The 129327-nt window shown below is 44.1% G+C and overlaps 4 protein-coding genes and 2 long non-coding RNA genes across 10 annotated transcripts; 2 read left to right on the top strand and 4 right to left on the bottom strand.

Moving 5' to 3' along the window:
• Window positions 1-6372: 6372 nt before the first annotated feature.
• FGFBP1 (fibroblast growth factor binding protein 1) lies at window positions 6373-9570 on the bottom strand. The gene is made up of 2 exons (XM_008510048.2): window positions 9428-9570; window positions 6373-7511 (listed from the first exon to the last, which is right to left on the bottom strand). Exon 2 carries the CDS (start codon window positions 7490-7492, stop codon window positions 6713-6715), a length of 780 nt encoding a protein of 259 aa, XP_008508270.1. The 5' UTR covers window positions 7493-7511; window positions 9428-9570; the 3' UTR covers window positions 6373-6712.
• Window positions 7550-10701, top strand: LOC139082367 (uncharacterized). 4 transcript variants are annotated; one of them, XR_011538286.1, is made up of 4 exons: window positions 7550-7918; window positions 8018-8138; window positions 9680-9851; window positions 10443-10701. It is a non-coding gene; the product is annotated as an uncharacterized lncRNA (long non-coding RNA). The 4 variants fall into 4 exon arrangements; XR_011538289.1 differs by having other exon boundaries at window positions 9596-9851; XR_011538288.1 differs by having other exon boundaries at window positions 9576-9851.
• Window positions 10702-40314: 29613 nt separating this feature from the next.
• LOC103544489 (chondroitin proteoglycan 1-like) lies at window positions 40315-43948 on the top strand. Its single transcript, XM_008511327.2, has 2 exons — window positions 40315-40474; window positions 41831-43948. The coding sequence occupies exon 2, from the start codon at window positions 41850-41852 to the stop codon at window positions 43551-43553; it is 1704 nt and encodes a 567-aa protein (XP_008509549.2). The 5' UTR covers window positions 40315-40474; window positions 41831-41849; the 3' UTR covers window positions 43554-43948.
• An 11844-nt stretch (window positions 43949-55792) lies between these two features.
• On the bottom strand, window positions 55793-60404 carry LOC139082366 (uncharacterized). Its single transcript, XR_011538285.1, has 2 exons — window positions 60271-60404; window positions 55793-58602 (listed from the first exon to the last, which is right to left on the bottom strand). It is a non-coding gene; the product is annotated as an uncharacterized lncRNA (long non-coding RNA).
• A 14677-nt stretch (window positions 60405-75081) lies between these two features.
• Window positions 75082-119796, bottom strand: LOC103548353 (chondroitin proteoglycan 1-like). Of its 2 annotated transcripts, none has more exons than XM_070613178.1 (2): window positions 119704-119796; window positions 75082-77089 (listed from the first exon to the last, which is right to left on the bottom strand). In XM_070613178.1, the coding sequence occupies exon 2, from the start codon at window positions 77068-77070 to the stop codon at window positions 75463-75465; it is 1608 nt and encodes a 535-aa protein (XP_070469279.1). In that variant the 5' UTR covers window positions 77071-77089; window positions 119704-119796; the 3' UTR covers window positions 75082-75462. The 2 variants fall into 2 exon arrangements, with proteins under 2 accessions (XP_070469279.1, XP_008514330.2); XM_008516108.2 differs by lacking the exon at window positions 119704-119796 and adding an exon at window positions 79061-79229.
• Window positions 116320-118260, bottom strand: LOC103548351 (fibroblast growth factor-binding protein 1-like). Its single transcript, XM_070613179.1, has 2 exons — window positions 118079-118260; window positions 116320-117994 (listed from the first exon to the last, which is right to left on the bottom strand). Exon 2 carries the CDS (start codon window positions 117973-117975, stop codon window positions 116791-116793), a length of 1185 nt encoding a protein of 394 aa, XP_070469280.1. The 5' UTR covers window positions 117976-117994; window positions 118079-118260; the 3' UTR covers window positions 116320-116790.
• Window positions 119797-129327: the final 9531 nt, after the last annotated feature.

Here is a 129327-nt window from a genome sequence, read left to right as displayed (position 1 = left end):
CTCTGAAACGTTAAGGAACATGCCCAGGTCTGTGTAGCTAGTAAGCAGCAGAGCCAGGATCGAAATCCACATCTCTGTCTCTGGAGCCTATGCTCTTACCTCCATGCACTGTGCCTGCAACTACACGGCCACTCTGCACCCTCTACCCCACCTCCCTCAACTTACGTGGAGAAGGTGCTAAGTTTGGCAGGATTTCTGAGCCTTCCAGGCGGAACTGGCACACCTCCTAGAAAAGAGGCCCTTTGCCTCCTGCCTCCTAGAGAAGCAGCCCCTTCAACCCTGGGCCTTTCTGATTCAAGGCCAGTGTCTCTTTACCCAGTTTCTTGTAGCCCCTAGCTCTCTCCTGGCTCCCTTTTTCTGGCTTGGCCTCTTTGGTGTTTTTGGCAATGAGATTATCTGAGGCTTCATGGTGCCACCCACGTTCTCCTTCAATTCTTATCTTTTCAAAACATCTTTGTAAAATCAAAACCCTCTCTCTAATACGGTTAGTGGAATGGAAATCACAAAGAGAGGGTCTTTAAAATTAAATGCACATAAGCTGAGAGAGATGCAGAGCTTGCTGTCTTTGTCACAGACCTGGAGAACAGGAAGCCTCATGCCCTTTGGAAAGCACAACGTTCGATAATAATAATTATAGCAAAGCACAAACAACTAACATTTTTGATTAATGACTATGTTCTAAGCAGAGAGCTCAGGGCTTATATTCCTTGACTCACCTAATGTATAAGGAAGAGTTTTTTGAGAGCTATTTTTCAGACAAGGAAATTGAGACTTATTAAGGGTAAGCAACTTAACCTCAATCACATTTCTGGAACAGTAATTGGGGCTGAGGGTTGTCTGACACTAAAATGATTCACTTGTGTTGTCTATTTTAAAAATAGAATAAATATGTATTGAGATCCAGGCTTTGTACAAAAGGCTAGAGAAACAGGGACCAAAACAAAGTCTGCTCTCAGGGAGCTTATATTCTCAGGGGAGACAGACAATAACCCAGTAAGCAAGTGAAACAGGTAAATATAGTGTGTGTCAGGTGATGACAGGTGGTATGGGGAAAATAAAGCACGGTTGGGGACTAGGGTGACATTTGAATAGGGGTGTGAAAGAAATAAGAGAGTGTTTCAGGTAGAGGGAGGAGCAAGTGCAAAGGGCCTGAGGTAGGAGGCTGCAGAGTGAGCTCCAAGAACAGCATGGCAGGAGGAGCTTAACCTTGGGGTTACGTCACAGGAGGTCAGGTCAGAAAGTAGTAAGGGGATCTTGGTCACAAGGAATTGCAAGAATTTTCGGCATTTACTCTCAGTGAGATGGTGAGCCATGGAAGTTTTTATCACAGAAGTGAGACGGTCCTATTTGTACTTTGGAAGGGATTTTTCTGGTTGCTGTGCTAGAATAGACTGCAGGAGGCAAGGCCAGCATCAGAGAGACAGGTGAGGACACCACTGCAATGATCCAGGTAGGAGAAGCGGGGGGGATGGACAAAGCTGGAGGTGATCACGTGGCAAAAAGCAATGTTTCAGAACATGTGCTGAAGGTGGAGATGGCAGGACTTGTAGATGAATGGGATGTACAGGGTGAGAAGAGTCAAATATGACTTCTCAAGGATTCTGACCTGAGCAGCTAGAAGGATGGCATTATCATGAACTGAGTTGGGAAAGAATGTGGGAGGAGTGAGGATTTGAGAGGAAGATTAATGGTGTGTTTTGGACACGTGATATTTAAGATACCTTTTGGATATCCAAGTAGCAGTACTGAGTGAGCAGCTGGAGGTCAAGAGAGAGATCTGGCTTGAGATATAAATGTGAGAGTGGTTGGTGTGCAGATGGCATATAAAACAGTGACACCCAAGGAGATGACTCAAGGAGAAGAGTAAGCCCTGGGATTCTCAAGCTGTAGACATAGGGGAGATGAGGAGGAGGAGCTGTGGAAAATGAACTGGAAGGCATGTTAAAGCCTCAAAGTTTGCCCTAAACAACCAGCTTTGTCTTCCTCTTCCTCCTACTTCATAGAAAGTGCTTTTGTGCAGGCGGTGAGTATGGGATGCCTTAAAGGCCATTAGGTAGAACGTGGTCTTTTTTTTTTTTTTTTGGAAGATTAGTCGTGAGTTAACTGCTGCCAATTCTCCTCTTTTTGCTGAGGAAGACTAGCCCTGAGCTAACATCTGTGCCCATCTTCCTCTACTTTATATGTGGGATGTCTGCCACAGCATGGCTTGCGAAACGGTGCCGTGTCTGCACCTGGGATCCGAACCGGCGAACCCCGGGCCGCCAAAGCAGAATGTACGCAAACTGCTGCGCCACTGGGCCAGCCCCGAAGAGTGGTCTTTGAGAGGCGATTAGGAATAGCCAGGCTCCAGGCTCTTGGCGTGGTGTGTCTTGAGTCTCATGCTGCCCTTCTAGAACATTACCTTCTTGTCTCCTCTCTCAGCTAATTAGCTCATTCATTCATTTACTTATAACAAAATCTTAATGAGAATCCATTTGTGTTAAAGATCATGCTTTTGACTTTAACTAAATCATATCTAATTCTGTCTGGTGAATACTCTTAGATTCATGGTATAGATGAGAATCCTCAGTCTAAGACAGAAAAAAATAACTTGTCTCAAACTAGAAACTCAAACTCAGTTTCTTTGACTCTGAAGCCCATAATCTTTGCCTTTGCCACATTTCTCTCCTTCTCTTCATTCAACCAATATTTACTGAGGATCTGTGATGTGCTGGGCTGTGCCCTAAGTGTTGGGGCTATAGTGATAGACAAGATGGAGGCCATCTTTGCTGTGTTATTACCCACATTTCCAACCACCTGATGTGAACTCTCCCTGGATAACCCACCTCAACTCACCAGGTTCCCAAACAGCCTGTCTCTAGAATCTTCTCTCCTGTCCTCCAGCCTTATCCCTCCCTTAGCAGGGTTCCTAATAAATGTTTTCTTGTATATTGTTCATGAAATGTTTTTGAGTGAGAGATTTCAAGATGACCGTTGTACATGGGGTGTTATGAAAACCAATACCACAGATGATGGCTGGCCTTGTATTCGCATGGTAGCTGTCAGCCTCAAACACTTTTACTTTCTTTGCTTGTTCTGCCAAAAACAATTTAGGCGGCAGGCTGGGGAAAGAGTGCGTGGGTGAGAGGCCAGATGAGATGTGGCTGCATTCCACAGATTCGACTGGATTGGCGCTGGTGTGGTTGAGTGACCACACAAAGCCAGGCTGCTGCAGGGAAGAGGCCCTCTTTCTGTTCAGATGTAGTTTTATAAGAAACAAGATTTTTTATTTTAAAATTTAAAATTTAAATTTTTAAATTCAAATTTAAAATTTGTTTTAAAAACAAGATTTTGTTTCGCATAAAACAAGTTTTATAAGAACCACTGCAAGGCAGCTTGGAGAATGCAGACACGCCATCCTGGAGCACCTCTTACCTGTCTGAGAGCTTCCTGTCTCTTGCTATCAAAGGGAATCATATCTTAAGAACATACACACACACACATGCATACAAACTCACACTCACACACAAGCTGGCTCCCAGACTTCGTATCCAGATGGCGTCAGAGAGAAAATACGGAGTGCAAAGTTGAACAGAGACTAGTGTAACATCTGCTGTCTTTTTCAATGTCTTTATTACTGCATTTTTAAAGCGTTCCCTCGGAATGTGACTACGATGAAAAGCTGAGCAGGAACAGAAGCTTCAGCTTCTCAAACTTTGTCTTTGCGAGAATGTAGAAGGGGATGTGCGCACAAAAGAGACTAACGCATCCAGTCCACTTTACATTTGGCCCAGGTCTGAAGACCACAAATGTCACTCTTCTTTCACCAAATGAAGGAAATCGTGAGCCTCGGAGGCAGAAAGTTCTTGGGGACCTCCCAACCTGGGTCTCACTTACAGGCTCTGTTATGTCAGGCCTCCTGAGCCTGGTAAGTTGCTCAGCTTCTCTGAGCCTCAGTTTCCTCATCTAGAAAATGAGGGGGATAACACCTACAGACGGGGGTTTTGGGGCATTGAATGAGAGAATGGGGCAGAGTCACTGGCACATACCAGGTGGTCAATATGGTGGTTTCCATTGCCTTTTTGTACCAGGAAAAGAATCTCACATGTAAAGAGTTTACAAAAGGAATTTTTGACCTCCCTCCACAACCAGTCTGTCTCGAACACCTACTATGGAAGTCGTGGGGCAGCAGGTGCTTTAGATTTCTCAGCCAATGTCAGTCTAACAACAACCTTTAAAGACGGTGTCATTATTCCCACTGTCGAGATGAGTCCCTGAGCTCAGACGGGTTACATAACTGAGCCAGAGGCCTTGGGTGGGAAGCAGGAGAGGCAAATCTCTAGCCCAGGTCCAGCCGACTCTGTCACGCTGGAGTAAACCTCCTCACGGCTCTGCCGGTGGCTGAAGGTCATGAGTGAGCAGAAGATCCATCAGCTTCCTGGGCTGGAGGGGATCTTAAGAGGGCTGTGGGTCTGGTCTGGAGTGTTCTCCAATGTCTACGTCAACCAGACCAGACCAGGGTTATTACACAATGATCCCTGGAAGCGTTTAACAGTCTTTTCCTGTCTCAGGACTGCATCGAATTGAGATGTCTCACTGGGGGAGGGGAGTCAGAGGGCTGACAATCTGTGTGGACCTTAAGGGAAAATGACCTTCCTGAGGTGTGGCTAGGAGGAGGTTGGGGAGGGTCCAGGATGTTGGTTCAGTTCTCTTGGGAATGGGGGTAAGGTGCACAGGTGGGTCCTAGGCCCTGTCCTACAAGAACACTGCAGTCTTTGATGTTTCTGAACACACAAAGCAGGATCCAGTCATTGGAATAGAAGCACCACACAGAGTGGGATTTATTTTCTCCTTTCTTTGCTGTTATTTTCTACTCCCAAAGCATTGTCTGGCACATAGTAGGAGCTTATAGTAGGTGATAAATTAATGAGTTAATTAATTTCAGATGATTTGCACTGACTGTTCACACTGTTTGGAACATGCCTACCTGAGAGAGTCACCTGGATTAATTCCTCACTTCCTTAGGTCTAGGCTCAGAAGTCACCTCCACAGCGGCCTCCCCTGACCATCTCATCTATGACTGGTTACCCTCCATCACTGCTACCCGCTTCTCCTCCTTTACTCTTCCTCTCTATCCCTTGTATACTTCTGGGTTTATTGTCACTTTGCTTACTGGTATTTCCACGCGACAAAGCACCTATCCTCTGTGCACTGCCGTATCTCCAGCCCCTAGAACAGAGTCTGGCAGAGTCAGTGCCCAATATTACGTGTTGAATGAAGGAGTGAATGAATGGATGCATGCATACTCCGTGGGAAGAGCTTAGCACAGTGCCTGGTGCATAACAAGTCGGAGACAAATGTTAGTGTTGATGCTGTTGGTGATGACATCCAAATGTCACTCTGAGCCTGTCACACTCAGTATTAGCCATTGACAACCCTCTGTGTTGGTTCTGGTAGGTTGGTGAGTGTAAAAGGCCACACTTCCACCCAACCTGCCATTCCTCCCTGCCATCGACAGAGACTCTAAATGACAGTGCTTTTACCAACTCCCACTCCTCACTTTGTGCTCCTTGTGGAATTGTGACAAGGCACTGGGGGCACATAATCCTCTCTCCCTAACTTTTGAATTAAAACACTTCCAGATCCTTCATACTAACAAGGAAATGACTAAGAGCTCCGTCATCCTCTCATCCCACCACTTTCCAGCCATGTGGCTTCTCCAATCTTCTGGGATTTCCTCAACTTTTTGCCTTTCTCCATGTTGTCATCTGCCTGAAGCACCCAATTCTGGCCCGTTTTCTACCTACAGAGGCTCTTTCCAAAATCCAGCTCAAGCAGCCTTCCTCCAGGAAGCTCAACCCGAGATCTTCTAGCAGTTTCTACCTCTTGTGTCTGTTTTTCCATGCTGCCTTTTCCCCTCTTCCATTGGAATCTTCATCACAGGGCACTGTACTTACCCAGGCCCCTCTCCCACAGGCCAGAAATGAGCTCCTCAAGGTCAGGACTCCTGCATAGGGGGCATGGTAAAGAGTATTGACTTAAGTCAGTGGAAGGCATTCCTCCAGTCTTAGGGCTTGGCTTGCAGACCTTTTGGGTTCAAACTTGCCTCCCTTCTTATCATCTGTGAGACCCTGACAAGTGTCTTAATCACACCACGCCCCAGGTGTCCCACTTGAAATCAGGGATCCTAGTCATTACAGTTCAGTAAGTATCAAACACCACAGAACATTGGATGAAAGTAGAAAGATGCCAGAATGGGCCACTTTTGGAGATAATGTGGGAAGGGTGGGGAAGAGGAAGTTGTTCCTTAGGTATTTTTTCCACTGTTGTACTGGGGCTTCTTTATGAGATCATTGGAACCAGACATAGAGAAACCAAAGAATGGTTGGACCATTTTCTGAAAAACACCCAGAGCTTTATTATCTTTGTTAATTCAGCAGAAAGTGTATCACACTGAATTCACTTTGGCTCATTCAGCTCTAATACTTGTCATCATTGCTCATATACACATAGCTCTGTGGGGCATGGAAACATATACTCAGGTGAACAACCTCTGAAAATCACATGACTATAAAGTAAGTTCCAAAACACAACTACAAAAATTACAAAACCTGTTTAAATATTCCAATGTGCTCCTGTAGCACAAATGTTCATTTTGCTTGGAGAGCTTTACAGTATATTGACGAGATTTGACATAACAACTCCTAATGGATTCTGTTCTGTTTAGACCTGTTTAGCATGTATTGCTCTGAAACATGGTGAGGAAGAACAGGCAGAAGGAGCTCCAAGACTCTCCACAGTAGTCCAGAGCTGTCTTCCTCTGGTTTACCATGTCTGGGTCATCCACACACTCGGGATTGTTGATGGCCATAGTTTGGGTCTCCATTGGGCTGGTGGGGGTGTTCTCTTTGACCTTGATCTGCTCCCTGGAAGAAAACTGTTTGACCTTGTTAGGCTCCATGAAGGATGCCTCAGTGACCTTGCTCTGCTTGCTAGGTGAGGGCTCCATATACTCCTGGCTGGGTTTCTTGCTGTCAATCAGAGTGGAGTTCACTAGCTTGAGATTGGATTCTGGAAACTTCTTTCTACACACCCTGGTCTTCAGGACGCTCTTGGAGTCTCCACAGATGGCCTTCTGAGAGCGCAGACTCCGGCCAATTTGTTTCCAATACATATTCTTTTTGTTCAACTCTAGGCATGAGGTTGGATTGCCAGTAAAGACACAGGAAAACTTCTTTTCCTGTTGGGTGCACTCAATCTTCAGGGAGATGCCCTTCCCCAACTCAGTCACCACCCACCTGCAGTCGGCATGGTCTTGGGTGACAAACTTGCCTTTCTTCAGGTGTTTGGCTGGCTGGCTTCTCTGCTCAATCTGGGGGTTTCCCAGAGTGTGCAGTTTATCCGTCGTGGCTTTGCTGACATGTTGGTTCTGTATTTCCTTTTGGCCCTCCACCAAGAATACCTGAGCGGCCAGAAGGAGGAAGGGCAGCAGGGTGAGGCTGTGGATTCTCATGGCTTCAGCTTGGAGGAACCTGTTTGACAAAAGGTGGGTGAGTCAGTGCTGGGCAGCAGTTCAGCAGTACAGGGCTGCAGGCTGACCCTCCCTCCCCGTGCACACAGGACTGCCTGCCGGCAGTGAGACTAAACATCCTTCTGGCTCCTGGATACTAGACAAGCAGCCCAGCCATTTACATTTCTGTTTGACTTGAGTCTTGAATGTCCAGAACCTCCTGCTCTTCATTCATTCCTTTGTCACTCTCTGAGCCTCCTTAACTCTCACTGCCTCATTCACTCCCTCATTTACTCCTGCGTTTGCTTACTCACTCCTTCAGTCACTCTTCAACAAGCATTTATGGAGCAGCTACTATATACTTTCAGTAGACTAGATGTGGAATCTATCAAGGAGAATAACAAAGTTGCAGGTCTTAAAAACTTACAGGTAACTCTTTGTGGAATTTAAGCAGCAGTAGCAGGAGTCTCTCCCAACTGTGTCTCCGGCTAGATCTTAGGCAAGTCACTCTCTCCCTCTGCATCTCAGTTCTTTTAGTGGACACTGAAGTGTTGGAAATGACAGCTGCAAACTCTCCTTACCTCCAGAGTGCTGGACTTCTAACTCATGGTTCCACAGGGACAGACCACCCACGAGGAGAAAGGATGTGGTAAGTGACATGAAAGGTGATGTCTGATCCCAGGCTAAACCTGCATGGGGTGGGACTCTCTGAGATGCGTGGGTTTGTGAGGGGGCATTTGGGATGCAGTAAGAGTCTAAGGAAAAGCACAAGGGAGGGGAGCTCATTCAGGTTGACTGGGCAAACGGAACCAGGGGGATGGGGTGCACTTCCAGCAGTCATTTACACAGCAGCGTTGAAGAGGGGGGATCGTGTGTAATTGATTTCTGGAGCTCTGCTGTGACACAGTGCTGGGCACATAAACCCTCAGTCAGTGCTTTTAAAAATATATCATTGAATAAATAGGCTGACCTAAAATGCTACACTAAACTGCATGGATTTCATCACGTGGGCAATAAAAAGAAACACGCTTAAAAGGAGAAGAGAAATAGGATTTCTATTTGACCCCTACTATGTGCTGTGTCCTCAATCAGCATTCAGAGTCTCACCTCGTTTAATCCACTCAAGAGCCTACCTGATAGGTGATGATAAACCACCCCTAGGTAACAGATGTGACAGCTAAGGCTCAGACCAGTAAGTAAACGGCTCAAGGTCCCATAGTGGGCAAGTGATCAAGATGGAACAGGCACTCAGAACTTATCCTGTAGACCAACTCTTATTGATGGATTTTTGCCTTTATCTTTACTTTTCAGAAAATATTGGCAAGAAATAAAAAAGCAATTATGAACAACTCATAATTTGGTTTCTTAGTTCATGGTGATAAAACAATTATATTGTCAGGGCTCCATTTTCATTTTCCTGCTTTTTCTCCCCAAATCCCCCAAGTGCATAGTTGTATATTTCAGTTGTGGATCCTTCTAGTTGTGGCATGTGGGACACCCCCTCAATGTGGCCTGATGAGCGGTGCCATGTCTGCGTCCAGGATCCGAACTGGCGAAACCTTGGGCAGCTGAAGTCCAGCAGGTGAACTTAACTACTCAGACATAGGGCCGGCCCCAGGGCTCCATTTAAAAAAAAAATATATAGAATTTTTTTTAAAAAGAGGCAGGCCCAGAACAATGGCCCACATCTCATTTCCACCCTGGGCATATGGCCTCCCCTTATGATAGAGAAAGGGAAGACAGCCACAGGCAGGTGGGCTCCTGAAATGAAGAGTGGGACAAAGGTTGGGTATACCACACAGAGGCCCACTCATTCCTCAGGACATTAAGACTCAGCCCCCACATGTCCCTGGTGGGCTCCCGACCCCGGGAACCTGAGGTCCTTGGGGGAGCTGTAAGGGGGATGGAATGAAGGTCTTAGGAGAGCCAGGCTCTTACCTTGCTCAGAGTGTGCAGATCCAGTGCAATCCCAGATGCCAGAGGGAGCCTGCAGGCTGGCAGCTGTCTCGTCTGCAGTGAGAGGCAGGGGAGGCCCTTTTTATAGGAGCCAGGCAAACAGCATTTTACAACGCACGTACCTGTGCAGTTTTATCACATTCCTCCCAGCCACACCCCTTTGGGAGGAACAGTTCGTGCAGGAAAATGGGGGACTATTTGGACGTTGACAAGATAAAGCTGCATGATCCTCAGGGAGATGGAGATGAAGGTGGACTCTGAAAACAGGAGAAGTTCATCTTGATCCTCAGGAGGCAGCCAGATTCTTTCCAGAGGAAGGACTACATCCTCCAGAACACAAAGAAACTTTAGAAGGAAACAGGTGGACTCCAGGATCTTTTCTGAGAAGTGTCTCTAAGCTTTGCAGGTAACGTGGAACTGCCCCCACTGGCTTCCCCGGACCTTCCGCCTTCCTGTGCGCCCGTCCCCACTTCTCCCTTGATCTTTCTATTCCAAAACAGGGGGCACACTATTAGACAAGGCTGTGTAGCCCTTTCTCTGTTGGCTCAGCCTGTCATTCCAAACTCATTTCCAGACACACACACACTCCAATCTGGCCACAGTAAACCACTCGCCCAATATGTTGGTGCACTCGCTTCTTTCCTGCCTTTATTCCTGCTGTTCCCCTTACCTGGAATGCTCCTCCAGTCCCACTTTCCCAGGCACACATCGGCTCATCCTTCAGGATCCAGCTCAAATGTCATCTCTTCTCTGTTGGTGTCATTGGTCTCATGATCCTGCCTGTACCCTCCCCAGCCCACCACCCCCCGTTTCATGAATGTTCGTGGAGAGAAATAGAGCCCCACCCCCAGTGAGTGTTTACAATGTGCCAGCATTGTGTTAAGGCTGTGTCCCCACATTGACTCACATCTTGATATACTGAGAAAATGATGCATGTCTACAGTGCACAGAGGAAACTGGAGAGAGCTTAGACCTCCAGCAAGACTTTTCTCAACAGGTTCCCACCAGCACCCCGCACTCCCAGGACCCCGGGCATCCCTGACTGCCGGAGAACTGACCGCATAAAGGCTCATCACTTTTTTTTCACAAGAACCCCAGGAAGCAAGTCCGTCCTGGATCCTCGTGGTACACGTGTGGAGCTGAGGCTTACAAGGCCCAAGCACATGCTGAGATACAATTTGAGAAGAATTAAATGGAGGCCATTTCTTATATTTTTATTAAAAACAAAGTAAACCTACTCATACTTTGATAAATTTTGAACTCTCTCTCTCTTTTCCTTCTTACTCCCTCATGCTTTAATATATATATTTTAAATATTCGAATAGCATTAGCTTACAAAATATTTGGTAAAGATAGTTCCCCTGACCCACGCATCTCACTCCGTTTCCCCATGGTTAACCTTTTACATAATAATGCTGCCTTTACAGACTATTGCGCCAATACCGTAATAGTGTGACAAGGTGCAGTTCATACTTTGTTCAGCCCTGCAGACTTTTTACCTATTGTTCTTTTCTTAATTATTACTAGACTTTATTTATTTATTTATTTATTTTTTAAAAGACTTTACTTTATTTTTAAGAGTAGCGTTTGGTGTCCAGCAAAATTGAGCAGAAAGTGCAGAGCCCTCCCATATATGCCCTGTCTCCCCCTGACAAAGCTGCCCGCAGTGTCAGTATCCTCCACCCGAGGGGAAGATACAGTCGATGAACCTTCCTTGACACATCACGATTACTCAAAGTCCACAGTTTCTGGAATAGTTCACTGTTGATATTGTACAATCATGGGTTTTGACATATGTATAAGGACATGTTTCCACCATTGTAGTATTCTACAGAGTAGTTTCACTGCCTCAAAAAGCCTCTGAGCCGCACCTTTTCACCCCTCCCTCCCCCCGATACTGGATGTCTCCAATCTTTTTACTGTTTCCATAGTTTTGTCTTCCCTATATCATATTGTTGGAATCAGGATTTATTCTTTTCAGATTGGCTTCTTTCAGTCAATAATACAATTTTAAAGTTCCTCCATGTCTTTTTACGTCCCTTTAGTTGAATAGTACTCCACTGTCTGGATGTACAGAGTATTTATCCATTCACCTCCTGAAGGACATCTCATTTGCTCCAATGTTTTGTCAATTATCAGTAAAGCTGCTATAAACATCCATGTGCAAGTTTTGATATGAACATAAGCTTTCACTCCCCAGTGGTCTTTTCTGTCCAGCATCCGATTCAGATTCCACATGACATGTAGGAGTCCTGACGCCTTAGGCTCCTCTTGGCTGGGACAGTTTCTCAGACATTCCTTGTTTTTGATGACCTTGAGAGTGTTCATGAGTGCTGGTCAGAGGTTTTGAGGATGTGTCTCTTTTGCTGGTCATTTTCCTGTGAGTAGATTGGGGTTGTGCCATTCTTCTCTTCATCCAAGATTTACATGATGGAGAGCAGCTTTCCTTCTGGGGCTTCCATAGGAAGTCTGAACACAGTGGGAAACTAGCCGCAGGTTAAGGCTGGTAGCTGAACGCATGTCTCATGCAGTCTGGTCGCAGGCAGGCAACTTCAAGTTCGAAAGCTGATTTCCCTGTCATGTGTGTCACTGTCACAGGGTTCCTTGACATAGAGGATTCGTGCCCGTGGGTGCAGTCACCAGAGGTTATATCAGTGGGTGCGACTTTGCTCTGAGCTGAGTCTTAACGGTGCCTTTTACCAGGCCAAATTTTGTCAAAAATCTGTCCCTCCTTCAAAAGTAACCTCATGTGTAGACAAAATCCTGAGTTGTTGGATCAGAGTGAGATTAGTTTGTTGGGACAAAGGATATGCATTAACAACTTATTCATTGTGAGAAAATGAGGAAATCCACTAAACAAATACCACATAAAATCCAATGAGGTGGCAGAAAGCATTCATCTTAGACCCCACGGACATTGTTGACATTCCAAATTCAAAACGCTCCTTAGTCCTGGGATTTCAGAATTCCTGTACAACACATCAAACAGTGCATAGTGCTAAAGTTTTACTTTAGAAAAATAGAGACAGAGAGGAGTTGATTGTGGGGTATTTGGTACGAATGCAAACTGAAAATCTATTAAAGTTTATTTATCTTAAAGGAATGCCCTGTGTTACACCCCGTAATATTGAACCCACTCGGTTCTGTTTCTGAATCCATCTAAAAAGTAACTCGCAGAGTTTATTTAAATTAAACTAAATGAAATTACTGTTTGTTGTAGGATAAATGATAGAATATCGGCATTTTTGAATATATCAACCTATAATAAAAGTTAGGTTTTTTTTCTCAAGTAATAGAGTTGTGTCAAAGCCTTATATGTTCTTTTAAAAAATTGTTTTTGGTTTATTTTGTAACAAACTCTCCACACAAGGTAAGTTCATTGATCATCTCTGGATTACCCACATCTGTTCTTTTGAATAAATCACTCTAAAACGTCTTAGACATCCTTTAGAGAAGTCTGCTTCTTTTGCATAAAACGTCACATATGGGTATGCACATGTAGGCACACTTGCCACCTTTGCATCGTGGGGGAGAATGAAGTCCTAGAGAGGCCGCCTTTGGGATTTTCAGTGTCTGTTTGTCACAAAGAGAGCCAGTTGCCACCCTGGGAAGCTGGAAAAGGGAGAAGACCATGCCTTTCTCTGTGTTAGTGCTGCGAGTGACGACGCACGTGTGAACTGCAGCTGCTGTCACACGAAGAAGTGAAGGTGTTTAGATGAAAGGCATCAGAAAACAGCTCTGAACAGGCCTGTGAGGGCACCCGGGAAGATGGCTCCCCCACTCAGAGAGCAAAGCGCTTTCAGCTGCTGTGGGCTGTTTCAGGGAGGACAGGGACGGCAGAGGAAGAAGACACTGGGTGGCTCTAGGAGACCAGGGCTGATCTCCAAACAGACCTCATTCATTCTGCCACTCATTCATTCATTCTGTCATTCACTCATTCTTCCATTCATCCAAAGAGCACTCATGAAGCACCTAATGTCCCAGGCTGTCTGTCATTGACTAGAATGCAGCCAAGGTGACATGGTCCTCGTTCTCAAAGAGATGGCAGATAGTAGGGAGAAAGACAAGGATACCTATCATAACAATATACAGGTAATTGCTATGTTGGAGGGAAGCCTGGGTGCTCAGGGTGGGGACATCTAACCTAGCCAGTGGCAGAGAGAATTTCTCAGGAGTCTGCAACTGGATAACAGACAACTCAACCGCTGGAGGAAAAAGGACTATATTTATTCAATCATCCTTCAGTAACCACTCTCTGCAAAGTGGAGTATTAGTCACTGTAGGGATGCAAAGGTGAGTATGATTTGCCTTCCGCCCTCAAGACTGGTCTGCACAGTTCACAGCTCACTGTCTGATCATTGCTGTAGGTGACGTCCTCACTTTCCAGCCCCAAGCCTCTAATCGTTTTTCATCTGCTTACAGAATGAGATCCAAATTTCTCAGTCTGACGTATGAGGACTTTCCCTTCGTGATCCCAGCCATTTCAAGGTCAGTACCCAGCACACCCTACATACATATCCTTGGGCCCCAGCTACCTCTGCCTGTCTACTCTGCCCCACCCCCTGACATATCCAGCTGTTTCAGGTGACATTGCCTCTGCCGAACAGTTATCTTAGCCTAAAATTCCATTCCACCCCTATCTACCTGGCAAATTCTCTCTCTACCTTGACTCCCTGTGTTAACAGTGGAATTCCTTATTCTTCATCTGTGTCCTTATAAGTTTTTATAGACTTCACCATCATTGCAGTAGACTTGTCACCTTGCTGTGGTCCATTTGTGTGCTTCCAACCATCATCATTATGGGGAGTGACATCTCTAGCCTAGATCTGAAGCATGAAGCTTAGAAAGTATTTAGCAAAAATGTATTGAATTGAATTGAATTTTCTTTCATCAGTATGATTCTGATTGTAATAACAAAAAGAAAAGTGAAATCAACAGAAACAAAATTTGGAATTTATTATAAGTTTCTTATAACTCACAGAAAACAAGAGTTGTGTAGGACCACTGTTTCAAGATATATCTTTGGGATTTTAGTTTATTGAGGTGATTGAGAGACTAATGCACTGAAAGAAATCTATAACTTACGTTTCCCAAGGGAAGGGAGCATACCACACCATGTGGGTCACGGGGGAATCACTGGGTTTGGGTCAGGAGGCAAAAACAGGAGGGAGGGGAAAGCCTAGGCCGGAGCCCTCAGTGTCGTTATTTGAGAGAAAGGCCCTTCCCTTTGAATATTTCAATATGACACAAAGGCAGGGCAGAGCAAACAGGTTAGGATGGGCCATGGTGAATAATCCTGGTGGGCTTGGAACATATTAGCTAGCCATCTAATATCTGGCCATAAGTTGACTTAAGGCAGGAAAAAATATTGGCTTGGTGTCTAGAGTTCATAAAGGGGAAGATTGGCTGCATATGGGAGGTGAGCCCCCAAGTAAGCTATTATCTTTAGGAATCAGCTGGCCCTGGGAGAGGCAGTCTCTCCCTGGGTCTGTAGGTCTTCCAAGATGTCAAACATCATAAGAAACAGATCATAAAATACATGATGAATACAACCACCTAGACACATGGAGAGTTGGAGACTTGAATATCACCAACACACTCGTTCTCATATCGCATCTCAGTATTCTCCACCTATGTGCTCTGTTTGCTCAGTCAGCTTTTCCCACATGGTTGGAAACATGGGTGTTAGCAGCTCTGAGCTGAGCTGCACTGTGGAAAATCTACAGGAGAGACTGTGGTAGGTTGGGATGGAGTCACGTTCCCGCCATTGGACTCAAGACCCTGGTGAAGCGCAGGATTCTGGGGTGAATAGCCCAGTCCCCTGGAATACATAGCTGGATTTTGGGGAGACTCGACTGTTGTCAAAGATGTGGAGAGTTGTCCCCAGCAGGGGGAGACTCTGTAGGTTTCATGCCTGCACTGGAAGAAAGTCATGGATAAGGTAGATGAAGAGATGCGCAGGAGGGCATTCTAGAATTCACCTGAGGCTGCCCCCAGACCTATGGCTCCCTATCTCTAGAAGATGAGGACCCTTTACTGACACCCACACCCGGGGCAGACCTCCACATCACAGCACTCACACATTTAATAAAAGTGATTGAGCAATGACATGGTGGTGAGAGTGACAGAAGCTCTCCCTTGAGCTGTTACTCTGAGCAGTTTGCACGCTGGATCTCACTTAATCCTTGCCCCGTGCTTAGGAGATCGGTGCTACGATTATCCACATTGTAGAGAGGAGGGAATTAAAAATCACTCAAGGCCAGACAGCTAGTGACTGGTGAAGCCAGGGCTCTAAAAAAGGACACTGAGACTCTAAAAACTCCGTGCACTTCACCTAGACTGCTGTCAAAGGTGCCACAGAGCCAAGGGGAGCTTGGTAACGCAGTTGGATGTGCAGGTGATTTACCACGATACTGGCCAGTGGCCTTTGAACGTGGGTTGTTTATCTATTTAAAGATCTATCACTAATTTAAGGGCCTCACGTGTGCCTGTAGCATCTGCCCTTCAAGCTTTACACTCTCTCTATCCTACCCCATGACTGGCCCTGTTGTGGGGCCCTTTGGAACCAGCAGTTAGAGAGCTCTGAGACCACACAGCCTGTCACATCCAAATGAGAGATAGAAAGTCTGCTCTGGGACTGGGAGAGGGGATAGGCACAAGGAACACTGTCACCAGCCCATCCAGGTCACGATCTCACAACTTACAGAGCTTTTCAACTATGGGAGAGTCAAGCTCTAAGAGTGACAGTGTCATCTGAGTGTGACAGTGGGGGAGGGAAGAATTCGACTTCAGCCAACATTGGGCCATGTTGGGTTTAGTAACGTGCTCCTTTCTTCTCTCAACTTCAAATGATCTAGAGGCAGAAAAGGGATCAGTCACCTTTTCTCAGTTTCTCTTTATAACTATCACCTGAATTAATTTAATGAATGAGTTTGCCTTAGACTTAAACTTGTTCTAATCAACTTTTACCACAAATTTTCATGCTTGAGGGTTATGTTCAGGCTGGTCGAGGCTAATGACCTTCGCAGTGTGATTGGGAGACTCGTGTTCCCAGTTTTCAGGAGCACTGTTGACTTCAAGTTGTCACCAGGTGGTGACACTATCCTGGAAGACCTGGTTGGGATGCGAAGAGCTTTTTCTTCCCCTTTGAGTATTTCAGTCTCTTTTCTGCCTGGGTGATCATCACACTGCACATCCACGTGGCACAGTCATTGTTAAAGCCTTCACTGTATAGTGTTACATTAGACCCTTATAACAACTCTATAAGGAGTGGCCATTATTTAGGCCCGAAATCAAGAGGAGAAAACTGACTTCAGTGACCTCCGTAAGGTCACAGAGCTCATTCCTTTCAGTTGCACCCAGATCGCCTGCTCCAGGGGCCGTCTTCTTTCTGCTATGACAGAAAAGAATGAAAAGTGACCCTGGAATCCAATACTAAGCCTGACAGTGACTGAGTGCAGGATTCTGGGAAACTCCAGGACAGAAATCCTGGTAAGACTTCAGCTCTCAGCCTGGCCTGGCTTGGCTTCTAGAAGCAGAGGGGACATGAGAAAGGAAGGAGAGGCAGAAAGGGAACAGACGCTCCATGGGAGGTGTGGGGTGTAGGGTGAGGAATTCAAAGGCTGGAGAGGGATGGAGAATATATCTTTGCATAAAACTGGTCATTGTCTTTAATAGGTCTGAAGTCTTTTCCAACTCTAATTTCTAAAGCATTGATAGATGTATGACTTCAGGGGAACATAAAAAATATGTATTATTAAAGGAACAGCCATAGACCTCCCAGCTGCCTCTAGGATGGCATCAGACAAGTTCTACAGGCAGAAAAATATCCTTTAAAGGGTTCCTTTATGCTGATGATAAAGTGCGATCATGATCATGCTGGCGCTCAGAGGCCTGGATAAATTTGCAACTAGACAGACAGCAAGGAATTTTTCATGCTCACATTTTTCTTAGCCATTTTATTCAGAGAAGTTTGACCCCAAGCACAATTTATGCATCTCTCAGGCATTTCTCAAATCCTCCCTGCAGACGGTGGGCTGGTTGTCAAAAGGTCAATAATTGGCCCAGAGTCACATTGGCCCCACATTCAAATAATCTTTGGGTCATTGAATATGAGAAGAGGAACAGGCACGAGAGATGATATGGATCAATTCCATGAGTTTAAATTCATTAATAAAATTAATTGGATGAACACTTACTGATTGCTTAAATGGAACTCCTACAGGGTATGTGTCACTGACAAGGTTCTAGAGCCAATGGAGTAGCAGAGTGTATTAGCTGAGTAAAGCCAGATGCTAAAAAAATAAAGCCACAACCCTGTGGGCTTAACACACTGGAAACTCATCTCTTCCTAACCTCAAGTCCAAAATGGATGTTTTCACAAAGGATAATGATGAACAAAATTCAGTTATTGCCTCTGTAGTCCCAGTCTTGTCAGACTTTGGGACTGTAGCTAAACTGACCATCCGTTTTGGACGTATTCTGACTGGACATGGCTGATGCCTTTTCTCAGTCTCTTTGGCACAAAGTGTCAAAGACCAGTGTGCCTGGAAGATCCCCTGGACCTACAGAAGATGTTTACTGTCCTGCCACAGGGGCACCTGAATTCTCCTATTTGCCACCAAGGATGGGCCAAGTAATGGGACAAGCCTTCTCCCCGCAGGGGGTGACTACACTGATGACGTCTTGCTGGTAGGCTCCAATGCAGAGCAGGTGGCAGCCCCTTAGGAGTCGACTCTGACTCATTAGTCCTGAGGATCAGGGACCAGCCATCTGTGTCAATTCTTGGAAGTACTGTGGGATGAGGCTCAAAGGCTGATTCCTGAGATGATCATAGAAAAGTTACTCACCCTACAGACTCCATGACCAAAGCAGGAAGCCCAGACGTGGACTGTTTGGGGACAGGAGGCAATATGTGCCTCATCCAGGTATTTTGTTGAGCCGGGGGAACAAGTTGACCTGAAAATCTGCCAAGTTTACCTGGGGGCTGGGTAGCAGCTGTGGGAGAGGGAGTCCCCAGGCTACCTACCCTGGAGTCCTGTTAATCCCAAGGATCTTGGTGAAATCCAGTCTCTGATACTGAGAACTACTCTGAGTGCAGCCTCTGGCAAAGGGAGGCAGCCTCTGCCCAGCCACCCCTTAGGGTACCGACTTCTTGACAACATGGCTCCCAGCTCTACTCCACTTGAGAAAGAGCTCCTGGCCTGCTCTTGGCCCTTGTGGAGACCAAGTGCCTTAGAGAGGACTGCCAGGTATTGTTGTGTCCAGGTATCCCCATCCTGTAATGATCCCCTCAGATGCTAAAGACAGAGGTAGAAAGGCAAACAGATTTCTCATAAAAAATGGAAATGGCACATTCCAGAACAGCAAGTCTGGTCCCACAAATAAGTGCCCTTTACAAATAAGGTTAAGGCCACATCCTCCGGGACCCATTGTATCTTCCTTGATGACTCACAGGGACAGCCTTTGGCTACCTAGAGATGGCTCCCAGGAAGCCCTGAAGATGCTTAGGCCTGGTTACTGAAGGCTCATGCCAACTAAAAGCTGATGGAGTCCACTGTGTGGCATCAGCCATCAGCCCCAGTTACAGCCCTGAAAGACGTACGGGGGTAGAACCCATCAGCAAACTGTCTAAATTGAAAGCATCGCCCTTGCCTTAGACAATATATTTAAGGACCAGGTAAGCCCTTTTTCTCCTCTTTTTGTGTTCTGCATAGCAAACTAGTTAGTGGTTGACAATGAGAAGTATATTAAAGACACCCTTCTATGGAGCTGTGTGCTCTGGAAAACCGCTGATGCAGCCTGGCATGACGTGTTTTTTTTTCCCCCATATGGATGCCCATGTGAAGGTGCGTACCCAAATGAGACTGAATGGAACAATGCGGCTGATTGGGCCTGCATAGCCAGGGTGACCAGCATCAGTACCTCCACCCATTATTCCACTAGATATAATAGCCTTTCCACTAACTCAATGGATTCTAAAGATGGGCCTCCATATATATGCTAAGGAGGCTGGAATGGTCTATCACGGCTGTGGTACCCATCAGCAGTTGATCTGTCTGTCTGAAGATGACCAAAGACTCACAGGTCTAGGGTTGGCCCCTGTCCATTTTTGGCATATAGAGCACGCTTGTCCTCTACTGCCATCATGTGGCTACCACTGGCATCTCTTGGTTTGGACAGTAACACCATAGCTGGAGTTGGCAATCTGTGTCAGTGGCAGATTTGGGCCACGCCATAGTAGCACTAGAGACCAAGCTCTGCCATATTTGTGGATATCTGGATCACCTGTAGTCGCTGCCACACTCTTGACAGCAAAGGGCCCTTGACAGTGGGCGGCTGATGAACATGACATTCAACAGACATTTTACCCCCTTCTCATTCTCACGCTGGGGGCATCAACTCTAGATGGAATAAACTTTAAAAGACTGGACAGGAAAAGATTGTGGGACAGACCAGCATCATGGACTACCCATATAGCCAGACAGTGTGAGCCTTAATACAGCTGTTCCTCAGAGTGAGCATTCCTTTTGAAGCCACTGCTGGAGAGTCTTAGAACAAAGGAGGTAGGGGTATAAGGAGATGGGCTCTTCACAGCCATGATTCTACCCTAAAAACTCCAGCCAATGCTCTTTCTTCTTTTTTTCAAGCAACCCTACAGTGTGGAACTTCTGATGAGTTTCATCGTCAGGTGGCATCCTCGGTGACAACGTGAGGAAGATATTGCTTGCACCACTAGCTGCTTTTCATTGTTCGATATGGAATCACACACCACGGGAATTATGGTCAGTAGATAGAATTTGTAAAACCTAGGGTATTCTCACTCTGGCTCACTTGGTATGCAATAGGCAATATCAATAGGCAACACAGTAAGTTCTCCTATCGTGCCCTAGCCCCATGGTTCCAACCCATCTGGATGAAAAATCTGGGTGGGGGTGGGTAATTTGTTGGCTAAGGGAGACGTAGTGATTGCTAGATTAGGATACACAGATCATGTCGTCATGAAGGGAAAGTAGCACACCCAGCACCTGGGGAGAAAACACCTTTTACATTTAGGTCTGTAATTCATTTCAGTTAATGTTTGTCTGTGAAGTGAGGTCATGGTCGATTTGCATTTATTTCTCATGGATTTGCAGTTGTTCCAGGGTCATTTGGTGAAAAGCCTTTCTTTTCCTTTACATTAAAATTTTTTCTACTTGTAGTAAAATACACACCACATAAACTTTACCATCTTCACCATTTTGAAGTGTCCGGTTCATTAGTACTGAGTACATTCATATCGTTGTGCAACTGTCACCACCATCCATCTCCAGGCCTCTTTTCTTCTTGCAGACCTGAAACTTAATACCCATTAAACAATAATTTCCCATTCCCACCTCCTTCCAGCCCCTGAAAACCACCCTTTTACTTTCTGTCTCTATGATTTTGACCACTCTAGGTACCTCATATAAGTGAAATCATATAGTCTTTATATTTTTGTCACTGGCTTATTTTTCTTAGTATAATGTCCTCATGGTTCATTCATGTTGTAGCATATGTTAGAATTTCCTCTCTTTTTAAGGCTGAATAATATTATTGTATGTAAATACCACATTTTTCTTATCCACTCATCTGTTGATGAACATTTAGGTTACTCCCACATTTTAGCTATTGTGAATGATGCTGTTATGAACAATGGTGTACAAATATCTCTTAGAGATCTTACTTTCAATTCTTTTGAGTATATATCTAGAAAAGGAATTGCTGGATCATATGGTAATTCTAATTTTAGTTTTTTTTTTTTTTTTAAAGATTTTATTTTTTCCTTTTTCTCCCCAAAGCCCCCCGGTACATAGTTGTATATTCTTTGTTGTGGGTCCTTCTAGTTGTGGCATGTGGGACGCTGCCTCAGCGTGGTTTGATGAGCAGTGTCATGTCCGCGCCCAGGATTCGAACCAACGAAACACTGGGCCGCCTGCAGCGGAGCACACGAACTTAACCGCTCGGCCATGGGGCCAGCCCCTCTAATTTTAGTTTTTAGAGGAAATGCCATACTGTTTTCTAGAGGGTCTGTACCATTCAGTTTCCTGCCAAGAGGGCACAGGGTTCCGATTTCACCACGCCTTCACCAAAACCTGTCATTTTCTGTTTTTTTTGATAGTAGTCATCCTAATGGCTGTGAAGTCCTAAATCATTGTGGTTTTGATTTGCATTTCCCTAATCATTAGTGATATTGAACACTTTTCACACACTTATTGGCCATTTGTACATCTCCTTTTAAGAAACGTCTATTCAAGATTTTTGCCTATTTTCACATTTTGTTGGGGTTTTTTTGGTTGTGAGTTTTAGACGTTCTCTAAATATTCTGGATATTACTTCCTTATCAGATATAGGACTTGCAAATATTTTCGCCCATTCTGTGGGTTGCCTTTTTACTCTGTTGATAGTGTCTTTTGATATACAAAAGTTTTTAGATTTCATGAAGTCCAGTTTGTCAAATGTTTCCCTTTGGTGTCATACCCAAGAAATTGTTGTCAAATCCAACATAGTGCAGGTTTTTCTCTACTTTTCTTCTAAGTGTTTATAGTTTTAGCTCACACGTTTGGGTCTTTGATCCCTTTTGATTTGATTTTTGTCGATGGTGCTAGGGAAGAGTCCAACTTCATTCTTTTGCATGGCTATATCTGGTTTTCCCAGCAGCATTTGTTAAAGTGTGGCCCTTTCCCATCGAATCGTCTTGGCGTCCTTGTTGAAAATCATTTGAAGGGGTTTATATCTGTGATCTGTATTTTAATCCACTGGCCTTATGTCTGTTTTTTCTTCCAGCATCACACATTTTTGATTACTACAGGTTTGTAGCAAGTTTTGAAATTAGGAAGTTTGAGTTCTCCAGCCTAATTCTTTTTTAAGATTGTTTAAGCTATTCAGGGTCCCTTGAGATTCCAAATGAATTTTGGGATGAGTTTTTGTATTGCTGCAAAAAACACCATTGATATTATGATAAGGATTACACTGAATCTGTAGATCACTTTGGATAGTATTGACATCTTAAAAATATTGTCATTCAATCCGTGAACATGGGATTTTTTTCCATTTATTTAGGTCATCTTTAATTTCTTTCAACAAAGTTTTGTAGTTTTTATTCTAGAAGTTTTTCACCTCCTTGAGTAAATTACTTCATAAGTATTTTATTCTTATTGATGCTATTGTGAATGGAATTGTTTTCTTAATTTTCTTTTCAGATTGTTCATAGTTAGTATGTAGATAAGCAACTGATATTTGAGTTTTGACTTTGTAACCTGCTACTTTGCTGAATTTATTTAACTCCAACAGCTTGCGTGTGTGTGTGGATGTGTGTGTAATCTTTAGTTTTCTGCATGTAAGATATCAATAACATATAGAGAAAATTCTACTTCTTCCTTTCTAGCTTGGGTGCCTTTTGTTTCTTTTCCCTGCCTAAGGGCATGCCATAGAACCTCCAGTACAATGTTGAATAGAGTGGTGAACCTGGGCATCTTTGCCTTGTTCCTGATCTTAGAGGAAAAATTTTTGATCTTTCACCATTAAGTATGATGGTTGCTGTGAGATTTTCATATATGGTGTTTGTTACGGTGAGATAGTTTCCTTATCTTCCTGAGCTTGTTGAGTGTTTTTTATTATCAAAGTATATTGAGTTTGGTCAAATACTTTTCTATCATCAATTCAGATGATTGTGTGGTGTTCTTTTCCTTTTATTCGGTTAATGTGGTGTATTACATTGACCAATTTTCATATGTTGAACCACAGGGTCATGGCATAGAATTCTTTTACTATGCACTGAATTTGGTCTGCTAATATTTGGTTGAAGATTTTTGTATCAATGTTTATAAGAAATATTGCTCTATAGTTTTCTTTTCTCATAGTGTCTTTGTCTGACTTTGGTATCAGGGCATTGTAGACCTCACAGAATGAGTTTGGAAGTATTCTCTCCTTTTCAACTTTTTAGAAAGGTTTGAAAGGAATGATTTTAGTTCCTCTTTAAGTGTTGGTAGAATTCATCAGTGAAGGCATCAGATCCTGTGTGGTGTTTTTGGTCAAGATAGTTTTGATTACTAATTTAACCTCCTCACTAGTTAGAGGTCTATTCAGAATTTCTGTTTCTTTATGATTCAGTCTCGGTAGGTTTTGTGTTTCTGAAAGTGTTTGTCCATTTCATCTAGGTTATACAGTTGGTACAGTTGTTCACAGTGCTCTCTATAGCCCTTTTTCTTTCTGCAGAATTGGTAGTAATATCCCACTGAAGTTTCTGATTTGTAGTACTTAGAGTTTTCTTTCTTTTGTTTTTAGTCCGTCTAGCTAAAATTTGGTCAATTTTGTTGATCTTTTCAAAGAATCAACTTTTGGGTTCATTGGTCTTTTTGTTTGTTTGTTTTCCTATTCTCTATTTCATTTCTCTCTACTGTGGTGCTTATTATTTCCTTCCTTTTGCTAGTTTTGGGTTTATTTTGTTCTTCTTTTTCTGCTTTGTGAAGTTGTTAGGTTAGATTGTTCATTTGAGATCTTTCTTCTTCTTTAACATAAGTATTTATACCTATAAATTTTCCTCTCAGCACTGCTTTCACTATGTCCCGTAGGTTTTAGTGTGTTGTGCTTTCATTTCATTCATCTGTAAGTATTTTCTAACTTCCTCTATGATTTCTTCTTTAACCCATTGGTTATTTAAGAATGTGTTGCATGGGGCCGGCCGCATTAAGTTCACGTGCTCTGCTTTGGCGGCCCAGGATTTCGCTGGTTCAGATCCTGGATGTGGACATGGCACCACTCGTCAGGCCACGCTGAGGCGGCACCCCACATGCCACAACTAGAAGGACCCACCACTAAAATATACAACTATGTACTGGGGGGATTTGGAGAGAAAATGCAGAAGAAAAAGAAAAGAAGATTGGCAACAGTTATTAGCTCAGGTGTTAATCTTTAAAAAAAAAAAGAATGTATTGCTTAAGTTCCATAAATTTGTGATTTTTCCAATTTTTGTTGTGTTTTTTATTTGTAAGTTAATTCTGTTGTGGTCAAAGAGAATATACTGTTTGGTATCTGTCTTTTAAAATCTATTCAGACTTAATTTGTGGCCTAACATATGGCCTATACTGGAGAATGTCCCGTGTTCACTAGAGAAGAATTTTGTTGGGTAGAGTGTTCTGTATATGTCTGTCATGTTTAGTTGGTTTATCTTGTTGTTCAAGTCCTCTATTTCCTTACTTATCTTCTCTCTAGTTTTTCTACCCATTATTGAGGGTGGAGTATTGAAATCTACAACTATTATTGCAGAACTGTTTATTTCTCCTCTCAACTACGTCAGTTTTTTCTTCATAGGATTTGATGGTCTGACGTTAGGTGCATAAATGTTTATAATTCTTACAACTTCTTGCCGTGCTCCTGTGCTGTGGTGCTACACAAGCGCTCTTACTCCAGTGTGGCCAGAATCTGTCACTCACACAGAATGTCAACTCCAGTTATAGGGTGAAGTGGCAAAAGCTAAGAGATGACAGAAGTAGCCACGTAATGGCAGTAGAGGACAAGCATGCTCTATACGCCAAAAATACACAGGGCCCAACCGTAGACCTATGGGTCCTTATTCACCTTCAGACAGAGAGACCAACTGCTGACTGTACCACAGTCCTGATAGGCCATTTCAGTCTCCTTGGCATATAGATGGAGGACCATCTTTAGACTCCCTTGGGTTAGTGGGAGGATTAGTGTACCCAGTCCAATAATGGATGGAGGTAGTGATGCTGGCCACTTGGGCTATGCAAACCGGATCAGCCACATTGGATCATTCAGTCTCATCTGGGCATGTACTTTCCCATGGGCATTCACAATGGGTACAAAAAATGTCATGCAAGGCTAAATCAGAGACTTTCCAGAGCACACAGCTCTGGAGAGGGGTGTCTTTAACATACTTGTCACTGTCAATCACTAGCTAGGTTGCTAGGCAGAACCCCAAAACAAGTGAAGCTTGGCATGCTTGGTCATTAAATATATTGCCTAAGGCAAGGGCAATGCTTTCAATTTGGACAGTTTGCTGATGGGTTCTACCCCTGTACGTCTTTCAGGGCTGTAACTGGGGCTGATGGCTGATGCCACACAGTGGACTCCATCAGCTTTTAGTTGGCATGAGCCTTCAGTAACCAGGCCCAAGCATCCTCAGGGCTTCCTGGGAGGCATCTCCAGGTAGCCAAAGGCTGTCCCTGTGAGTCATCAAGGAAGATACAATGGGTCCCGGAGGATGTGGCCTCAACCTTATTGTGTAAAGAGCACTCATCTGAGTGACCAGACTTGTTGCTCTGGAATGTTCCATTTGCATTTTTTATGAGAAATCTGTTTGCCTTTCCACCTCTGTCTTTAGCATCTGAGGGGATCAATGCAGCATGGGGATACCTGGACACAACCTGGCAGTCCTCTCTAAAGCACTTCGTCTCCACAAGGGCCCAAGAGCAGGCCAGGAGCTCTTTCTTAAGTGGAGTAGAGCTGGAAGCCATGTTGTCAAGAAGTCGGTACCCTAAGGGGTGGCTGGGCAGAGGCTGCCTCCCTTTGCCAGAGGCTGCACTCAGAGTAGTTCTCAGTATCAGACACCAGATTTTCACCAAGATCCTTGGGATTAACAGGGCTCCGGGGTAGGTAGCCTGGGGACTCCCTCTCCCGTAGCTGCTACCCAGCCCCCAGGTACGTTTGGCAGATTTTCTGGGCAATTAGACACCGGGCTCAACAAAATACCTGGGTGAGGTACTTGTTGCCTCCTGTCCCCAAACAGTCCAACCAAGCCTGGGCTTCCTATTTTTGTCGTGGGGTCTGTAGGGTGAGTAACTTTTCCTTTACTGTCTCAGGAATCAGCCTCTGAGCCTCAGCCCACAGTACTCCCAAGGACTGACTTGGATGGCGCCCTGATCTCCTCAGGACTAACAAGTCGGGGTCTACTCCTAAGCTGCTGCCACCCGCTCTTCACTGGAGCCTCCTCTGGTAACTAAATTGAAAACTCAGGATGCTGCCACCATTGCTGTCACCAGTGTAGACTCCAGCCCCTCTGAGGGATTGGAACACCCTAGAAAGGGTGGCTGCCACTCACTGCAGAGAACTTTTGGGCCCAGAAGGAGTTTATTGGATAAATATCCAAAGGAAAATAAAATGGTCAGTTGCAGACAAAAGACAAAAGAAGGAAAAAAGAAAAAAAAGGGAAAATTTTAGCTTCCTGGAGATGTGCCATTCTAAAAGGTTTTGTTTAAGAGAAAATAAAAGAAGGGAGGGGCCAGGTACTCATTATGCTGCAGACAGGGGCTCCACAGGGAGGGGCTGCTGCAGGAGGGTCCCTTTCCCTCTCGTCTTTTCCTCTTATCAGCCAGACTCAGAACCAAAAATTCGGGCCTAAAGTCTACAGCAGAAAAATATCCCAGAATACAGAGGGAGAAAATAAAAGAGAATTTAATAAGTTATATATATATGTATATATACATATGTATGTGCGTACATAACTAAATTAAAACAAAAATCTATAATTTAATTTAATGAGAAAACCATGATTTTTATAGCAAAATTTTATATAAAAATTATATATAGAATTACATAAAAAACAAAAAGTACTTCCAAAAAGAATTTCTAGAACTGTGGTATAATACAAAATAAATAGTTGATGTTTGTCCCTGGTTCCTGGCACACGGCTCCTATAAACCTTGGACCCTCTGGGGTGATGAGAGTGTCTTTTGTGTACTGAGGCTATGACTCTTGGCTGAGGGCCCCTGGATAGCTTCAGGATGGGAGATGGTGTCCGGAAAGACCAAACCACACGATTACAGGGTTGGAGAACTCCACCTCACTCCCTCACCTCCTGGGATGGGAGAGAGGCTGGAGATTTTGAGCTCATCCCCAAAGACAAATGATTTAATCAATCATGCCCACGGCCATGATACTTCCATAAAAATCTCTAAATGACGGAGTTTGGAGGGCTTCCTGGCTGAACACATGGAGGTGCTGGGAGGGTAGTGCACCTCAGAGGGCATGGAAGCTCCATGCCACCACCCCACCACCCCCACCCCCTGCCCTATGCATCTCCTCCATTTGGCTGTCTCTTTACAACAAACTGGTAACAGTAATTAAACAATTTCTTGAGTTCTGTGACTCTTCACAGCAAGTTATTGAACCTGACGGGGGTTGTGGAAACCCCGGAATTTGTAGTCAGGCCAACAGACACGTAGGCAGCCTGGGCACCCCCTTTGTAGCTGCCATCTGAATTGGAGCCAGTCTTAGGGGACTGAGCCCTTAACCTGTGGGGTCTGCACGAACTCCAGGTCATATCAGGATTGAATGGAATTGTAGGACACCTAGTTGATGACAGAGAGTCAGAGAAATGTGTTAGGAAAGAGACCATGTACTTGGTGTGTGTGGTGGGGGGACCACTCAATGACAAAAAAGATTAAAAAAGGAGTGGATTGGCTTTTGTGCCTCTACAACACAGGTTCTAAATCAACTTTTGCATTGAGTAAAATGCACCAACTGACAGAAGTCCGTGGACTCAATCACTACTGGGCTCAAATTATAGTTATATCTGGGGGTCCCAATAAATTTAAACATTTCATCCCCTGTAACCTTAAGAAGCAACTAAACACAAAATAGAAGAAAACAGGTAGGCCTCCCTTAACTGCAGCCTTGCCTAAATTTGCTGTGGTCACAGCACTCATTGCCCTAGAAAGGCCGCACTGGCTGCAGATGCTCTAACATAATGAATAATCAATGAAAACTAAAATAAGCCTTTGACGTTCATAAATTGGCTTCACAGAATGAGATTCAATGAGTCTCTGTTAAAACAGTTAATATGGGCCAGTACCAGTTAAAACAGAGCCTCCAAGTATTAAACCTGATTATATAAAAACTCATTAATGAAGGGGTGATTACCCCACCTCTCTATTGACAGCCCAATGTGGCCTGCTTTAAATCTGGAAAAAATTAAGGGCACCACGTGGTGGATTACTGCAGCTTTAATGCTGTGTTCCCATCCACGAGGGCCCTCAGAGCCAATATCCAATATTATTCAATTACTCACCCTACCCAGTCAACAACCGATAAACGTGTTGCTCTTACAGGTTCGGCTGACATGCTCTGCTCAGCGCCTCTTGCAACAGCCTCTCAGCTGCACTTTGCCTTTACCTCCAAAGGGACACCATGTACCTTTTCCACCACCCTTGGAGCACTTCAGCGGCTTTGTCATCACACACAATCTTTGCAGACAAGATCCTAACAGCATCTATCATTCTCCAGGAGCACAGGGATGACATTACATTGATGACATTCTCCTCCAAGGAAATTCATTTGACACGCTCGTTATGGACATACAAGTTCAACATCTTTTATCCCTTTGGGATTCAGGTGACCACACTCGTTTACAAATTTTCTTCCAAATTAAAATCAACAGGCACTTCGCTTAGTCTCTCACAGACTCCTTCATGTAGAGGACCTCTTCTCATCCCTGTGGATTCTCTGGACCATTTATGAAGGCCATAGGCTGGCCAAGGGCTCTGATGCAAGACACTGCCCCACTCAGCCTCATGCTATAGACTATTAAAACCACAAATGAGGGCTGGCCCAGTGGCCGAGTGGTTAAGTTCGTTTGCTCTGCTTAGGCAGGCCCAGGTTTTCGCTAGTTTGGATCCTGGGCGCGGACATGGCACCACTTATCAGGCCAGGCTGAGGTGGTGTCCCACATACCACAACTAGAGGGACCCATAACAATATGTGCAACTATGTACTGGTGGGATTTGGGGAGAAAACAGAAAAAAAAAAAAAAGATTGGCAACAGTTGTTAGTTCAGGTGCCAATCTTTAGAAAAAAAGAAGCAACAACGAATGACTGGCTACCTGCTGGCCTCTTCAAAGAGCAGAGGCTTTCACAGACCCTGGGCCTGTGACCCTCCACATCCAGCTGTCCCTTATATTTTGAGTCATGGAACCCAGCACCCTACAAGCTTGGCAGAGCTTCTAAAGCCTCCCTAAGACAGGAGGGAACCAAAGCAGTGTCCCCTGGTTTATTCCACCAGCAGGACGAGTGGCTTCCCCTGTCCCCAGTGCCTGGCCAGAGGCCTTGCTGCTGGAGGAGTTCACCCCTCCCAAGACCCCTTGGCTACCTGAGAAGTCCCTTGAGATTGACTGAGTGAACAGGCAATGGATATTCGTAGACTAGGCACATGGTATACATGATGGGGCTCAGTGGACTGTTGCTTTCCATCCCCAGCCAGGATGTCCCTGAGAAAGTCTGAACCAAAGAAACAACACACCTGGCCAGACTTCAGGCCGTCGTTTTAGTCCTGGATGCCTTGGCTAGTAAGTGGCTCCATCTTCACATTTATAATGAGCTGTTGGTCCATTGTCTAAAAATTTCCCCATGTGGAATGAACAACTCTGGGAATCTCTTGCCTCACAGATACCCAAAATGTCAATCCAAATCACCCATATCTCTACATATACTAAGGCCACAACATAAGGCCATGCCAGGACACTGTGTATGCCCTTCGGAGTTACAGACATTACTCATAGTGAGCGAGACACACGTTTCACCTGTCAAAATGCACAAAGCTGGGCGCTTGGAAGAGGCTTCAATAGAACCGTCAAGTCCCTGATAGTTCCCAGACTGCCCGCGTCATTGAGACACACTGGTCTCCTCATACAACTTGTTAGAATGTTCCAGCCCAGCAAATAAGCCTCTAAATGAGTTTCTATTTAGCCTCAGGACTTATCTGTTTTCATAAATTTTCTATCTTGCCTCATCCCACAGGGTTTGGAGGACAGATCGAGGGCACATATTCTTCTGAAATCCACACATTGTCCCAGAGCCAGGTAGCTGCTCATGTGACATGGGACTGATTTGAAACTACAGTTCCACCAAAAACAAAAACAGGTTAAGTCCGGCTGCACATCGTTCTGTTGACCGTTGGTCTGTTACCCCCAGTCTAGGGACCTTCATTGGTTTGCAATCCAGAGGCCCAAACTCTCCAAATAAGCCATTGTTTCTGCCTAACATGGCAAATGTTTAGAGCCACATCAATTTGAGTGGGTACCCACTTGGAAAGGATACCCCAGTTCCACATCCCAGATGACGTCATCCGGCCCAGGAGGTCACTGCTGAAGATGACATAGCCCCTACCCAAGACCTCACCTTGCCCCCACCCCCTGTGATAGAGACAACTTCATCCTGATCTAAAATCTCTGCCCCAGTGTTGCCCAAGGACTGCATCTCCTAAGGCACAAATTGGGCACAGGACATTTTTTGATTTTCTTCCTTTGATATTAGGAGTTCTATTGTGCTCTGAGCTCACTGTCTGCTTAGCTCATGATTCTGGTGTACTCCTTGCTCTCTGCCAAAACGTACACGCCTACACTGCCGTGCCTAAAGGGGAATCTGGTAGAGGTCACTGCTATCTGTGTCACTGTAGAAATTAATGGAGATTATTACTCTCCCCAGGAGACACCAGCCTCATATCAGTCAAACCCCTCAACTCCCTGGGGAGAGGACCACTCACTCCTCTGTGCCTTCCCCTACTCCTCTTCCAGCTTATCACCACAGCCTCGGGGCTTGTGTCTTCAACTGTAAACACCATCACCATTCCTTCTTCTTAGTTACACACAATACCACTAATCATGACATATACTTTATTATCAGTTCATACCCTACAACAACATACCTGCTGGAGCTGCCACCTTCACCCAAGAAATACACCAAGTCATTATTGTCAAACTCATGCTTTCAGTAGTTTCCAATTCCACCAAGGTATTATTAGAGAGCACCCCCCCCCCCCCCGCAAATTCCAGATCTATTTTCTTGGATTATGCCATATAAATAGAAACCCTATTTGTGGGCTTCCCTACAAGGACCCCATATACCACTACTTGTGTTCCTCCATGCAAATATCATAACAAAACATTTTATTTCCAGTTTGGGGCAACTTATGCCAAACTCCCTAAAAATCTCCATGATCATCACACCAAGCATCCTTAGCATGATATCGAACAACAGAAGGCAAATTGAATTAATCATATCTTTTTATTCTGTATCTTACAATGTTTTGATTTCGTGGAAGGCTTTACAAATCTGAGGAGAGCCTCTCCTCCCAGGGTCAGTTAATTCCTAATGAGAGTAAACAACTTTACTTAGTTATAATAAACTTCCAATACATTCCTGATGTGGTTTCTGTTGATTTCAGCTTTCTCTCTGTTATTAGGATCAGAATAATCCTGACAAACCAAAATCCAATTTCATCCAATAAATATTTACTAAGTGCTTTCTGAGCTTCATGCTTGAGCTCTGAGTGAGAGATGTCACTCCCCACAATGACGATGGTGGCAAGCACATGAATGAACCACAAGAAAACAATAAATTAACTATAGTAATGGTGAAATCTGTAAAAATCAGAGAACCCAGATGAGGAATAACGAATTCTGTTGTGGACACAATGAGTCAGTAGAGAGAGAAATTACCAGGTAGATAAGGGCAGAATGGAATTTTAGGCTAAGATAACAGTTTGGCAGAGGCAATGTCACCTGAAACAGCTGGATATGTGAGGGCAGGGGTCGGGGAAGATTAGACAGGCAGACATAGCTGGAGCCCAAGGATATGTGTGTAGGGTGTGCTGGGTACTGACCTTGAAATGGCTGGGATCACGAAGGGAAAGTCCTCATACGTCAGACTGAGAAATTTGGATCTCATTCTGTAAGCAGATAGCAGATGAAAAACAATTAGAGGCTTGAGGCTGGAAAGTGAGGACATGTCACCAACAGCAATGATCAGATAGTGAGCTGTGGACTGTGCAGACCAGTCTTGAGGGCGGAAGGCAAATCATATTCACCTTTGCATCCCTACAGTGACTCATACTGCACTTTGCATAGATCACTTACTGAATGATGATCCAATAAACATAGCCCTTTTCCTCAAGCTGTTCAGTTGTCTCTTATCCAGTTGCAGACTCCTGAGAAATTCTCTCTGCCACTGGCTAGGTTAGATGTCCTCCCCCCCCCCCCCGCCCCCCAGCACCCCAGGCTTCCCTCCAACACAGCAATTACTCATGATTGAGATCCTTGTCTTTCTCCCTGTTGTCCGCCATCTCCCTGAGGGCAAAGACGATGTCACCTTGACTGCATTCTAGTCAATGACAGAGAGAGCCTGGGACATTAGGTGCTTCATGAGTGCTCTTTGGATGAATGGAAGAATGAGTGAATGACAGAATGAATGAATGAGTGGCAGAATGAATGAGGTCTGTTTGGAGGCCAGCCCTGGTCTCCTAGAGCCACCCAGTGTCTTCTTCCTCTGCCGTCCCTGTCCTCCCTGAAACAGCCCACAGCAGCTGAAAGTGCTTTGCTCTCTGAGTGGGGGAGCCATCTTCCCGGGTGCCCTCACAGGCCTGTTCAGAGCTGTTTTCTGATGCCTTTCATCTAAACACCTTCACCTCTTCATGTGACAGCAACTGCAGTTCACACGTGCGTGGTGACTCGCAACATTACTGCAGGGAAAGACCAGTTTGTCTTCTCTCTTTTTCCAGCTTCCCAGGGTGGCAGCTGTCTCTCTTTGCGACAAACAGGTTAGAGACTGAAAATCCCAAAGGCGGCCTCTCTAGGCTTCCTTCCGCCCCACGATGTGGAGATGACAGGTGTGCATACGTGTTCATAACCATATGAGATGGACCTGAATGAGAGTGTGTGTATGTATGTGTATGTGTGTGTGTGCAAATGTGTGTAGAGGTACATAGCCATCCATGCACTTCAGAAATTTTATCCAAAAGGAGCAGACTTCTTTAAAAGATGTATAAGATGTTTTAGAGTGATTTCTTTTTAAAAGAATTGTAGAAAACTAGAGATGATCAATGAATTTTCCATTTGGAGAGTTTGTTATAAAACATTAAGAAAAAATATTTTTAAAATAATGCACAAAGCTTTGAAACAACTCTATTACTTGAGAAAAAAAACCTAACTATTATTATAAGGTCGATCTTTTCAAAATTGCTGCTATGCTCTCATTTTTACCAATCACAAACAGTAATTTAATTTAACTTAGTTTAGTTTCTTTTGGTTTAATTTAATACAAAAGCATGAGTTACTTTTTAGGTGGATTCAGAAACAGAATCAAGCGGTGCATGTGGCTTTGAACAAAATGGGTCCAATATTACGGGCTGTGACCCAGGACATTCCATTAAGATAAATAAACTTTAATAGATTTTCAGTTTGCATTCACACCAAATGCTGTGCCATCAACTCCTCTCTGTCTCTATTGTTCTAAAGTCAACTTTAGCGCTATGTATCTTTGATTTGTTGTACAGGAATTCTGAAATCCCAGGACTACGGAGCATTTTGAGTTTAGAATGTCAACACTTTTCAGTAGGTCTGAGAGGAACGCTTTCTGCCACCTCCTTAGATTTTAGCTGATGTTTATTTAGCGGATGTCCTCATTTTCTGACAATCAATAAGTAGTTATTGCATATGACTTGACCCAACAAATCAATACCACTTTGATACAGCAACTCAGCATTTTGTCTGTGCAAGAGGTCGCTTTGAAGGAGGGACTGATTTTTGATCCCTTTTGGCCTGTTAAAATGCACGCTTATGACTCATCTCAGAACAAAATCGCACCCACTGGCATAATCTCTGGTTACGGGACCCACGGGCATGAACCTTTTAGGTCAAGCAACCACATGGCAGCAACACACATGAGAGTGAAATCAGCTTTTGAACTTGAAATTGCCTGTCAGTGACCAGACTGCATGAGACATGCGTTCAGCTACCAGCCTTAACCTGTGGGTGGTTTCCAATTGTGTTCAGACTTCCTATGGAACCCCAAGAAGGAAAGCTGCTCTCCATCATGTAAATTTTGGATGAAAAGAAGAATGGCATAACCCCAATGTAATTATGAGAAAATGACTAGACAAATCCCAAAGGGAAACTTTCTCAACACACCTGACCAGAACTCCTGAAAACTCTCAAGTTCATCAAAAACAAGGAACTCTGAGAAACTGCCCCAGCCAAGAGCAGCCTAAGGAGCCACTCCTCCTACATGTCATATGGAATCCGCATAGCAGGCTGGACAGAAAAGACCCTTAGGGCTTGAAAATGTATGTCTACACCAAAACCTGCACATGAATGTTCACAGCAGCTTTACTGATAATTGCAAAACAATGGAGCAAATGAGGTGTCCTACAGGAGGTGAATGGATAAATACTCTGTACATCCAGACAAGGGGATACTATTCAGTGCTAAAAGAAAATGAACCATCAAGCCATAAAAAGACATGGAGGAACATTAAAATTATATTATTGAGTGAAAGAAGCCAATGAGAAAAGAATAAATTCTGTATGATTCCAACTATATGACATTGGGAAGGTAAAACCAGGGAGAAAGTAAAAAAGATTGGAGACATCCAGGGATTCAGGGGAGGGAGGGATGAACGGTGAGTGCAGGGGATTTGTAGGGTGGTGAAGCTACTCCGTATGACCCTATAAGGGTGCATTTGTGTCATTAGATAGTTGTCAACCCCGTGATTGTACAACAACAAGAATGAACTACAATGGAAACTATGGCCTTTGGAGGATAACGATGTGTCTATGAGGTTCATCAAGTATAAGAAACGTACCGCTTTGGTAGGAGGTGTGGACAATGTGGGTGGAGCACTTGTGTGGGGCCAGGGGGATATGGAAACTCTGTACTTCCTGCTCAGTTTCAATGTGAACCTAACATGCTCTAAAAAATAGTGTCTACTAATAAAAAACAAAGAAATTATGTGAAATCTAAGGAAGTCTGCATAAGGTATGGACTTTAGCAAAAATATAGCAATATGGGCTCAATAGCTTTTATAAATATGCCAGTTAATGCAAGAGGTAAGTGGTAGGGGAACCTGAGTGAGATGATGGGCAAGGAGCTGTATTTACCATTTGTCTGTCAATCTAAAACTATTCTAAGATCTTTTAAAGTTTTTAATAGAATGAGAGGAATAGGCTGAGAAAAATAGAGAAAGAAGAGCAGGGAGTTTTCCAATGTATGGGTACATTACATCATTTCTAATAAAAATGCTAGAAGGGGCCCTCACTGAATTCTTCTCTAATTGTGTAAGGCACTATGATAAGCACTTTTCTCATATCTCATTTAAAAGTAGTACAACCCGGGCCGGCCCCGTGGCCGAGTGGTTTAATTCAGATGCTCTGCTTCAGCGACCCAGGGTTTTGCTGGTTCGAATCCTGGGCGCGGACATGACACCGCTCATCAAGCCATGCTGAGGTGGCATCCTACACGCCACAACTAGAAGAACCCACAACTAAAAATACACAACTCTGTACCGGGGGGCTTTGGGAGAAAAAGGAAAAAATTAAATCTTAAAAAAATAAAAGAAGAATAACACAACCCTATGAGGGAAGAACAATTCTCACTCGTTTACAGAGGAGGTGATGACATTACAGGTTTACGGAACCTACCTACAAAGTTTCTTACCTCCACAGTGCTTTGGTTTCTGTATCTGCAGAAATGAAGTCATAACAGGGTTCCCGTGAAATGGCAGTGAGGGAAGTTTGAGAATGAGGCCTGGGATGCAGAAGCCCTGTGACACTGACACTTACCGTCAATGTCCTCCTCCTCCCCATCATCACCATCTAGTTATCTTGGGGTAAAGTCAATATCTTTAGTCTCACTTTCCTCAATTGTCAAATGGGAGTAAGGTCCCACTGGTTTGATGGAAGGATACAATTAATTTTTCTAGGTGAATACTTCTCAACTTCAAATCCCCAACAAAGAGAAGTCTTGATGACAATAAAGCAGTAATAGGGTCTCAGGTTCCTTGCCCTCCTCTTGCCTACTTTCCTCTCTACAACATTGCTTCTCTTTCCCATATCCCCTGTGGGGTTGGTTGGCCAAAGACAATACCGTCTCAGACCAACGGAAGACACAAAACCCTGGGCTACAGATCTGCTCGCTTTGCTCTTCCTCTGGGGTCATTGATGCTCAACCAGGACGTGAAGGACAGGTACGTCTGCAGTGTCAGTCCCCTCCCAATACATGTGCAATTTCTTGTGTAAAGCTTGTGGCCACTCTAAGGTGTGAGTTTGCTCACTCTTCTGTGTAAAAGAATCCAACAGATTCCAAAGCCCCTTCTATGGCAGGAATGGCAACGGGGGTTCGGTCCTCATGCCAACACTGATGGATGGCTAGTGGCTTTCCCAGGGGAGGACTGGGGTGAAATGACTTCTGAGGCTGAGTCCAGGCTCAGCAGGAGTGCCCTGCACAATCCCTTGGCAGTGTCTGGAGGTCACGGCTCCTGGGTTGCAGATTTGTCATCTTCAACCTCAGGAATGAAGCCTTTGGCTTTGCATTCAAGATCTCCCTTTGACTTTGGGATCTTATCTTTCATCTTCTCCTGTCACAAACATTCTCCTTCAGGCAGCTAGTTCACTCACTGATCCTCAAACAGATTAGGAATAGTTCTTTCCCGTGGGATGGAAATGGCTTCCCTAATTAGCTAGATTGTACCCAGCCTCACGGATGCCTGTCTCAATAAGCTAGCCAACTAGTCAAAGGCTGTGAACTTCCACTGTGACTTATTATTAGGATTTGTTCCCATTTAGTGAGTGCCTATCACACTGTAGATCTGTTGTTTTTGTCTAGCTTTGCTCCTCCTGTGGATGACAGAAAGCTCGTTTCCTCTGGAGAAGTGCCCATCTTCTACTCCCTGTGCTTCTGGTGGGCTTCCACCACGTGTCTCTGCTCCAAGCAACAGACTCAGCGAATGTACCAGGGAGGGGCTGTCAGAGTTCTCTGCAGTGTTCCTACCGGTGCTGGGGAAAAGAAAGGGCATGTTCTGTTCTGTGACAAATGGAGGGAATTTCCCTAAGTAGATAACTAGACAGGGGAAAATGCACAGTCAGAGACAGGGAGAGGCAGAGTAAGAGAGACAGAGAGAGAGACAGACGGACAGACAGAGACTGCTTCAACCAATGGATCCATGTGTATCTGAACCAACCTCACTCCTTATACAGGGGAATGAGCCAATAAGTGTCTTGGTTTTCTTTTTCTATTCTTTGCAATCGATGAAATTGAGTTTCTCAACTCCTTATTCAAACAATTCTGAGGAAACACCCACTATAAGCCACGAACTGCTGTGGATGCTGAGAACACGGAGGGACATAGGAGAGCAGGACTGCGTCTTCTCCTCACAATTTAGAATTGAGACAGATTCAGGTCTCAGAACCATTAGACAAGGTCCAAAATACTCTCCTGGGAGGCTAATCACCAATAGACCCAGGCCCAAGTCCAGGCTGTGCCATTCAGAGCTCTGGGGCATTTGCAGGCAACTTGGGCCACATAAGCCTCAGCCCCACACAGGCACCATGAGGATCCAGAGCGGACTTTCCTCCTGGGGTTCTTGTGCAGAACAGTGATGAGCCTTTGCAAAGTCAGTTGTCCAGGAGTCAGGGATCCCCTCCATCCTGGGAGTGTGGGCCGTGGTGGGAACCCGCTGACAACAGCCTCACTGGGGCTCCAAACTCTCTCCGGTCTCCCCCGCACACTGTAGAAGGGCGTGTTTTCTCAGTGTATCGGGATGTGAATTAATTTGGGGCACGCAGCCTTAGCACAATGCTGGCACATTGTAAACACGCACTGGGGGTGGTGGTCTCTTTCTCTGCTGAACATCCATGGAATAGTGGAGGGAGTGGGGAAGGAGCAGGGGACCAATGACAACAGAGAGGAGATGACATCTGAACTGGATCTTGAAGGATGACCCTGTGTGCACCTGGCAAAGTAGGACTGGAAGAGCATTCCAAGTAAGGGGAACAGCAGGAGTAAGGGCAGGATGGGGATGAGTGCACTGAGCATGCAGGAAATGTTTGGTGAGTGACTTAGTGTGGCCAGATTAGAGTGCATGCATGACTGAGTACATGTGTGCCTGATGTGGGCCTGTCTGGAAATGAGTTTGGAATGACAGGCTGAGCCAACAAGGAAAGCTCTGCACAGCCTGGTCTAATAGTGTGCCCCCTGTTTGGAATAGAAAGATCGAGGTAGAAGTGGGGATGGGAGCAGAGGAAGGCTGAAGGGCCAGGGGAAGCCAGTGGGGGCAGTTCCACGTTACCTGCAAAGCTTAGGGACACTTCTCAGAAAAGATCCTGGAATCCACCTGTATCCTTCTAAATTTGCTTTGTGTTCTGGATGATGTAATCCTTCTCCAGAAAGAATCTGGCTGCCTCCTGAGGATCAAGATGAACTTCTCTTGTTTTCAGAGTCCACCTTCATCTCCATCTCCCTGAGGATCATGCAGCTTTATCTTGTTTACATCCAAACATCCCCTAAATACCTCACTGTGAGCACCTGTGAGTGGAGGTCACGGCTTCTCTGGGCTGGAGGTCAGGACAATCAGGCTGGTCCTTAACTGGGAAGTTTTAAAGAGGCTTGGAGTTTAGAGAAATGGCCTCCTCCAGTGCAATTCATGCAAAGACCTTTGAAACCAGCCAAGATCCACAGCTCTGGGACCTCAGAATTCTCAAAGAGGTGAATCGTGATTAGAATAAAACCACAGTTATGACCTTTGGTCTGTGTATTCTTGGGCAAGGCGGTGTTTTTGAACATTTAAATTAGATGCCCATCCAGTTTCACATACACACAGCTGCATTTTGGGACATTCCTTAAAAGTTCAGAAAGTGTGACAATACTGTGACCCATGCTCACAGGTCGTCAGTCTTAGAGCAGTCTTTGGAGAGGCAGGAATTCTTTAGTTTGCCACAGCCCCATGGCTCCCTGTTTTTCCTATCCTGCCGCTGAGAGTCACCTGCCATCTCATCACACTTGTTTTATTGTTTTCCTATAGCCCACTTAAAAAGAAAGTGAACAATTTTTATTCCCCAATATTCATGAATAGCACAGTGACAAAATACAGTGAGGTCCACGTGTTCTTTGTGCGAGGGAGTCTCCTTCTACATGCACAACAAGAAAACAAAGTGTAACCATTTGTAAAGAATACAACTTGAGACCCCATTAGCAACCAAATCAGTTCCGCTTAACTTCAGGTTAATAGCTCAGCCCCATCAATAGTTTATTATGAAACTCAGAGAGTACTGGTATTGTCCCCAATCTGTAGATGAACAAGTGCAGGTTCAGAGAGGTTAAGGTCACACAGCTAAACCAATGGTGTGTCCAGCCTTCCACCAGCTCTTTCTGGTCCAAGACTCTGCCTAGAGATAGTTGACCAGAGGGAGGTCTCTGCTCGTGACCTGAAGGCGAGCATCGTCATCGGAAATCCCCAGATGAGAAATCCCTCCTCATCAGCCTCTCAGGGCCTCAGGATGCCTCTGCCCACACAGGAACTTCAGGGGCCTCAGTGACTACAGGGACACGGACACTGAGGTGGCTGGCCTGGCGTCAGTTGCTCATTCACCCCCCATGTCTTGAGAGTGGCAGGTAGGAGGAGGGCAGAAGATGGATGCAGGGAGGCCCAGGTTGAAACCCGGGGCTCTTCCTCTTGCCAGCCCCGTGCCTTGGACAAGCCCTGAGCATCTCCCAGCTCCCATTTTCCATCTGTGAAAAGGATGAATCAGAGCTCCCCATATGATGGAGTGGATGTGAGGAGAATGCAGGGAGAGCTTCAGGAGACAGGGGCCGAGTACAGCGCACAGCAGCTATGATTGATTTTTATGTTCCCTATTATTACTCCCCACAGATATTGCTGCTGGAGTCCTAATCCCACCAGGGAGGGTCTTGGCAACGCTGAGTGGTCCTCCTAAGCAGGTCACTGGGGGAAAGGGAAGGCCTTGGAGGAAGCAAGTCTAGTACCATCCATGTAACCCCCTCCCCCAGGATTGAATCAACCATTTTCCTGCAAGAACTGCTCCTCCAAAAGGGGTGTGTCTGGGAGGAATGTGACAAAGCTGCACAGGCACGTGTGTTGTAAAACCCTGTCTGCCTGGGCTCCTATAAAAAGGGCCTCCCCTGCCTCTCACTGCAGACGAGACAGCTACCAGCCCTCAGGCTCCCTCTGGCATCTGGGATTGCACTGGATCTGCACACTCTGAGCAAGGTAAGAGCCTGGCTCTCCTGAGACCTTCATTCCACCCTTCCTCTAGCTCCCCCACGGACCTCAGGTTCTGGGGTCTGGAACCCACCAAGGACATGCGGGGCTGAAGGGCAACTCCCTGAGGAATGAGTGGGTCTCTGTCTGGTATTACCTAATCTTTGTCCCATCCTGCATTTCGGGAGCCCACCTGCCTGTGACTGTCTTCCCTTTCTCTATCCTTAGGGGAGGCCATATGCCCAGGATGGAAATGACATCCAGACCATTTTCTGGGTCTGCTGCCTTGCAGACAAGATTCTATATTTTCTTTTAATGTGGAGCTTTATAATATGAATCACTTTATCATGAACTGCACCAAACCAAACCCTGAATACTCCATAGGTTTCTTATTTGTTATCAAGATTTCTCAAGAGTAAAGATAAAGGCACAAATCCCTCAATAAGGGTTGGTGTACAGGACCAGAGAGAGAAGTTCTGTTCTACCTGTCTCATCTTGATCACTTGCCCACTATGGGACCTCGAGCTGGTTTTTTACTGGTCTGAGCCTTAGCTGTCACATCTGTTATCTGAGGGTGGTTTATTATCACCTGCCAGGAAGGCTCTTGAGTGGATTAAACAAGGTGAGACTCTGAATGCTAGTAGCACATAGTAGGGCTCAAATAGAAAGCCTATTTCTCTTCTCCTTTTAAGCGTGTTTCTTTTTATTGCCCATGGATGAAATCCATGCAGTTTAGTGTAGCATTTTAGGTCAGCCTATTTATTCAATGATATATTTTTTTAAAGCACTGACTGAGGGTTTATGTGCCCAGCACTGTGGCACAGCAGGGCTCCAGAAATCAATTACACACGATCCCCCCCTTCAACCCTGCGGTGTAAATGACTGCTGGAAGTGCACCCCATCCCCTGGTTCCGTTTGCCCAGTCAACCTGAATGAGATCCCCTCCCTTGTGCTTTTCCTTAGACTCTTACTGCATCCCAAATGCCCCCTCACAAACCCACACATCTCAGAGAGTCCCACCCCATACAGGTTTAAACTGGGGTCAGACATCACCTTTCATGTCACTTACTACATCCTTTCTCCTCGTGGGTGGTCTGTCCCTGCGGAACCATGAGTTAGAAGTCCGGCTCTCTGGAGCTAAGGAGAGTTTGCACTTATCGTTTCCAACACCACTAAAAGAACTGAGATGCAGAGGGGCAGAGCTGGGCTGGGATGGGCTGCTTGTCTAGTGATCCAGGAGCCAGAAGGATGCTTAGTCTCACAGCCAGCAGGCAGGCCTGTGTCCATGGGGATGGAGAGTCAGCGTGTAGCCCTGTACTGCTGAACTGCTGCTCTGCACTGACTCATTCACCTTTTGTCAAACAGGTTCCTCCAAGCTGAAGCCATGAGGATCTGCAGCCTCACCCTGCTGCCCTTCCTCCTTCTGGCCGCTCAGGTACTCTCGGTGTTAGGTGCACTGAAATCATTGGAGGGGCAAGGCAGTACAGAAACCAAAGATCATTGGATCCCTCTGGGTAAGCCCCAGATTGTGCAGAGGCCCAGGCAACACAGGCACTTGGTCAACGGCGTGATTATCACCCCGGATCTGGCCTCATGTACTGTGACTGTGATGGAGCACGAGGAAGGCACCGCCATGAAGGCCGTGTGCTCCCGAATGGACCATCACTTTTCCTGTGTCTTTACCGGCAACCCAACTTCCTGCATAGAGGGCTGTAAAAGCGATATTATTTATTGGAGACAAATTGCTTATCACTTGAGCTTCCAGAGGAACCTCTGTGAGGACGCCAATGTGGTCCTGAGGAGCAGGGTCTGCAGTAGGAGGTTTCCAGAATCAAATTTCAAGCTGGTGTTCTCCACTCTGATCGTTGATCTCAACCAGTGTGATAAGGACATCACCCCCTGGTGGCATATCATAATCCATGAGGCCCCCACAACAGGTACGACAGAAATCATACCGTTCTTTCCAGGGCCAGGGATCCAGACCATTGCACCCGTCCCTACAGAGGTGGTTGAAGTCACAGAGACCACCCCAACAGTGCCCATCGTGATTCAACAGACCACTCCCAAGGAGCAGATAAAAGGGAAAAAGACAACCACTACCCAGCAGCCCAAGACTGAACAGACCACCACCACAGTGCCCACCGTGACTGAAGAGACCACCCCCACTGAGGAAGTAAAAGTGGAAGACACCACCACTACACAGCAGCCCAAGACTGAGCAGACCACCACCACAGTGCCCATAGTGCCGGAAGAGACCACCCCCACTGAGCAGGTAACCGTGGAGGAGACCACCACTACACAGCAGCCCAAGACTGAGCAGACCACCACCACAGTGCCCACCGTGACTGAAGAGACCACCCCCACTGAGGAGGTAACCATGGAGGAGACCACCACTACACAGCAGCCCAAGACTGAGCAGACCACCACCACAGTGCCCATCGTGCCGGAAGAGACCACCCCCACTGAGCAGGTAACAGTGGAAGAGACCACCACTCCACAGCAGCCCCAGATCCAACAGACCGCAGCTGCAGTGCCCATCGTGCCGGAAGAGACCACTCCCACTGAGCAGGTAACCGTGGAAGAGACCACCACTACACAGCAGCCCAAGACTGAGCAGACCACCACCACAGTGCCCATCGTGACTGAAGAGACCACCCCCACTGAGGAGGTCAAAGTGGAAGACACCACCACTACACAGCAGGCAAAGACTGAGCAGACCACCACAGTGCCCATCGTAATGGAAGAGACCACGCCCACTGAGCAGGTCAAAGTGGAAGAGATCACCACTACACTGCAGCCCACGTTGGAACAGACCACCACCACAGTACCCATCGTGATGGGAGAGACCACGCCCACTGAACAGGTCAAAGTGGAAGAGATCACCACTACACAGCAGCCCCAGATCGAAGAGACCACCCCCACGGAGTCATTCTACAATGAGGTTACCACCCCCAAACCCAACTGTAATGATGACTCAGGCGTCAAAATCAAGCAGACGATAATCTACCAGTCGCCTCACGATGTGGGCCAGAAGACAGTCCAGCAGAGTACCCTCAACGACTATGACGACTCAGGGAGCGCCTTCTGAGAAATCTTTGGCACCGTGATACAGGACCAACAATTGTAATGAGGCAAGGGCCATTGGAGCCAGTTAGGAGATGCCATGGCATTGGTCCTTCTGCACGCTTTGAAGCTCTCCAGGCTCTCCATGAGATAGGTAGGAACATTTGTGCTGTGGGAGTGCAGCTGATTTTTAAACAAGGTTTGTAATTCTGTGTTTGTGTTTGGAAATTGCTATGTATTCCCTCCCTTGAATGTGATCTTCAGAGGCTGTTTACCTCAGTGTATGTTTTCACGGCCCACAATGCTGTGTGTATATGAGCATTGAGGACCAGTCTTTGGGCTGAACAAGCCAGAGTGATAATTTCAGTGCGATGCACTTTTTCCCGAATTAATAGACATTAAAGCTTTTCTTCAAAAATATGTTCAGCATTATTTGGTTTCTCTGGATATGGTTCCAAAAGAATTCATAAGCAGGTACCATATTTTGGTGGAAAACATTCCTTAGGAATGACTTCCTATTCCCCACCCATCTTAAATCATCCCCAAAGGGGACCCGTTCCAGCATCCCTTTCTTTCAGTTTTTGTCCACTGGACTGTGGTGTTTGATGCTTACTGAACTCTAATAATTAGGACCCCTGATTTCAAGTGGGACACCTGGGGTATGGGGTGATAAAGACACTTGTCAGGGTCTCACAGATGGTAAGAGGGGAGCCAGGAATTGAAGCCAGGTGTTCTATAAGCCAAGTCCTAAGGCAGGAGGAATGCCCTCCACTCACTCAAGTCAGAGCCCATTACCACTCACCATAAGCCGGACTCCTGACCTTGAGGAGCTCATGTCTGGCCTGTGGGGGAGGAGCTGGGGTAAGTAGAGTGCCTGTGATGAAGACTCTAATGGAAGGGGAAAAAGGCAGCATGGAAAAGCAGAGAGAGGAGGCAGAATCTGCTGAAAGATCTCATGTTGAGGTTCCTGGAGGAGGTGATAGCAGAGCTGGATTTTGGAGAGAGCCTCTTTGGGTAGGAAATGGGGCAGAATGGAGGTACTTTTGACAAATGACAACATGTCTTACAGCAAAGAGAGGAGAAAATCCTAGAAAATGGCAAAATTCCTAGAAAATCCAAGAGATGTGGCTGGAATGTGGAGGGATGCAAGGATGACACTGCTACTAGCCAGTCCGACATTAGCATAAGAAGGATTTGGATGTGTTTTATTTGAAAAGTTAGAGAGAGAGGATGATGTGTCCCTAGTGCCTTGTCACAATTCCACTAAGAGCACAAAGTGAGGGGCGCGAGTTGGTAAAAGCACTGTTTTTTAGAGTCTCTGTCAATGGCAGAGAGGAATGGCAGGTCGGGTGGTAGAGTGGCTTGATACACTCACCAACCTACCAGGACCTACACTGAGGGTTGTCAGTAGCCAATCCAGAGTGTGACAGGCTCAGAGTGACATTTGGATATCATCACCAACATCATCAACACTAACATTTGTCTCCGACTTGTTATGCGCCAGGCACTGTGTAAGCTCTTCCCACGGAGTATGCACGCATTCATTCACCCCTTCATTCAACACATAATATTGGGCACTGACTCTGCCAGACTCTGTTCTAGGGGCTGGAGATACAGCGGTGCACAGAGGACAGGTGCTCTGCCCCATGGAAATACCAGTGAGCAAAGTGATGATAAACCCACAAGTATACAAGTGATAGAGAGGAAGAGTAAAGGAGGGGAAGGGGGTAGAAGTGATGAAGGGTAACCAGTCTTAGATGAGATGGTCAGGGGAGCCCTCTCTATGGAGGTGGCTTTTGAGGCTAGACCTAAATGAAGTGAGGAGTCAAGCCAGGTGACTCTCTCAGGTAGGCATGTTCCAAATGGTGTGAACAGTCAGTGCAAATCATCTGAAATTTAATTAACTTGTTTATTTATTACCTACTATGAGCTCCTACTATGTGCCAGACAATGCTTTGGGAGTAGAAAATAACAGCAAAGAAAATAGAAAAAAAATCCCACTCTGTGTGGTGCTTCTATTCCAACGACTGGATCCTGCTTGGTGTGTTCAGAAACATCAAAGACTGCAGTGTCCTTGTAGGACAGGGCCTAGGACCCACCTGTGCACCTTACCCCCATTCCCAAGAGAACTGAACCAACATCCCGGACCCTCCCCAATCTCCTCCTAGCCACACCTCAGGAAGGTCATTTTCCCTTAAGGTCCACACAGATTGTCAGCCCTCTGACTCCCCTCCCCCAGTGAGACATCTCAATTCGATGCAATCCTGAGACAGGAAAAGACTGTTAAACGCTTCCAGGGGTCATTGCACAATAACCCTGGTCTGGTCTGGGTGATGTTGACATTGGAGAACCGACCAGACCCGCAGCCCTTTTAAGATCCCCTCCAGCCCAGGAAGCTGATGGATCTTCTGCTCACTCATGACCTTCAGCCACCGGCAGAGCCGTGAGGAGGTTTACTCCAGCGTGACAGAGTCGGCTGGACCTGGGCTAGAGATTTGCCTCTCCTGCTTCCCACCCAAGGCCTCTGGCTCAGTTATGTAACCCGTCTGAGCTCAGGGACTCATCTCGACAGTGGGGATAGTGAAACCCTCTTTAAAGGTGGTCATAAGACTGACATTGGCTGAGAAATCTAAAGCACCTGCTGCCCCACGACTTCCATAGTAGGTGTTCGAGACAGACTGGTTGTGGAGGGAGGTCAAAAATTCCTTTTGCAAACTCTTTAAATGTGACATTTTTTTTCCTAGTACAAAAAAGCAATGGAAACCACCATATTGACCACCTGGTATGTGCCAGTGACTCTGCCCCATTCTCTCATTCAATCACCCGATACCCCCATCTGTAGCTGTTATCACCCTCTTTTTCTAGATGAGGAAACTGAGACTCAGAGAAGCTGAGCAACTTGCCAGGCTCAGGAGGCCTAAACAGGCAGACCCTGTGAGAGACCCAGGTCGGGAGGTCCCCAAGCCCTTTCTGCCTCTCAAGCTCACGATTTTCTACTGTTAATGAGAGATGAGTGACATTTGTGGTCTTTAGATGCAAGCCAATCAATAAAGTGAACTGGTTGCCCCAGTCCTTCCACATATACATCCCCTGCGATGCCCTTATAAAGAGAAAGTTCCAGAAGCTAAAGCTTCCATTTCTGCTCAGCCTCCCATCACAGTCACATCCCAAGCGAATGTTTTAAAAATGTATCAGAAAAAATTTTAAAGTGAGATCATAACCTTTACATTAGCTTCTATCCAAGTTTGCACTCTATATTTTCTCTCCGAGGACTTTCTGGATATGAAGAGAGGAGCCAGCTTGTGTGTGTGTGCATATGTGTGTGTGTGTCCCTTAAGGAATGATTCCCCTTGATAGCAAGAGACGGGTAGCACTGGCTCTGTGCGGTAACTCACAGCTACAACAGCGCCAGCTTGAATCACCGGAATCTGGCACATCTCACTGGCCCTCCACCTATCCACCTCCTTCCCCATTCCACCTCCCAAATTGCTTTTGGCCAAACAAACAATGGAGGCCTGTCAGCTAGCTCTGGTGGCTGCCGGCAATCCTCGACACACCTTGGCTTGTACAGCATCTCTCCAATCCCGGCTTCTGTCATCAAGTGGAGCCACACCTCTTTTGGAGGAGCAGTTCCTGCAAGAAAATGGTTGATGTAATCCTGGGGGAGGGGGTTACTTGTGTGGCATTAGATTTCTTCCTCCAAGCCTTCCCATTCCCCCATGGGTCTGCTTAGGAGGACCGCTCAGCCTTGCAAAGACCCTCCCTGGTGGGATTAGGACTCCAGCAGCAATATCTGTGGGGAGTAATAATAACAAGCATAAAAAATAATCATAGCTGCTGTGCGCTGTGCTCGGCCCCTGTCTCCTGAAGCTCTCCCTGCATTCTCCTCACAACCACTCCGTGATATGGGGAGCTGATTCACCCTTTTCACAGATGGAAAATGGGAGCTGGGAGATGCTCAGGGCTTGTCCAAGGCACAGGGCTGGCAAGGGGAGGAGCCCCGGGTTTCAACCTGGGCCTCCCTACATCCATCCTCTGCCCTCCTCCTACCTGCCACTCTCAAGACATGTGGGATGAATGAGGGACTGACGCCAGGCCGGCCATCTCAGTGTCCACGTCCCTGTAGTCACTGAGGCCCCTGAAGTTCCTGTGTGGGCAGAGGCATCCTGAGGCCCTGAGAGGCTGATGAGGAGGGATTCCTGATCTGGGGATTTGTGATGACAATGCTCGCCTTCAGGTCACGAGCAGAGACCTCCCTCTGGTCAACCATCTCTAGGCAGAGTCTGGTACCGAAAGAGCTGGTGGAAGGCTGGACGCACCATTGGTTTAGCTGTGTGAACTTAAACTCTCTGAACCTCCGCTTGTTCACCTACAGATTGCAGAAAATAACAATACTCTCTGGGTTTCATACTAAATTATTGATGGGATTGGGCTAGTAACCTGAAGTTAAGCGGAACTGATTTGGTTGCTAATGGGGTCTCAAGTTGTATTCTTTACAAATGGTTACACTTTGTTTTCTTGTTGTGCATGTAGAAGGAGACTCCCTTGCACAAAGAACACGTGGACCTCACTGTATTTTGTCACTGTGCTATTCATGAATATTGGGGAATAAAAATTGTTCACTTTCTTTTTAAGTGGGCTATAGGAAAACAATAAAACAAGTGTGATGAGATGGCAGGTGACTCTCAGCGGCAGGATAGGAAAAACAGGGAGCCATGGGGCTGTGGCAAACTAAAGAATTCCTGCCTCTCCAAAGACTGCTCTAAGACTGACGACCTGTGAGCATGGGTCACAGTATTGTCACACTTTCTGAACTTTTAAGGAATGTCCCAAAATGCAGCTGTGTGTATGTGAAACTGGATGGGCATCTAATTTAAATGTTCAAAAACACCGCCTTGCCCAAGAATACACAGACCAAAGGTCATAACTGTGGTTTTATTCTAATCACGATTCACCTCTTTGAGAATTCTGAGGTCCCAGAGCTGTGGATCTTGGCTGGTTTCAAAGGTCTTTGCATGAACTGCACTGGAGGAGGCCATTTCTCTAAACTCCAAGCCTCTTTAAAACTTCCCAGTTAAGGACCAGCCTGATTGTCCTGACCTCCAGCCCAGAGAAGCCGTGACCTCCACTCACAGGTGCTCACATTGTGGTATGTGGGGGAGTATTTGGACACAGGCAAGATAAAGCAGTGTGTTCCACAGGGAGATGGAGATGAAAGTGGACTCTGAACAGAAGTTTATTTATTTATTTATTTTTTAATAGATTGGCACCTGAGCTAACAACTGTTGCTAATCTTCCTCTTTTTTTTTTTTTCTGCTTTTTCTCCCTAAATCCCCCCAGTACATACTTGTATATTTAAGTTGTGGGTCCTTCTAAGTGTGGCATGTGGGGCGCTGCCTCAACTTGGCCTAATGAGCAGTGCCATGTCCACGTCCAGGATCCGAAACGGAGAAACCCCGCACCGCCAAATGGAGCGAGCGAACTTAACCACGAGGCCATGGGCCAGCCTCGTGAAGTTCATCTTGATCCTCGGGAGGCAGTCAGATTCTTTCTAGAGGAAGGATTACATCCTCCAGAACACAAAGCAAATATAGAAGGAAACAGGTGGACTCCAGGATCTTTTCTGAGAAGTGTCCCTAAGCTTTGCAGGTGACATGGAACTGCCCCCACTGGCTTCCCCTGGCCCTTCAGCCTTCCTCTGCTCCCATCCCCACTTCTGCCTCGATCTTTCTATTCCAAACAGGGGGCACACTATTAGACCAGGCTGTGCAGAGCTTTCCTTGTTGGCTCAGCCTGTCATTCCAAACTCATTTCCAGACAGGCCCACATCAGGCACACATGTACTCAGTCATGCATGCACTCTAATCTGGCCACACTAAGTCACTCACCAAACATTTCCTGCATGCTCAGTGCACTCATCCCCTTCCTACCCTTACTCCTGCTGTTCCCCTTACTTGGAATGCTCTTCCAGTCCTACTTTGCCAGGTGCACACAGGGTCATCCTTCAAGATCCAGTTCAGATGTCATTTCCTCTCTGTTGTCATTGGTCCCCTGCTCCTTCCCCACTCCCTCCACTATTCCATGGATGTTCAGCAGAGAAAGAGACCACCACCCCCAGTGCGTGTTTACAATGTGCCAGCATTGTGCTAAGGCTGCGTGCCCCAAATTAATTCACATCCCGATACACTGAGAAAACACGCCCTTCTACAGTGTGCGGGGGAGACCGGAGAGAGTTTGGAGCCCCAGTGAGGCTGTTGTCAGCGGGTTCCCACCACGGCCCACACTCCCAGGATGGAGGGGATCCCTGACTCCTGGACAACTGACTTTGCAAAGGCTCATCACTGTTCTGCACAAGAACCCCAGGAGGAAAGTCCGCTCTGGATCCTCATGGTGCCTGTGTGGGGCTGAGGCTTATGTGGCCCAAGTTGCCTGCAAATGCCCCAGAGCTCTGAATGGCACAGCCTGGACTTGGGCCTGGGTCTATTGGTGATTAGCCTCCCAGGAGAGTATTTTGGACCTTGTCTAATGGTTCTGAGACCTGAATCTGTCTCAATTCTAAATTGTGAGGAGAAGACGCAGTCCTGCTCTCCTATGTCCCTCCGTGTTCTCAGCATCCACAGCAGTTCGTGGCTTATAGTGGGTGTTTCCTCAGAATTGTTTGAATAAGGAGTTGAGAAACTCAATTTCATCGATTGCAAAGAATAGAAAAAGAAAACCAAGACACTTATTGGCTCATTCCCCTGTATAAGGAGTGAGGTTGGTTCAGATACACATGGATCCATTGGTTGAAGCAGTCTCTGTCTGTCCGTCTGTCTCTCTCTCTGTCTCTCTTACTCTGCCTCTCCCTGTCTCTGACTGTGCATTTTCCCCTGTCTAGTTATCTACTTAGGGAAATTCCCTCCATTTGTCACAGAACAGAACATGCCCTTTCTTTTCCCCAGCACCGGTAGGAACACTGCAGAGAACTCTGACAGCCCCTCCCTGGTACATTCGCTGAGTCTGTTGCTTGGAGCAGAGACACGTGGTGGAAGCCCACCAGAAGCACAGGGAGTAGAAGATGGGCACTTCTCCAGAGGAAACGAGCTTTCTGTCATCCACAGGAGGAGCAAAGCTAGACAAAAACAACAGATCTACAGTGTGATAGGCACTCACTAAATGGGAACAAATCCTAATAATAAGTCACAGTGGAAGTTCACAGCCTTTGACTAGTTGGCTAGCTTATTGAGACAGGCATCCGTGAGGCTGGGTACAATCTAGCTAATTAGGGAAGCCATTTCCATCCCACGGGAAAGAACTATTCCTAATCTGTTTGAGGATCAGTGAGTGAACTAGCTGCCTGAAGGAGAATGTTTGTGACAGGAGAAGATGAAAGATAAGATCCCAAAGTCAAAGGGAGATCTTGAATGCAAAGCCAAAGGCTTCATTCCTGAGGTTGAAGATGACAAATCTGCAACCCAGGAGCCGTGACCTCCAGACACTGCCAAGGGATTGTGCAGGGCACTCCTGCTGAGCCTGGACTCAGCCTCAGAAGTCATTTCACCCCAGTCCTCCCCTGAGAAAGCCACTAGCCATCCATCAGTGTTGGCATAAGGACCGAACCCCCGTTGCCATTCCTGCCATAGAAGGGGCTTTGGAATCTGTTGGATTCTTTTACACAGAAGAGTGAGCAAACTCACACCTTAGAGTGGCCACAAGCTTTACACAAGAAATTGCACATGTATTGGGAGGGGACTGACACTGCAGACGTACCTGTCCTTCACGTCCTGGTTGAGCATCAATGACCCCAGAGGAAGAGCAAAGCGAGCAGATCTGTAGCCCAGGGTTTTGTGTCTTCCGTTGGTCTGAGAAGGGATTTGTCTTTGGCCAACCAACCCCGCAGGGGAGATAGGAAAGAGAAGCAATGTTGTGGAGAGGAAAGTAGGCAGGAGGAGGGCAAGGAACCAGAGACCCTATTACTGCCTTGTTGTCCTCGAGACTGTCTCTTTACTGAGGCTTTGAAGTTGAGAAATATTCACCTAGAAAAATTAATTGTATCCTTCCGTCAAACCAGTGGGACATTACTCCCGTTTGACAATTGAGCAAAGTGAGACTAAAGATACTGACTTTACTCCCATGATATCTAGATGGTGATGATGGGGAGGGGGAGGAGGAGGACACTGATGATGAGTGTCAGTGTCACAAGGCTTCTGCATCCCAGGCCTCATTCTCAAACTTCCCTCACTGCCATTTCACAGGAACACTGTTATGACTTCATTTCTACAGATACAGCAACCAAAGCACTGTGAAGGTAAGAAACTTTGTAGGTAGGTTCCTAAAACCTGTAATGTCATCACCTCATCTGTAAACAAGGGAGAATTGTACTTCCCTCATAGGGTTATGTTATTCTTAAATGAGGGGTGAGAAAAGTGCTTATCACAGTGCCTTACACAATTAGAGAAGAATTCAGTGAGGGCCCCTTCTAGAATTTTTATTAGAAATGATTTATGTACCCATACATTGGAAAACTCCCTGCTCTTCTTTCTCTATTTTTCTCAGCCTATTCCTCTCATTCTATTAAAAACTTTAAAAGATCTTAGAATAGTTTTAGATTGACAGACAAATGGTAAATACAGCTCCTTGCCCATCATCTCACTCAGGTTCCCCTACCGCTAACCTCTTGCATTAATTGGTATATTTATAAAAGCTATTGAGCCCATATTGCTATATTTTTGCTAAAGTCCATATCTTATGCAGACTTCCTTAGGTTTCACACATAATTTCTTTGTTTACTTATTAGTAGACACTATTTTTTAGAGCATGTTAGGTTCACATTGAAACTGAGCAGGAAGTACAGAGTTTCCATATCCCCCTGGCCCCACACAAGTGCTCCACCCACATTGTCCACACCTCCTACCAAAGCGGTACGTTTCTTATACTTGATGAACCTCATAGACACATCGTTATCCTCCAAAGGCCATAGTTTCCATTGTAGTTCATTCTTGCTGTTGTACAATCATGGGTCTGACAACTATCTAATGACACAAATGCACCCTTATAGGGTCATACGGAGTAGCTTCACCACCCTACAAATCCCCTGCACTGCACCGTTCATCCCTCCCTCCCCTGAATCCCTGGATGTTTCCAATCTTTTTTGTATTTTCTCCCTAGCTTTACCTTCCCAATGTCATATAGTTGGAATCATGCAGAATTTATTCTTTTCTCATTGGCTTCTTTCACTCAATAATACAATTTTAAAGTTCCTCCATGTCTTTTTATGGCTTGATAGTTCATTTTCTTTTAGCACTGAATATTATCTCCTTGTCTGGATGTACAGGGTAGTTATCCATTCACCTCCTGTAGGACATCTCATTTGCTCCGTTGTTTTGCAATTATCAGTAAAGCTGCTGTGAACATTCACGTGCAGGTTTTGGTGTGGACATACATTTTCAAGCCCTAATAGTTTTTTCTGTCCAGTATCCCATCCGGATTCCACTTGACAGGTGGGAGTCACGGCTCCTTATCCCCTTCTTGGCTGGGACGTTTTCTCAGATGTTCCTTGTTTTTGATGAACTTGCGAGTTGTCAGGAGTTCTGGTCAAATGTCTTGAGAATGTTTCCCTTTGGGATTTGTCTCATCATTTTCTCATGATTAGGTTGAGGCTGTACCATTCTTCTCTTCATCCAAGATTTGCATGATGGAGAGCAGCTTTCCTTCTGGGGCTTCTATAGGAAGTTGGTCACAATTGGAAACCAGCCATGGGTTAAGGCTGGTAGCTGAATGCATGTTTCATGCAGTCTGGTCACTGGCAGGTGACTTCAAGTTCAGAAGCTGATTTCACTTTAGTGTGTGACTACCATATGGTTGCTTGACTTAGAGGGTTCATGCCCCTGGGTTCCGTCACTGCGAGATTATGCCAGTGGCTGCGATTTTGTTCTGAGATGAGTCATAAGTGTGCATTTTAACAGGCCAAAAGGGGTCAAAAATCAGTCCCTCCTTCAAAGTGACCTCTTGTACAGACAAAATGCTGAGCTGAGATATCAAAGTGGTATTTATTTGTTGGGTCAAGTCAAATGCAATAACAACTTATTGATTGTCGGAAAATGAGGAAATCCACTAAACAAACATCAGCTAAAATCTAAGGAGGTGGCAGAAAGCATTCCTCTTAGACCTACTGAAAAGTGTTGACATTCCAAATTCAAAATGCTCCGTAGTCCTGGGATTTCAGAATTCCTGTACAACAAATCAAAGATACATAGCGCTAAAGTTGACTTTAGAACAATAGAGACAGAGAGGAGTTGATGGCACAGCATTTGGTGTGAATGCAAACTGAAAATTTATTAAAGTTTATTTATCTTAACTGAATGTCCTGGGTCACACCCCGTAATATTGAACCCATTTTGTTCAAAGCCGTGTGCACCACTTGGTTCTGTTTCTGAATGCATCTAAAAAGTAACTCATGTTTTTGCATTAAATTAAACAAAAGGAAATTACTGTTTGTGATTGGTAAAAATGGTAGAATATCAGAATTTTGAATAGATTGAACTTATGATAATATTTAGGGTTTTTTCCCCAAGTAATAGAGTTGTTTCAAAGCCTTGTGCATTAATTTAAAAATAATTTTTCTAGGTGTATTATAACAAACTCTCCACATGGAGAATTCATTGATCATCTCTAGTTTTCCACAATTCTTTTTAAAGGAAATCACTCTAAAACATCTTATACATCTTTTAAAGAAGTCTGCTCCTTTTGGATAAAGTTTCCGAAGCACATGGATGGCTGTGTCCCTCTACACACATTTGCACACACACACATACGCACACTTCATGCAGGTCCATCTCACATGGATACGCACATGTATGCACACCTGTCATCTCCACATCGTGGGGCAGAAAGAAGTCCTAGGGAGGCTTCCTTTGGGATTTTCAGTGTCTAATCTGTTTGTCAAAGAGGGCCAGCTGCCACCCTGGGAAGCTGGAAAATGGAGAAGACCATGCATTTCTCTGAGTTAGTGTTGCGAGTCACCACGTACGTGTGAACTGCAGCTGCTGTCGGATGAAGAGGTGAAGGTGTTAGATGAAAGGCATCAGGAAACAGCTCTGAACAGGCCTGTGAGGGCACCCGGGAAGACGGCTCAGAGAGCAAAACGCTCTCAGCTGCTGTGGGCTGTTTCGGGGAGGACAGGGACGGCAGAGGAAGAGGACACTGGGTGGCTCTAGGAGAACAAGGCCAGTCTCTGAACAGATGTCATTCATTCTGCCACTCATTCATTCATTCTGTCATTCACTCATTCTTCCATTCGTCCAAACAGCACTCATGAAGCACCTAATGTCCCAGGCTCTCTCTGTCATTGACTAGAATGCAGTCAAGGTGACAAGGTCCTTGCCCTCAGGGAGATGGCAGACAGCAGGGAGAAAGACAAGGATCTCAATCATGAGTAATTGCTGTGTTGGAGGGAAGCCTGGGGTGCTCAGGGTGGGGACATCTAATCTTGCCAGTGGCAGAGAGAATTTCTTAGGAGTCTGCAACTGGATAAGAGACAACTGAACAGCTTGAGGAAAAGGGCTATGTTTATTGAATCATCATTCAGTAAGCGATCTATGCAAAGTGCAGTATGAGTCACTGTAGGGATGCAAAGGTGAGTATGATTTGCCTTCCGCCCTCAAGACTGGTCTGCACAGTCCACAGCTCACTATCTGATCATTGCTGTTGGTGACATGTCCTCACTTTCCAGCCTCAAGCCTCTAATTGTTTTTCATCTGCTATCTGCTTACAGAATGAGATCCAAATTTCTCAGTCTGACGTATGAGGACTTTCCCTTCGTGATCCCAGCCATTTCAAGGTCAGTACCCAGCACACCCTACACACATATCCTTGGGCTCCAGCTATCTCTGCCTGTCTAATCTGCCCGCTCCCCCCCACCCCCCATCCAGTAGTTTCAGGTGACATTGCCTTGGCCAAACTGTTATCTTAGCCTAAAATTCCATTCTGCCCTTATCTACCTGGTAATTTCTCTCTCTACTTACTCATTGTGTCCACGACAGAATTCATAATTCGTCATCTGGGTTCTCAAAAATTTTTACAGACTTCACCATTATTATAGTTAATTTGTCCTTTTTCTGTGGTTCATTCTGGTGCTTGCCACCATCATCATTATGGGGAGTGACATCTCTCACCCAGAGCTCAAGCATGAAGCTCAGAAAGCACTTAGTAAATATTTATTGGATGGAATTGGATTTTGGTTTGTCAGGATTATTCTGATCCTAATAACAGAGAGAAACTGAAATCAACAGAAACCAAATCAGGAATTTATTGGAAGTTTAATATAACTAAGTAAAGTTGTTTATTCTCATTAGGAATTAACTGACCCTGGGAGGAGAGGCTCTCCTCAGATTTGTAAAGCCTCCCACGAAATCAAAACGTTGTAAGATACAGAATACAAAGACATGATTAATTCCATTTGTCTTCTGTTGTTTGATATTATACTAAGGATGCTAGGTGTGATGATCATGGAGATTTTTAGGGAGTTTGGCATAAGTTGCCCCAAACTGGAAATAAAATGTTTTGTTATGATATTTGCATGGAGGAACACAAGTAGTGGTATATGGGGTCCTTGTAGAGAAGCCCACAAATAGGGTTTCTATTTATATGACATAATCCAAGAAAATAGATCTGGAATTTGGGGGGGTCTCTAATAATACCTTGGTGGAACTGGAAACTATCGAAAGTATGAGTTTGACAATAATGTCTTGGTGTATTTCTTGGGTGAAGGTGGCAGCTCCAGCAGGTATGTTATTGTAGGGTATGAACTGATAATAAAGTATATGTCATGATTAGTGGTATTGTGTGTAACTAAGAAGAAGGAATGGTGATGGTGTTTACAATTGAAGACACAAGCCCTGAGGTTGTGTTGGTAAGCTGGAAGAGGGTAGTAGGGGAAGGCGCAGAGGAGTGAGTGGTCCTCTCCCCAGGGAGTTGAGGGGTTTGACTGATATGAGGCTGGTGTCTCCTGGGGAAAGTAATAATCTCCATTAATTTCTACAGTGACACAGATAGCAGTGACCTCTACCAGATTCCCCTTTAGGCACGGCAGTGTAGGCGAGTATGTTTTGGCAGAGAACAAGGAGTACACCAGAATCATGAGCTAAGCAGACAGTGAGCTCAGAGCACAATAGAACTCCTAATATCAAAGGAAGAAAATCAAAAAATGTCCTGTGCCCAATTTGTGCCTTAGGAGATGCAGTCCTTGGGCAACACTGGGGCAGAGATTTTAGATCAGGATGAAGTTGTCTCTGTCACAGGGGGTGGGGGCAAGGTGAGGTCTTGGGTAGGGGCTATGTCATCTTCAGCAGTGACCTCCTGGGCCAGATGACGTCATCTGGGATGTGGAACTGGGGTATCCTTTCCAAGTGGGTACCCACTCGAATTGATGTGGCTCTAAGCATTTGCCATGTTAGGCAGAAACAATGGCTTATTTGGAGGGTTTGGGCCTCTGGATTGCAAACCGATGAAAGTCCCTAGACTGGGGTAACAGACCAACGGTCGACAGAACGATGTGCAGCCGGACTTAACCTGTTTTTGTTTTTGGTGGAACTGTAGTTTCAAATCAGTCCCATGTCACATGAGCAGCTACCTGGCTCTGGGACAATGTGTGGATTTCAGAAGAATATGTGCCCTCGATCTGTCCTCCAAACCCTGTGGGATGAGGCAAGATAGAAAATTTATAAAAACAGATAAGTCCTGAGGCTAAATAGAAACTCATTTAGAGGCTTATTTGCTGGGCTGGAACATTCTAACAAGTTGTATGAGGAGACCAGTGTGTCTCAATGACGCGGGCGGTCTGGGAACTATCAGGGACTTGACAGTTCTATTGAAGCCTCTTCCAAGCGCCCAGCTTTGTGCATTTTGACAGGTGAAACGTGTGTCTCGCTCACTATGAGTAATGTCTGTAACTCCGAAGGGCATACACAGTGTCCTGGCATGGCCTTGTGTTGTGGCCTTAGTATATGTAGAGATATGGGTGATTTGGATTGACATTTTGGGTATCTGTGAGGCAAGAGATTCCCAGAGTTGTTCATTCCACATGGGGAAATTTTTAGACAATGGACCAACAGCTCATTATAAATGTGAAGATGGAGCCACTTACTGGCCAAGGCATCCAGGACTAAAACGACGGCCTGAAGTCTGGCCAGGTGTGTTGTTTCTTTGGTTCAGACTTTCTCAGGGACATCCTGGCTGGGGATGGAAAGCAACAGTCCACTGAGCTCCATCATGTATACCATGTGCCTAGTCTACGAATATCCATTGCTGTTCACTCAGTCAATCTCAAGGGACTTCTCAGGTAGCCAAGGGGTCTTGGGAGGGGTGAACTCCTCCAGCAGCAAGGCCTCTGGCCAGGCACTGGGGACAGGGGAAGCCTCTCATCCTGCTGGTGGAATAAACCAGAGGGCACTGCTTTGGTTCCCTCCTGTCTTAGGGAGGCTTTAGAAGCTGTGCCAAGATTGTGGGGTGCTGGGTTCCATGACTCAAAATATAAGGGACAGCTGGATGTGGAGGGTCACAGGCCCAAGGTCTGTGAAAGGCTCTACTTTTTGAAGAGGCCAGTAGGTAGCCAGTCATTTGTTGTCTTAATGGTGTGTAGCGTGTGTCTTGGTGTGGGGCAGTGTCTTGCATCAGAGCGCTTGGCCAGCCTGTGGCCTTCATAAATGGTCCAGAGAATCCACAGGGATGAGAAGAGGTCCTCTACATGAAGGAGTCTGTGAGAGACTAAGGGAAGTGCCTGTTGATTTTAACTTGGAAGAAAATTTGTAAACGAATGTTGCTGCCTGAATCCCAAAGGGATAAAAGATGTTGAACTTGTGTGTCCATAATGAGTGTATCAAATGAATTTCCTTGGAGGAGAATGTCATCAATGTAATGTCATCCCTGTGCTCCTGGAGGGTGATAGATGCTGTTAGGATCTTGTTGTGTGTGATGACAAAGCCGCTGAAGTGCTCCAAGGGTGGTGGAAAAGGTACATGGTGTCCCTTTGGAGGCAAAGGCAAAGTGCAGCTGAGAGGCTGTTGCAAGAGGCGCTGAGCAGAGCATGTCAGCCGAACCTGTAAGAGCAACACGTTTATCGGTTGTTGACTGGGTAGGGTGAGTAATTGAATAATATTGGATATTGGCTCTGAGGGCCCTCATGGATGGGAACACAGCATTAAAGCTGTAGTAATCCACCACGTGGTGCCCTTAATTTTTTCCAGATTTAAAGCAGGCCACATTGGGCTGTCAATAGAGAGGTGGGGGTAATCACCCCTTCATTAATGAGTTTTTATATAATCAGGTTTAATCCTTGGAGGCTCTGTTTTAACTGGTACTGGGCCATATTAACTGTTTTAACAGAGACTCATTGAATCTCATTCTGTGAAGCCAATTTATGAACGTCAAAGGCTTATTTTAGTTTTAATTGATTATTCATTATGTTAGAGCATCTGCAGCCAGTGTGGCCTTTCTAGGGCAATGAGTGCTGTGACCACAGCAAATTTAGGCAAGGCTGCAGTTAAGGGAGGCCTACCTGTTTTCTTCTATTTTGTGTTTAGCTGCTTCTTAAGGTTACAGGGGATGCAATGTTTAAATTTATTGGGACCCCCAGATATAACTATAATTTGAGCCCAGTAGTGATTGAGTCCATGGACTTGTGTCAGTTGGTGCATTTTAGTCAATGTGAAAGTTAATTTAGAACCTGTGTTGTAGAGGCACAAAAGCCAATCCACCCCTTTTTTAATCTTTATTGTTATTGAGAGGTCCCCCCACCACACACACCAAGTACATGGTCTCTTTCCTAACACATTTCTCTGACTCTCTGTCATCAACTAGGTGTCCTACAGTTCCATTCAATCCTGACACGACCTGGAGTTCGTGCAGACCCCACAGGTTAAGGGCTCAGTCCCCTAAGACTGGCTGCAATTCAGATGGCAGCTGCAAAGGGGGTGCCCAGGCTGCCTACGTATCTCTTGGCCTGACTACAAATTCCGGGGTTTCTATGAGCCTCCTGAGGTTAGATAATTTGCTGGAAAGAGTCACAGAACTGAGGAAATTGTTTAATTACTGTTATCATTTTGTTGTCAAGAGACAGCCAAATGGAAGAGATGCACAGAGCAAGGTGGGCGGAGGGGCAGCATGGAGCTTCCATGCCCTCCGAGGTGCACCACCCTCCCATCACCTCCATGTGTTCGGTTGGGAAGCCTTCCATTCTAAATTGTTTGAATTTAGTTATGTACACACATACATATGTATATATCCATATAGGTATAATTTATTTAGTTCTGTTTTGTTTTTTCCCTCTGTATATTGTGATATTTTTGTTTTAGACTTTCAGCCACCTAAAACCCCACATTTTCGTTCTGTCTCTGGCTGATAAGAGGAAAAGAAGAGAGGGAAAGGGATCCTCCAGGCAGCAGCCCCTCCCTGTGGAGCCCCTGTCTGCAGCATAATAGTCCTTTTCTCCCTCACTCCTTTTTTTTCTCTTAAACGCAAGTTTTTAGAATGATTTATCTCCAGTAAGCTAAAATTTCTCTTTTTTTTCTCCTTTTTTTTTTCTTCAGTCTGCACCCAACTGTTTTATTTTCCTTTGGGTATTTACCCAATAAACTCCTGGTGGGCCCAAAAGTTCTCTGCAGTGAGTGGCAGCCACCCTTTCTAGGGTGTTCCAATCCCTCAGAGGGGCTGGAGTCTACACTGGTGACAGCAATGGTGGCAGCATCCTGAGTTTTCAATTTAGTTACCAGAGGAGGCTCCAGTGAAGAGCGGGTGGCAGCAGCTTAGGAGTAGACCCCGACTCGTTAGTCCTGAGGAGATCAGGGCGCCATCCAAGTCAGTCCTTGGGAGTACTGTGGGCTGAGGCTCAGAGGCTGATTCCTGAGACAGTAAAGGAAAAGTTACTCACCCTACAGACCCCACGACAAAAATAGGAAGCCCAGGCTTGGTTGGACTGTTTGGGGACAGGAGGCAACATGTGCCTCATCCAGGTAATTTGTTGAGCCCGGTGTCTAATTGTCCAGAAAACCTGCCAAATTTACCTGGGGATTAGGTAGAAGGCGTGCTAAGGGGGAGTCTCCCGGCTACCTGCCCCGGGGCCCTGGTAATCCCAAGGATCTTTGTGAAATCCGGTCTCTGATACTCTGAACTCTGCTGAGTGGAGCCTCTGGCAAAGGGAGACAGCCCCTGCCCAGCCACCCCTTAGGGTACCGACTTCTTGACAACATGGCTCCCAGCTCTACCCGACTTGAGAAAGAGCTGCTGGCCTGCTCTTGGGCCCTTGTGGAGACCGAGTGCCTTAGAGGGGACTGCCAAGTTTTCATTGTTGCCAGGTATCCTCAACCTGCATTGATCCTCTCAGATGCTAAAGACAGAGGTGGAAAGGCAAACTGATTTCTTGTAAAAAATGGAAATGGAACATTCCAGAGCAACAAGTCTGGTCCCTCAGATCAGTGCTCTTTATACAATAAGGTTGAGACCACATCCTTAGGGGCCCCTTGTGTCTTGCTTGGTGGCTCACAGGGACAGCATTTGGCTACCTTGAGTTGGCTGCTATCAGCCCCAGTTACAGCCCTGAAAGACGTACAAGGGTAGAAGCCCATCAGCAGACTGGCTAAATTGAAAGCATTGCCCTTGCCCTACACAATACTTTTGAGAACAGGCATGCCCTTTTTTACCTGCTTTGGGGTTCTGTCTAGTAACCTAACTAGTGATTGACAGTGACGAGTATATTAACGACACTGCTCTCTGGAGCTGTGTGCTCTGGAAAGCCTCTGCTGCAGCCTGGCATATTTTTCGTACCCGATGTGGATGCCCATGGGACGATGCATACCCAGAAGAGACTGAATGATCCAATGTGGCTGATCCGGTTTGCATAGCCCAAGTGGACAGCATCACTACCTCCATCCATTATTGGACTGGGTACACTAGTCCTCCCACTAACCCAAGGGAGTCTAAAGATGGTCCTCCATCTATATGCCAAGGAGGCTGAAATGGCCTATCAGGACTGTGGTACAGTTAGCAGTTGATCTCTCTGTCTGAAGGTGAATAAGGACCCATAGGTCTACAGTTGGGCCCTGAGCATTTTTGGCGTATGGAGCACGCTTGTCCTCTACTGCCATCATGTGGCTACTCCTGTCATCTCTCAGCTTTTGCCACTTCGCCCTATGACTGGCACTGACATTCTGTGTGAGTGGTAGATTCTGGCCACACTATAGTAAGAGCACTTGTGTAGCACTAGAGCACAGGAACACTAGCGTAGCACTAAGGACCAAGGTCTGTCACATTTGTGGATATCTGGATCACTTATGGTCACATCCTGCCAGACTATTCACAGCAAAGGAGCCTTGACAGTAGACTAATGAACATGACATTCAAAAGACATTTTGGGGGTTGGCCCTGTGGCCAAGTGGTTAAGTTCGCGCGCTCCGCTGCAGGCAGCCCAGTGTTTCGTTGGTTCGAATCCTGGGCGCGGACATGGTACTGCTTATCAAACCACGCTGAGGCAGCGTCCCATATGCCACAACTAGAAGGACCCCAAACTAAGAATATACAACTATGTACGGGGGGGCGGGGGCTTTGGGGAGAAAAAGGAAAAAATAAAATCTTTGGGGAAAAAAAGGTATTTTGTCCCATTCTTATTCTCACACTGGTGGCATCAAGACATGGAATAAACTTTGAAAGACTTGTAAGGAAAAGATTGCTGGATAGACCATGTTGTCAGCATCCCAGACTACCCGCACAGCCAGGCAGTGTGAGCTGTTCCTCAGAGTGAACATTCTCTTTGAAGTGACCACTTGGAGAGGATTAAGGCAGAAGAGGTAGGGGTTTGAGGAAATGGGCTCTTCATATCCATGATTCCACCCTAAAAACCCGAACCACTGCTCTTTCTCTTTTTTTCCCACAAATGCTACAGTGTGGAAACCTCACTAGTTGCATCATCAGGTGGCATCCTAGGTGACAATGTGAGGAAGATATTGCTTCCACCGCTACCTGGTTTTGGTTGTTGGATATGGAACATCGCACACCATAAAAATTATGGTCCGAAGACGGAATTTGTAAAGCCTGGAGTATTCTTACCCTGGCTCACTTGGGATGAAATAGGCAACATCCTTGAACACGGTAAGTTCTCCTATCATGCCCTAGCCCCATGGTTCCGACCCATCTGGGTGAAAAATCTGGGTGGGGGTGGGTAATTTGTTGGCTAAGGGAGACGTAGCGGTTGGCAGATTAGGACACACAGATCATGTCGTCACGAAGGGAAAGTAGCACACCCAGCACCTGGGGAGAAAACACCTTTTACATTTGGGTCTGTAATTCATTTTCAGTTAATGTTTGTCTGTGAAGCGAGGTCATGGTCGATTTGCATTTATTTCTCATGGATTTCTAGTTGTTCCAGTGTCATTCGATGAAAAGGCTTTCTTTGCATTGAAATTTTTTTCTATTTACAGTAAAATACACACCACATAAACTTTACCATCTGAACCATTTTGAAGTGTCCGGTTCATTAGTACTGAGCACATTCATATCGTTGTGCAACCGTTACCACCATCCATCTCCAGAACTCTTTTCATCTTGCAGACCTGAAACTTAATACCCACTAAATAATAATCTCCCATTCGCACCTCCTTCCAACCCCTGAAAATCACCATTTTACTTTGTGTCTCCATGATTTTTACCACTCTGCATACCTCATATAAGTGGAATCATACAGTCTTTCTCTTTTTGTCACTGGCTTATTTTTCTTAGTATACCGTCCTCGCAGTTCATTCATGTTGTAGCATACGTCAGAATTTTCTTTCTTTTAAAGACTGAAGAATGTTCCGTTGTATGCATGTATCACATTTTGCTTATCCATTCATCTGTCGATGAACATTTAGGTTCGTTCCAAATTTTAGCTATCATGAATAATACTTCTATGAACAATGGTGTACAAACATCTCTTAGAGATCTTACTTTCAATTCTTTTGAGTGTATACCTAGAGGAGGAATTGCTGGATCACATGGTCCTTCCAGCTTTGATTTTTGGAGGAAACGCCATACTGTTTTCTAGTGGGGCTGTACCATTCAGTTTCCTGCCAAGAATGTATAGGGTTCTGATTTTTCCACACCCTCACCAACACTTGTCATTTTCTGTTTTTTTTTTTTTTTGTGCAGTAGTCATCCTAATGGTTGTGAAGTCCTAAATCATTGTGTTTTTTTTTAAAGATTTTATTTTTTCCTTTTTCTCCTCAAAGCTCCCCCCCCCGTACATAGTTGTATATTCTTCGTTGTGGGTCCTTCTAGTTGTGGCATGTGGGACGCTGCCTCAGCGTGGTTTGATGAGCAGTGCCATGTCTGCGCCCAGGATTCGAACCAACGAAACACTGGGCCGCCTGCAGCGAAGTGTGCGAACTTAACCACTCGGCCACGGGGCCAGCCCCTAAATCATTGTGGTTTTGATTTGCATTTCCCTAACAAATAGTGACACCAAATATTTTTTGTGTGCTTATTGGCCATTTGTATATTTTCTCTGGAGAAATGTCTAATCAAGTCTTTGCCTATTTTCATACTGTGGTGTTCTTTTTTTGTTATGAGTTTTAGGTGTTCTCTAAATATTCTGGGTATTACTTCCTTATCAGATACACGATTTGTAAACATTTTCTTCCTATTCTGTGGGTTGCCTTTTTCCTTATCGATAGTGTCTTTTTTTTGGGGGGGGGGGGAAGATCAGCCCTGAGCTAACTGCTGCCAATCCTCCTCTTTTTGGTGAGGAAGACTGGTCCTGAGCTAACATCCGTGCCCATCTTCCTCTGCTTTATATGTGGGATGCCTACCACAGCATGGTGTGCCAAGCAGTGCCATGTCCACACCCTGATCCGAACCGGCGAACCCCAGGCCTCCAAGAAGTGGAACATGCAAACTTAATCACTGTGCCACAGGGCCGGCCCCAGATAGTGTCTTTTGATATACAAAAGTTTTTAGATTTCATGAAGTCCAGTTTGCCAAATTTTTTCTTTTGTTGTCTGTTCCTTTGGTGTCATATCCAAGAAATTACTGTCAAATCCAACATCGTGCAGTTTTTTCTCTATTTTTTCTTCTAAGTGTTTATAGTTTTAGCTCACACGTTTGGGTCTTTGATCCCTTTTGATTTGATTTTTGTCGATGGTGCTAGGGAAGAGTCCAACTTCATTTTTTTGCATGGCTATATCTGGTTTTCCCAGCAGCATTTGCTAAAGTATGGCTCTTTCCCAGTGAATTGTCTTGGCATCCCTGTCAAAAATCATTTGACCATATATAAGAAGGTTTATTTCTGGGCTCTACACTCTAATCCATTGGTCTCGTGTCTGTTTTTCTTCCAGCATCACACACTTTTGATTACTGCAGCTTTGCAGTAAGTTTTGAAATCAGGAAGTGTGAGTCCTCCAGCTTTGCTCTTCTTTTGTTTAAGCTATTCAGGGTCCCCTGAGATTCCAAATGAAGTTTGGGATGAGCTTTTGTATTGCTGCAAAAAACGCCATTGATATTATGATAAGGATTGCGCTGAATCTGTAGATCACTTTGGATAGTATCAACATCTTAAAAATATTAAGTGCTTCCATCCATGAACGTGGAACGCTTTTGCATTTATTTAGACTTTCTTTAATTTCTTTCAACAATGTTTTGTAGTTTTCATTCTATAAGTTTTTCATCTCAGGTACGTTAATTCCTATGTGTTTTATTCTTTTGCAAGCAATTGTGGATGGAATTTTTTCCTTAATTTTCTCAAATTGATCATCGTTGACAGAAAAGCAACTGATTTTTGAGTTTTGACTTTGTAATCTGCTACCTTACTGAATTTGTTAACTAGCTCCAACAGTTTGAGTGTAGATGTGTGTGGCTGTGTGTATAATCTTTAGGGTTTTCTATATATAAGATCATATCAGCATATAGAGAAAATTTTACTTCTTCTTTTCCAATTTGGTGCCTTTTATTTTTTTTCCTTCCTAATTGCTCTCAATAGAACCTCCAGTACAATGTTGAATAGAGTGGTGAAACTGGGCGTCTTTGCCTTCTTCCCGATCTTAGGGGAAAATTATTGATCTTTCACCATTAGGTTTGATGTTCACTGTGAGATTTTCATAGATGGTGTTTATCATGTTGAGATAGTTTCCTTATCTTCCTAAGTTGGTTGAGTGTTTTTTATCATCAAAGTGTATTGACTTTGGTCAAATACTTTTTTTATCATCAATTCAGATGACCCTGTGGTTTTCTTTTCCTTCAATTCTGTTAAGGTGGTGTATTATATTGATAAATTTTCATTTGCTGAACCACAGGATCCTAGCATAGAATCCCTTTACTATGCACTGAATTTGGTCTACTAATATTTGGTTGAGGATTTTTGTATCAATGTTTATAAGGAATGTTGCTTTATAATTTTCTTTTCTCATAGTGTCTTTGGCTTTGGTGTCAGGGCATCGTAGACCTCACAGAATGAGCTGGGAAGTATTCTCTGATTTTCAGTACTCTTGGAAAAGTTTGAAAGGATTGGTGTTAATCTCTCTTTAAATGTTTGGTAGAATTCACCAGCGAAGACATCAGATCCTGGGCGTTTTCTTTGTCAAGATAGTTTTGATTACTAATTTAACCTCCTTACTGGTTAGAGGTCTAGTCGGAATTTCTGTTTCTTTATGATTCAGTCTCGGTAGGTTTTGTGTTTCTGAAAGCGTTTGTCCATTTCATCTAGGTTATACAGTTGGTACAGTTGTTCACAGTGCTCTCTATAGTCCTTTTTCTTTCTGCAGAATTGGTAGTAATATCCCACTGAAGTTTCTGATTTGTAGTACTTAGAGTTTTCTGTCTTTTGTTTTTAGCCCTTCTAGCTAAAATTTGGTCAATTTTGTTGATCTTTTCAAAGAACCAACTTTTGAGTTCATTGTTTTATGTATTTTCCTATCCTCTGTTTCATTTCTCTCTACTGTAGTGTTTATTATTTCCTTCCTTTTGCTAGCTTTGGGTTTATTTTGTTCTTCTTTTTCTGCTTCGTGAAGTTGTTAGGCTAGATTCTTCATTCGAGATCTTTCTTCTTCTTTAATGTAAGTATTTATAGCTATAAATTTTCCTCTTAGCACTGCTTTCACAATGTCCCATAAGTTTTGGTGTGTTGTGTTTTCATTTCATTCATCTGTAAGTATTTTCTAACTTCCCTTACAATTTCTTTAATCCATTGGTATTTTAAGAATGTGTTGCTTAAGTTCCACAAATTTGTGATTTTTCCAGTTTTTATTTTGTTTTTGATTTCTAAGTTCATTCTATTGTGGTCAAAGAGAACATACTGTTTAATATCATCTTTTAAAATCTATTGAGACCTAATCTGTGGCCTAACATATGATCTATCCTGGAGAATGTCCCGTGTTTACCAGAGAAGAATGTTGTCGGGTAGAGTGTTCTGTATATGTCTACTATATTTAGTTGGTTTATCTTGTTGTTCGAGTCCTCTGTTGCCTTACTTATCTTCTTTCTGGTTTTTCTATCCACTATTGAGGGTGGAGCATTGAAATCTCCAACTATTATTGTAGAACTATTTATTTCTCCCTTCAGTTATGTCAATTTTTTCTTCGTAGGTTTTGATGGTCTGGACTTAGGTGCATAAATGTTTATAATTTTTACAACTTGCTGTATTGCAGCTTGTTTTAATAAATATTGTTGTTCATAATAAATAATGTCTAGTAACCTTTTTTGATTTAAAGTTTACTTTGTCTATTTGCATGGAGTATCTTTTCCATCTTTTCACTTTTTGACCTTTTTGTGTCTTTAGATATGAAGTGAGTATCTGTAGACAGCATAGAGTTGGGTCTTATTTGTTTATCCATTCTCCCAATCTCTGTCTTTCCAATGGAGACTTTAATCCTTACATTGAAAGTAATTACTCTTGTCATTTTGCTATTTGTTTTCTATATGCCTTATAGCTTTCTTATCCCTCCTTTCCCGCATTACTCTCTTCTTTTGTGTTTAGTTAATTTTTGTAAGTGAAATATACTGATTCTCTTCTCATTTCCTTTTGTGAATATCCTATAGCAATTTTCTTCGTGGTTACCATGGGGATTACATTAAACATCCTAAAGTTATAACAATCTAGTTGGAATTTACACTACCGTAACTTCAATAACATGAGAGTATTCTAATCCTACAATTCACTTTTGAACGCTTTCACATGTTGATATTGTAAAATTATGTTTTTATACATTATGTATCCAGAAACATAAACTAATCATTAGGTTTTTTTTAATGCATTAGTCTCTTAAATGATGTTGAAAACAAAATGTGGTTACAAATCAAAGTGAAAATAATACTATCTTTTAGATTAATAATTGTTTTTGTTTGAATTTGTGAGTCTCTTAAATCATGAAGAAAAACAGAAGTGGGTTTATAAACTTATTACAATCTTGCTGGCTTTTATAATTGTTCATGTATCTACCTTAACAGATCTTTATTTCTTCACATAGCTTGAAGTCTGTCTAGTGTCCTTCATTTCTACTTGCAGATTTCCTTTTACATTTCTTTCATGGCTAATCTGGGGGTAATGAAATCTCTCAGGTTTTGTTTGCCTAAGTAAGTCTTAATTTCTCTCTCACGTTTGAAAGACAGTTTTGCTGAATATAGGATTCTGAGATGACAGTTTTTTAAAATCTTTTACCACTTTGAGTATATCAACTTACTGCCTCTGGCTCCCAACATTTCTGATGAGAAATCTGTTGATAATCTTATTGAGGACCCCTTGCATGTGACAAATTGCTTCTCTTACTGCTTTCAAGATTCCTTTTCTTTGACTCTCAACAATTTGATTATAATGTGTCTAAGTGTAGGTCTATGAATTCATTCTACTTGGCCTTAGTTGAGCTTATTGGATGTTTGTATGCACGTCATTCTTCAAATCTGGGAACTTTTCAACCACTATTTCTTTAAATAATCTCTCTTTCTCCTTCTCTCTCTTCTTCTTCTGGGACTTCACAATGCATATATTGGTCCACTTGTTGGTCCCACAGGACACTTAGGCTATGTTCACTTTTCTCCAATCATTTTTCTTTCTCTTCCTCAGATTTGATAATTTTAATTGTCCTGTCTTCAAGTTTGCTGATTCTGTCTTCCAGATACTCAAATCTGCCTTGATTTCTTCTAGCGAATTTTTCATTTCAGTTATATTTTTAAGCTCTAGAATTGTTTCTGTTTCTTTTTAGGTTTTCTACTGATATTTTGACGTTGCCATTTTATTCATATATTGTTTTCTTGACTTTCTCAACTACTTCCTTTACTTCTTTAAGCATCTTTAAGACAGTTGTTTTAAAGTCTTTGTCTAGTATGTCTGCCATCTCATCTTTCTAAGGCACAGTTTTTGTTGCCTAATTTTTTTTCCTTTGAATGGGAGACAATTCCTGTTTCTTCATATATTTTCTTGTTGTTGTTATTCTTGATAAAAGTTGGACATTTTAATCAAAGAATGTGGTAATTCTGGAATTTAGATTCTCCTCATTCCTCAAGGTTTGCTGTTTTTTATTCTTCTTCCCTTTTTTGAATATTGTAGACTGTCTTCATGCCATGCATTAAACTGAGGTGTAAATCTAGGGCCTTCTTAGTGTTTTCTGAGCCTACATCCTTACCTGGGTATACCAATGACTTTGCAATTTCCCCTCACATGTGCTGTTGCTCTTGAATGTCCTAGTCTTTAATATCTGGCACCTCTGTGATTAGAAGCAGCATTTTGTCTTCAAAACATACATCCCTGATATTTGGGGGACAGAATCCATATTTCCCACTCTGGCTCCCACACACTGCCTATGAACTGGTCCATGAACATGTGCAGAGCTATGTGCCATAGGACTTGGGTATGGGATCAGTAGCCATTGTCAAGAGCTGAAATTGACTGCAATTAATCATAATTTACTGTCCAACTCATCCACAAGAATTTGCTAGACTTCCATAGACTCTAGAGTTTCAAAATAGTTATATCAGACAGATTCTGCCATTGCAATTGTTGTCTAGGTGGAAAGCTAGATCTTGGTGCTTCCTAATCTGCCATCTTCCATTTCTTTCCATTTTGAATTGAGTGGAGATATTCCTTGAAAATATCTCATGGCTAAGTTAGCCAACGTACATTTGAATCCTCCAGTGACAAGGAGTTCACATGTCACAGAGAAACTTGACCTTTTATTTATTGAAAGCCTACTGTAGGCAAGTGATATTGGCTTCTGTTTATTGAGACTTACTCTATGCCTGACATCATGCTGACCATCACATCCACCCAATGAGGCAGATGCAATCCCTTCTCGATTTTTCAGAGAAGGAAACAAGACTTAGGGACTTTGTGTTGCTTGCTTAAGGTAGAATCACATTTAAAATGAGCTTCTGAATCCAGCATCAGCCCTTATTGCCTCTAAAGCATGGTAAAGAATCAAAGGAACCTAAGACATGGGTCTTATGCACAAAGGTTAGAGATCTTGTTAGGGGACAGAACTATGAAATAAATGCTTGTTTAGGGAGGAAAGAGAAGTGGTGGAACATCTGTTATGACCTAGGGGAATGTGGCAGCTGTTCAGGAAAGGGACAAGAAGGTAGAGGAGCCCCTGCACAAGAAGAAAGATGGGAATGGAGACAGACATTTTGAACTCATGGAAAGTTTTGAGTTTGGTGGTAAACCCTGTAAATTTGGTGATTAGCTCTGTAAAACACTCCCATGACAATGCTTTCAGGACAGCTTCCACCTCATTCTTCTGGGACAGTAGTTACACAGGCGCAGATGGCTTTGCCAACAATCTGTAATTTGCGATGAAGCTTAGTCACATCTCCTGGATAAATCCTATTTTCTACATGGATCAAGACCTTTCCCTTTAGAGTGATTTGAAATACTACTTGATGGTACATCGTGCTCATCTGGAAGGCTTGTTAAATATACATTTGTGTGCCTCACTTTCAGAGACTCTGATTCAGTACGTCTAGGTTGGGACTTGGTAATTAGCATTTCTAAAGCTGCCCAAGTCATGCAGGTGCTTCTGGTCCTCAGGGAACACTTTAAGTAGCACTGATTTAAGTTGCATTTTATCATGTAAGAAATACCAGGCAGTTATATGGTAGTTTTCCTTAGTGCTTTCTCTTGAGTATTGCTCTAGTGAATTTGAAGTTGGGTAGAGATCAGTCTGTGCCCAAACCCATGCAAGCCCATGATGTTTATGTATTAAAAGCCACAAGCTGTAGAATTGGGCTGACCTGATTCCTCTTCTGGCCTGAACTCTCCCAAGCTGTTGGATATAGCACAACTCACCCCTCTTAGCGAGAAGACCTTAGTCCATAACTGAGAGTAAAACTACTTACCTCATAGGGATGTGATGAGAATTATATGAGGGGACAAGTGAAAGGTGCAGAGCCTTCATAAGAAACAGATTTGATAAGTTTGTCATAGTAGATGTTGATGTATATATATTTTTTAGAAACTCAACTCTGGCAAAACTCCCCTGTTCCCACCTCCCTACAGTCTTCTGTGTTGTCTCACAACCTCGTCAAAGGTGTCATCTTGGTTCCCATTATTCCCTGAGCTCTTAGGAGGTCAGATATAGTCTGATAGATCATGGTAGATCATAGATAAAGATGTGTTAAGAGAATGAAATACATATACAGTCTGTATTAGTTGTTCTTAACATAGATTACAGGTGAAAATTACCTGGGAATTAAATGAAAATACTACTACCTGGGATACAGGCCAGTGGTTCTGATTTGATTAATCTAGGGCAGTGTTTCTTGACCTTGGTGTACACTAGAATACCTACAGAAATTTAAGAATCCACGTACACAAGTCACATCTTTACCAATTACATCAGAATCTCTGGGGAATCTTGTAATAATCTCTGGGGATAGGATCCAAGTATCAGTATTTTTAAAAAGTTCTTGGTGAGTTGATTGTGGAGTAGGAGCTGGGCATCTCTTGAAAATAGAGAGACAATTTATGTACACAGCAGAGGAGTGCTGACATGTTCTTCAAGACAAATACTGAATTAGGAGGGGAGCAAGTCACTATTTTGCATGTGCTTAATAAAACCGTGTTTTCTGTCCTTTCTTTGTTGATTTAATTTACTTCCCATGTTTAGCATTACTCTTTCAAGTTCACTTCTCCATCTTTTTGGCTACTGTATTGCTATTGGGTGATTGGAGTGGATTGAATACTGGCCCCAAAACTTCATGTACACCTGGAACTTGTGAATGTGACCTTATTTGGAAATCAAGACTTTGCAAATATAATCAAGCTAAGAAGAGGTCCTAGTGGATGAGGATGGAAAATTGTTCAGTATTGGTGACACCCTAAGAAGAGGGAAATTTGGACACAGACACACAGGGGATGACTCCGTGGGATGACGGAAGCCGGGATTGGAGAGATGCTCTCCAAGCTAAGGAGTGCCAAGGATTGCCAGCAGCCACCAGAGCTAGCTGACAGGCCTCCATTGTTTGTTTGGCCAAAAACAATTTGGGAGGTGGATTGGGGAAGGAGGTGGATAGATGGACGGCCAGTGAGATGTGCTGGACTCTAGTTATTTCAGCTGACACTGCTGTGATTGTGAGTTACCCCAAAAGCCAGTGCTTCCCTTCTCATGCTATCAAGGAGAATCAATTATTAAGTGACACACAGACACACACACACACACACACACACACACACACACACACGCTGGCTCCTCCACTTCACATCAAGAAAGTCCTCAGAAAACATGGAGTTCCAACTTGGATAGAAGCTAATGTAAACTTTGTGTTGTCTTTTAAAAAAAATTTAATGGTGTTTTTAAAACATTCCCTAGGGATATGACTGCCATGGGAAGCTGAGGTGGAATATAAGTTTTAGCTTCTGAAATTTCTCTTTGTAAGAATATACAAAGGGATATATACGTGGAAGTACTTATATGTTCTGTTCGCATTATGCCATGACCCAAAGCCAAAGATCTCAAATGTCTCTCTTCTCTCATCAAGTGAAAAAAATCATGAGCTTCAAAAGCAGAAAGGACTTGGGGACCTCCTGACCTCGGTTTCTCACTTACAGGCTCTGTCACTTCAGACTTCCTAACCATGACAAGTTGCTCAGCTTCTCTGAGTCTCAGTTTCCTTATCTAGAAAATGAGGGTTTTAACACCTATCAGACGAGGGTGTTGGGGGATTGAATTAGAGAATGGGGCAGAGTAACTAGCACATCCCAGGTGGTCAATATGTTGGTTTCCATTGCCTTCTTGTACTAAGAAAAAAACCTATCACATTTAAAGAGTTCACAAAAGGAATTTTTGACTCCCCCTTGACAACCAGTCTTGTGCTGTGGACTTTAGACGGTCACTAGTGTCGAACATCTACTATGGAAAGCGTGGGGCACCAGGTACTTTATATTTCTCAGCCAATGTCAGTCTAACAACCTTTAAAGATGGTGTCATTATCCCCATTGTCAAGATGAGTCCCTGAACTCAGATGGGTTACAGAATTGAGCCAGAGGCCTTGGTTGGAAAGCAGAAGAGGCCAACATCTGGCCCAGGTCCAGTGGACTCTGTCATGTTGGAATAAACCTCCTCCCAGCTCTGCCTGTGGCCAAAGGCCATGAGTGAGCAGAAGATCCATCAGCTTCCTGGGCTGGAGGGGATCTTAAGAGGGTCATGCGTCTGGTATAGTCGGTTCTCCAGTGTTTGCATCATCCAGACCAGACCAGAGTTATTAGGCAATGACTCCTGGAAGTGTTTACCAGTCTTTTCCTATCTCAGCACTACGTGAATTGAGATGTCTGATTGGGAGAGGGGAGTCACAGGGCTGACAATCCGTGTGGACCTTAAGGGAAAATGACCTTCCTGAGGTGTGTAGGAGGAAGTTGGGGAGGGTCCGGGATGTTGGTTCAGTTTCCTTGGGAATGGGGGTAAGGTGCACAGGTGTGGCCCTGGGCCCTGTCCTACAAGGACACTGCAGTCTTTGATGTTTCTCAACACACCAAGCAGGATCCAGTCATTGGAATAGAAGCACCACACAGAGTGGGATTTTTTTTTCTTTTTTGTTTGCTGTTATTTCCTGACTCCAGAACATTGTCTGGCACATAGTAGGAGCTTATAGTAGGTAAGAAATAAACAAGTTAATTAACTTCAGACGATTTGCACTGACTGTTCACTCTATTTGGAACATCCTTACCCGAGACAGTCACCTGGCTTAATTCCTCACTTCGTTTAGGTTTAGGCTCAAAAGTCACCTCCACAGAGAGGCCTCCCCTGACCATCTCATCTAAGACTGGTTACCCTCCATCACTTCTACCCCCTTCCCCTCCTTTACTCTTCCTCTCTATCCCTTGTTTACTTGTGGGTTTATCGTCACCTTGCTCACTGGTATTTCCATGGGGCAGAGCACCCGTCCTCTGTGTACCGCTGTATTTCCAGCCCCTAGAACAGAGTCTGGCAGAGTCAGTGCCCAATATTATGTGTTGAATGAAGGGGTGAATGAATGCGTGCATACTCCGTGGGAAGAGCTTAGCACAGTGCCTGAAGCATAACAAGTCAGAGACAAATGTCAGTGTTGATGATGTTGGTGATGACATCCGAATGTCACTCTGAGCTTCTCACCCTCTGGATTGGCCACTGGCGACTCTCCATGTAGGTCCTGGCAGGTTGATGAGTGTAAGATGCCACTCTACCACCCCATCTGCCATTCCTCCCTGCCATCGACAGAGACTCTAAATGACAGTGCTTTTACCAACTCCCGATCCTCACTTTGTGCTCCTTATGGAATTGTGACAAGGCTTTGGGGGCACATCATCCTCTCCCTAACTCTTGACTTAAATCATTTTCAGATCCTTTGTATACTAGTGTGGAAATGACTAATAGAGGTGTCATCTTGGATTCCCACCCTTGCCAGCCGTATGTCAGCTCCCATTTTCTAGGATTTTCTCATCTCTTTGCTTCCGTGCATGATATCACCTGCCTAAAGTGCCCCAATTCTGCCCCATTTCCTACCTAGAGATGTTCTCTCCAAAGTCCATCTCCAGATCCACCTCCTTGAAGAAGTTCAACAGGAGATCTTCCAGCGGTTTCTGCCTCCTCTCTCTGCTTTTCCATGCTGCCTTTTTCCCCTTCCATTAGAGTCTTCATCACAGGCACTCTACTTACCCCAGCTCCTCCCCCACAGGCCAGACATGAGCTCCTCAAGGTCAGGAGTCCCGCTTATGGTGAGTGGTAATGGGCTCTGACTTGAGTGAGTGGAGGGCATTCCTCCTGCCTTAGGACTTGGCTTACAGAACACCTGGCTTCAATTCCTGGCTCCCCTCTTATCATCTGTGAGACCCTGACAAGTGTCTTTATCACCCCATGCCCCAGGGGTCCCACTTGAAATCAGGGGTCCTAATTATTACAGTTCAGTAAGCATCAAACACCACAGTCCAGTGGACAAAAACTGAAAGAAAGGGATGCTGGAACGGGTCCCCTTTGGGGATGATTTAAGATGGGTGGGGAATAGGAAGTCATTCCTAAGGAATGTTTTCCACCAAAATATGGTACCTGCTTATGAATTCTTTTGGAACCATATCCAGAGAAACCAAATAATGCTGAACATATTTTTGAAGAAAAGCTTTAATATCTATTAATTCGGGAAAAAGTGCGTCGCACTGAAATTATCACTCTGGCTTGTTCAGCCCAAAGACTGGTCCTCAATGCTCATATACACACAGCATTGTGGGCCGTGAAAACATACACTGAGGTAAACAGCCTCTGAAGATCACATTCAAGGGAGGGAATACATAGCAATTTCCAAACACAAACACAGAATTACAAACCTTGTTTAAAAATCAGCTGCACTCCCACAGCACAAATGTTCCTACCTATCTCATGCTTCACAGCATGCAGAAGGACCAATGGCATGGCATCTCCTAACTGGCTCCAATGGCCTTTGCCTCATTACAATTGTTGGTCCTGTATCACGGTGCCAAAGATTTCTCAGAAGGCGCTCCCTGAGTCGTCATAGTCATTGAGGGTACTCTGCTGCACTATCTTCTGGCCCATATCGTGAGGTGACTGGTAGATTATCGTCTGCTTGATTTTGACGCCTGAGTCATCATTATAGTTGGGTTTGGGGGTGGTAACCTCATTGTAGAATGACTCCGTGGGGGTGGTCTCTTCGATCTGGGGCTGCTGTGTAGTGGTGGTCTCTTCCACTTTGACCTGTTCAGTGGGCGTGGTCTCTTCCATCACGATGGGCACTGTGGTGGTGGTCTGTTCCAACTTGGGTTGCACTGTAGTGGTGATCTCTTCCACTTTGACCTGCTCAGTGGGGGTGGTCTCTTCCGGCACGATGGGCACTGCGGCTGCAGTCTGTTGGATCTGGGGCTGCTGTGGAGTGGTGGTCTCTTCCACGGTTACCTGCTCAGTGGGGGTGGTCTCTTCCGGCACGATGGGCACTGTGGTGGTGGTCTGCTCAGTCTTGGGCTGCTGTGTAGTGGTGGTGTCTTCCACTTTTACTTCCTCAGTGGGGGTGGTCTCTTCAGTCACGGTAGGCACTGTGGTGGTGGTCTGCTCAGTCTTGGGCTGCTGTGTAGTGGTGGTCTCTTCCACGGTTACCTGCTCAGTGGGAGTGGTCTCTTCCGGCACGATGGGCACTGCGGCTGCGGTCTGTTGGATCTGGGGCTGCTGTGGAGTGGTGGTCTCTTCCACGGTTACCTGCTCAGTGGGGGTGGTCTCTTCCGGCACGATGGGCACTGTGGTGGTGGTCTGCTCAGTCTTGGGCTGCTGTGTAGTGGTGGTGTCTTCCACTTTTACTTCCTCAGTGGGGGTGGTCTCTTCAGTCACGGTGGGCACTGTGGTGGTGGTCTGTTCAGTCTTGGGCTGCTGGGTAGTGGTTGTCTTTTTCCCTTTTATCTGCTCCTTGGGAGTGGTCTGTTGAATCACGATGGGCACTGTTGGGGTGGTCTCTGTGACTTCAACCGCCTCTGTAGGGACGGGTGCAATGGTCTGGATCCCTGGCCCTGGATAGAACGGTATGACTTCTGTCGTACCTGTTGTGGGGGCCTCATGGATTATGATATGCCACCAGGGGGTGATGTCCTTATCACACTGGCTGAGATCATCGATCAGAGTGGAGTACACCAGCTTGAAATTTGATTCTGGAAACCTCCTACTGCAGACCCTGCTTCTCAGGACCACATTGGCGTCCTCACAGAGGTTCCTCTGGCAACTTAAATGATAAGCAATTTGTTTCCAGTAGATAATATCACTTTTACAACCCTCTATGCAGGAAGTTGGGTTGCCGGTAAAGACACAGGAAAAGTCGTGGTCCATTCGGGAGCACATGGCCTTAATGGCGGTGCCCTCTGCGTGCTCTATCATAGTCACAGTACATGAAGCTTGGTCTGGAGTGACAATCTCACCATTGACCATGGGCTTTTGTTGACTGGGTCTCTGCACAATTTGGGGCTTACCCAGAGGGATCCAATGATTTTTGGTTGCTCTACTGCCTTGCCCCTTCCATGACGTCGGTGCGCCCACCGCCAAGAGCACCTGAGCGGCCAGAAGGAGGAAGGGCAGCAGGGTGAGGCTGTGGATTCTCATGGCTTCAGCTTGGAGGAACCTGTTTGACAAAAGGTGAATGAGTCAGTGCAGAGCTGCAGTTCAGCAGTACAGGGCTGCAGACTGACCCTCCCTCCCCGAGCACACAGGACTGCATGCCAGCAGTGAGACTAAGCATCCTTCTGGCTCCTGGATCACTAGACAAGCAGCCCAGCCATTCATGTTTCTGCTTGACTTGAGTCTTGAATGTGCAGAACCTCCTGTTCTTCATTCATTCCTTTGTCACTCTCTGAGCCTCCTTAACTCTCACTCCCTCATTCACTCTCTCATTTAAAGTTGCATTTGCTCACTTACTCCTTCAGTCACTCTTCAACAAGCATTTAGGGGACACCTACTATATACCTTGCACTAGAGTAGGTGTGGAATTTATCAAGGTGAATAAGAAAGTTAAGCATCTTAAAAACTTAGAGACAACTCTTTGAGGAATTTAAACAGCATTAACCAGGAGTCAGTCCCAACTGTGTCTCCAATGAGACCTTGGGCAAGTCACTCTCCCCCTCTATGTCTTAGTGCCTTTACTGGACACTGAGGTGTGGGAAACAATTACTGCAAACTCTCCTCCAGCTGTAATGTGCTAGATTCCTAACTCACGATTATGCATGAATTCAGAGCAGTCCACAAGGAGAAAGGACGTGGTAAGTGACATGAAAGGTGATGTCTAACCCCAGGTTAAACCTGCATGGGGTGGGACTCTCTGAGATGCGTGGGTTTGTGAGGGGGCATTTGGGATGCAGTAAGAATCTAAGGAAAAGCACGAGGGAGGGGAGGTCATTCAGGTTGACTGGGCAAACAGAACCAGGGGGATGGGGTGCATTTCCACCAGTCATTTTGACCGCAGGGTTGAAGGGGAGGATCGTGTGTAATTGATTTCTGAAGCCCTGCTGTGGCACTGTGCTGGGCATATGGAAACCCTCAAGCAGTGCTTTTAAAAATATATCATCGAATAAATAGGGGCCGGCCCAGTGGTGCAGTGGTTAAGTTCGCACGTTCCACTTTGGCTGCCTGGGGTTCACTGGTTCGGATCCTGGGTGGGGACATGGCACCACTTGGCAGCCATGCTGTGGCAGGCGTCCCACATAAAAAGTAGAGGAAGATGGACACTGATGTTAGTTCAGGGCCAGTCTTCTTCAGCAAAAAGAGGAGGATTAGCAGCAGATGTTAGCTCAGGGCTAATCTCCCCACTCCCCCCCCAAAAATCATCAAATACGTAAGCTGACCTCAAATGCTACACTAAACTGCATGGATTTCATCACATGTGTGATAAAAAGAAACATGCTTGAAAGGAGAAGAGAAATAGGATTTCCATTCGACCCCTACTATGTGCCGTGTCCTCTACCAGCATTTGAGTCTCACCTTGTTTAATCCAGTCAAGAGCCTGCCTGGTAGATGATAATAAACCACCCCCAGGTAACGGATGTGACAGCTAAGGCTCAGACCAGTGAATAAATGGCTCGAAGTCCCATAGTGGGCAAGTGATCAAGATGAGACAGGTAGACAAAACTTATTTCTCTGTCCCTCTAGACCAACCCTTATTGACAGATTTGTGTCTTTATCTTTACTCTACTTTTCAGAAAATATTGGCAACAAATGAGCAAACTATGAACTACTTAGGGTTTAGTCTGATGTAGTTCATGATAAGATGATTCCTATTATAAGGCTCCATATTAAAAGAAAATACAGAATTTTGTCTGCAGACCACACGGCTCAGAAAATGGTCTGGATGTCATTTCCACCCTGGGAATATGGGCTCCCATTAGGATGGAGAAAAGGAAGACAGTCACAGGCGGGTGGGCTCCTTAAGTGAAGGGTGGGACAAAGGTTGGGTATACAAGACAGAGACCCACTCATTCCTCAGGGCATTAAGACTCAGCTTCCACATGTCGCTGGTGGGATCCAGACCCCAGGAGCCTGAGGTCCCTGGGGGAGCTAGAGGAAGGGTGGAATGAAGGTCTCAGGAGAGCCAGGCTCTTACCTTGTTCAGAGTGTGCAGATCCAGTGCAATCCCAGATGCCAGAGGAAGCCTGCAGGCTGGCAGCTGTCTCGTCTGCAGTGAGAGGCAGGGGAGGCCCTTTTTATAGGAGCCCAGGCAGACAGGGTTTTACAACACACATGCCTGCGCAGCTTTGTCGCATTCCTCTCAGCCTCACCCCTTTTGGAGGGAGCCAGTTCCTGCAGGAAAATGGTTGATGTAATCCTGGGGGGAGGGGGTTACATGTGGGACATTAGACTTGCTTCTCCAAGGCCTTCCTTTTCCCCCAGTGGCCTTGTTAGGAGGACCACTGAGCCTTGCCAAGACCCTCCCTGGTGGGATGAGGACCCCAGCCGCAATATCTGTGGGGAGTAACAATAACTAACATAAAAAGCAATCATATCTGCCAAACAGTGTGCTCAGGCCCTGTTTCCTGAAGCTCTCCCTAATTCTCCTCACATCCACTCCGTGATATGGGGAGCTCTGATTCACCCTTTTCACAGATGGAAAATGGGAACTGGGAGATGCTCAGGGCTTGTCCAAGGCACGGGGCTGGCAAGACGAGGAGCCCCGGGTTTCAACCTGGGCCTCCCTGCATCCACCTTCTGCCCTCCTCCTACCTGCCACTCTCAAGACACGTGGGGTAAATGAGTGACTGACTCTGGGCAGGCCATCTCTGTGTCCGTGTCCCTGTTGTCACTGAGGCCCTGAAGTTCCTGTATGGGCAGAGGCATCCTGGGGCCCTGAGAGGCTGGTGAGTAGGGATTCCTGATCTGGGGATTTCTGATGATGATGCTCGCCTTCAGATCACAAGCGGAGACCTCACTCTGGTCAACCATCTCTAGGCAGAGTCTGGTACCAGAATGAGCTTGTGGAAGGCTGGACACACCATTGGTTTAGCTGTGTGACCTTAACCTCTCTGAACCTCCACTTGTTCATCTACAGATTGCTGACAATAACAGAACACCCTTAGGGTTTCATACTAAATTATTGATGAGGCTGAGCTATTAACCTGAAGTTAAACAGCACAGATTTGGTTGCTAATGGGGTCTCAAGTTGTATTCTTTACAACGGTTACATTTTGTTTTCTTGTTATGCATGTAGAAGGAGACTCCTTTGCACAAAGAACACGTGGACCTCACTACATATTGTCACTTCGCTATTCGTGAATATCGGGGCATAAGAAATTGTTCGCTTTCTTTTTAAGTGGGCTATAGGAAAACAGTGACATAGGGCTGAAGAGAAATGGCACGTGACCATTGCTATTAGGACAGAGCAGCAGAGAGCGATGGAGACTCTGGCAAAACAAGGAATCCTGCCTTTCTATAGTCGACAACTGCACTAACTTACTGACAACATGTGAGCATGGTTCTCAGGTTTGTCAGGTTTTCTGAACTTTAAGAAATGCCCCATATTGCAGATGCATGTTTATGAAATTGCTTTGGCATCTAATTCAAATTTTTAAAAACATCAACCATATGCAGACCAAAGGTCATAACTGTGGTTTTATTCTAATCACGATTCACCTCTTTGAGAATTCCAAGGTCCCAGAGCTGTGGATGTTGACCGGTTCACTTGGTGTTTTAAAGGGTCTTTGCATGAATTCCACTGGAGGAGGCCATTTCCTTAAACTCCAAGCCTCTTTAAACCTGCCCAGTTAAAGACCAGCCCGATTGTCCTGACCTCCAGCCCACAGAAGCTGTGACCTCCACTCACAGGTGCTCACAGTGAGGTATTTGGGGGACTATTTGGACACTGGCAAGATAAAGCTGCATGATCCTCAGGGAGATGGAGATGAAGGTGGACTCTGAAAACAGGAGAAGCTCATCTTGATCCTCAGGAGGCAGCCAGATTCTTTCTGGAGGAAGGACGACATCCTCCAGAACACAAAGCAAATTTAGAAGGAAACAGGTGGACTCCAGGATCTTTTCTGAGAAGTGTCTCTAAGCTTTGCAGGTAACGTGGAACTGCCCCCACTGGCTTCCCCTGGCCCTTCAGCCTTCCTGTGCTCCCATCCCCACTTCTGCCTCGATCTTTCTATTCCAAACAGGGGGCACACTATTAGACCAGGCTGTGTAGCCCTTTCTCTGTTGGCTCAGCCTGTCGTTCCAAACTCATTTCCAGACACACACACATCGGGTGCACGTGTACACACTCAAGCACGCACTCTAATCTGGCCACACTAAATCACTCACCCAACATTTCCTGCACGCTCAGTGCACTCATCCCCTTCCTGCCCTTACTCCTGCTGTTCTCCTTACCTGGAATGCCCTGCCAGTCCTACTTTGCCAGGCACACATAGGCTCATCCTCCAAGATCCAGTTCAAATGTCATCTGTTCTCTGTTGTCGTTGGTCCCCTGCTCCTTCCCCTCTCCCTCCGCTATTCCGTGGATGTTCATCAGAGAAAGAGACCACCGCCCCCAGTGCGTGTTTACAATGTGCCAGCATTGTGCTAAGGCTGCGTGCCCACAGGAATTCATATCTCAATGTATTGTGAAAATGATACACTTCTACAGTTTGCGGAGAGACTGGAGAGGATTTGGAGCCCCAGTGAGGCTGCTCACTGCAGGTTGCCACCACTGCCCCACACTCCCAGGACGGAGGGCATCCCTGACTCCTGGACAACTGACTGTGTGAACCCTCATCACTTTTTTTCACAGGGACCCCAGGAGGAAATTCCGCCCTGGATCCTCGTGGTACATGTGTGGAGCTGAGGCTTAGGTTGCCCAAGTTCCTTGTCAAGCGGCCCAGGACCTCAGAATGGCAGAGCCAGCCTTTGGGCCTGGGGCTATTGGCGATTAACCTTTCAACAGAGTATTTTGGATGCTGTCTGATGGTTCTGAGACCTGAATCTTTATCAATTCAAAACTATGAAGAGAAACCCAGTCCTGCTGTCCTGTTTACCTCCATGTTCTCAGCATCTACAGTAGTCCTGGCATATAGTGGGAGTTTTCATTAGAATTGTTTTAATAATGAGTTGAAAAACCCAACTTCCTCCACTGCGAAGAAGAGAAAAAAACCCACTTATTTTCTCATTGAATGCTGCTGTTAAGGAATGATGTTAGTTCAGATACACATGGATCCATTGGTTTAAACAGTCTCTGTTTGTCAGTCTCTTTCTGTCTGTCTGTCTCTCTTACTCCGCCTCTCCCTGTCTCTGTTCTGTACACTTTTCCCCTGTCTAGTTTTATACTTATGTAAATTCTCTCCATTTGTCATAGAACACAACATGCCCTTTCGTCTCCCCAGCACCCATATGAACACTCAAGAGAACTCTGACAGCCCTCCCTGGTACATTCACTGAGTCTATTGCAAGGAGCAGAGACACGTGGTGGACAGCCCACCAGAAGCACAGCTGGAGTGGCGGATTGGCACTTCTCAAGAAGAAAAGGGGTTTCTGTTACCCACAGAAAGAGAAAAGGCTGACAAAAGTAACAGATCTGATCTACACTGCAATACGCGCTCACTAAATGAGAACAAATCCCAATAATAAGTTACAATGGAATTTCACAGCCTTTGACTAGCTGGCTAGCTTATTGAGACAGGCATCCGTGAGGCTGGGTACAATTTAGCTAATTAGGGAAGCCGTTTCCATCTCTTGGGACAGAACTATTCCTAATCTGTTTGAGGATCAATGAGTGAACTAGCTGCCTGAAGGAGAATGTTTGTGACAGGAGAAGATGAAAGGTAAGATCCCAAAGTCAAAGGGAGATCTTGAATGCAAAGCCGAAGGCTTCATTCCTGAGGTTGAAGATGACAAATCTGCAACCCAGGAGCTGTGACCTCCAGACACTGCCAAGGGATTGTGCAGGGTACTCCTGCTGAGCCTGGACTCAGCCTCAGAAGTCATTTCACCCCAGTCCTCCCCTGGGAAAGCCACTAGCATCCATCAGTGTTGGCATGAGGACAAAACCCCTTTGCCCTTCCTGCCTTAGATGGGACTTTGGAATCTGTTGGATACTTTTACACAGAAGAGTGAGCAAACTCACACCTTAGAGTGGCCACAAGCTTTACACAAGAAATTGCACATGTATTGGGAGGGGACTGACACTGCAGAAAAACCTACCCTTCACATTCTAGTTGAGTGTGAATAACCCCAGACGAAAAGCAAAGCAAGCAGATTTGTAGCCCAGGGTTGTGTGTCTTCCTTTGGTCTAAGAAGGAATTTGTCTTTGGCCTACCAACTCCGCAGGGGAGATGGGAAAGAGAAGCAATGTTGTGTAGAGGAAAGTAGGCAGGAGGGCAAGGAAGCTTAGAGCTGAATGCTGCCTTGATGTCATTAAGACTGTCTCTTTGCTGGGGATTTGAAGTTGAGAAATATTCACCTAGAAAAATTAATTGTATCCTTCCATCAAACCAATGGGACATTACTCCCGTTTGACAATTGAGGAAAGTGAGACTAAAGATACTGACTTTACTCCCATGATATCTAGATGGTGATGATGGGGAGCGGGAGGAGGAGGACACTGACGATGAGTGTCAGTGTCACAGGGCTTCTGCATCCCAGGCCTCATTCTCAAACTTCCCTCACTGCCATTTCACAGGAACCCTGTTATGACTTCATTTCTACAGATACAGAAACCAAAGCACTGTGAAGGTAAGAAACTTTGTAGGTAGGTTCCTAAAACCTGGAATGTCATCACCTCATCTGTAAATGAGGGAGAATTGTTCTTCCCTCATAGGGTTATGTTATTCTCAAATGAGATATGTCAAAAGTGCTTAGCATTTTTGTGCTTTACACAATTAGAGAAGAATTCAGTGGGGGCCCTCCTAGTATTTTTATTAGAAATGAAGTAATGTATCCACCAATTGAAAAACTCCCTGTCCTTCTTTCTCTCCTTTTCTCTGTCTATTCCTCTCACTCTATTAATGTTTTTAAAAAATCTTAGAATAGTTTTAGATTTACAGACAAACTGCAAAGATAGCTCCCTTGCCCCACGTCTCACTCAGGTTCCCCTATCGCTAACCTCTTGCATTATTACGGTACATTTATAAAAGCTACTGAGCCCATATTGCTATTTTTCACTAAAGTCCATACCTTATTCAGATGTCCTTAGATTTCACCTAATGTTCTTTGTTTAGTTATTAATAGGCACTAATTTTTTGAGACAGTTTTAGGTTCCCATCAAAATTCAGTGGAAAGTATAGAGTTTCTATATACACCCTGTCCCCACACAAGCACGTCACCCACATTGTCAACACCTCCTACCAGAGCGGTAATTTTGTTATACTTGATGAACCTGTATTGACAGGTCATTATCTCCAAAATCCCTAGTTTTGATTGCAGTTCACTCTTGGTGTTGTGCATCATGGGGTTGACAACTATCTAATGATGCGAGTGCCCCATTATAGGATCCTGCAGAGTAGCTTCACTACCCTACAGATCCTCTGCACTGCACCGTTCATCCCTCCCTCCCCCAAATCCCTGGATGTCTCCAGTCTTTATTTTACTGTAGGTAGTTTTGCCTTCCCGAAGTCATGTAGTTGGAATCATACAGAATTTAGTCTTTTCACATTGGCTTCTTTCACTCAGTTATATGATTTTAAGTTTCTTCCATGTCTTTTTATGGTTTGATAGCTCATTTCTTCTTAGCGCTGAATAAGTTCATTGTATGGAGGTACCACAGTTTATTTATCTGTTCACCTCCTGAAGGACATCTCGGTTACTCCCACGTTTTCGCTGCAAAGAATAAAGCTGCTGTGAACATTCATGTGTGGGTTTTGATGTGGACATAAGTGTTCAAGTCCTAATCGTCTTTTCTGTCCAGCACCCTTCCAAGATTCCGCATGACGTGTAGGAGTCATAGCTCCTTAGGCTCCTCCTGGCTGTGACAGTTTCTCAGATGTTCCTTGATTTTGATGACCTTGAGAGTTTTCAGGTGTAAGGGTCAGGTATTTTGAGGATGTGTCCCTTTTGACATTTGTGTGGTCATTTTCTAGTGAGTAGATTGGGGTTGTGCCATTCTTCTCTTCATCCAAGATTTACGTGATGGAGAGCAGGTTTCCTTCTGGGGGTTCCATAGGCAGTCTGAACACAATTGGAAACCACCCACAGGTTAAGGCTGGTAGTTGAATGCATGTCTCATGCAGTCTGGTCACTGGCAGGTGACTTCAAGTTCAGAAGCTGATTTCACTCTTATGTGTGTTACTACCATATGGTTGCTTGACCTAGAGGGTTCGTGCCCGTGGGTGCCATCACCAGAGATTATGTCAGTGAGTGTGATTTTGTTCTGAGATGAGTCTTAAGTGTGCATTTTACCAGGCCAAAAGGGGTCAAAACTCAGTCCCTCCCTCAAAGGTGATGGCATGAATAGACATAGAAAATGCTGAGTCACTCCCTCAAAGCAGTATTATTTTGGGGCGTTAAAGCACATGCATTAAAAACTTATTCACTGTCAGAAAATGAGGAAATTTGCTAAATGAACATCAGTCAAAATATTATTAATATTGAAAAGAACATTCATCTTAGACCTAATGAACAGTATAGGCATTCCAAATTACCAATGCCCATTAATCATGGGATTTCAGAATTCCTGTATAGCAAATCAAATGATACATGGTGCTAAAGTTTTACTTCAGAAAAACAAGAGACAGCAAACGGTTGATGGTACAGTATTTGGTATGAATGCAAATTGTAGCCCTATAAAGCTTATTTATCTTCATAGCAATGCCCTGTTTCACATCCTATAATACTGAACCCATTTTATTAGAAGTAATGTGCAAAGCCTGGTTCTCACTCTGAATCCATGTATAAAGTAACTGATAGTTTTTGTAATATGTTAAACCAAATGAAATTCCTGTTTGCAGTAGGTCAAAAATGGCAGAACATGAGCAATTTTGAATGGATCAAAGTATTAATAATAGTAAGGTTTTCTTTTTTTTTCTCAAATGATAGGGCTGTTTCAAAGCCTTCTATGTTCTTTAAAAAAATATTTTTTAGCTCTCTTGTAACAAACTCTCCCTATAAAGCTTTTTCATTGATCATCTTTGGGGTTTTCACATCTTTGTTTTTAAAGATTTAATTTTTAAAAGAGCCTTTTAAAGAAATCTGCTCCTTTTGGATAAGATTTTCCAAGGCACACCAATGTCGGTGATTCTCTGCACATGTGCACACACACATGTGCGTGTGTGCAAATGCACACATATCACCTTCATATTTGGGATAGAAGGAAGTCCTAGAGAGGCTGCCTTTGGGATTTTCAGTCTCCAACCTGTTTGTTACAAAGAGAGCCAGTTGCCACCCTGGGAAGCTGGAAAAAGAGAAGACAATGCCTTTCTCTGCGTTAGTGCTGTGAGTGACCATGCACGTGTGAACTGCAGCTGCTGTCACATGAAGAGGTGAAGGTGTTTAGATGAAAGGCATCAGAAAACAGCTCTGAACAGGCCTGTGAGGGCTCCCGGGAAGATGGCTCCCCCACTCAGAGAGCAAAGCGTTCTCAGCTGCTGTGGGCTGTTTTGGGGAGGACAGGAAAGAGGAAGAAGACACTGGGTGGCTCTAGGAGACCAGGGCTGGCCTCCAAACAGACCTCATTCATTCTGCCACTCATTCATTCATTCTGTCATTCACTCATTCTTCCATTCGTCCAAAGAGCACTCATCAAGCACCTAATGTCCCAGGCTCTCTCTGTCATTGACTAGAATGCAGTCAAGGTGACATGGTCTTTGCCCTCAGGGAGATGGGGGACAACAGGGAGAAAGACAAGGATCTCAATCATGAGTAATTGCGGTGTTGGAGGGAAGCCTGGGGTGCTCAGGGTGTGGACATCTAACCTAGCCAGTGGCAGAGAGAATTTCTCAAGAGCCTGAAACTGGTTAAGAGACAACTCAACCGCTGGAGGAAAAGGAATGGTATTTGTTCAATCATTATTCAGTAGCCACTATGTGCAAGCTGGTAATACCACTTTAGGGAATGCAAAGGTGAATGTGATTTGGCTTCTGTCCTCAAGACTGGCCAGTTTAGCCTGCGGCTCCCTCTCTGATGATTGCTGTAGTGATGAGACCTCGGCACTTCCAAACTTCAGGCATCCAAGGGTTTTCCATTTGTCCACAGAATGAAGTCCTAGTTTCTAAGGCCAACATATAAGGCCTTGCCCTTTTTAATCCCAGTCAAATTCAGCCCAATATCCATTATCCCCCTTAGGCTCCAGTTATATCTGAGTGTCTATTCTTATACCCAAACATCAGACTATTTCAGGACACTTTGCCTCTGCCAAACTGTTTTCTTTGTCCTCAAATTCCATCCCAACATTATCTACCTGGAAAATACTCATTCCCACTCCCCATGCCATGACAGAACTCATGGCTCCTTTGTCTGGGTTGCCCTAATTTTTTACAGCCTTCACTATTATTATGGTTGACTTGTCATCTTATTGTGGTTCATTTATGTGCTTGCCACTGCCATGATCCTGGGAAGTCACATCTGTAGCCCAGAGCTCAAGCATGAAGCTTGGAAATTTGCAAAATTTAGCAAATATTTCTTGGATTAAATAGGAATTTGTGTCTTTCTAGATTCCTCTGCTTGCAGTAATAGAAATAATTAAATGTGAACAAATGAAAACAAAAAAATCTGATAATTTATTTGAAGTTTCTTATAAATCATGGATACAATGGTTGGGCAGGACCCCCAGACACACAGGGAGCTGGGGACTAGAATATTACCATCATGCTCATTTGCATATCGCATCCCAGTCTTCTCTGCCTCTGTGCTCTGTTTTCTCAGTCTGCTTTTCCGCACATGGTTGGAAACATGGGTGTCACCAGCTCTGAGCTGAGCTGTACTGTGGAAAATCTACAGGAGAGACTGTGGTAGGTTGGGATTGAGTCATGTTCCTGCCATTGGACTCAAGACCCTGGTGAGGGGCAGGATTCTGGGGTGAACAGCCCTGTGCCCTGAAACATGTAGTTGGATTTTGGGGAGACTGAACGGTTCTCAAAGATGTGGAGAGCTGTTCCCAGAGAGTCTGTAGGGAGAGTCTGTAGGTTTCATGCCTGCACTGGAAGAAAGTTGTGGATAAGGTAGATGAGGAGGTGCGCAGGAGGGCATTCTAGAATTCACCTGAGGCTGCCCCCAGACCTATGGCTCCCTATCTCTAGAAGGATCAGGACTCTTAACTGACACCCACACCCTGGGCAGACCTCCCCATCATAGCATTCATACATTTAATAAAAGAGATTGAGCAATGACATGGTGGTGAGAGTGACAGCAGCTCTCCCTTGAGCTATTGCTCTGAATAGTTTGCACGCAGGATCTCGCTTAATCCTTGCCCCATGCTTAGGAGATCAGTGCTACGATTATCCACATTGTAGAGAGGAGGGAATTAAAAATCACCCCAAGCCAGACAGCTAGTGGCTGGTGAAGCCAGGGCTCTAAAAAAGGACACTGAGACTCTAAAAACTCCGTGCACTTCACCTAGACTGCTGTCAAAGGTGCCACAGAGCCAAGGGGAGCTTGGTAACGCAGTTGGATGTGCAGGTGATTTACCACGATACTGGCCAGTGGCCTTTGAACATGGGTTGTTTATCTATTTAAAGGTCTATCACTAATGTAAGGGCCTCATGTGTGCCTGTAGCATCTGCCCTTCATATCTACACTCTCTCTATCCTCCTGCATAACTGGCCCTGCTGTGGGGCCCTTTGGAACCAGCAGTTAGAGAGGTCTGAGACCATACAGCCTGCCACATCCAAATGAGAGATAGAAAGTCCACTCTGGGACTGGGAGAGGGGATAGGCACAAGGAACACTGTCCCCAGCCCATCCAGGTCACGATCTCACAACTTACAAAGCCTTTTAACTATGGAAGAGTCAAGCTCTAAGAGTGACAGTGTCATCTGAGTGAGACAGTGGAGAGGGAAGGAGAATATGACTTCAGCCAACCTTGGGCCATTTTGGGTTTGGTAACATGCTCCTTTCTTCTTTCAACTTCAAATGATCTAAAGGCAGAAAAGGGGTCAGTCACCTTTTCTCAGTTTCTCTTTAAAACAATCAACTGAAGGAATTAAATGAATTAATTTGCCCCAGACTTAAACTTGTTCTAGCCAACTTTTACCACAAATTTTCATGCTTCAGGGTTATGTTCAGGCTAGTCGAGGCTAATGACCTTCGCAGTGTGATTGGGAGACTCGTGTTCCCAGTTTTCAGGAGCACTGTTGACTTCGAGGCGTCACCGTGTGGTGACCCTATCCTGGAAGACCTGGTTGGGATGTGAAGAGCTTTCTTCTTCTCCTTTGAATATTCCAATCTCTTTTCTGCCTGGTTGGTAATCATACTGCACGTCTGTGTGGCACAATTTCACTGTTAGAGCCTTCACTGTATAGTGTTACATTAGACCATTACAACAACTCTGTAAGGAGTAGCCATTATTTATGCCTGAAATCAAGATGAGAAAATTTGCTTCATTGACCTCCGTAAGGTCACAGAGCTCATTCCTTTCAGTTACACCTAGATCGTCTGCTCCGGGGGCCGTCTTCTTTCTGCTCTGATAGAAAAGAATGAAAAATGACCCTGGAATCCAATGCTAAGCCTGACAGCAACTGAATACACAATTCTGGGAAAATCCAGGAGGAGAAATCTGCTTGGAAAAAACCCTGTTAAGACTTCAGCTCGCAGTCTGGCTTGGCTCACCTTCTAGAAGCAGATGGAGCCTGAGAAAGGAAGGAGAGGCAGAAAGGGAACAGACGCTCCCTGGGAGGTGTGGGCTGTAGGGTGAGGAATTCAAAGTGTGGAGAGGGATGGGGAAGATGCCTTTACATGGAACTAGTCACTACCTTTACTAGCTCTGAAATCTTTTCCAACTCTAATTTCTAAAGCATTGATAGATGCATGAGCCCAGGAGAACATAAAAATATATATTATTAAAGGAATAGCCATAGACCTCCCAGCTGCCTCTACGATGGCATCTGACAAGCTCTATAGTCAGAGAAAAGTCTTTCAAAGCGTTACTTTGTGCTGGTTATAAACTGCAATCATAGACTCACAAACCTGGATATATTTGCAAGTAGACACACAGCAACAGATTTTTCATGCCCACATTTTTCTTAGCCATTTTATTCAAAGCAGTTAGATTCCAACCATAATCTATGCATCTCTCAGGCATTTCTTAAATCCTTCCTGCAGACAGTGAGATGGTTCTTAAGAAGGTCACTGATTGGCCCAGTTCTCAAGTTGACCCAAGTTTACATAAACTCTGAATCACCAAATGTAAGAGGAGGAGTATGCATTGGAGATGATGTAGTTCAATGACATCAGACTAAATTCATCAAACCAATTAATTTGACAAATGCTTACTGAGTGCCTAAATGAAGCCTAGACAGATTATGTGTCACCAACAAGGTCCTCGAGCCTGTGAACCAGCAGAGTGTACAAGGTGAGTGAAGCAGTTGCTGTTAAAAAGAAAGTCCCAAATCTCAGAGGCTTAACACATGGAAACTCATTTCTTCTTCACATCAAGTCCAAAATGGGATGTTTCTACTCCACATTTAGTTGTCGTCAACATTTTTCAGTTGTTGCCTCTGTAGTCCCAGTCTTGTCAGACTTTGGGACTGTAGCTAAACTGACCATCCGTTTTGGATGTATTCTGACTGGACATGGCTGATGCCTTTTCTCAGTCTCTTTGGCACAAAGTGTCAAAGATCAGCGTGCCTGGAAGATCCCCCGGACCTCCAGAAGATGTTTGCTGTCCTGCCACAGGGGCACCTGAATTCTCCTGCTATTTGTCGCCAAGGATGGGCCAAGTAATGGGACAAGCCTTCTCCCCGCAGGGGGTGACTACACTGATGATGTCGTGCTGGTAGGTTCCAATGCAGAGCAGGTGGCAGCCCCTTAGGAGTCGACTCTGGCTCATTAGTCCTGAGGATCAGGGACCAGCCATCTGTGTCAGTTCTTGGGAGTACTGTGGGCTGAGGCTCAAAGGCTGATTCCTGAGATAATCATGCAAACATTACTCACCCTACAGATCCCACAGCCAAAAGAGGAAGCCCATACTTCATTGGACTCTTCAGGAATAGGAGACAATACATGCCCTGTAAACCCCAAGGATCTTCGTGAAATCCGTTCTCTGTTACTGCAAACTATGCTGGGTGGAACCCCTGGTAAAGGGAGGCAGCCTCTACCCAGTCACCCTTTAGGGTACCAACTTCTTGGCGATGTGGTTCCCAGCTCTGCTCCATTTGAGAAAGAGCTGCTGGCTTGCTCTTGGGCCCTTGTGGAGACTGAGTGCCTTAGAGAAGACTGCCAGTTATCGTTGTGTCCAGGTATCCCCATCCTGTAATGAGCCCCTTAAATGCTAAAGACAGAATTAGAAAGGCAAACAGACTTTTCATAAAAAGTGGAAATGGAAAATTCCAGAACAGCAAGTCTAGTCTCACGGATGAGTGCTCTTTGCACAGTAAAGTTGAGGCCATATCCTTAGGGACCCACTAAAAGTCTCTGTATTACTCACAGGGACAGCCTTTGGCTACCTGGAGATTGCTTCCGGGAAGCCCTGAGGATGCTTGGGCCTGGTTTACTGAAGGCTCATGCTGCCTAAAAGCTAATAGTGTCCACGGGGTGGCAGCAGCCAGCAGTCCCAGGGACATCTCTGGAAGACCTACTGCGGTAGGAACCCATGAGCAAATGGGCTAAATTATAAGTCATCGTCCTTGCCTTAGATAATACCCCGAAGGACCAGGCATGCCTTTTTCACTTGTTCTTGGCCTCTGACCAGCAACCTAGCCAGAGGGTGACAGTTTCCTGGTATTTTCTTTTTGTATTCCATGTAGATGGCTTGGGAAAGTGCTTGCCCAGATGAGACTAAATGTAACAATGTGGCTGATTCACCTGCATAGCCCATGTGGCAGCACAGCACCTTCATCCATTATTGGACTAGGTATAATAATCTTGCCAATACTACAATGGGCTCTAAAGATGTGCTGTCATTAGGTACCAAGGAGTTCTAAACGGTCTACCAGGACTGTGATAACTTAGTAATTGATCTGTCTGGCTAAAGGTGAATAAGAACCCATAGGTCTCAGGGTGGGTCCTGTTCGTGCCAGGCAAATAGAACACAGGCCCTCTGCCACCATCATGTGGCTGCTTCTGGCATTTAGTGGTCTTTGACACTTAACCTCACAACAGGGGTTGCCATTCCTGCAGATTCTGGCTACATCATAGTAGCACTTGATACTAAGCTCTGCCGTGTTTTTGGACATCTGGGACACTTACGATCATACGCTACCACGCCATTCACAGCAAAGGGGTCCCAACAGTGGGCTAATGAACATGACATTCAACAGACATTTCATGTCCTGTCTCATTCTCAGGCTGGTGGCATCATCAAGAGGTAGAATGAACTTTAAAAGATTTGACTGGAAAAGATTGCTGAATAGACTGTGTTATCAGCATCTCGAACTACTGTATAGCCAGACAGCATGAGCATTCATGCAGCTGTTCCTCAGAGTAACAGCACCTTTCGGAGCAAGTGTTGGGAGAACATTCAGACAGAAGAGGTAGGGGTACAAGGAGACCAGTTCTCCATATCTGTGGTTCCACCCTGATCACTGATCATTTTTTTTCCACTGACAATTCTGCTTTGGAAGCATGACAGATTTTATCATCAGGTGACACCATAGGTGATAACACGGAGAGAGTGACTCCAGTCTGTTGCTTCCACCACCACCTGGTTTTGGTTACTAAATATGGAACATCTCAGGTCACCAGAATTAATGATGAGTTGGTTGAATTTGTAACCCTAGAGTACTCTTACACTGGCTCTTGTGGGAAGAACAGGGGACATCAGTGAACAGTTCAAGTTCTCTCACTTTGCCCCTGTCCCATTAACTCCCATCCATCTGAATGGAAGATCTTGGTGTGGTTGGATAATTGGTTGGCAAGGGAGAGTAGTGGCTACTGGATTAGGACAAACAGATTGTGACCAGAGAATGAAAGCAACACTCAATAGCTGGGGAGAAGCCCCTTTTACGTTTAAGTCTATAATCCACCCACTTTTGGTTGATTTTTGTGTATGGTGTGAGGTAATGGTCAAATTTCATTTTTTTCTTATGGATATCTGGTTGTTCAATACCATTTGTGAAAAGAATTTCCTTTTCTTTTTGAATTGAATGGAGATATTTCTTCATGATGTGTTATGCATAGGTGGATAGGTCAGCTGGCCTTTTCTTGAACTCCCCAGTGACAAGGAATTCCCTGCTTCACAAAGAAACTCGATCTTCTGTTTGATGGAAGCCTACTATGAGCAGGTGACATTGGCTCCCCTTTGTTGGGCCCTACCCAGTGCCAGGCATCATGCCGCCCATCAAATCTACCCAATGAAGTGGGTACAGTACCCTCCCCATTTAACTGAGAGCAGAGAATGAGGCTTAGGGAGCTTGTGTTGCTTCTCAAGGGAGAGCCACATTTGGATCAAGGTCCTCTGAGTCTAATAGCAGTCCCTACTGCCTCTAAAGGACTGTGAGGAATCAAAGGAACTTAAGACATGGGCTTTGTGCACAAGTGTTTGAGATCTTGTTGGAAGACAGAGCAATGAAATAAATGCTCATTTAGAAGAGGATAGAGAAGTGGTGGGAGTCACTGATCTGACCTAGGGAATAGTAGCGTAGTTCAGGAAAGACATGAGGGCATGCAGGAAACCCTACAGGAAACCATGCAGGAAGATGGGAGTGGAGATGGGCGTTTCAAACTCATGGGAGGCTTTGACCCTGGTGGTTAGCCCTGTAAAGCTCCCCCATGAACATATTCTCAGGACTGACTCCAACTTCTCCCTTTCTTGTATGACAGTTACATAGGCACGGATGGCTTTACCAACAATCTGTTGTCTGTTGTCGAGCTTAGCCACATATCTTTGGCAAATACTACTTCCTAAACAGATCAGGCAGGACCTCTCCCCTTAGGATGACTTAAAATATTGCTTGGCCAACTTTATTGTGCATCAAACTCATGTGGAAAGCTTGTTAAAATATACATTTGTTAGTGATATCAGCAGGATGGTGAACTAGGAAGCTCCATGCCCTCCTTTCCCCAATGAGTTAACAACAGTATAGGACTAGAATACTTTCGTGAGAACTCAAGAGACCAGTTGAGAAGTTACAGTTTCCAGGCCAAAATAAAACCAAGAAAGGATTCTTGTGAAAGCAGTAGGAAAATTCATGGTGTTTTTGCATTCCCATCCATGTCTCACCCCCTGCCAGGCATAGTGTGGCACAACTGAGAGGAAACCTTCCTTACTCAGGCTCCTCCTTCAGGATTAAAACAAAGGAGTAGGCCTGCATCCAACATTCTGGTGTGTCTGGGGGCTGCCAGAGGTGCTGGTTTCTATCTTGCCTGACTCAAAGCCCTGATGGGACCAGGCTTCATGTGGAAGCCGCCAAGAACAGCAAGCACCGCAGCAAGTTAGAGATGCAATTTCACAATAAGCCACCAGGGGGAGGAAAAAGACCACGGGCTTTTGAGAAGAAGCAGGGACAAGCTCCTTACGGAATTTGAGACAGTTCAAAGCACATGCATGACCAAGAAATAAGAGCCAACTACAAGTTGTCTGAGAAACCCACGTTAAATATAAAGATACATAAGAAGAGTAATGTCAGCGTCACGACAGAGTAACGTCTTTGTCTCTCCCCTCTAAGTTACAGCTAAATGGACATTCGTTAACCAACAGAGGATTCTCTACACAGCATAACAGGAGGCCTGAGGGAACCACGCAGCTGTACACCTGAAGGCAAGTGATCCCCGGAAAGCAGTGGAACTAGGTGAGCGGACCCCAGCAGCAGCAATCCAGGTTGCAGATTCTCACATAGCAGCCAGCTAGCCTGTAAATGGAGGCAGGGGCATCCTAGCCTGTGAATGGATGCTTTTGGAGTCGTAAGCCCAGCTCGTTGGAGCACCCACCTACCCCACCTACTGAGGCAGCCCTTCCCATGAGAATGCTCCCCACTGAGTAGTGGCAGCTCAGCCCTGGCAAAGGCGCCCCGCCCACAAAGTGCAGCAGCTCAGCCAGTCCCCTGCCAAGCACAGCAGCCCCACCTGCATGAAAGCAACCTAGCCACTGAGCACAGAGGCCCCACCTGTGTGAGCACAACCTGCCAGGTGGCTGCAGGTAGCTAGTGGAAATGCAGAGCGGCCCTACCAGCAGATGGAGTGGGATCAGAAAATGCAGCACCTGCACCACCCCCAGTGGTGGCAGGTGGAATCAGTGATCTGACACTACCACAAACGCACCTGCAGAGGATCAATTCATTAAACACCATGAAGAACTACGGTAACACTTCAGAGTAGAAAGAAAATGACAAGTCTCCAGAAACTAATCCTGAAGTCACAGAAGGTTACAATTTAAATGACAGAGAATTCAAAATAGTCATCCTAAAGAGACTCAATGAGTTACAAGAAAACTCAGAAAGAAGTTCGATGAGCTCAGGAATAAAATTAATGAGCAAAAGGCATACTTCACCAAAGAGGCTGAAGCCCTTACAAAACAAACTGTACAGAACTAGCCCTGATGGCCTCGTGGTTCCAGTTTAGTGCTCCCTGCTTCAGCAGCCTGGGTTTGCTTCCTGTCAGGGAACCTCACCACTGTCAGTCATTTGCCATGCTGTGGTGGTGGCTCTCCTAGAAGAACTAGAAGGACTTACAACTAGGAAATACAACCATGCACTGGGGCTTTGGGGAGAAAAAAACGAGGAAGATTGGCAAAAGATGTTAGCTCAGGGCAAATCTTTCCTGGCAAAAAAACCCAAAACCAATACAGATATGAAGAACACAATTAATGAGATAAAAAATGATCTAGAAACCATAAAAAATAGAGCTGACCTTATGGAGGACAGAATTGGTGAATAAGAAGGTAGAAATATAGAAATGCTTGAGGTAGAGGGAGAGAGAGAGAACTAAGATTAATTATAAATGAAGAAATTCTTTGAGAAATATCCAACTCAATTGGGAAAAGCAACGTAAGGATTATAGATATCCCAGAGGAGGAAGAAAGGGAGAGAGGAGCAGAGAGCTAATGCAAAGAAACAACAGCCGAGAACTCCCCGAACCTGGGGAAGGCTGGAAATACAAGCACATGAAGCTGATCCACTGTCAAGAATGCGGTGTAGGGCGACTCTGAACTCAACTCCTTCCACAGACAAAACAAATTTACAACTACCTTTGGAACAATTACCCCGAGAGAGAACTGAAAACTGCATAAAAAGAACCCCCACAATAAAGGATGGTGCTGACTGAGGTGGAAGAGGCAGCAATTCCCCTCTGGAGAGGAAAAACCACATTTTAGCCATGGCACTTCACAGCCAGGAGCAACTTCAAGGTGCAAAGCTTTCCTGGAGGAGTGCTGGAGCTGACTGGGAGAGCTTTGCCACAATAAGCAGCTTTTGGACTCAGCACAACTGAGATGAGTGTCATAAGATCTGGCTTTGCTGGCTATTAACAATAATGGGGAATACCCTCAGAAAAGCTATCAGACATAAGGGAAAGGAAAGCCTGCTCTTAAAGGGCCAACACACAAATTCACTCATTTCAGAAAGCAACTTAAAATCCAGAAAGAAAGGTGCTCAGTCCTTTGGTGAAAAGAGACTCACTTGATAGGCTCTGGGCCATCTCAGTAAGAGGTGAGACCTCCCCAGGGACTGAGACATTGATGACAACCACTATTGTGACCTAGTACAGGTGTGCTGACATAGATGTTGGCAGACACCATTGGAGTTCTTCCCCTGGCCTGTTAGCCTATGGTCTGCCCCACCCACTAGAACACTGATTTAATCCAGCTCAGCCAGGGCAGGCAACCGCCCTAGGGACTGGCCCCACCCAACAGCAAGCCCTCGGGCAACGTGTGGGCCAGCAGAGACAGAGTATGTGGGACCTCTGCAGTGGGATGAATGGGTCTGTCTCTGTGGGGCAGGGTGTGAGTGAGGGGCAGGGCATGTGCAAAGGGTGAGCCTACATTTCCAGTATGTGTGGGTCCTCTGAAGCGGGGTGAGTGGGTCCACTTCAGTGAGTCAGGGCATGTGCATGGGGCAGGACTGTGTTGACAGGGTGTGTGGGCCTGTGGGCAGTGGCGCTTGTCAGCTGCAACAGACTTGTGCTTCTCAAACAGTTACATAGGGGATCAGCCCCACGTTCTAACATCTGAAACAATTGTGTGCTGCCACTTCTGGGGCCGGCCCCACACAGCTGCACTCCTGAGAGGGCTGACAACAGCCTTGCAGGCTGCTGGCCTACAGCAGTTGTAAACCTCTGAGCCCAGCAACCAGCCACACTGGAGGCCTATTCACTTAACAGGAAAGCTGCAGCAGAAATGTGCTGTTAGGCCTTGTAGCCAACTGTGCTGGGGCTCCCCATACCTGATAAAGTGACTGAAGGGACCACAGCAGCCACACAGCTGAGCATTACAACCAGATGGCCACGGGGACAGCCTATCCTCCCTGTGCACCTGCAGCAAGAGCAGCCCCGCCAACACAGAGGGACACATGTAGCCCACACAGGGGACACTCCTGGAACATTTGGAACTGATGATGAGAGGGAAGCACTCTGCTAGGCCTCATAAGCCATCTCTTACATAAGGCCACCTCTCTAAGATTGAGAGACACAGCTGATCTACCTAATACATAGATACAAGCATGAAAAAGAGGCAAAATGAGGAGACAAAGAAATATGTTCCAAATAAGGGAACAGGATAAATCCTCAGAAAAAGAACTAAATAAAACAGAGATAAACAACCTACCTGATAAAGACTACAAACTAATAGTCATAAGGATGCTCATTGATCTTGGGAGAAGAATGGATGAATTCAGTGAGAACTTCAACAAAGAATTAGAAAATATAAAAAGGAACCGATCAGAAATGAAGAATACAACAATAGAAATGAAAAATTCACTAGAGGGACTCAATAGCAGAGTCGATGAAACAGAAGAATGGATCAGTGAGCTGGATGAAAGACTAGAGGAAATCACCCAAGCTGAACAGATAAGAGAAAAAAGAATTTAAAAGAACGAGGACAGGGGCTGGCCCCGTGGCTGAGTGGTTAAGTCCGTGTGCTCCGCTGCAGGCGGCCCAGTGTTTCGTTGGTTCGAATCCTGGGCGTGGACATGGCACTGCTCATCAAACCACACTGAGGCAGCGTCCCACATACCACAACTAGAAGGAGCCACAATGAAGAATATACAACTATGTACCGGGGGGCTTTGGGGAAAAAAAGGAAAAAATAAAATCTTTAAATAAAAAAAAAAAGAACGAGGACAGTCTAAAGGACCTCTAGGGTAACATCTAATGCACTGACATCCATATTATAGATGTTTCAGAAGGAGAAGAGAGAGACAAAGGGGCAGAGAATCTACTTGAAGAAATAATATCTGTAAACCTTCCTAGCCTAAGGAAGGAAACAGACATCCAGGCACAGGAAGCATAGAGAGCATCAAACAAGATAAACCCAAAGAGGTCCACATCAAGACACATTATAATTTAAATGTCAAGATTTAAAGATAAAGAGAGAATCCTAAAAGCTACAAGAGAAAGGCATCAAGTTACGTACAAAGGAAAACCCCATAAGGCTACCTTCTGACTTCTCAGAGAAACATTATAGGCTAGAAGGGAGTAGCACAATATATTTAAAGTGCTGAAAGGAAAAAACCTCAGCCAAGAGTACTCTACCTGGCAAGGTTATCATTCAGAATGGAAGGAGAGATAAAGAGTTTTCCAGACAAGCAAAAACTAAAGGAGTTTATCACCAAAAAACAAACCTTACAAAAAATGCTAAAGGGAATTATTAAGTGGAAAAGAAAAGACCGCAAATAGGAATAATAAAATTATCAAAAAAACCCACATACAATAAAATCACTGATAAAGGCAAATATACAGTAAAGGTAGCAGATCAACTACCTATGAAGCTAATATACGAAGGTCAGAAGACAAAAGTACTAAAATTTTCTATTTCCATGATAAGACAGTAATGGATACACACACACAAGTAGGTTAGATATGATTTCTAAAACATAAATTGTGGGAGGAGAGGAGTAAAAGAGTAGAGCTTTTAGCAAGAGGCCATAGTAAATGGACCATCAACTTAACATATATATATCCACATATATAGATTGCTATATACATAGGTTATTATATATGAACCTCATGGTAATCACAAACCAGAAACCTATAACAAATACACAAAACATTAAGAGAAAGGAACTCAAACTTAATATTAGAGAAAGCCATCAAACCATCAGGGAAGAGAACAACAGAAGAAGAAAGGAAGAGAGAAGAACTACAAAAACACACAGAAAAAAAGAAAGTGGCAATAAGTGCATTCTTATCAATAACTGTTTTAAATGTCAATGGATTAAATGCTCCAATCAAAAGGCATAGAGTGGCTGATTAGATTAAAAAACAAGACCGCTATATATGCTGCATACAAGAGATACACTTCACACTTAAAGACACTCACAAACTGAAAGTGAAGGGATGGAAAAATATACTCCACGCAAATGGCAATGAAAAGAAAGCTGGGGTAGCAATACTTATACTAGACAAAATAGACTTTAGAACAAAAACTGTAGCAAGAGACAAAGAAGGGCACTACATAATGTTAAAGGGAACAATCCAACAAGAGGATATAACACCTGTAAATATCTATGCATCCAATGTAGGAGCACCTAAATATATAAAGCAATTATTAACAGACATAAAAGGAGAAATAGATAGTAACACACTAACAGTAGGGAACTTCAACTCTCTACTTACACAAATGGATAGATCATCCAAACAGAAGATTAATAAGGAAACATTAGTCTTAAATGACACATTATACCAAACAGACTTAGTAAATATATACAGAACATTCCAAAAACCACAGACTACACATTGTTTTCAAATGTGCATGGAACATTCTTTAGGATACATTACATATTAGGCCACAAAACAAGTCTCAATAAATTTAAGAAGATTGAAATAATACCAAGCATCTTTTCTGACCACAAGGGCATGAAACTAGAAATTGACTACAGGAAGGAAATTGGAAAAGCCACAAATATGTGGAGATTAAACAAAATGCTACCGAACAACAATTGGGTCAGTGAAGAAATCAAAGGAGAAATAAAAAAATACCTGGAGACAAATGAAAATGAAAATATGACATGCCAAAATTTATGGGGTACAGCAAAAGCAGTCCTAAGAGGGAAGTTTATGGCAATACAGGCCCACTTCAACAAACAAGAAAAATCTCAAATAAACAATCTAACAGTGCACCTAAAGGAGCTGGAAAAAGAACAAACAAAGCCCAAAATCAGCAGAAAGAAGGAAATAAAAATCAGAGCATAAATAAACAAAATAGAGACTAAAAAACAATAGAAAAAAATCAATGAAACAAAGAGATGGTTCTTTGAAAAGATAAACTGAATTGACAAACCTTTAGCTGGACTGACCAAGAAAAATATAGAGGAGGCTTGAATAAATAAAATCAGAAATGAAAGAGGAGAAATTACAATAGTCACCTCAGAAAAACAAAAGATTATAAGAGAATATTATGCAAAGCTATACTCCAACAAATTATCCAATTTAGAGGAAATGGATAAATTCTTAGAATCATACAACCTCCCAAAACTGAATCAAGAAGAAAGGAGAATTTGAATAGATCAATCACCAGTAAGGAGATCAAAACAGTAATCAAAAATCTCCCAAAAAATGAAAGTCTGGGACCAGATGGCTTCCCTAGTGAATTCTACCAAACATTCAAAGAAGACTGAATGCCTATCCTTCTCAAACTCTTCCAAAAAATTGAAGAGGAGGGGAGTCTTCCTAACTCATTACATGAAGCCAACATTACCCTGATACCAAAACCAGAGAAGGATAACAGAAGAAAAGAAAATTATAGGCCAATACACCGAGGAATACCAATGCAAAGATCCTCAAGAAAACACTAGTAAATTGAATATAGCAATACATTAAAAGGATCATACACCCTGATCAAGTGGTATTTATTCCAGGGATGCAGGGATGGTTCAACATCTGCAAATCAATCAATGTGATACATCACATTAACAAAATGAAGAATAAAAATCACATGATCTTCCCAATAGAGGCAGAGAAAGCATTTGACAAGATACAGCATCCATTTATGATTAAAAATTCTGAATAAAATGTATATAGAAGGAAAGTACCTGAACATAATAAAGGCCATATATGACAAACCCATGGCTAATATCATATTCAATGGAGAAAAACTGAAAGTTATCCTTCTAAGAAAGGAAACCAGACAAGGATGCTCACTTTTGCCACTGTTGTTTAACATAGTCTTGGAAGTCCTAACCAGAGCAATTAGGCAAGAAAAAGAAGTGAAAGGGATCCAAGTTGGAAAGGAAGAAGTGAAACTCTCACTATTTGCAGTTGACATGATTCTATTTGTAGAAAACCCTAAAGAATCTGCCTAAAAAGTAACAGAAATAATCAACAAATATAGTAAAGTTGCAGGGTATAAAATCAACATACAAAAATCAGTGTATTTCTACACGCTAATAACAAACTAGCAGAAAGAGAACTCAAGAATACAATCCCATTTATAATCAAAACAAAAAGAGTAAAATACCTAGGAATAAATTTAACCAAGGAGATGAAAGACCTATGCACTAAAAACTATAAGACATTATTGAAAGAAATTAAAGAGGACATAAAAAAATGGAAAGATATTCCATGCTCATGGATTGGAAGAATAAACATAGTTAAAATGTTCATATTTGCTAAAACAATCTAGAGATTCAATGCAAGTCCCATCAGAATCCCAATGACATTCTTCAAGGAAATAGAACAAAGATCCTAAAATTTATGTGGAACAGCATAAGATCCCAAATAACCAAAACAATCCTGAGAAAAAAAGAACAAAGCTGGTGGTATTATGATACCACCCTGAATTCAGGTTATACTACAAAGTTATAGTCATCAAAACAGTATGGTACTGGGACAAAAACATACACACAGATCAATGAAACATAATTGAAAACCTAGAAATAAAACTACACATCTATTGACAGCTAATCTTTGACAAAAGAGCTAAGAACATATAATGTATAAAGGAAAATTCTTCAATAAATGGTGTTGGGAAAACTGGACAGCCACATGCAAAAGAATAAAAGTAGACCATTATCTTCACTATACACAAAAATTAACTCAAAATGGAACAAAAACTTGAATGTAAAACCTATAACCATAAAACTCCTAGAAGAAAATATAGGCAGTACACTCTTTGAGATCAGCCTTAGCAGTATCTTTTTGAATACTGTGTCTACTCAGGCAAGGGAAACAAAAGAAAAAATAAACAAATGGGGCTACATCAGACTAAAAAGCTTCTGCATGGCAAAAGAAACCATCAACAAAATGAAAAGCAACCTACCAAGTGGGAGGAAATATTTGCAAATCATATATCTGACAAGAGGCTAATTTCCAAAATATATAAAGAACTCATACAACTCAACAACAAAAAGATGAACAACCCAATAAAAAAATAAGCAGATGATATGAACACACATTTTTCCAAATAAAATACACAGATGGCCACAGGCACATGAGAAAATGTTCAACTTCATTAATTATCAGGGAAATACAAATCAAAACTACAATAAGATATCACCTCACATCCACCAGAATGGCTATAATTAACAAGACAAGAAATAATAAGTATTGGAGAGCACGTGGAGGAAAGAGAGTTCTCATATACTACTCGCGAATGCAAACTGGTGCAGTCTCTATGGAAAACAGTATGGAGATTTCTCAAAAAATTAAAAATAGAAATACCACATGATCCAGCTATCTCACTACTGGGTGTTTATCAAAGAGCATGAAATCAATAATTTAAAAAGATTTATGCACCCCTATGTTCATTGCAGCATTATTCACAATAGCCAAGATGGGAACCAGCCCAAGCGCCCATCAACAGATGAATGAATAAAGAAGATGTGAGATATATATATATATATATATATATATATATATATATATACACACACACAATGGAATATACTAAGCCATAAAAAAGACAAAATTGTGCCATTTGCAACAAGATGGATGGACCATGAAGGTATTATGCTAAGGGAAATAGACAGAGAAAGACAAACACTGTATGATTAAATTCATACATGGAAGATTAAAAAAACACAGATAAGGAGAATGGATTAGCGGTTACCAAAGGAGAAGGGGGTGGAGTGGGGGGCAAAAGGGGTAAAGGAGCACATATATAAGGTGACAGATGAAAACTAGACTTGGTGGTGAACGCAATGCAGGCTATACAGATACTGAAATACAATAATCTACACCTGAAGTTACACAATGTTACAAGCCAATACAACCTCAGTAAAATATTTTTTTTAAAAAAAGATGCCAAATTTCATGACTAGATGTATTCATATCACAATAAAAAGTATGGCTTCAGATGTTCAAAAATCAAATAAAATACCAGGTAAAAACATAATAATAATTAATAACCTTCCAAAAGAGAAAGCATCAGGCCCAGGTGGGTTCATTAATGAATTCTACCAGATGTTTAAGGAAGAAATTATACCAGTTCTCTACAATCTCTTTTAGATAATAGAAACAGAGGTAACACTTCTGAACTCATTTTATGAGGCCAGCACTACCCTAATACCAAAACCAGATAGAAACATTACTAGAAAAGAAAGCTATAGACTAACATCTCTCATGGACATGGGTGCAAAAATCCTCAACAAAATATTAGCAAATCAAACCCAAGAATATATAAAAAGAACTACATACAGTGACCAAATTGGATTTATCCTAGGTGTGAAAAGCTGGGTCAAGATTCAAAAATCAATTAGTCTAATCCATCACATCTGTAGGCTAAAAAAGAATAAATCACATAATCATACCAATAGATGTAAAAAGAAGTATTTGACAAAATCCAACACTCATTCATGATAAACATTCTTAGTAAACTAGGAATAGAGGGGAACTTCCTAAACTTGATAAATATTATCTTAAAAAATCAACAACTAGGGGCCAGCCCAGTGGCATAGTGGTTAAATTCACATGCTCTACTTTGGTAGCCCAGGGTTTGCAAGTTCAGATCCTAGGTGTGGACCTGCACACTGCTCATCAAGCCATGCTGTGGCCGTGTCCCACACACAAAATAGGGGAAAATTGGCACAGATGTTAGCTCAGGGCCAATCTTCCTCACCAAAAAACCCCAAAACCTACAACTAATATCATACTTCCTGGTGGGAAACTTAAAGCTTTTCTACTAAGAGCAGGTATAAGTAAAGGATGTCCCCTCTTGTTTCTTCTTTTCAACATTGTACTGGAATTTCTAGCTAATGCAATAAGACAAGGAAAGGAAATAAAACATATATATACTGCAAAGGAAGAAATAAAACTTTCTTTGTTGTCAGATGACATGATTGGCTATGTAGAAAATTCAAAAGAATTGGCAAAAAAGTTCTTGGAACAAATAATAGATTATAGCAAGATTTCAGAATATAAGGTTAATATTACAAAAGTCAATCACTTTCTTATATACCAGTAATGAACAAGTGGAATTTGAAATTAAAAACACAATGCTATTGGGGGCCAGCCCCGTGGCTGAGTGGTTAAGTTTGCACACGCTGCTTCAGCAGCCCAGGGGTTTGCCAGTTGGGATCCTGGGCACAGACATGGCACTGCTCTTTAGGCCATGCTGAGGTGGCATCCCACATGCCACAACTAGGAGGACCCCCAACTAAAAATTAACAGCTATGTCCCAGGGGGCTTTGGGGAGAAGAAGGAAAAATAAAATCTTTAAAAACAACAACAAACAAAAAAACCACAATGCTGTTTACATCAGGATCTAAAGAAATGAAATACTTAAGTATAAATATAATAAAATATGTACAGGATCTATATATATATGAGGAAAACTACAAAACTGAGATGAATGAAATCAAATAAGAACTAAATAAGTAGAGCGATATTTCATGTTCACGGATAGGAAGAATCAATATTGTTAAGATGTCACTTCTTCCAAATTTGATCTATAGATTCAAAGCAATTTCAATCAGAATTTCATCAAGTTATTTTGTGGATAATGACAAACTGATCTTAAAGTTTATATGGAGGGGCAAAAGACAGTCTCTTCAACAAATGGTGCTGAGACAAGTAGACATTCATATGCAAAAAGATGAATCTAGACACAGACCTTACATCCTTCACAAAAGCTAACTTAAAATGAATCACAGACATAAATGTAAAATGCAAAACTATAAAATTCCTAGATGATAACATAAGAGAAAACTTAGATGGCCTTAGATATGGCAATGACTTTTAGATATAATACCTATGACAAGATCCATGAGAGCAATAACTGATAAGCTGGACTTCATTAAATTTTAAAACTTCTGCTCTGTGAAAGACTATATCAAGAGAATAAAAAGGTGAGTGACAGATTGGGAGAAAATATTTTCAAGATACATCTGACAAAGGGCTTTTATCCAAAATATACAAAGAGATCTTAAAACTCAACTATACGAGAATAATTGAGCTATTAAAGAATGGGCCAAAGACCTTACAGACACCTCATCAAAGAAGATATACAGATGGCAAATAAGCATATACAGAGTGCTCCACTCATACGTCATCAGTGAAACGCAAATTAAAACAACATGGAGATACCACTACACACGTATTAGAATGTCCAAAATCCAGACACTGATAACATCAAGGATGTGAAATAACAAGAACTCTCATTCATGCTGGTGGGAATGCACAATGATACAGCCGCTTTGGAAGACAGTTAGGCAGTTTCTTACAAAATTAAACGTTCTTACCCCATGGTCCAGCAATTGTGTTCCTTATCATCTACCCAAAGGAATTGAAAACTTATGTCCACACAAAACCCGCACATGAATGTTTATAGCAACTTTATTCATAATTGCCAAACTTGGAAGCAACCAAGACATCTTTCAGTAAGTGAATGGATAAATAAACTATGGTATATTCAAACAATGGAGTGTTATTCAGCACTAAAAAGAAATGAACTACAAAGTCATGTAAAGACATGGAGAAACCTTAAGTACATCTTGCTAAGTGAAAGAAGCCAACCTGGAAAGGTTATAAACTGTATAATGACAATTATTTGACATTCCAGAAAAGGCAAATCTATGGAGAGAGGAAAAAGATCAGTGGTTTCTAGGGGCTGGGGGTGGAGGGAGCAATAAACAGGTGGAGTAGAGAGGACTTTTAGTGCAGTTAAAATGCTCTATGTGACACCATTATATTGGATAGATGTCATTGTACATTTATCCAGACCCATAGAAAGTACAACGCCAAGAGTGAAATGTAATGTAAACTATGAACTTGATGTGATTATAATGTGTCAATGGAGGTTCATCAACTATAAAAAATGTAACACTCTGGTGTGGGATATTGATAATGTGGTAGGCTATGCCTGTTCAGGAGCTGGTGGTATACAGTAAATCTCTGTATCTTTCCCTCAATTTTGGTGTGAATCTAAAACTGCTCTAAAAAATAATAAAAAAATACTTGCACAAACCCAGAAAAGATACATCCCTGAAAAAGAATTGAGAAATCTTAGAACCTTTAGCTGGGTTGATTGCTTAAGTTCTTCCTCTGCATGAAGCCAGTCTGTAAAGATTGCGAGAGGTGGTTTTTCTCAAATGTCCAAATTTCAACAAAAGATCATAAGGCATACAAAGTAACAGAGAAACATGGCACAATCAAAGGAATAAAATAAAACTCCAGAAACTCACTCTAAAGAAATGCAGATATTTGAGCTACCTGAAAAAGAATTTAAAATAACTATCTTGAAGATGCTCAATGAGCTAAAGGAAAACACAGATAGGCAACTATATGAAGTCATGTAAACAATGCATGAACAAAATGAGGATAGAAATAAACAGATAGAAAATATAAAAAAGAACCAAACAGAAATTGTGGCACTGAAAAATACAATAACTAAGCTGAAAAATTCACTAGAGGAGTTCAACTGCAAACTTGACCAGAAAGCAAAAAGAATCAGTCAAGTTGAAGGCAAGTGATTTGAAATTCTCAAGTCAGGGGTGAAAAAAAATAAAGAGTGAAGAAAAGTGAAGAGAGCCTAAAGGACTTACAAGATACCATCAAGTGGACCAATGTACACATTATGGGAGTCCCAGAATTAGAAAAGAGAGAGAAAGGAGCAGACCGCTCATTTGAAGGCATAATGGCCAACAACATCCCAAATCTGAGGAAAGCAAAACACAAACAAATTCAAGAAGCTCAAATAACTCCAACTAGGATCAACTGAAAGAAACTCACACTGAGAGACATCATAAACTGCTAATGTCAAAGACAAAGCTAGAATCTTGAAAGCAGCGAGAATAAAATGACTCATCACATACAAGTGAGCTTCCATAAGATTATTTGTGGATTTCTCAGCAAAAACCTTGAAGATGAGAAGAGAGTGGGAGAATATATTCAAAGTGCTGAAACAGAAAAAAAACCTGTCAACCAAGAATACCATATCCAGAAAAACTGTCCTTTGAAAATGAAGGAGGAATTAAGACATTCCCAGATAAACAGAAGCTGAGGGAGTTCATTACAACTAGACCAGTTCTACAAGAAATGGGAAAGGGAATCCTTCTAGTTTAAAGGAAAGGATGTTAGAGAGCAACATGAAGCCATGTGAAAATATAAGGTTCTCTGGGAACGGTAATTACATGGACAAATATAGTAACCTGTATTATTGTAATTTTATGCATAAATTCACTTTTAATTCTTGTATAGAATTTAAATGACAAAAACATAAAATGGCAACTATAAATCTACGTTAATGGGCATACAATATATAAATATGCAATTCATGATATCAGTGACACGAAGTGGGGAGGTAGAGCTGTACAGGAGCACAGTTCTTGTATACAACTGAAGTTAAGTTGTTACCAGTATAAAATAGAATGTCATAGCTTTAAGATGTTTTATGTAAATTGCAATGGTAACCACAAGAAAATATCTATAGAATATATACAAAAGAAAATGAGAAGAGAATCAAAGCATGTCACTACGAAAAATCAATGAAACACAAAGGAGGCAGTATGAGAGGAAAACCTGCCAAGACTGAGTCATGAAGAATAGAAAATCTGAACAGATCGATAGCTGGCAAGGAGACTGAAGCAGTAACCAAAAACCTCCCAACAAAGAATAGCCTATGGCCTGATGGCTTCACAGCAGAATTCTACAAACATTTAAAGAATTAACAGCAACCCTCCTCAAACTCCTTCAAAAAGCTGAAGAGGAGGGAATTCTTCCAAGCTCGTTCTATGGGGCCAGCATTACCTTGATACCAAAGCCAGACAAAGATACTACAACGAAAGACAACTACATCTCAATATCCCTAATGAACATTGATGCAAAATTTCTAAACAAAATACTAGTGAATAGAATTCAACAGCACATTGAAAGGATTACAGGACCAAGTGGACTCATTCCTGAAATGCGAGGATGATTCAATGTAAGAAAATCAACCAATCTAATACGCCACACTAACAGAATGAAGGACGAAAACCACATGATCATTTCAGTTCAGAAAAGCATTTGACAAGGTTCAACACCCTTAAAAACACTCAACAAACTTGCCGTAGAAGGAAACTACCTCAACACAACAAAGGCCATATATGAAAAACCCACAGTGAATGTCATACTCACTGAGGAAGACTGAAAGCTTTTTCTCCATAACCAAGAACAATATAAGGATGCCTAGCCTCACCATTTTTATTCTACGTAATATTGGAAGTCCAGCCAGAGCAATCAGGCAAGAAATCAAAAAGAGATAAAAGGCATCCAAATTGGACACAAATAAGTGAAATTAGCTCCTTTCACAGATGACATGATCTTATATGTAGAAAACCCTAAAGATTACACACACGCGCACACACACACACACACACACCTGTTAAAACTAATAACCGGATTTAGCAAAGTTGCAAGATACGAAATTAACACAGAAAAAATCAGCTTTGTTTCTACACACTAACAATGAACATTCCAAAAGGGAAATTAAGAAAACAATTTCATTTACAATAGCATCAAAAAGAATAAAATACTTAAGAATAAACCCAACCAAGAAGGTAAAAGCCATGGGCACAGAAAACTAGGAAACATTGCTGAAAACAATTAAAGGCACAAATAATCGAAAAGACATACCATGTCCACAAACTAGGAGACTTACCATCGTTAAGATGTCAATGCTACCCCAAAAAGCTACAAATTCAACACAACCCTATAAAAATCTCAATGGTATATTTGTGTAAATAGAAAAAATTTATCCTAAAATTCATATGGAATCTTAAGGACCCAGAATAGTCATAATAAAGTTGAAAGAATAACAAATTTGGAAGACTCTCACTGATTTCAAAATATGTTACAAGATTACCAGAGTCAAAACAATATGATACTGGCATAAAGACAGACATATAGACCAACGAAATAGAATACAGAACTCAGCAAAAAACTCTCACAAATATGGTCAAATGATCTTCGACAGGGTGCCAAGGCCACTCAATGAGAAAAGGACAATCTCTTCAAAAAATGTTGTGGGAAAACTGGAAAGCCAAATGCAAAAGGACAAAGTTAGGCTCGTATACAATAAACAAATATTAATTCAAAATGAATTAAACACTTAACAGAAGACCCAAAACTATAAAGCTGATGGAAAAAAAAGAGGAGAAACTTCAAGACACCAGATTCAGCAATGATTTCTTGGATAGGACAGCAAAAACACAGGCAACAAAAGCAAAAATAGACAAATGTGACTGCATCGACGTTAAAAACTTCTATGCATCAAAAGATGCAATCAACAGAGTGAAAGGCAATCTAAGGAATGGGAGAAAATATTTGCAAATCGTATATCTGACAAGGAGTTGATATCCAGAATATATAAAGAACTCCTACAACTCAACAACAAAAAATCAAATAAACCAGTTAAAAATTGGGCAAAGGACTTGAATGAGCAGTTCTCCAAAGATGATATATGAATGGCCAGCAAGCATGTAAAATGATTTTTGACATCACTCATTGTTGGAAAAGGCAGTCTTTTGACTCCCACTCGGCCTCATAAGGATGGGCCTTGGGCCTGGAACACTTCCTTGTCAAGAGACAAAGAGTTCACACAGCATATGCTGGCCTTATCACCTTATGTGGGAATATCTTTTTCTGTTTCAGACTCAATGTTTGCTCCTTTGTTCTGCTTATATGTGTGCATCATGTGACACCTAGCCGATCCTACTACTGTATCTGTCCTCTCTGGAGAGGGGATGGAGTCCTTCTGCTAATTGCCCTGTGTCACTGTCAGGAGGAACCTGTTGGCCATGGGGGACCGATGCCCACTACTGAAACTGGTCTTGCTGTCTGTTTCTGCGAGTAAAGCATTGTTCTATCCAACGGTTGACTGCATTGTCTCTTCCTCGGTGACGCCAATACTAAGATGCAGTGGGCAGAAGTGTTCAGACTTCTACTCCTGATACTAGGCAACAGATGTCACTTGCTCAACACTAATCATCAGAGAAATGGAAATCAAAACCACAATGAGTTACCACCTCACACTCATTAGGATGGCTACTATCAAAAAACAGAATATAACTAGCGTTAGTAAGGGTGTGGAGAAATTGGAACCCTTGTGCACTATTGGCAGGACTACAAAATGGTGCAAATTCTACTGAAAACAGCATGGCCTGTTTCTCAAAAGGTTAAAAATAGGACAACCATATGATCCAACGTTCCTGCTCTGGGTGTATTTTCAAAAGAACTGAAAGCAGATTCTCAAAAATATATTTTCACATCCATATTCATAGCAGCACTATTCACAATAGCCATGGGGTAGAAGTAATCCAAATGTCCATCCATGGATGAATGGATAAACAAAATGTGGTATATGCATACAACAGACTCTTATTCAGCTTGAAAAAGGAAGGAAATACTATCACACGCTATAACGTGGATGGATCTTGAGGACATCATGCTAAGTGAAATCAGCCAGTCACAATGATGAATACTGAATGATTCCACTTATGTGAAGGATCTAAAGTAGTCAAATTCATAGACACAGAAAGTAAAACGGTGGTTACCAGGGAGTGGGAGGAGAGGAGAAAAGGGAGTTGAGTATAGTTTCTGTAACATGAAAAATTCTGGAGCTCTGTTTAGCAACAATGTGAATATACCTAACACTACAGAACTATACACTTAAAAATGATTAGAATGGTAAATTTTATATGGGCTTTTATCCACAACAACAACAAAATATTTAAACAAATAGACATTCCTGAGCCTCGCCCTCAGAGATTCTGATTCAGTGTGTGTGGCGTGGAGTCTGAGAATTAGGTCTCTAGGGCTCCCCGGATGCTTCTGGTCCTCAGACCACACTTGAGTAGCACTGATTTACATTACATTTCATCATTTAAAAAACACGAGACTGTTATATGGTAGTTTTTCTTAGTACTTTTTCTTGAGAGTTGCTCTAGTGAGCTTGGAGTTGGGTAGAAAGCAGTCTGTGCCCAAACCCATGCAAGCCCATGATGTTTATGTATTGAAAGCACAAGCTATAGAATTGGGCTGACCCGATTCCTCTTCTGGCCTGAAGACTTCCAAGCTGTTGGATATAGGACAACTCACCCCTCTGAGCTACAGGACCTTAGTTCATAACTAGGAATAAACCTGTTTACCTCATAGGAATGTGATGAGGATTGTAAGAGGGGACAAGTGAAAGGCGCAGAGCCCTTATAAGAAACAGAATTGATAAATGGGACATAGTAGATGCTTAATGTGTGTATATTTTTTTAGAAGCTCAACTGCAGCAAACTCTCCTGTCCCCACCACCTGCAGCCTTCTGCGTCATCTCTTACACACATGGAATGCATTGTCTTGGTTCCCACCACTGGTGCTGAGTTACTAGGAGGTTGAACCTAGTCTATTAGCTTACCTCTCCCCCATCTAGTGTCTTGTAGAGTGCTTGAGACATAGGAGATCATAAATAAATATTTATTAACCAGATGAAATTCATGTAGAAGCTGTATTAGTGGTTCTCAATCCGGGTTACACATGAGAACTACCTTGGAATTAGATAAAAATACTACTGTCTGGTATAAACTCCTGAGATTCTGATTTAATTAACCTAAGGTAGTGTTTCTCAACCTTGACTGTACACTAATCACTTGGGGAAACTTAAAAATCTAGTGCTCAGGCCACATGCCTACCAATTACTTCAGACTCTCTGGGGAGGGGACCTAAGCATCAGTATTTTTGAAAAGTTCTCCTGGGTGAGTCTATTGTGGAATAAGGGTCCAGGAGAGAGACAATTTATGTTCACAAGCAGTGGATTCCTCACATGTTCTCAGGAAAAGACAAACACAAAATTAGGAGGGAAGTAAGTCACTATTTTGTGTGTGCCTAATAAAACCTTATTTTCTGTCCTTTCTTTGTTGATTTAATTTACTTCCTGTGTTTAGCATTGCTCTTTCAAGTTCACTTCTCCATCTTTTTGGCTATTGTATTGCTATTGGGTGACTGGAGTGGGTTGAATAGTGTCCCCCAAAACTTCATGTACACCTGGAACTGGTGAACTTGGCCTTATTTGGAAACTGGGACTTTGCAGATGTAATCAAGTTAAGAAGAGGTCCTAGTAGATGAGGATGGGATCCGGTTCAAGACTGGTGACACCCGAAAAAGAGGGAAATTTGGACATAGATACACAGGGGATGACTTCATGGGATGACGGAAGCTGGGATTGGAGAGATGCTCTCCAAGCTAAGGTGTGTCAAGGATTGCCAGCAGCCACCAGAATCTAACTGACAGGCCTCCATTGCTTGTTTAGCCAAAAACAATTTGGGAGGTGGATTGGGGAAGGAGGTGGATAGATGGACGGCCAGTGAGATGTGCTGGATTCTGGTGATTCAAGCTGGCACTGCTGTAGCTGTGAGTTACCACACAGAGCCAGTGCGGAGATGTGGTTTTAAAAGAGAGGGAGACATTGCCACAGCTTCAGGGGGTCAGACGTGCCACCCTTCAGCACCTCTTACCTACCTGAAACCTTCCTGTGTCTTGCTATCAAGGGAAATCATTTCTTAAGGGACACATACACAAACACACACATACAAACACACACATGCACTTACACACAAACGCACACACACAAATGCTGGCTCCGCCGTTTCATATACAGAAAGTCCTCAGAGAGAAAAAATGGAGTGCCAACTTGGATAGAAGCTAATGTCAACTTTGTGTTGTCTTTTTACATTTTTTTCCCCAGTATTTTTAAACCTTTCCCTCGGGATGTGACTACCTGGAAAGCTCAGCAGGAATGGACACTTTAGCTTCTGAAACTTTCTCTTTGTAAGAACTAAGAAGGGGGTGTACATGTGGAAGGACTGGTACATCTTGTTCACAATATGGCTTGGCCCAAGGCCAAAGACCACAGACATCACTCCTCTCATCAAGTGAAGAAAATCGTGAGCTTCAGAGGCAGAAAGTTCTTGGGGACCTCCCGAACTAGGTCCCTCACTTACAGACTCTGTCATTTCAGGCCTCCTGAGCCTGGCAAGTTGCTCAGCTTCTCTGAGCCTCAGTTTCCTCATCTAGAAAATGTGGGGGGTAACACCTATCAGATGGGGTTGTTGGGGGATTGAATGAGAGAATGGGGCAAAGCCACTGGCGCATACCAAGTGGTCAATATGGTGGTTTCCATTGCCTTTTTGTACTGAGAAAAAACACCTCACATTTTAAGAGTTTATAAAAGGAGTTTTTGACCCCTCCTAGACAACCAGTCTTGTGCTGTGGACTTTAGATGGTCACTTGTCTCAAACATCTACTATGGAAGCCGTGGGGCACCAGGTGCTTTAGATTTCTCAACCAATATCAGTGTAACAACCTTTAAAGACGGTGTCATTATCCTCACTGTCGAGATGAGTCCCTGAGCTTGGACGGGTTACATAACTGAGCCAGAGGCCTTGGGTGGGAAGCAGGAGAGGCAAACCTCTAGCCCAGGTCCAGCCGACTCTCATGCTGGAGTAAATCTCGTCCCGGCTCTGCCAGTGGCTGGAGGTCATGAGTGAGCAGAAGATCCATCAGCTTCCTGGGTTGGAGGGGATCTTAAGAGGGCTGTGGGTCTGGTCTAGTCGGTTCTCCAATGTCTACATCACTTGGACCAGACTAGGGTTATTATACAATGACCCCTGGAAGCATTTAACAGTCTATTCCTATCTCAGGACTGCAGTGAACTGAGATGTCTGATCGGGGGAGGGGAGTCACAGGGCAGAAAATCTGTGTAGACCTTAAGGGAAAATGACCTTCCTGAGGTGTGGCTAGGAGGAGGTTGGGGAGGGTCCGGGATGTTGGGTCAGTTCCCTTGGGTATAGGGGTAAGGTGCACAGGTGTGTCCCTGGGCCCTGTCCTACAATGACACTGCAGTCTTTGATGTTTCTGAACACACCAAGCAGGAGCCAGTCGTTGGAATAGAAGCATCATGCAGAGAGAGATTTGTTTTCTTTTTAGTCTGCTGCTTTTTTTTATCCCCAGAACATTGCCTAGCACATAGTAGGTAAAAAATAAACTAGTAAATTAATTTCAAACGATTTGCACTGACTGTTCACTCTATTTGGAACATCCTTACCTGAGACAGGCACCTGTCTTGACTCCTCACTTCATTTAGGTTTAGGCTCAAAAGTCACCTCCACAGGGGCTGGCCCCGTGGCCGAGTGGTTAAGTTCGCGCGCTCCGCTGCAGGCGGCCCAGTGTTTCGTCGGTTCGAATCCTGGGCGCGGACATGGCACTGCTCGTCAGACCACGCTGAGGCAGCGTCCCACATGCCACAACTAGAGGAACCCACAACGAAGAATACGCAACTATGTACCGGGGGCTTTGGGGAGAAAAAGGAAAAAAAAAATAAATAAAATCTTAAAAAAAAAAAAAAAAAAAAAAAAAAGTCACCTCCACAGAGAGGCCTCCCCTGATCATCTCATCTAAGACTGGTTACCCTCCATCACTTCTACCCCCTTCCCCTCCTTTACTCTTCCTCTCTATCCCTTGTATACTTGTGGGTTTATCGTCACTTTCCTCACTGATAATTCCATGGGGCAGAGCACCCGTCCTCTGTGTACTGCTGTATCTCCAGCTCCTAGAACAGAGTCTGGCAGAGTCAGTGCCCAATATTACGTGTTGAATGAAGGGGTGAATGAATGAATGCATGCATACTCCATAGGAAGATCTTAGCACAGTGCCTGGCGCATAACAAATCAGAGACAAATGTCAGTATTGATGATGTTGGTGATGATATCCAAATGTCACTCTGGATTGGCCACTGATGACTCTCTATGCAGGTCCTGGTAGGTTGATGAGTGTAAGAGGCCACTCTTCCACCCCACCTGCCATTCTCCCTGCCATTGATAGACACTCTAAAGAACAGTGCTTTTACCAACACCTGCTCCTCACTTTGTGCTCCTTGTGGAGTTGTGACAAGACATTGGGGGCACATCATCCTCTCTAACTCTTGACTTAAAACACTTTCAGAGCCTTCATACACTAACATGGAAATGACCGATAGAACTGACATCCTTGTATCCCACCACATTCTTGCCATGTGGCTTCACCCATCTTCCAGGATTTTCTCATCCTTCGCTTTTATACATGTTGTCATCTGCCTAAAGTGCCTCTATTCTGCCCTATTTCCCTACACCTACAGAGGTTCTCCCCAAAGTCCAGCTTCAGTGCCACCTCCTCCAGGAAGCTCAACCTGAGATCTTCCAGCAGTTTCCACCTCCTCCCTCTGGTTTTCCATGCTGCCTTTCCTTTCTTCCATTAGAGTTTTCATCACAGGACACTGTACTTACCCAGGCCCCTCTCCCTCAGGCCAGAAAAGAGCCCCTCAAGGTCAAGCGTCCCCCATATGGTGAGTGGTAATGGGCTCTGACTTGAGTCTGTGAAGGGCATCCCTCTAGCCTTAGGACTTGGCTTGCAGCCCTACTGGGTCAATTCCTGCCTGCCCCCCCTTACCATCTGTGAAACACTGACAAGTGTGTTAATCACTCCATGTCCCAGGTGTCCCACTTAAAATCAGGGTGCCTAATTATTACAGTCCAGTAAGCATCAGACATCACAGTCTAATGGATGAAAGCTTAAAGATAGGGACTCTGGAATGGGTCATCTTTGGGGATGACTTAGGATGGATGGGCAACAGAAGAATGTGCCTTACATATTATTTTCATTGATATATTGGGGCCTGATTATGAATTCATTTGGAACCATACATAGAGAAACCAAACAATAGTTAAACATATTTCTGAAAAATGCCTAGAGCTTTATTATCTTTGTTAATTTGACAGAAATTGCATTGCACTGAAATCATCATTCTGGCTATTCAATACAAGGGCACACTGTGCATGTACACATAGCTTTATAGGCAAGAGAAACATACCTTGTGGTAAACAGCCTCTTAAAATCACAACCAAGCAAGTGAAAGGAAATTTAAAAGGAAGTCTAAATTTAACTCCATTAAACAAAGGAAATTTAAAAACACAAAAACAAGGATTACAAAATCTATTGAAATATCCCACTGCACTTCCATAGCACAAAATTCATACGTATTTCATAGAGAACTTGGAAAGCTTTATAGCATACAGAGGGACTAAGAACATGATATTTCCTGAAGACTCAACCAGTTTTAGCCTCATTACAATTATTTGTCCTGTAACACAGCACTGAAGATTTGGCAGAAGATGCTCCCTGACTCCACGGCAATTCAAGTTGTCTACTGGGTTGTATCCTGGTCTGTCTGCTGGGCTGTATCCTCGTCCATCTGCTGGGCTGTCTTCTGTCCTTTTACACGGGGTGACTGATAGATTATCGTTTTCTTGACTTTGACGCCTGAGACATCCTTACAGTTGGGTTTGGGGGTGGTAACTTCATTGTAAAATGACTCCGTGGGGGTGGTCTCTTCCATCTGGGGCTGCTGTGTAGTGGTGGCCTCTTGCACTTTGACCTGCTCAGTGGTGGTGGTCTGTTCAATCTGGGGCTGCTCTGTAGTGGTGGTCTCTTCCACTTTGACCTCCTCAGTGGGCGTGGTCTCTTCAATCACGATGGGCACTGTAGTGGTGGTCTGTTCAATCTGGGGCTTCTCTGTAGTGGTGGTCTCTTCGACTTTGACCTCCTCAGTGGGCGTGGTCTCTTCAATCACGATGGGCACTGTGGTGGTGGTCTGTTTAGTCTTGGGCTTCCGTGTAGTGGTTCTCTTTTTCCCTTTTGTCTGCTCCGTGGGGGTGGTCTGTTCAATTATGATGGGCGCTCTGGGGGTGCTTTCTGTGACTTGGATCACCTCTGTAGGGACAGGTGCAATGGTCTGGATCCCCTTCTTTGGAAAGAACGGTATGACTTTTGTTGTACCCTTGGAGGGGGCCTCCTGGGTTATGATATGCCACCAGGGGGTGATGTCCCTATCCCACTGGTTGAGATCATCGATCAGAGTGGAGTATACCAGCTTGAAATTGGATTCTGGAAACCTCCTACTGCAGATCCTGCTCCTCAGGACCGTGTTGGCATCTTCACAAAGGTTCCTCTGGCAGCTTAAACGATAGGCAATTTGTCTCCAGAAGATCATGTCACTTTTATAGCCCTCTATGCAGGAAGTTGGGTTGCCAGTAAAGACACAGGAAAAGTCGTGGTCCATTCGGGAGCACACGGCCTTCATGGCGGTGCCCTCCTCGTGCTCCATCAGAGTCACAGTACATGAAGCCTGGTCTGGGGTGACAATTACGCCATTGACCAGGGGCTTGTGTTGCCCGGCTTTCTGCACAATTTGGGGCTTACCCAGAGTCATCCAATCATCCTTGGTTGCCATATTGTTTTGCAGTTCCCATAATTCCTGTGCACGGACCACCAAGAGCACCTGAGTGGCCAGAAGGAGGAAGGGCAGCAGGGTGAGGCTGTGGATCCTCATGGCTTCAGCTTGGTGGAACCTGTTTGACAAAGGGTAGGTGAGTCATTGCTGGGCAGCAGTTCAGCAGTACAGGGCTGCAGGCTGACCCTCCCTCCCCACGCACACAGGACTGCCTGCCAGCAGTGAGACTAAGCATCCTTCTGGCTCCTAGATACTAGACGAGCAGCCCAGCCGTTCACATTTCTGCTTGACTTGAGTCTTGAATGTGCAGAACCTCCTGCTCTTCATTCATTCCTTCATCACTCTCTGAGCCTCCTTAACTCTCACTGCCTCGTTCACTCCCTCATTTACTCCTGCGGTTTGCTGACTCACTCCTTCATTTGTGATTCAATAAACATTTATGGAGCACCTACTATATGACACGGTCTAGACTAGATGTGCAATTTTTCAAGGTGAATGAGCAAGTCATGTCTGAAAGAGCTTAGAGGAAACTTTTGGGAGGAATTTAAACAGCATTAATCAAGAGTCTGTCCCAACTGTGTCTCCAATGAGATCTTGGGCAAGTCACTCTCCCCCTCTGTGTCTCAGTTCCTTTACTGGAAATTGAGGTGTTGGATGAGATAATTGCAAACTCTCTTCCAGCTCTAATGCGCTATATTTCTAACTCCTGGTTCCGCGTGTATTCAGATCACTCCACGAGGAGAAACTATGTGGTAAGTGACATGAAAGGTGATGTCTGACCCCAGTTTAAACCTCCATGGGGTGGGACTCTCTGAGATGGGTGGGTTTGTGAGGGGGCATTTGGGATGCAGTAAGAATCTAAGGAAAAGCACGAGGGAGGGGAGGTCATTCAGGTTGACTGGGCAAATGGAACCGGGGGATGGGGTGCATTTCTGCTAGTCATTTACATCTCAGCGTTGAAAGCGGAGATAATGTGTAATTGATTTCTGGAGCCCTGCTGTGGCACAGTGCTGGGTACATAAACCCTCAGTCAGTGCTTTTAAAAATATATCATCGAATAAATAGGCTGACCTAAAATGCTACACTAAACTGCATGGATTTCATCACATGCGTGATAAAAAGAAATATGCTTGAAAGGAGAAGAGAAATAGGGTTTCTATTCAACCCCTACTATGTGCTATGTCCTCCATCAGCATTCTAGTCTCAACTTGTTCAGTCCACTAAAGAGCCTGCCTGGTAGGTGATAACAAACCACCCCCAGGTAACAGACGGAACAGGTAAGGCTTAGACCAGTAAGTAAATGGCTCGAGATCCCATAGAGGGCAAGTGATCAAGATGGAACAGGCAGCCAGAACTTATCTCTTTGCCCCTGTAGACCTACCCTTATGGATGGATTCATGCCTTTATCTTTACTCTACTCTTCAGAAAATATTGGCAACAAATAAGCAAACTATGAACCACTCAGGGTTTGGTTTGGTGCAGTTCATGATAAGATGATTCATATTATCAGTGCTCCATTACAAAATAAAATACAGAATTTTGTCTGCAAACCAGCTGACTCAGAAAATGGCCTGCATCTCATTTTCATCCTGGGCTTATGGCCTTCCCTCAGAATAGAGAAAGAGAAGACAGTCACAGGCAAGTGGGCTCCCGAAATGAAGGGTGGGACAAAGGTTGGGTATACCAGACAGAGACCCATTCATTCCTCAGGACGTTAGGACTCAGCCCTCACATGTCTCCAGTGGGATCCAGACCCCGGGAACCTGAGGTCCTTGGGGGACCTAGAGGGAGGGTGGAATGAAGGTCTTAGGAGAGCCAGGCTCTTACCTTGCTCAGAGTGTGCAGATCCAGTGCAATCCCAGATGCCAGAGGGAGCCTGTAGGCTGGCAGCTGTCTCGTCTGCAGTGAGAGGCAGGGGAGGCCCTTTTTATAGGAGCCCAGGAAGACAGAGTTTTACAACACACGTGCCTTTGCAGCTTTGTCACATTCCTTCCAGCCACACCCCTTTTGGAGGGAGCCAGTTTCTGCAGGAAAATGGTTGATGTAATCCTGGGGGGAGGGGGTTACATGTGGGACATTAGACTTGCTTCTCCAAGGGCTTCCCTTTCCCCCAGTGGCCTTGTTAGGAGGACCACTGAGCCTTGCCAAGACCCTCCCTGGTGGGATGAGGACCCCAGCCACAATATCTGTGGGGAGTAACAATAACTAACATAATCATAGCTGCTGTGCGCTGTGCTCAGCCCCTGTCTCCTGAAGCTCTCCCTAATTCTCCTCACATCCACTCTGTGATATGGGGAGCTCTGATTCACCCTTTTCACAGATGGAAAATGGGAACTGGGAGATGCTCAGGGCTTGTCCAAGGCACGGGGCTGGCAAGAGGAGGAGCCCTGGGTTTCAACCTGGGCCTCCCTGCATCCATCCTCTGCCCTCCTCCTACCTGCCACTCTCAAGACACGTGGGGTAAATGAGTGACTGACTCTGGGCAGGCCATCTCTGTGTCCGTGTCCCTGTTGTCACTGAGGCCCTGAAGTTCCTGTGTGGGCAGAGGCATCCTGGGGCCCTGAGAGGCTGGTGAGGAGGGATTCCTGATTTGGGGATTTGTGATGACGATGCTCGCCTTCAGATCACAAGCGGAGACCTCACTCGCGCCAGCCTTCTACGGGCAGAGTCTGGTACCAGAATGAGCTGGTAGAAGCCTGGACCAGCACTGGTTTGGCTGTGTGACCTTAACTTCTCTGAACCTCCACTTATTGATCTACAGATTTCTGACAATAACAGTACCTCATTTAGAGCTACATACTAACATTTTTATTGGGATGAAGCATAACATAAAGCAGCACAGATCCAATTTAGTTCATATTGTGGTCATGTTGCTTAAAACAGATTTACATCGTTTACATATAAAGCATACAGAAATACATTCACCTCCATCAAGAAGATGTAGACCTCACCATATTTTGACACCTCACTTATCGTCATAATTTGGGAACCAAAATTTTACACTTTCTTCTTAATTCTTCTCTAAGGAAAACAGTGGTACAAATTCGATGATAAACGGCAACTGACCTTTTGCATTGACACAGCACAATAGAGAATTGTGGGGACTGGGGCACATTAGAGAGTTTCTGTGTCTCTAAAGGTCAACACTCAGTTCCAATTGACAAGCAAATTGGCGATGGGGCTCAGTATTGTCAGACTTTCTGAACTTTTAAGATGCCCCAAATCCAGGTATGTTTATATGAAATTGGGTGGGCACTTAACTCGTATCTTCTGAAAATGGCAAATTTCCTATAATACACAGATCAAGTCATAACTGTGATTGAATTCCATGCAAGATGATCAGCTGTTTGAGAATTCCAAGGTTCCAGAGCTGTGGATGTTGACCGGTTCACTTGGTGTTTTAAAGGGTCTTTGCATGAATTCCACTGGAGGAGGCCATTTCTCTAAACTCCAAGCCTCTTTAAACCTGCCCAGTTAAGGACCAGCCCCATTGTCCTGACCTCCAGCCCACAGAAGCCGTGACCTCCACTCACAGGCACTCAGTGAGGTATTTGGGGGACTATTTGGACGTTGACAAGATAAAGCTGCATGATCCTCAGGGAGATGGAGATGAAGGTGGACTCTGAAAACAGGAGAAGTTCATCTTGATCCTCAGGAGGCAGCCAGATTCTTTCTGGAGAAGGATTACATCATCCAGAACACAAAGCAAATTTAGAAGGACACAGGTAGATTCCAGGATCCTTTCTGAGAAGTGTTTCTAACTTTTGCAGGTGACGTGGAACTGCCCCCACTGGCTTCCCCTGGCCCTTCAGCCTTCCTGTGCTCCCATCCCCACTTCTGCCTCGATCTTTCTATTCCAAACAGGGGACAGCCTATTGGCCCAGGTTATGTAGTTCTTTCTCTGTTGGCTCAGCCTGTCGTTCCAAACTCATTTCCAGACATATACACACTCCAATCTGTCCCCACTAAACCACTCACCCAACGTTTCCTGAATACTCAGTGCACTCGTCCCTTTCCTGCCTTTACTCCTGCTGTTCCCCTTACCCGGAATGCCCTTCTAGTCCTACTTTGCCAGGCACACATTGGCTCATCCTTCAAGATCCAGTTCAAATGTCATCTCCTTTCTGTTGTGACATTGGCCCCCTGATCCTACCCTTGCGCCCCACCCTTTCATGAGTGTTCATGGAGAGAAATAGACCATCACCCCAGTGAGTGTTTTCAACGTGCTGCATTGTGCTCAGGCTGTTCCCCCACATTAATTTGCATCTCGATATACTGAGAAAATGATACACTTCTACAGTGCTCAAGGGAATCTGGAGAAGATTTGGATCCCCCGTGACGCTGTTCACAGTGGATTCCCACTCCCTGCCCCTCCCCATAGTCCCAGGACCCAGGGGATCCCTGACTCCTGTAGAACTGACTATGTAAAGTCTTATCAACTTGTTTTCACACAAACCCCAGGAGGAAGTTCCACCCTGGATCCTCATGGTACACTTGGCTTACGTGTACCCAGGTGTACCCAGCTGAGCTGAGGCTTATGCAGCCTATGTTTCTTGGCAAATACCACAGAGCTCTGAATGGCAGAGCCTGGACTGGGGCCTTGGGCTATCGGTGATTAACCTCCCAGGAGAGTGTTTTGGATGTTGTCTAATGGCGTTGAGACCCAAATCTGTCTCACTTCTAAATTGTGAGTAGACCCAGCCCTGCTGTCCTGTGTACCTCCGTGTTCTCCATATCCACAGCAGTTCTTGGCATGTAGTATGTGTATCCTCAGAATTGTTTTAATAATGAGTTGAGAAACCCACCTTCATCCACTGAAAAGAGTAAAGAAGAAAAACACTTCTTGGCTCATTCAACTGGGCAGTCCAAAGACTAAGTCTGGTTCAGATACACGTGGATCCAACGGTTAAACAAGCCGTGTGTCTCTCCCTCTGTCTCTGTCTTTCTCTCTTCTTCTCTCTCTGACTCGGTCCCTCCCTGTCTCTTTCTCACTGTCTTCTGTACACTCTCTGTTGCCTAGTTTCATTCTCAGGCAGGTTCCTTCCATTCGTCATAGCATAGGACATGCCCTTTCATCTCCCTAGCACCCATGGGAATGCCCAGGAAAACTCTGATAACCCCTCCCAGGTACATTCACTGAGTCTGATGTGGGGAACAGAGACACATGCTGGACAGCCCACCAGAAGCATAGGCAGTGGAGGATGGGCAGTTCTCAAGAAGAAAAGAGGCTTCTGTCATCCACAGAAAGAGAAAAGCCTGACAAAAATAACAGATCTACAATGCAATAGGTGTTCATTCAATGGAGACAAACGTTGGCTAGTTGACTAGCTTGTTGAGAAAGACCTCCTTGAGGCTAGGTGCAATTTAGTTAATTAGGAAAGCCATATCAAATTCATGGGACAGAACTATTCTTAATCTGTTTGAGGATCAGTAAGTACACTAGTTGCTTAAGGAAAAGGTTTGTGAAGAATACTGCCTTGATGTCATCAGGACTGTCTCTTTGTTGGGGATTTGAAGTTGAGAAATATTCACCTAACAAAACTACTTTTATCCTCCCATCAAACCAGTGAGACGTAATCCTCATTTTACAATTGAGGAAAGTGAGATTAAAGATATTGTTTTTCCCTCAAGATATCAAGATGATGACGATGATGATGATGGTGGTGGTGGTGATGGTGATGATACTGATAATAACTAATAAGCACCATCATAGTGCTTCTACATTCCAAGCACCATTCTAAAACTTATCTCTCTTCATTTTCACAACCATCCTATCATGACTCCCTTTTTATAAATGTAGGAACAAAATTACAGCAAAGATAAGAAACTTTCTAGCCAAGTTACTTCAACCTGGAATGTCAATTCCTCAACTGCATATGAGAGAGAATTATACCTACTTCACAGGATTGTTTTATGATCAAATGAGATTGACATACAATTAGGCAAGTCATAAATGAAGGCCCCTTCTAATATACTAAAAATGAAGCAATGTACCCATACATTGAACAAAATCTCTCTTTCCTCTTCTCTCTCTCTCTTATTCTATTAAAATAAGAAACAAACTAGAACAGCTTTAGATTTACAGAAAAATTGCGGAGAGAGCCAGCCAGCCCTGACGGCCTCGTGGGTAAAGTTCGGTGCTCAGTGCTTCGGCAGCCCGGGTTTGCTGCCCGGTTGTGGACCACACCACCTGTCTGTCAGTTGCTGTGCTGTGGCAGCATCTCACGTACAAGACCTAGAGCAACTTACATCTGGCGTATACAACCATGTATTGGGGCTTTGGGCAGGAAAAAAAAAAAAAGAAGATTGGCAACAGATGTTAGCTCAGGGAGAATCTTTCCTCTACAAAAAAACAAACAAAAACACCCTTTCTAGCCTGGGCATAATGTAAGGTTCCTCTCCCCATAAGAGGAAAAGCTGCAAAAATAGCTCCCCTATCCCACACCTAACTCAGGCTCCTCTATCGTTAACCTCTTACGTGACTACGCTACATTTATAAAAACTGTTGGATGGATAGTGACACATTATTATTAAAGTCCATACTTTATTTAGACTGCCTTAGATTTTACCTACTGTTGTTTTTTTAGTTAGTAGTAGATATTTTTTAGGGAGGTTTTAGGGCTGTTTTTAGATTTCCACAGTAAAATTGAGTGGAAAGTAAGGAGAGTTCCCGTGTATCCCCATGCTCACCCACATACAGCTACCTGCTCTGTCAACATCCAGTACTGAAGTGGTACATTTGTTACAATTGACGAACCTGCTTGACAATCATTATCACCCAAAGTCCATAGTTTCCATTGTAGTTCACTCTTGGTGGTGCCCATTCCATGGGTTTCGATAAATATATAATGACGTGAATCCACCATTATGGTATCATACAGAGTATTTTCACTGCCCTAAAAATCCTCTCTGTGCCACCTATTCATCCCTGCCTCTTCCCTAACCCCTGGTAGTCACTGATCTTTGTCCTGTCTCCATAGTGTCTCCATTTCCAGAATGTCATATGATTTGAATCATACAGAATTTAGTCTTTTCATATTGGCTTCTTTGACTCAGTTATATGATTTTAAGTTTCTTCCACATCTTTCTATGGCTTGATAGCTCATTTCTTCCTAGCACTGAATAATTTTTCGTTATATGGAGTTACCACAGTTTATTTATCTGTTCAACTCCTGAAGGACATCTTGGTTGCTCCCACGTTTTGGCCATGAAGAATAAAGGTTCTATAAACATTCATGTGTGGGTTTTTATGTGGACATATGTTTTCAACCCCTAATGGTCTTTTCTGTCCAGCACGGCATCCGGATTCCACATGACATGTAGGAGTCACAGCTCTTTAGGCTGCTCTTGGCTGGGACAGTTTCTCAGATGTTCCTTGTTTTCGATGACCTTGAGAGTGTTCAGGTGTACTGGTCAGGTGTGTTGAGGATGTGTCCCTTTGGGATTTGTCTGGTCATTTTCTCGTGATTAGATTGGGATTATGCCATTCTTCTCTTCATCCAAAATTTACATGATGGAGAGGAGGTTTCCTTTTGAGGGTTCCATAGGAAGTCTGAACACAATTGGAAACCACCCACAGGTTAAGGCTGGTAGCTGAACGCATGTCTCATGCAGTCTGGTCACTGGCAGGCGATTTCAAGTTTGAAAGCTGATTTCACTCTCATGTGTGTCACTATCATATGGTTCCTTGACATAGAGGGTTCATGCCCATGGGTGCCGTCACCAGATATTATAACAGTGGGTGCGATTTTGTTTTGAGTTGAGTCTTACCGGTGCATTTTACCAGGCCAAAAGGGGTCAAAAATTAGTCCCTCTCTCAAAAGTGACCTCTTGTACAGAAATAAAAAATGCTGAGTTGCTGCATCAGAGTGATGTTATTTTGTTGAGTCAAATAATGTGCATTAAAAGCTTATTTATTGTCAGAAAATGAAGAAATAGGCAAAAAAAATCACCTGAAATCTTATTAGTCTGGCAAAAAGCAGTCATCCTACTGAAGAATGTTGACATTCCAAACTTAACATGCTCATTAATCATGGGATTTCAGAATTCCTGTATGGCAAATCAAATGATACATGGTGCTAAAGGTTTACTTTAGAAAAATAAGAGACAGTGAAGGCTTGATGATATAGCATTTGGTGTGAGTGCAAACTGAAAATGTATTTATCTTATAGGAATGCCCTGTGTCACATCCCATAACACTGAACCCATTTTGTTCGAATCCGTGTGCACCACTTAGTTCTGATTCTGAATCCATCGAAAAATAAGCCCACAGTTTTTGTATCAGGTCAAACTAGATGACATTGCTGTTTCAGAAAGTCAAAAGTGGTAGAATGTTGGCAATTTTCAATGAGCCAAACTCATAATATGAGATTTTTCTCAAATAATAGAGCCGTTTCAAAGTCTTTAAGTTATTACAAAATATATTTTTTAGTGTTGTATACGTAACTCAGGCACAAAAGAGTTCATCGATCACCTCTGGGTTTTTCCTATCTTTGTTTTTAAGGAAATCACTATAAAAGAGGTTAAACGTGCTTTAAAGATGTCTTCTCCTTTTGGATAAAATTTCTGAGGCGCACATACGTCTGTGCACCTCTACACGTACAGGCATATACTCACATGCACACACACACACACTTTCATGCACTTAGATTACATACAGGCATGCGCACATATGCACTCCCGTCACTTCCATATTCAGAGTAGAAGAAGGTCCTACAGGGCCTCCCTTTGGAATTTTCAGTGTGTTACAAAGAGTGCCAGTTGCCACCCTGAAAGGCTGGAAAAGGAAGAAGACACACTGTCCTTTCTCTGCACCATGCCCGTAGGCATAGGAACTGCAGCTGCTGTCACATGAAGAGGTGAAGGTGTTTAGATGAAAGGCATCAGAAAACGGCTCTGAACAGGCCTGTGAGGGCACCCGGGAAGATGGCTCCCCCACTCAGAGAGCAAAGCGCTCTCAGCTGCTGTGGGTGGTTTCGGGGAGGATAGGGACGGCAGAGGAAGAGGATACTGGATGGTTCTAGGAAACACGGAGCTGGCCGCTAACCAGACATCATTCATTCTGCCACTCATTCATTCATTCTATTATTCATTCCTTCTTCCATTCGTCCAAAGAGCTCTCATGAAGCACCTAATGTCCCAGGCTCTCTCTGTCATTGACAGGAATGCAGTCAAGGTGACACGGTCCAAGCCCTCAAGGAGATGGCAGACAATAGTGGGAGAGACAAGGGTCTCAATCATGACAATATAGGAGTAATTGTTGTGTGGGAGGGAAGCCTGGGGTGTTCACGGTGGGGACATCTACCATAGCCAGTGGCAAAGAGAATTTCTCAAGGGCCTGCAACTGGTTAAGAGACAACTCAATAGCTGGAGGAAAAGGAATGATATTTCTTCAGTCATTACTCAGTAACCACTCTATGCAATTTGCTAACATCACTTCAGGGAATGCAAAGATGAACATTTCGCTCCTATCCTCAAGCCTGGCCTGATTAGCCTGCAGCTCACTGCCTGATGATTGCTGTGGTGATGATACTTCATCACCTCCAAACCTCAAGCTCTTCCTGAATTTCCATCTGTCCACATTTCCAAATAAATCCACATTTTTGAGTCCAAAGTATGGAGGCTTTCCCATTCAAATTCCAGCCCAATACTCACTACCCCCAATAGTCATGCACTTAGGCTCCAATTACATCTGAGTGTCTAATCTTCTCCCCAAATGTCAGGCTATTTCAAGACATTTTGTCTCTGTCAGATTGTTATCTTTGTTCTGAAATTCCATCCCACCATTATCTACCTGGCAAACACTCATTCCCACTCCCCATGCCCACGGCAGAACTCATGGCTCCTTTGTCTGGGTTCCCCTAACTTTTTACAGCCTTCCCTGTTATTATAGTGGACTTGTTAGCTTCTTGAGGTTCATTTATGTGATTGCCACTGGGAAGCGACAACTCTAGCATGAAGCTTGGAAATTACCAAATAATAGCAAATATTTCTAGAATTGAATTGGATTTTGTATTTCTCAAGACTCTTCCACTCGCATAATAGAAATAATGAAATTTAAACAAATTAAAACAAAGAAAATTGAGAATTTATTGCCAGTTTCTTATAAATTGTAGAGGAAAGGGTTGGGCAGGACCACCCAGACACATAGAGTTGGGGACTCAAATATCACACACACACTCGTTTTCATATCGCATCTCAGTCTTCTCCGCCTATGTGCTCTGTTTGCTCAGTCTGCTTTTCCCACATGGTTAGAAACACGGGTGTCAGCAGCTCTGAGCTGAGCTGCACTGTGGAAAATCTACAGGAGATTGAGATTGAGCCAGGTTCCTGCCATTGGACTCAAGACTCAGGTGAAGGGCAGGATTCTGGGGTGAACAGCCCTGTGCCCTGAAACATGTAGTTGGATTTTGCGGAGAATCAGTGATTCTCAAAGATGTGGAGAGCTGTTCCCAGAGAGTCTGTAGGGCGAGTCTGTAGGTTTCATGCCTGCACTGGAAGAAAGTCATGGATAAGGTAGATGAAGAGATGCACAGGAGGGCATTCTAGAATTCACCTGAGGCTGCCCCCAGACCTATGGCTCCCTATCTCTAGAAGATGAGGACCCTTTACTGACACCCACACCCTGGGCAGACCTCCCCATCACAGCACTCACACATTTAATAAAAGAGATTGAGCAATGACATGGTGGTGAGAGTGACAGAAGCTCTCCCTTGAGCTGTTACTCTGAGCAGTTTGCACGCAGGATCTCACTTAATCCTTGCCCCATGCTTAGGAGATCGGTGCTACGATTATCCACATTGTAGAGAGGAGGGAATTAAAAATCACCCAAGGCCAGACAGCTAGTGGCTGGTGAAGCCAGCGCTCTAAAACAGAACACTGAGACTCTAAAAACTCCGTGCACTTCACCTAGACTGCTGTCAAATGTGCCACAGAGCCAAGGGGAACTTGGTAACGCAGTTGGATGTGCAGGTGATTTACCACGATACTGGCCAGTGACCTTTGAACATGGGTTGTTTATCTATTTAAAGGTCTATCACTAATTTAAGGGCCTCACATGTGGCTGTAGCATCTGCCCTTCAAGCCTTACACTCTTTCTATCCTCTCCCGTGACTGGCCCTGCTGTGGGGCCCTTTGGAACCAGCAGTTAGAGAGCTCTGAGACCACACAGCCTGCCACCTCCAAATGAGAGATAGAAAGTCCACTCTGGGACTGGGAGAGGGGATAAGGACAAGGAACACTGTCCCCAGCCCATCCAGGTCACGATCTCACAACTTACAGAGCCTTTCAACTATGGGAGAGTCAAGCTCTAAGAGTGACAGTGTCATCTGAGTGTGACAGTGGGGGAGGGAAGAATTCGACTTCAGCCAATATTGGGCCATGTTGGGTTTAGTAACATGCTCCCTTCTTCTTTCAACTTCAAATGATCTAAAGGCAGAAAAAGGATCAGTC

Source organism: Equus przewalskii, chromosome 3 (genome assembly GCF_037783145.1).
Source record: "Equus przewalskii isolate Varuska chromosome 3, EquPr2, whole genome shotgun sequence".
Lineage (NCBI taxonomy): Eukaryota > Metazoa > Chordata > Mammalia > Perissodactyla > Equidae > Equus > Equus przewalskii.
Note: the sequence above shows the minus strand (reverse complement) of the source record. Positions and strands in the feature narration are given on the sequence as shown.

Coding starts and splice junctions, on each gene's coding strand:
- LOC103548353 (XM_070613178.1), bottom strand. CDS start 77,070: ATGAGAATCCACAGCCTCACCCTGCTGCCCTTCCTCCTTCTGGCCGCT.
- LOC103544489 (XM_008511327.2), top strand. CDS start 41,850: ATGAGGATCTGCAGCCTCACCCTGCTGCCCTTCCTCCTTCTGGCCGCT.
- FGFBP1 (XM_008510048.2), bottom strand. CDS start 7,492: ATGAGAATCCACAGCCTCACCCTGCTGCCCTTCCTCCTTCTGGCCGCT.
- LOC103548351 (XM_070613179.1), bottom strand. CDS start 117,975: ATGAGGATCCACAGCCTCACCCTGCTGCCCTTCCTCCTTCTGGCCACT.